We start from the raw sequence: 141296 nt of genomic DNA on the forward strand, positions 1-141296 counted from the left end.
CTTGCCACATGCGTCGGGGGTTGGAGTTGGAGAAGTGTTCTTCTACCTTCTTTTTGTAGTGGTGTTTGGCTTTTTTGATGCCCTTCTTTAGATTAGCCCTGGCTGTACTGTAGGCGTGTGCATCTCCTGACCTAAAGGCAGTTCAGCAACACTGATCAATCTAATAAAGTTAAACCTACTCCATCCTCCCTATTCTGGTATTTTAAAGAGTACTTAGAAGAAATTTTAAGCAACCTAACTAATAGGGTTGCAAACTCCCAGCAAAAAAAAAAAAAAAAGGGAACCACCCTCCACCTCATGATGCTTAATCGATGTAATCAAATTTAATTTGATGCAGGGGGAAAATGCACAAAAATAAATTATTTTTCAAGAATAATTAAATAGATTCAACATCTTTCTTCAACAGAATTGCAGACTGCACAGATGGTATCTTCCCAAAGGAAAAAGTACTATAGCTTACTAGGGTATATTAGACTTAACAATTACTATATACAGTAATGGACTTCTATATATTTTACACAAGATTAAAACTTTGGGTGTAAGAGTCAGATAATTATTTATTAAAAACTAGACATTTTAAATGAGAATAAGAAAGAAAAGTATGTCTTTGTGCCCCCTTTTCCCTGTTCATGCCCTATCGGCCCCCCTGGCTAAACTTTGCTAGATCCGCCCCTGCACAATTACCAGCCGTCAGCTACGTAGAAAAAGATCCTGGTGTAGAAAGTAATATTAAATAAATTCTAACAACAGCTTATCAAGCTTAAACGTGCTGCTGTTGTTCAGCCGCTGGTTTCCTCTTTCTGGTGAGAAGTGGGCCAAAAACTAAGAAGAGAGACGGACTCGCGACAGAAAAGCCGATCAGCTGATCATTAAGCAGTTTCACGATTGAAGTAGCAGGATAGAGAGAGAGAGAGGCAGTCGCTCCAGGTATGGTTGTTAAGCTTAACGTGGGAACGCTTTACAGACATTCAGAGATGAACTTACACACTTGCTTTACTTCTCTCTGGGAAAACTTCCTCATAGATGAAATGCTGGTTTGCTAGCAAGGCTACAAATACACGCAGCCGCACTATCACGTGATGCACACTGCTGCTACGTGCTACGGTTATGAGCCGAGTTACGCCGCGTAGCAAGTTTTGTGAGGTGCTTTTTTGATATTTAATGGATCGGATTACATTTTTTATTTATCGCCGATATCCGATCCAGTAATTTGGGTCAGTATCGGACCGATACCGATACGTAATATCGGATTGGTCCATCTCTAATCTAAACCCTGCAGGACACCGGCCCTTGAGACCTGGAGTTCCCCACCAAAGAACCACCGTCCTTTCTGACCATGCTCTGCAAAAATAACTACAAAATTACTTGAACTTAGGTTGGTAATGGGGAGGGGCTACTCCAAGGAAACCACTGATCATTTGCAACTATTTCTTTCCAACTGAAATAACTACAATTTACACAACAACAACGTTAGGGTCACAGAGATTTTAGGACTTATCTGTGCGATAGGCTCCAGGCCCAGACAACCCTGAATCGAATAAGCTGAAGAAAACTGACGCATGCATGTGCTATTGAAACACACAAGAGATGAATTGGATTCTGGTTTGGAAAGTTTTGAAGCAAACTGTAATTTTATAAAGTCTGTTAACACTAACCAACATCTTGGCTTTTTAGGTAAAACATAATCACGATAATCCGAATAACTTGTCTTCAACAATCCATTGAAACTGAATGCTGATTTTTTTTTTTTTTTTTTTTTTTTGGGAACAGGTTTTAAATATGTAGTCAGAATTTTGCACGTACAGATTTTCTTTTCTTTTTACCTTTTTGCCTTCATTTAAAAGGAGCAGTAGAGAACAGAGAAACAGTAGACATCATTCATCTGTCCTTTCATTGATGGATCAGCGTGACAGTGAGGGAAGTGGAGCCTGTACTTTTATTTTTTATACCTATCTTACCCTCCTCATTGTTACCCATCTTTGTCAACTAATATATTTACTTTCATAACTTTATTTGCATTATTTTCACTTTATATATTCGCTGGTCACTATTAAATTGGGCCCACTTTTGCAGTCAGAGCTGACATGATTCTTCATGGCATAGATTCAATAAAGTGCTGCAAGCATTCCTCAGAGACTTTGGTCCATATCGCCATGACAGCATCACACAGTTGCTGCAGATTTGTTAGCCGCACATCCATGATGCAAATCTCCTATTCCACCACATCCCAAACGGGTCTGTCTACTGGACTGAGATCTGGTGACTGTGGAGGACTGTGGACCATCTAAATGTGAGAGCAGAAGCTCTGACTCGTCAGACGAGGTAACATTTTTCCAATAATCTTTTGGAAAAAAGTCAAATTTTGGTGAACTTGTGTGAATTATCACCTCAGCTTCCTGTTCTTAGTTGAGGCTGCAGGTGTGGTCTTCTGCTGCTGTAGTCCATTTGTTTCATAGTTCAGTGCTTTTAAAGTGGTTGATTAAATATTTGTCATAATGAGCACTGTTATCACAGACAGCAAACAAGATTTGATGTCTTTTAATGATGAAAAATCATATCATTAATATTGAATGCTTTTGCCTGTTAAGGAACCACAATTTGAAATACTGCCTGCTGCATGGTACATCATCTATAAGGAGTTTCTTTTTGAGCATGCTATACACTTTGGCCTTGGTTTCCTTCCATATAGCTACCACAAGAATGAAACTGACCTAGGAAGACCAACAAAGGGGCAGCCGCGCAACTATCCCAGAAAGAGCTGAGGAGAGCCCCAGATGAGGGGTCACTCAGCAGCCGCAGAGCAGAAGCCAGGGGGAGTTGCAGTGACATGCCCGTGAGCTCCGCCGGCAGCCAGCTGTGCCAGAGTGACCGAGCCCCAGGCCGAGAGGCCAAGGGCACCCCACCCCCGAAGAGGCCCGAGCAAGCCCCAGGCCCCAGGCCCCAGGCTCCAGGCCCCAACAAGCAGCCACCAAGGAGTGAGCCGGTGTGTACCTGGACGCCCACCCCCGGACACAAAGAACCACCAATGCACCGATGTCTGAGGGCATCTGCCACTGGCAGGGGAAGTGGTGGGGGAGATAGGCCTCCATAACTTGGAGGGCTTGAGATGTCCCTAGAGAGGTGGCGTCTGATACCCAACCTGACATATAGACACAGACAAACAGGCACACACAGATACAGACATCCATTCCCACCCTCATGCTCTCATATGCAATTACTCAGCACTCACCCAACGTGGAGACGGACACAAAGAGACATTGTACACACAATCACACTCCCCAAGCGTATTCTATACCCCAGGTCTAGGTACCCTTGCCCCTGGAGGGGGAAACTGCACCCAGACCCAGGTAGTGTTACCCTTTTCCCTGGGGTGGAGAGAAGCAGACTGCCCCGACTCAGCAGCAGCAGGGAGGCCCCACTTTCCAGACCCCAATTGGACAGCTAACTCCTCCTCCCAGACCCCCCCGCTCCAGCAGGCTGCAGAGAACGGGGGTGTGTGAAGTCTTCCTTGGTCTCTTGTGTTCTGGGGGCCTCTGGATGTCTGGAGTTTTGATCTCCTCCATACCTGCTTCATGCCCTGGAGGACGGGGCTGTGGCTCCCCACACCCTCTAGCAGATCATTACATGAAGGAACCTTTTAATTCAAGCGCGCTCATGCTCACAGGTGTACACACGGGTGCTCACACACACAACCTACACCCTTTTTGGCTCCTACCTCAAAGCACACTGTGCGCTGTCGATCTTACGTGCTGCACAATAATGTTTAATATTTAGTATTTACTGTTATATTCCCATAGATCATTGTGATGTTGTTTATTATGTTGCTCTTTTTTCTTTCTCAACATGTGATCCAGGTGATTGATATATGTATTTTTTGTCTGCTTATTTTGTTGGTTTTTGTTTTTTGCCCTATATCCCCGTCCCTCTTCCCTGCTGTTTTTCTTTCCCTCTTTCTTTCTCCCCTTTCTTTTCCCCAGTCAAATCTGTCCCGTATTTAGCAAGTGAAAATAAAATAAAATAAACAATAAAAGGGAATCAAATAGACCATTATGGCAAGGCTGGGATGGTCCATTTGGTAAAGAAAATCCGTTGGGCATCTTTCTTCGCCTTTAGACAATAATTCTGATGGCAAAAGAGCCAAACGGGACAGGCAAAAAAAAAAAAAAGAATGAAGCTGACCTGCAGCCACACAGGTCAAACCCTGAAAATATTTTCTGGCTCACTGGCTGAACATTAATAATCTCTCTGCTTTGCATCAGATTTAACCTTGGCCCTGCTGGTTGAGAGCCACAGATCCCCGCATTCGTCTTCCAGACATTTAATGACATTGATTTAGCATTTAGCCTTTGTCTCCACTGTGCCACTCCGGTCTGAATTGTAATATCTTCATCTTCTACGCCCCAACCTATTTTATTGCATCCATATAACTGGGTTTCTAATGGGGCTTTATTAGCAGGCCCTGTGCTCAGGGAAGACATTTGATCCTCACTGTAAACCCAGTAATACTCTGTCACTTGCATGGCAAAACAAGTCCTCAGGACAGTGAGTACACAACACTGTCAGCTGCATTTCATTGCATACACACACACACACATAGCCACACTTTTAAACTGTTAATCAGATATTTCCTAAGTTGCGCACTTTAAAAAGCTTAATGATCTTAAGAAGAAACGTTTTAGGGTTTTATAAGGAAATATGTTACTTAGTGTATCCTTCATGTTTCATATTTTGTCTGTCTTTCAGAATCCAAAGTGGTCCCAGAAATTATTCATCTACAAGAAATTAACTGCTTACTTTTTATGTCCCATCATCACAGTGCAAAATTTATGCTTATGCCACAGGTGATCCACATGGAGCAGATGATGTGATTAGATTTTAGAGCATCTTTCTGCATAAATCTGCATGAGATAAAACTGATTTATTAAAAAATTCTCCCAATTTGTAATGAGAAATCTCTCCTGTGAGGATACACCGATAATCTGTCGCTGCACTGGTCACCCAGTCTGTTTTCATCCAATAAAGCAATTCCATCTTGGATACAGTTGACATTCTCCAGTGAGCTATTTCTTTACGTTTGTGTAACCTAAATCCTAATTATGAAGCGCCTTGAGGCGACATTTGTTGTGATTTGGCGCTATATAAATAAAATTGAATTGAATTGAATTGAATTGAATTAAATCCGAATTCCCAAGGTAGTTTTCGGCACCATCTTTACACAGATCCTGATTTTAAATCTGCCCATGTGGATTTGCGCAATCGTAAACATGCTTTACCAAGCATGTTTAGCTCCCAGTAATCAGCTAATTTAATTGCATGTACACACAGGCAAAGACAATAAAGCAATGAATGTGCCTCTTGCTTTAATCAACTGTTAGAAAAGGGCCGGGTAGTTACAGATAGCTTTAATGTCATGTGGTGGTTTATCATTTTTTGACTCACTTTCTCACATCAGCTAGTAATCTGCAAGATGAATATATCAGGATTAACTTGATATTACAAAGAGGGAATGTGTCTTGTATGTCAAATTCTTTTGAACCTTCTCTTTTTGTTTATTGGATCTAAGCGGAGCTTTTAAAAAAACTTTTAGATGATATATTGTAACACGAGGATTATCCTTCTCCAAATATACAGAGACTTTTCAGCAACACCTAGGAAGAAGTTATGGGTAACCAAATATAGCAGAAACCCACAGAGGAGCTATCATGTGCAAATGTCTAATGCCATGTGGGCCTGCATGGCAAGCAGACTGGTTTATTCAACTTCTGTCACACTGTGAGATACCATACCATACCATACCACCTTTATTTATAAAGCACTTTAACATAAAACCAGAGTTCACAAAGTGCTGTACATGCTAATAGCATAAGTAAATAAAAATTAAAATGAGATAAGATAAGATAAGATAAAAAAATAAATAAATAAATAGAAACATGTTAAAACAAATAGAGTCAACCCCTCTAATCAATGCCAAAGGCTTGAGCAAATAAATATGTTTTAAGAAAACTTTTAAATTCATAAAGAGAAGAAGCCTGCCTAACATGCAAAGGTAGATCATTCCACAACTTTGGAGCAACTACAGCAAAAGCACGATCACCTTTAAATTTAAACTTAGTTTTCGGTACCTTAAGGAGCTGCTGATTGGCGGACCTAAGGGAACGGGCAGGTGTATATGGTTGTAGTAGCTCCGAGAGGTAGGGGGGGGCCAGGCCATTAAGAGATTTAAAAGCAAATAAGAGAATTTTAAAAACAATCCTAAAATGTACAGGTAGCCAGTGGAGTGAAATTAAAATTGGGGTAATGTGCTCAGACTTTTTTGTTCCAGTTAAAAGACGTGCTGCAGCGTTTTGCACAACCTGCAGGCGCCTAATGGACGCATCACTAACCCCAAAATAAAGTGCGTTACAATAATCCAGCCTAGAAGTAACAAAGGCATGGATTACTGTCTCAAAATGCTGTTTCGATAAGATAGGCTTTATTTTGGCTAATTCTCTCAAATGAAAAAAGCTAGATCTTACAACAGCTCTGACCTGGCTTTCAAATTTAAGATTTGCCTCTATTTTAACTCCCAGATTAGTGATGACTGGTTTAACATACTGTGCCAGCGAACCAAGATCTATAATAGTGGCCTTAGAAGCGCCACCAAAAACCATCACTTCTGTTTTCTGTTCATTAAAATGTAAAAAGTTCAAAGCCATCCAGGCCCTTATTTCATCAAGGCATCTGAGCAGCGGGTCTACTGAGAAGCCATTTATCTTTTTAAGTGGGAAATAAATCTGGGAGTCATCGGCATAGCAGTGGAAAGAAATCCCATGTTTCCTGAAAATAGACCCAAGGGGTAGGAGATATAGAGAGAAAAGAAGCGGTCCTAAAACTGAACCCTGTGGGACCCCACATTGAAGAGAAGCAGCAGAGGATACAAACTCCCCGAGTTTCACAGAGAAAGTTCGCTCTGCCAAATAGGATCTGAACCACTGCAGTGCGGTACTCCTAATACCCACCAACTGCTCTAAACGGGAAATTAAAATATTATGATCCACTGTATCAAAAGCAGCAGTTAAATCTAACAGCACGATAATAACACAGTCACCTGAATCATTTGCCAAAAACACATCATTAAAAACTCTTAAAAGGGCAGATTCGGTACTATGTAAAGCTTTAAAACCAGATTGGAAAACTTCTAAAATACCGTGTTCTTCTAGGAAGGACATTAATTGCTTATAAACTACCTTTTCAAGAATCTTTGAGATAAAAGGCAGTTTGGAAATAGGTCTGTAATTCGCAATAATATCAGGATCAAGAGCAGGTTTCTTGAGTAGAGGCTGAATCACTGCATGTTTGAGATTGACAGGTACCACACCAGAGGACAGACTACTATTTACAATGGATTGTACAGCTGATGCTATAGTGAGAAAAACCTCTTTGAAAAATCGAGGAGGGAGAGCATCATAAGGGGAACCTGAGGGCTTCATGTGAGCAACCAACTCCTGCAGGCAGAGCAAGGAAACAGGCTCCAACCTGTCAAAGACAGCAGAACTAGGGGCAGGGGTAGAAGGGTCGAGAACGGACTGGGAAATCTGCGCTTTGACAGATAACACTTTATCAATAAAAAAGTGTAGGAAGTTTTCACAAATTTCCTGAGAGGACTCGACACCAACAGTCTGTGGAGCATGAAGGACCATGTCAATAGTCTTAAATAAGACATGAGGCTTACGACAATTTGCCTGAATAATAGCAGCAAAATGTTTCCTCTTAGCATCTTTTACAGTTTTCTGGTAAGAATTCCAGCTAAAGCAGATAAAAGAGAGAAGTGTGAATGAGGCTTGAATTTCACAAGATGATGTAACAAAAACTTGTGACAGTAGCCGACATTCTTCAAAGGCTGTGGCGTTTGAAATTTTATTGATTGCCATTAATATTCCTCAAATAAATGCAAAAGAAACAGCCTGGACTTTTGAGAAAGGACAGGGCAAATTTGTACTAAGGTTGTGGTCTTATGCTGTTCTAACTCGTCACCCTATCTGTTGGATATATTCTTCATTGTGCTTTTTGGCTAATTTCAGTTATGAGACTGGTGATCTTTAGTTACCATACCCATTTTCTTTAGCTCCAAATCAGGTTGGCTGTTCAGCTTTATCATCAACAATGTTTTTTTGTTTTTGTTTGTTTTGTGGTCTCAGAAGGTCCGTTTCAGAAATCCTGCCCTTACTGATGTGTCATAGTTCCTGGCCTCTATCTCCAGGATTTTATCTTACATACTGCCTTGCCCCATGCCCTATGCTGCTTTACAACTGCACTGTGCAGTAATCACATGATTAAGCATGTGTAGAGGTGTTCTTATTCATCTTCTTGAAGTGCCCAATGAGTTTGTCATGTGCAACCCTCATCTTTTTCATTTTCGTTGTAAAGTCATTACATTTGGCCTGGTTTTGTGGCAGGGTGGTGTTGAGAGGGCCATCAGTAATGAAAAATTATATAGTGCAAACTGCAAGTCAGCATTTTGATTTCTACATCTTCTGCAGTAGAGGCATTAGCAGGATTTAAATGGGGTGGACCAGGAGTGGCAAGAACACAGCATGGGAACACAGTGAGGGGACCTACAACACATGAATGAGACCAGAAATGTAAGGTTTATGTCACAGCTGCCTGAAATGTTTCTGTAATATTTAATCCACCGGTATGTGCAAGCGCTTTAGCTGGAATCATATTTATTGTTTTACAAAAAGCAAAAACATGATCTTAAAGCATATGATTATTTTTCAATTAAGATGCCATATTACAGCTATTTACTTCCATTTCTGAACAGAGAAATTCGTTTTAGTTGTTAAATATTTGATTAATTTCTGATTTCTCAGAGAAGTCTAATGTGATGGTTTAAATTCAGGTATAAAAAACATGAATTCAATTTGTTATTTACCTAATAACTAATGTTAAACTTGATTATCCAGCATACAGTGGAGTAAAAGGAAAATGTAGTATAAGATGGAAACAGTAAAATAAAGCACAAATACATTAAAGCTAAGCTAAGCATTTTGGGTTAGCCGCTATTAGCCTCAGCTAACAGATTAGCTTCGCTTAGCTGTTTTTAGCTTGCATTAGTGAATCTTTCTTTAAATAGAACAACATTGTTGAACTTGCCGAATAAACTGTCTTATGATGTGAGCATGTAATCAAATGATCAAAATTAGGTCAGAGGAAAACTGTGATTTTTTTTTTTTAGGACATTTTATGTTAGGTATAATGTTAGCTTAAAACTAGCTCCTGTTGTTATTTAGCTGGCTAGTTTTTATCTGTCCAGACACACTACTCAATTTCTATTTATTCAATTCAATTCAATTTTTAAATTAAATTCAGTTTTATTTATATAGTTCCAAATCACATCAATAGTTAGTTGCTTTAATAGTCTTTGTACTGTAATGTAAAGACCCATAAAGGGAAAACAAAAAAAACAAACAACAACAATCAGATAACCCCTATGAGCAAGCATTTTGGAGACAGTGGGAAAGAAAAAACTGCCTTTTAACAGGAAGAAACCTTTAGCAGAACCAGGCTCAGGGAGGGCTGCTGTCTGTTGCGACCAGTTAGTGGTGAGGGGAAGAAGACAGGACATAATTATGAGTATAATACTTTTTTCCCGTTAAAGAAACAAAAAATAAATAAATAAAAAAGTTCTTCTCATTTAAAACTTCTAGAGCGTGCAAAAACTGTGTAAAACAAAGTGTTTCAGGCAGTCTGTAGCCTGAGCTTTTGGCATGTAAAGAAAATCATAGTAGGTCCACTTTAAATCAAAGGATCACATGAAGCAAATGTGGATTTTATTTTTTTTTTTACACTCATCCAAAGTCATGTGTTTAAAGCAGTGTCTGCTGCTAGATTTTTGCAGCAAGAGGAAAGTAAATGAAAGCCACTCAGTCACTGATGGGCTGGAGACAGAAACAGAGCCACTTTGTCTTCAATAATCTCAGCGCAATATGCCTCGCATCTCATCTCCCGACAGCATCATTTCCCTTTATGGCTCACACTCCTAAATGGCTGAATTATGCCACCAAAGATCAATGCAAAATTTCACCACTCCCTAGCGTCTCAAGACAAGTTGGCTTTCCAGCCCTTAATCTTAAAATTATAGGCCTTTGGAGCCTGTCTGGCATATAAGACCTATGAGCACAGCATTAGAAGTAAATCTCTCTTTGCCCACTAGATGTATAAGGATGTTATGATTTAAGAATATAAAATGACATAAATCTTGACTTGGTCTACATAGAATTTCAGCCACGTTTATCTTAGGCCAATCAGACAACAGCAATATTTCCATTCACCTACAGGCAACCATGAAGGGAAATTCTCAGATCACACTGAACCTCTGCCGCCATCTGCTGGTTAAACAAAAAACTCCATCCACTCCAGAAGAATATATTTCTTTAATACATTTCTCAATTCACCAGTCACATTACAGCCGACATGATTACTTTTTATATTATCAAAATCACTGAAAAAAAAAATGCAGTATCATAAATATATGACAGTCTCATATATATATTTTTTGTACATATTCATTTCAAAGGTCCCTTAGTTTAAAAATAAGTGTACAACCCACCTAAAAATCTGATAGAAATCGGCTAAATTCAGCGCTGTTTTTTGTCCTGTAAGAAGTATTTGAAACAGAATGGCTTCTGTCTTTAAAGGGAAGCAACTATAAAGTAATGATTGCCTTGATCTCATTTTATTGCTAGAAAGATATCCTGATTCATCAAACAACCATTGAAGATCTTAACATATGTTCAATTAAATAAGATTTAAAAAGGCCCTATTAGCAAAAGCAGAAGCATAGCACACGGACATTTTACAGACAAAAAAAAAAAAAAACAACAACAAAAAAACCAAACTGATTATTTCAAAGGTACAAATGTGAAAATGTGGAGTGTGGCTTACAAGCTGACGGTGTGAATCTGAATTACAGTCAAAGACAAACAGTTCAGGTCAGGAAACAAGTGAAAAGATCAACAGGAAGACTTTAAAAGCATCTTGTGCTTTTTCTGCTTTTTAAACACCTCCCTCCCTGATTTGTTCACCATCTCGCCTCTATTTACACGTCAATCCATCCCATTAATGTTCGTCTTTATATCGGTCTCACTGCCAGTCTTCATCGTCGTCATCCTCCCCTTCTGACGAGTCCTCTTGGCTGCTGGCCTCAGCCTGCTCTGACGCTCCATTCCCATTACCTCCCCGCTGGGTCTCTGCAGCAGACGCCGCCGCTGCCGCCGCCGCTGCCGCCGCCGCTGCCGCCGCCGCTGCTGCTGCCACCGCCGCCTTCCTGGCTTGAGCTGCTGCCTGCTCCTCCTCCTCCTTCTGACGCAGCGCTGCAGCCTTTTTCTCCTGCTCGGCATGGCTCTTCATGTGAGCGCTTCGACTCTTCACTTTATAAAACACTCTGTAGGGGAGGAAAACGGTGCAGCGTTATGCTTGACAGCAGCTGTTTGGAATAAAGCGGCGCTATTGAGAAAAAAAAAAAAAAAAAAAAATCACGGAATTCACGGAAACTTCTAAACACACTTTGCCCCACAGAGATCAGCACACTGAGATAAACCAAAAATCACCAGCATTATTTGGACTCTTATAATGAATGAGCAAACATTCATAACACAATGCTAACAGGTCAGGAATTAACGCCAATCTCTGCGATGGCTTTTGTCGTACCTGTTGCATTTCTTGCAAGGAAAAATCTGCTCAGGTTCCTGCGAGGGCTTCAGTGGCACCCGGGGCTTCTTTGCAGCAGGCTCGGCCCGAGATCTGGGAAGTGCTGGAGACTGATGAGCCTCTTTATGAACAGGATCTGGCTCTTTGAGCACCAGCACTGTTCCTGCCTGAAGAGGCAGAAACAGAAGACTGAGTTTTAGCACAGTTTGGACCAATGGTTCATAAAATTGTGATTTTTTTTAAAAATAAATAAGTATATTGTTTTTTCCGTTATTTTAAACAAATATATTAACTGATAAGGATGTGTATCAAAGAACTATGAAATGAAACTTACATAGTCATGAACCTGTAGTGACTGAGCGACCCTCGCCTGCTGTTTTCTCTCATTGATCTGGTCTAAAGACATATTCTTCTTGTCATCCTCATCCGCTTCACCTTGAGTCATCTTCGGCTGCTGTGAACTCTGTAAGGAATCCCACCAGGGAAATTAGGCAGACTATGACCCAGAATCTTAAACATTACTTCAAGACAATAAGATCCTAGTTCCTTCATTAAAGGGGACCCGTTATTTATTTATTTTTTACCCTAGTCTTTCTTCTTAATTGTCAAAAAAGGGAACCCCCCCCCCAAAAAAAAAACCAAAACAAAAAAAAACAAACAGTGGTTTTCCTTAATAAAGTCGCAGCTGTTGAGAGTTTTGCAGCCTCCACTCCCTGGTACACTTGACTCAGCTTTCTCAAGATTTACTCAGAATGCTTTCTTAGTTAGATTACCACCCCCCCCCCCCCCCCCCCCCCTAAAAAAAGAAAGCACATTAACAGTGGATACACAAAATGTATTACTCTATTCAAGGAACCCAGATGAGGGGCAGCCAATCAGAAGTAAAGTGGGTATCTTGTTTCAAACTAACAGGCTCTATATACGGGGAAGGATAGGATTAGATTAAAAATTGGATCTAGACATCTTTATATAGAGTAATAATCATATATAAATATGATTATTACTCTACATTTTTAGACCAGCTGATGTGCAACCCTTCTTTTCTCACAACCACCAACTCATCGTTCTTGATTCCAGTGATCTTAACATTTTGCGTGGCCAGAGCACATCCTTATTTTGGTACTTTTGTAAATAACTGCTGTCAACCAGAGAATAGGTCCAGGGGTTGCTTTATTGAGGGTCACACAAATACATGTATCAGAAGTGCTGAAGAAAACCACTGGCTGAAGGGTGTCTGTTTCTTTTTGCTGCCGTGCATTTAAAATAACATAGCAGCAAAAAGACGTGGCACAAAGCATCTTTCTCCATGTGCAGACATCTGTACTCACACACAATGAAACCCCTTTTTAAAAACACTAAAGTTCCATTTGATTAGTTGAAAAAAAATGTTGACAACTTTTAATTAATCCTAAATATATTCAAACAGATAAATATAACATGGAAGACACATTCAACCATGCACAATGAAACGCACATGAGACATTGCAAATACTTCATATACGGTCATGGTAAACAGTACACCAATCAATTCAAAGGTTTTATGTACAAGCACATAATCTAAAGCACACCTGGTGTACTTAAGTAATGCTAGGTAAATACAACCTCAGGTGAGCAACAATACAACATATTACAAAGTGTTATTATTTATTTAACAACAATTTTGCCAAAAATTAAGAAGCAGTGTTTGAAAAGCTGAGTGCATCCCATAATTCAAGAGCTTATTTAACTACCTTTAGAAGCACTAACGTGAAGTAACCGTTTTCTGTGACTTAATCAGTCTCTCACATCATTGTGGAGGAATTTTGTCCCACCCTTCTTTACACCCATATGGAAAAGATATATATAAATCTTATAAAGTTTTTATCTGTCTTGTATGAAACTTGTATGAAAAGCATACAAGAGTGAAAACACATATAAGATCCCTTGAAAAATTATATAATGAAACTTATATGTTTTGTATACTTACTAAAAAAATATATGAAAGTAATGAGAAAGTGGCCACTTTCATGAGTAAATCATGTAAGCCTTATATGATTTATATATGATTTACTCATGAAAGTGGCCACTTTCATGAGTAAATCATATATGTTTTTACTATTTGTTTTCCATATGGGCAGTGTTGCTTCAGTTCACTAAAGTTTGCAGGCATTTGTTTATGCACAGCACTCCAAGCTCCCGCCAAAACATTTCAGTCAGGTTGACGTCTGGTTTTTAATTGGACAATTATAACACCCAGAAATGATGTTGCAGATTTACTGCTGGGTTTGGGGTCATTCTCCTGTTTTATAACTCTAAGCTTAAGCTGTTGGACAAATGGCCTCACATGGTTGATTTTGACTGCAAAACCAAGCCCAAATTCTCACTCCTCCACCAACTTGCCTGACAGTTGGTATCAGGCGCTTGTGCTCTAATGTGTGTTTGTATGAGAGGAGTTTCAGCAGATGTGGTGCTGTTAATTATGGCCATGAGGCTGTTGAAGAGGCCTTGGTTTCAAGCCACACTGAAGTCATTTATTGCACGTCTTCCCCCTGCTCTCTTACCCAGCTTTCCCGATTCCTCTCCACTGCCCTATCTCAATAAAGGTTAACAAAATCAATCGAATGCATTTGATTAGCAGCACCTGGCTGCCACGTAGCATCTTGAGGCTGTAATTTTTCACACAGTGCTTCTGCATTTTGGTTTAACTTTTGTTAAATAACAACACGGTGCAATAGAGAACCTCAGATAAACAATAAACTAAGGACCAGATTACTTGACCTTAGAATTCAGGAGGTGCTTTTTATCACCATGACTGCATATTGACTCTTTAAAATAACTGTCAGATTTAACCGCGCTTACCTTGACGTCCACGACTGCCTCTGCGTGTTTTTCCACAGGTGAATCAGGAGGGCCGAACATTAAAATCCCATTGCGACCAACCTTCACCTGCTTCTTGTATGTGTAGTAGAACTCCACACACTGAGCCACGGTCTTAGTCCGCACCTTTAAAACAGTCAGAGAAGCGTGCACATGTAAAGCTTTATTGAATAAGAAGAATACGTAAAATAATCCTTGAGAGGTCACTCTGTCTCAGCTTATTTTACCGCTTTTTTTTTTTTTAAACCCACATTTCCTATAAAAGTAGTCGTTTCCTGTCGCAAAGAGGATGTGAATTTTTCAGTCTGAATGACTTTTTGAACCTTTTTAAAGATGCGGCTCGTGTTTGTGTTGAGAGGTGAGCGTCCTCTTCCTGTTTACTCATTTTCCATTACATCTAAATCTGGCATCATGCAGCAAAGACCAAACGTCTTAACTATTATTGTCTTGTTTGATTAAAGCAATTACATGAATGCCTCGAGGAGTGCACAAAGGATTTATTGACGCTACACAGAGTGCATTTAATCGTATGCAACCGTTTGTTTGGTGGCTTTCTTTTTTTTCCCCCCCACTGATTCACAGTTGTTCTTGCTGCAGGGTCAAATTAATGAGCATACCAGTTTCTGCACCAGAAAGAAGTCCTTCCTGTAGGCAGAGATCCCCTTATTGAAAAACCGCTTCTCCTCTGCTGTCCAGCTGTCAGAGCCTGAGGGGAAAACAAATGCAGTAAAAATAGGTAAGTGAGCAAGAGCATAAATTACAGAGAAAGGCAAAGAGAAAGCATGTGACAGCTGATTGAAGCAATTAGCATAAAAAGCTTCTTTTTGTTGTTGTTACCTGAGTAGTGATAACCTATCAATTGATGACCTTTGGGGAAAATTGGATCCTGATGCATCAAACGTCCCAGTGTTTCCTTAAAAGTTGGCATCACCGTGAGCAAAAGCATGTTCCTCATTTGAAAGCTATGAAACACTTACAAGTAGAAGTGTAAATAATGTAATATCTGTACGTCACTTTACTCACAAGGAAATCTCCTTCACATTCATGAAAACAGTGTAAAGCCAGCTCCTGATTGGTTCCTCCTCCTCTCAAAACGCTTGAACATGCCATGTTCATCAAATCCTCCACTACAAAGAGAATGTGAGGAGTGTCGATGGTGACAAAAAGCTGAAAGTATGAATAAAAAGCGAGGTCGGTAGGTCACGTGTTATGATGGACACTTACTGGTCTCTTTGTCACCATGTTTGAAGGCGGCGTCATCAATAGGAACCCAAACCAAGTCCGCTTTGTGCTGGTCGGACTGGGAAGAAGCTTCATCTTGCAAATCAGGAATTTCTGCCTGGTACTTTTGCCCAATGTTGATCCGTCTGAATGCCAACACAGAGGGCTGAGTTATGAAGCCGTCAGTTAGAAACAATAGTAGGTTGTTTGGATGTTTAAGTGCTACTCACGGTTCGAGGCTCACAGGTGTAGCCTCGGCATTCAAGGTGAAGCTAGGCGGTGTAACATCTGAACTCGCTGGAAGAGGCGAATGAAAAAGCTCGTTAAGCTTGTTAAGTAATTTATTCAAATAAGTAACTCACATATATCACTGCAAAAGAACTGAAGCAAACGAGACTCACTGGAACGCAGAAGGCTCCGAGCTGCAGACTTGGGCGTAGGCGGGGGCGGCAGGATTTGGTTGGTTACAGCTATGTTAGTGAGGAAGGTGGAGAAGTAGAGTCCGGAGCCCTCCCGCACAGGAGACAGAATGGGTGGTGGTGTGTATGGGGGAAAGGTAAGTGGGTTGTCCATCAGGCGCACTGGAGAACGGAGGTTGCTCTGAAAGGAAGTGATGCTGGAGTAGACGGATGGTGCGATGAAGGTGGATGGTTTGGGGGGAGGGATGATGAGAGGTTCGGGACGTGGCCTGCGCTTCAGTTTAGCTTTTCCGTCCTCATCAAGTCCTGTATCGCTTTCCTCATCCTGGATGAAAGAAGCAGAGTTAACACAAACCTATATTTTTTATAACAATCATAAGCAGGTTTCACGCCTGACTGATCAAATTCAAGGAATAAATTCTCCCTGCTATCCTCCACCTTCCTCCTGTATTAAACTTCATTGCTCCTGGATCAGACACAACCGGCCATTAAGCTGACTGAACATTCTCACGTGGTTTATTGTGACGCAATCTAAGTTTCTCTGTGAGAAGGGAAAAGCCACACACAGACGACAATACCTCATCAGCTGGGGTGTAAATGAGCTTCACACAACAAGTCAGGTTAGAAAGGCGTTTTTAAAGTTCATCGATTTATTATTAAATCTCAGGTCCAGATCGTTAACTGTATTAAAACATCCTTTTGGACTAAACCGTTTCTGATATTCAAATTATGCTAGTGTTTTGAGACTTATGTGATAAAGGTTTGTACCTCTATGTCCAACATTTGAGGACCTTGTTGGAAATTAAAGGAATAGTCCCACACAGAAAAATTGAACATTTTCTCAGGCCTGTAGTGCCATTTCTCTGTTGGTGTCAAACGCCCAGCTTTGGAGGCATCGCCTGTGCATTCAGCTGGGACTTGCCTTAATTTTATGACTTTGCAAAAAATAAATAAAACTCAGCTGCAACTCCAGAAATCCCAGCGCCCAGTTTCTCCAGTAAACAGAGAAACAGAATCAGAGCTGGCACAAGCTAAAATCCCCTAGGAAGAAGTACTAGGACCACATTAAGGAAAAGTATATTCTTGTTCATTTCATTTTAAATTTGGAGATTAAATTTGTCGTTTGAAGTCAAACAACTCCCACGGCTGCTATACTCTCTACAAAATGCTGGGTATAGATGAGTAATTGAAATGCCAACTTTAATCTCCGCATTTTGACTGTTTTCTCAAAATGAACAATGACATTTATGTTGTTGCTCTAATACTCCTACTTAATACTATCATTAATGTTTACTTCTCATCCCACTGTCACAACCACGAGCTTCTCCTCAGCATGATCGCTGGCTTCCTCCCACAGTCCAAAGACATGCATGCTAGCTTAATTTGCGATGTGTGAATGATCACCCATTTTTTTTGTACAAGCCCTGTGACAGATTCATGACCTGTCTGGGTTATGTGGTTATGAAAATGTATGAATAAAGACTTTGACTTTGACTTTGCAAATGTATTTTTGGCACGTTTAGCACTAAACGGGTCATGGTGTCGCTTTACAGTAAGAATAAGCAGACCTCTCTACACCAAACCTACTCGACCAGATAAAAATATCTAAGCTCGATTCGGGGTTTGTCTTCTCCCTACATTGATTTTTTTTGCATTACACACATAAAATAGATTTAATCATCTGGCCCAGTGATGAATGCACTTCCTGAATCTGACTTCACTGTGAACATACAGTCTGTAATGATGTTCATGTGGTTCAGGATTTTGGAATTAATGAGTCACATCATCTAATTCAGTCCATAAATTGTGGGTTGGTCCAAGTTTCAGTTGCACATCTCTGTTACTCCTCAGCAGATGTCTGAAAGACTCAAAGTCTCAATGTTTAACCACTGCGAGGTCTGAGGCGACCTATGAGAAGTTGAACTTTGAGGTTGTTTGTGTAACTGGGTGGGATGACATTGTCTTTGCTAACAATACTGCTCGAACTTGCATTTTAAAGGGGGGTATCAAGGTAGTTATGCAATGTGGTCTAAGCCTGAATAAACATCTACAAACACGACGTCTGTAAATGTTTCATCGTGGTATGCAAAAAAAGAAAAAAGTCCCTTTAAAGTGACTGAAAGGAAAACAATTAAAATCTCTCATCCTCGGGGAACTAACCTGAGCAAAACTCTCAGTCATGGTGCTTCTCAGCGATCGCCGGCGAGCCACAATGACAGAAGGTTTGCGATCGGATGGTGCAGCAGGCCGCTCGCCCTGACCAGGCCGCCCCTGAGCCCAGCCACCCTGAGGATCTGTTTGACCTCTGTGCACTGGCACGGATACTGGGATGACCAGGGGCACCATTGCGGCTTGCCTGCTTGAAGCACCGTCTTCCTGTTGAGGCACAATAAGGAAAGAGGCAGGAAGATTAGAAAAGGCAGAAGAGAGTTGAGGAAGTAGCAGGAAAATAAAGGAAAAGGGATTGAGATATAAAAAGAGGAAGAAGTCCAAGTGGTTATATGAGCTTTTTTTGCATTCAGCTTCAATTTTTTTTTAAAAAAAAGAATCAGAATTACTGTTTCTGAACAGAAATATCTATTCTTTCTTTGTTTTTTGTAACATTTGAATCACTAAAAAGTCCCAAAGATACAACAGACATACATTTCTTACATTCACCAGCCACTTTATTAGGTACAGCTGCTTTAACTGCTCATCAGTACAAATATCCAATCAGTTAATCACATGGCAGCAACCCGGTGCATTTAGGCAAATAGTCACAGTTAAGATTATCCGCTGAAGTGCAAATCAACCACTTGGAAGAAATGCGATTTAAGTGACTTTAAATGTGGCATTGTTGGTGCCAGATGAGCTTGTCTGAGTATTTCAGAAACTGCTGATCTACTGGGATTTTCCCCACACAAGCATCGCTAGGGTTTACAGAGAATGATCAGAAAAAGAGAAAATATCCTGCGAGCAGCAGTTCTCTGGGAAAATTGCCTCGTTGATGCCAAAGATCAGAGGAGAATGCCCAGACTACTTTGAGCTGTTAAATAGGCAACAGTATCTTCAATAATAACAATCAAGGTACGCAGAAGAGCATCTCTTAACTCACAACATGAGCTACAGCAGCAGAAGACCACACTGGGTGCCACTCCTGGCAGGTAAGACAGGAAACGGAGGCAACAACTAACAACAACTAACAACTAACAACTAACAGGCTCAACAGTTGCACAACAGATGAAAAATGTTACCCGGTCTGATGAGTCTCAGTTTCTGCACCGACATCCAGGTGGTAGGTCAGAATTTAGTGTAACAGGATAGCGCACCACATCACTGAGCTCATCATCTCAAACTGTTCTTGAACATCCCAGTGAGCTCAAATGGCCTTCGCAGCCACCAGATCTCAATCTGGCTGAGCACTTTTGGGATGTGGCAGAACGGGAGATTCATGCAATGGACGTGCAGCTGATAAATCTGCAGTGTTATGTCATGACATCAATATGCATCAAAATCTCTGAGGAATGTTTCCAGCACCTTGCTTTAGTTATGCATACACTAGCAGATCTAGTTGTACCTAATAAAGTGTCCAGTGAACATAGAAAGCACAAAAAAAAATGCAAATAAAGTTCAAAAATAGATTATTTGAATAAAAAGTAGCAATGACAACAACAACGTGATACTATCGCATCAATCTGGACAAATTTCTCTGAGACAACTCATTTAATCAATGCCACAGAGGATTAAAGAATAGAGGGAAACATGTACCCAATAAAGTGGCGGATGAGTTTACTTTTAAGATTTAAAAGCACCTAAATGATAAAGAAGTAACTTATTTTCCTCAAAGTTAATTCCTCAACCAATAAATGCATATCAGCTTGAAACGCCATAATCAAGAGATCTTATTAACAATGAAAATTTAAAATAAACACCACAGAGCAGAAAAACTAAAGTCTCTTTCAAAACATGTGCATTACACCTGTAAAAAAAAAAAAATAGAAATATATAAAATTTCATCATAGGGCTTTACAAGCACATACTTTGGCAGGCTTTCGGAGACGTCCACATGCCTGCGTGGTATTTCTGCTCATTCTAACTCAAAGAAAAACTAGCAAAATGAGTAATCCTGGCTTCTAGTGGTGGGGGTTAAAGCATGAATCAGTTTTGTGATTTATAATTAGTAAAAGTTAAGAACAAAAGTAAAGACACTCGAGTCTCGTCTCCTGACCTAGAAAACAAAGTGCAGTTTAACTAACCACAACGAAACAGCTCTGGGTTGTGAATTGCCACCTTAAACCTGTTTGGCGTGTAGTGGGGAGAAAAGGAGTGTAGCTATACAGGTTGACAGTGCTGCCCCTCCCTAGCTCTGCTGAATGACTGGGAAAAGGCCTGAGGAATGTGGAGGTGTGCAGACATGCAGCTGCTCCAACGTGCGCGCGGTGCAAGAAAGCCTTTGACAAGCTTCGTAACCCCCTGAGGGAAGAGGACTACCTGTCCGTTTGCTTGCGTTAAAATGGACTCAAACTGATTTTTACTCTTTTTTTTTTTTTTTGCATAAACACAACAACAACAACAACAACAACAACAACAACAACAAAATAAAAACTGCTAAAGAAACCTCAAAGAAGCAAGCCCCAGTGGGTGTGCCATGCTTAAAGTAAATATTATATATCCTGAATAAAATGACAGAGCGTATCATCTTTCATACAGCAGTAAAATGAGGAGAGCAGATCAAAAAGGCAAATCTTCAGTGAACGGCAGACATTCAGGTTTCACCAGATACGTTGTCTGCAGTATCGATGTGCAACTTGTTAAAACAGCCCGCAATGGCTGAGGCTCAACAGCTGCACGAGTCGAGTAAACAAGCCCAAGAAAAGGATTTTGTAAACCATAGGGAAGTTCTGCATAGAAACAGAGTCCTTCCTCTTTGTACAGCTGCTTGCCAACTTTGCCAGATAAGAAAATCTGCTCTCACTTGCACAAATGAGCTGCCTGCCCCGTTCCCACTCAAGCAACCTGAGCCTAAAGAGAGTATTTTATTTCTTTTTTAAAATCATATTACTCTCATAAATGATTGATATGTTCCCTACAGCAGCAGTGTAATGAGCCATTTCTCTTTTACCTTTACAATTTTTGCAGGCAGGGACTCCATCTCTGACGCCTTCTGTGCCAGGGTTTCCAAGTTGATCTCCTTGGATGCTCTCCTTCTCCTACGGATGACCCCTCCTGTTGTCACTTGGCTTTCCCCTGCTTTTGCAGCCTGCGCACCCGCTACTCCGTTTTGGGGCGGTGGAGGCTCTTTGGCTTGAGACCAGATGTTTGTGGAAGGGGGATCCAGTGGCGACTGCCCCTCCCTGGAAAGGCGACGCGAGCGCCGAGGAGCAGCCGCGTTTGCGGGCTCTGTGGGATTTGCGCCGGCCTTTTTGGGGCATTGATCAGGAACGGCTGACGCGTCACAGCTTTGAGCCTCCGCTTCCTGCCGCGGCTCCGTCGACTGAACATCTTCTTTGGACCCAGTTTCAGATGGAGGCGGCTCGGCAGGCTGATAAGCGACGAAGTTTTGGGTCTGCTGCTGTTTTGGTTGCACCTGTGGCTGTGTCGTGTCTCGCTGTGGCACATTTTGCTGCTGTAGCTGCTGCTGTTGTTGCATTTGCTGCATTTGTTGCTGTCTCTCCTGGAGCTGCTGCTGCTGCTGCTGATACTGTTGCTGCATTTGTTGCTGCAGCTGTTGGATTTGATGCTGCTGGATTTGGTGCTGTTGTTGCTGCAAATGTTGCTGTTGTTGCTGCTGCTGCTGCAGCTGAATCTGATGCTGTTGATGCAACTGTTGTTGTTGCTGCTGCTGCTGCTGCTGATGGTGATGATGAATTTGTTGCTGCTGCTGTTGTTGTTGTTGTTGCTGCTGCTGCTGCATCTGGTGTAGAAGCTGCTGCTGAGTTTTGGGCTGCTCGCTGTAGGGCAGGTTCGGAATTGCCTTGTTTGCCGGAAAAACTGAGTAATACCCAGATGAGAACTGTTGTTTGCTGGGTCTAAATGTTGCCTGGAAGGGCTGCAGCATGGACCCCTGCAAACCATGAGGTGGCACATGTGACTGGCCTTGGAGCTCCACGCCTTTGTGGCCGTGTTGATAGGCTTGCAGCTGAGCCTGGTGCATTGCCGCTGCTGCAGCATGCTGTTCCCACTCGATCCCCCTGCCTTGAGCTGGAGCCTGTGTGGCATCTCTATAAACCTCCACAGGTCCGGACAGCTGATTTTCCCCTCCCATCGGCAGAGCTACACCTTCGTGGACTCCCTTGTGGAATGGCATCTGATTCCTGACGTTCATGTAGGGGCCAAAATTCTGCCCCCAGGCCGACACAGGAACTTCCTGGGACCAGCCAGGGGCCTGTAAGGAGTCCTGGTGCATCCATTTTACTGGAGCACCCTGTTGATAGTGCGGTAAACTCTGGGACCCTTTCTCTTGATTATAAACACCAGAGCTGCTGGCAGAGTCACTGTGGCTTGACTCTAAAGCTGGCGGTCCCATACCATAATAAACCTCCCCTGGGTGCTGCACAGCCTCTTTCATGGCTGCAGCACGGTGCTTACCACTCTTGTCAGTATTTACTTGAGCAGGAAGACTCATGGTAATAGAGCTTTCAGTCCCGATCTGTGAGCGTGCAAAAGCAAGTTGGTGCCTCTGTAGTGCGCTTTCACTGCTTGTGGTGAAGAAATTCTTTAACTGTGTATACAGAGGTATCTGGGAGGAAATATAAATCCCAAAGGAAAGCACAGGGTGGAGAACACGCAGTCCTCCTTCAAGAATCAAATCTGAGGCTCGCTGTCCATCCTCTTTAGGGGTGCAAGACCTTACGATAGAAAGAAGAAGTCAGACACTTTTGTTTTCTTAGAAGACACAAAGTTTTCACTCGACTCTCAGACGTCTTTGGCAATGAGGAAATTGAGGCCTACACCAGCAGATAGCCCCGTTAGAGTAAAGTGAAAATATACAGGATTGCACGCAGATTGAGCAGAGAGAAAGAGTGCGCGCAGAGAGGGCATTACAAGTTTCGAAGGGACAGACAGACCTCAACACGGAGGCACTTACAGTGTAGCTGCCATGTAGCACAACAAGAAATACAGGAAACGAAGGGGCTCGTGCAATCACCCGAGCGATAGCCAGTGATGTTTGTGTGAGAGGAGAGAAAAAAAGAGCAATAAGGAAGCGTCTGAGGAGCGCAGAGCTCTTAGGCAATCCAGCAGATTAAAAAGCATTACTTACACACCGTTATCAATGGTGTAAAGAGTCGCCCGTGTCCAACTCCACGGAGTCACTTTGGTTTCGATCAACTGCGCGCAGCTCCATGAAGGGATCGTGCGCAGCAAATGTCATAACTCTTGACAACTTTCCCTCGAGTTTCACAGCGCGCAATATGGCGAGCAGGCGAGCGAGCAGCCCCGCGGAAATACGCTCCAAAGTCCGGCCTGGGCCCGGGGCAGGCTCAGTAACGCCGTAGTTACAATGTTGCACACTGTATCCGCAAAACCGTGCACTTCCAGGAAAACATGTCCACAACTTTCCCCCCCCTCCACCTCCTCCTCTCCTGCACGCAACGTAAGTAAACCCACACGCGAGACGCTGAACGTGCAGCGGCCCGCTCGGGCACTTCCTCAGATCAGTGCGCTTTCGCTGAGAGGAAAGCTCCGAGTGTTTAAAGCCGCCGTTTCGGTTTGTCCGAGGTGCGCGGAAAAAGAGAGAAAGGCTGCGAAACTGCGCAAAACACGCAGAAAGTTGTGCACCTCCAAACGCACCGCCTCACCCCAAAACAGCTCAAGTCACATCCTGTTATCCAATCCGATTGTTTGGCCACTCCCATCGCCGTATCCGTGTGCGTTTGTTTCTCAGTGGCGGCTTCCCCGGAAATCGGAGGCTCGTCACACGGACGCAGTTTGTTGTTGGTTAAAATCAGGCCTCCAACCGGGTTTACGTTTGGATAATTCATCTGGTTCAACAAACCCCAGCTCTTCTATTAGATTTTATTCATCGTTTTATTCATTAAAGCGGGCTTATTACACGTTATTTAAAGCCCAGCTACTCACTTTTATTGTTTCATCCATGTTTATGTTTTTAACAAGAAACCTATTTTAAGCGGCCTCTCTGTTTCCTGCCAGAGACGAATACATTTCCCGTCATCTGCATCTGTCCACAGTGTTATTTACGAGCAGGCACCACACTGATTACCTGGGGTGCATGCACAAACCATTTTGTGCCTCATTTTTCACATGCAGAAGACCCACCTACACCCACCAGCCACTTTGGTGGTACACCTGCTCAGCTACATTTCGGCACGCAAACATTGTCAACATGACCTACTGAATTTAAACAGCGCATCAGAATGGTGGAAGAAAAGTCAATGACAAATAGTTTTCATCTTCTCTATTTAAATGGGTTGTTTAATGGACTGTACTTAATATTATTGTTCACCCAGTCACGTGCACATTTATGCAAGGTCTTTTTTCCCTCTAAGCCTTAAGTTCTTCCTCACATTCCCACAGACTCACTCATATTACAAGGGATGCATCGGGAGAGTTCAGTCTCTTGCCCAAGGATACTTAGACATACAGACTGGGTAAGCCAGGGATTGAACTACCAAACTTCTAGCGAGTATATGAAATGACTTCTCATTTAAAGGAAATATGGGGCTTCAGATAAACCACTAATAACAATAAGGATAACCTTATATCAAGATTTTAATATTTATTTATTTATTTATTTATTTATTTATTGTGGCTTTTACTCCAGAAAGCGTGGATGCTTTCTGGAGTAAGAGCCAGAAAATCAGGAATCATTTCGGACTTGCACAGACCAAAGACACGCTTATTTGGTTAACCAGTGATTCTATATGGCGTGTAGGTGTGAAGCTGTGAGTGTGTCTCTGTTGGTTAAATAAAATAAATTAAATATAAATACAGAGCCCCAAACCTCCTCTGGCATTAGCATCAAGACAAAAGCTGTGCACTAGGAAGCTTTGTGGCAGGGGTTTCCACAACTGAGCAGTTTCTGAAGGTGCAATGTGTAAGCGGCCCAGTGCTTTTGCCCATATAGTTTATGTGGAACGGGGCTCTGAGGCTTTGACTCAAACATTTAGTTCTTCACCTGCTTGTTTTTGTTAAAACAAATTTGAGGAGCGACAGGTGGCTCTGATTGAAAATCTAAAGCCACTGCATGCTCATATAGTAGTCGACTTGCGGTAAATGTTTTCTTGCTTCTCTGTATTTAATAGCAACATTATTCTAAATATTGACATCATCGTGACTTTAGACTCACAAGTAAAACAGAACTCATCAATAAAATGTTTGCTAAGGTCAGAAATCCAATAAGTCAAGTATACTTAGAGTTCTTTTTTATTTTTAGAGGGGCTGCCACTGCTAGAAATTCCAAATAATGATGACAACTTTTATAATCAGTTGTTGACCTCATGCAACACACTTTATTTGTCTTAGTTTTTGATACTCATTGCATTTAAACACATAAATGAGAACACATCATGATTTCGTGAAACAGATTTGTGTTTATTTTGCATGTGTTTCAAACACACATGCCTCTGTTTGTAGCACACATGTATAGTCGACTTTTGCATGTTCAGCTCTTTATCTTTGTTTTTGTATCCCCATTGTTAGTGGGGCCCTGTATTATTGCATGCACATACAGTCAGCATTCACAAAGACGTAAACATAATACAAATATCAACTAAATTCATAGAAGAGAACACAAAAATAAAATAATAGTCAAGTTTAATATTAGACACACAAATGTGGTCACTTGGCTGCTGAGATCTACCCAAATGAGGAAAAGATGGGCCTTCAAAATGCACCTCTTTCAAATGCAGGAACTGGAATGTACCAAGTGTCACGTCATCGCAGGGGAGGCCAAGAAATGTTTACTTTAAATAGGTTGTTTATTTTACGTGACATTTGAGTTTGGTATTCAGTTGTTTTTGTTTTTTTCATTAGATTATTGATAAGTTAAACTAACTGACAAACTAGTTGCTGTTTTATTTACTTCTTATAAGATAACTTCTTTGTTGTAGTTCCCCCATTGGGCGTCTTTGGTGTGATCAGCCAGTATTTAAGTTCCCTTTTCTTTTGTGTCTGATAGGTCAGTTATATTTTCAGTCTGGTTTTGTGTTGTAGTTACTTTACCCTCATGCCTAACCAGCTGAGTCCCTCACAGTCTGTGTTTTTACCCCTTTTGGAGTATTTTGGAGACAAATGCTGGGCTTTGTTCTCCACTTCAGGTTGACATTATTTTGTTGATTTAGATCATAAATGCTTAGAATAAATAAGCTAATAAATGATGCATTATCACAACATTTGCACAGAATAGTAAGCAAAGCAGCTTAATCTCTGCATGAAGGAAGACATGCAGAGATTAAGCTGCAATCTCTGCATGTCTTTCTTCATTGCTTCCATGAACCTCCTTAGTGGCCTTCCGCTTTTCCTCCTGCCTGTTAGCTTCATCTTCAACATTCTTTGTCTAATATATCCACCATCCCTGCTCTGTGCATGTTGAGACTACCGCCGCCTCCTTACACTCTCCTCCATCTGCTTCCTAATCTCACCATAGTTGACAATGTGGTCTGCAATCATCACAATCCATGGAAACTCCAGCCTGACATTGTCCTTTAACCTCTTCATCACAATAGCAAAGAAGAAAGGCTCAGGACCATCCCTGATGTAATCCCATGCCCACGTTGAACCCCTCTGGTGCTGTGCAATACAGCAAATGTTGGTATAGAGCCAATAATAAGTAAATACAGAGTTATACCAATACTGATACTGACACTTTTAATATACCAAAGGCAGATAATATAGGGGAGAGCAGTGTGTCATCACTTATGAAATGACCACTAAAACACTGTGATGTTTTACTTTCCATGGCAACATACACTGAACTGAGGCTAGAAACAAAGTATCGATCCTATCAACTTAGTATCGATCTGATACTGATATCATTGGTATCGATGCTATCGATATTTCGATCGGCCCGCCCAACTCTTCATTCTGCCACTCCTACACATACCTCACCACTATCTTGCTCATAACAAATGAATGTCAGAACTTTGGGATAAAGTATATCTGAATTCCACTTAAAGTAATACTTTGCCATTTTTCGGCCGATTGGCTTTTGGGCCTTCATGTTGCCATATTTTTTTAATTTTTTTTTTTGTAAAGAAAGAAACGTAATCGTCCCTGGAGACAGTGTGTGTCGCGAAGTGAAGGCTTATCTGTATTTTTTTCAAGGGCACAAAGCTGCGGCTCCCACTTCGTTTCTCAGCCGCTGTATTCAGCACCAACGCTCCTTTCCTCTGGAGCGGTCTCCGTCAGCGTCTCGCGGATGCGGAACTTTGTGGAGCAATCAGTGGACTCGAGTTCTCTGACGTCACCGCTGCTGAGAGAGAGCGTTCGGGGCATCAGCAGCAGGCTAGCTGGCTAACTGCGGCTAACGTCAGCTATGGTCCACCACCATTGTCTCATTTCTGAAATAAACAACTCATTGGAACCACTCGCATAGCTCTGCGTACGCCGGGAGCATGGGGACCGCTTGGATTTTACACTCTAGCCGAAATCGCGATAGCGCACAGGAGCGAGGTGAGAGAGGCTTGCTACCTAACCGTTATCCATTGGTAAATGTGCTAGTTAGCTTGTTTACAGGACCACCGCAGTGAACACTGTGTGCTGGCGAGGGTACCCTCTGAATGGCTTATCTTATCTAACGTCAACTGAATATTCTGTACTATCTGTGTTATGCTTTAATGGATTGCATTTTATATAGCAATCCATTAAAGCATAACACAGATAGTACAGAGGCTTTAGCTGTGATTCCAACTAACTACACTATAGTAGGTTCTGTCTTTGAAAAAGATCAGCTAGAGAAGGTTTGGGTTTTAAATGCCCCTTTGAGAGACGTGAGCTAACATTCACATATGAGCCACATGCTCCCGTCAGAACACAGTAAGATGACCTGTATGTTCTGTGGATTCAGCATCACAAAGTTTGCAGCGTTTTGAAAGAGGAAACTGACCTGGTCTCTAAAAGCTCTCCCCTCTTTGCAGTGAAGTGCTTGCGACACTGATGCTAGCTGTAGGCTGTAGCTGAGAGCACTCAGGATGAGTGGGGCTGGAGAGCACACAGACATCCTGTCGGTGGGAGACGTGGTCAGAGACAGATGGAAAGTGGTAAGTCCCACTTTAGAAGGAAGAAAAATCACGCTGGTTCATTTCTTCACTATAATACACTTGTTCTGACAATGAGAATTACCTTCCCTTTCAGGCCAGGAAGATAGGTGGAGGTGGGTTTGGGGAAATCTATGAGGTTCTGGATCAGCTGAGCCAGGCCACAGTGGCATTGAAGGTTGAGTCTGCTCAGCAGCCCAAGCAAGTGCTGAAGATGGAAGTGGCTGTGCTGAAGAAGCTTCAAGGTGAGTTATACTGTGCCAAATCACTGGCAGAGTAGCTGAAGTAATTCTTGGGCAGGGTGTTTTCTGCGCTTAAATGCATTTGGCACCCATCAGAGAGTTTTTGGGCTTCCACCAAAACATAAAGAAACAAAGGAAATTCACTAGGACTGCAATTTTTGCGACATATTTATTAGTGGAGGTGAATTTATTCCGGGTTAGACTACATTTGTGTTCATGAAATGACAAAAAAAAAAAAAACGACAGGGAGATGCACAGTCTTGTGTTGTCAGGTAACACAGACTCTTTGTCTTAACTAAATGAAGACCATTCAAGATTAAGTGCAAAGTCACTCCCCACAGGCTCAGTTTGAAAAACCCTGTTTGGGGGAAAATAGTATGTAAGATGCCTTTTCTACCATTTCTTCCTAAAAAATAGAATTTCTTTAATTCAATTAAAGTTGTTATTTCATGTAAATGTAGGTCATCTAGAGCACACAATACTGCAAAAAATGTGGTGTATCAGAATCATGCTTTGTAGCTTGTTCAAACAGGAAAGTAATGGATGACTTGTATATTATCTCTAAGGAAATGTTTAGGAATGTACCACTTCATAGATATTTGCCTGGTTGACTGCAGTTGGTTCATTGGTAAATGACATGACATTCAGAAATGGCAATGGCTTTTTTTCTGTGGTCTCCTGTCGTTTTTGCAGTCTTTATAAAAGGTGTGATACAAAGCTGAGATAATTCTTCTTTTCCCCTTGTGCAAAATGGAATATGTAACAGAAATGCAAACTATACAAAGAGAAGAAGAAGAGCAAATTCTTGTTTTGTACATTGGCTTTTGTACATTATCTTATTATTACACATAATCGGTGCTGGAAAATATGTATTACTGAAAGAAATGTGTATATATATTTTATATACTATATATATTTATTTGCTTTTATAAAAATATATACAGTATACAGTATAATTCTAATAAATACTAATAAAAAATAGATATCTTGGTTCAGATTTACTAAGCCAGGCTGGAGGCATTAAAAATGCGCAGATGATGGAAGGGTGTAAAATTCTTCGGGTGGTCTATTAACAATGCAGTCAATTCATTTTCAGCTTATTTAAGTAATGACCAGCAATCTTCCAACAGCAGTGCAAATTAGCAGCTCATACATGAGGGAGCGAGTACTCTACTAACAAAAATGATACAGTGTAACACAGTTTTACACATTTTCTTTATATCATAGAAATTTAGACCAATGATAGGCAGCTGAAGGAGAATCATCTTGTTTCTGATATAATGGCCAACTCTTCTCATCTATCTTAGAGGTTGAGACAGCTATGCTCTGGATACGTCTGACAGCTCAAGTGGTGCAGAACTTTTTCTCGATCTCTGTGTGAAGCTGAAATCTGTCAGTAACAGCTGACCTGTACGACATGTAGAGGAGCAGAAACTTTATTTGCTGTCACATCCTGACCCATACACATATTGAACTTACTGTTAACTTACTGTTGATTCTTACTGTTAATGTGCTCTCTGCGCTTTTTTTCTGCCTGCCACGTGAGGCTAAAGTCAGTATTGCATGGCGTAGGAGTCAGACGGGAATCCAACACATTTCAGATGCGTCCTGTTAATTGCTTCATTTTCTCTGACATTTTAATATTGCATGTCATAGATCTGTTACTGGAGAGCAAAATAAAAAACTGCATTGGAGTCGATTTGTAATGGAGCAGAGCGCTGTATGCAGACACACTCATCTGTGTGTTGAAATATGAATTAAAAACCCGAAACACTGTAAACACATTGCTGACTGTATAAAGTAAGTTGGCTATCTGTTATACCCAATACGCGACACAACCCTGTACAGTGATGAGCCACCTCTAATTCCTTTATATTTTGGTAGGGAAATGGGTATGCTTTCACTGCAATGGCAGTGTTTTTGACATCATTGTTGTGGTAACAAATAAAGTCATTGCCAATCAAATACGTCCCATATGATAGATCAAAACCTCTTCCCTGATCTTCTCTATAAGTATTGATGATAATTGGATTAATCACTCCATAAGACCAGTTACCAGACGTGTTGATTTGGGCTGGTATTTCTTTTTAGCCTGCCTTTTCTTCTTTTGTTCTCCACTTGTCCAGTTTCCTTAGATTTTTCTAAGGACACGCTTAACACCATGCAAATGTGCCAAATTATCAGCTAATAGTTCTTTGGGAATCACCGTGTTGATGTTTATCAAACTGTGTTATCTTTGACGTTTTTGCTTGAGTCAGCTAAAAACAATGGAATGAGTCATGTTTTTTGCAACAGGCTGCTAGTATCAAAATGCCTAAAGATGCATTTTAAGAACTGGTTCTTTGCTGACTTTTCTGTTATGCGGAGACAGCTCTGGTTCATTGAGTTAGGTGCTTTTTTATATGCAAACAAACAAATAAAAATCATTCCTTTGACAATGTGCCGGTAAAAAGTCTAGACGGAAAATGAGTGGAAAAGCAACCAATGTCCAAAGATGAATTTTGAAAGAACTTCAAAAATCCTGGAGAACTATTGCTCTAAAACATACAAGAAAGCCTGACTCATTTGAAGCAAAAAATAAAGAAATGAGTGGTGGCTCAAGACTTTTGCACAGCACTGTATATCTTGTATAGGAATCTAATCCTTTGATGGGCTTGGCTCTAAACAGGTTCAGGGTGAGACTAGGTAAAGAGCTGCAAGGCACACACAGAATTGAGTCATCCACCCTTGCTAGGTGTGCGCTTGTAACACATTACCTGTCATTCAAATAAATTCAGATTCGTAGAAGCAACAACCACAATCACAGACATGGTATAAAAGACGCCTTTTTCTGTGTTAAATTTAGCACAATTTGCAGTAATTTTCCAGCCATAAATTGTATTAATAGCTTAAATTACTCTCTGCCAGTGTTGGTCAAGTTACTTGAAAAAAGTAATTAGTAACTAATTACTGATTACTTCCCCCCAAAAGTAATCCCGTTACTTTACTGATTACTTATTTTCAAAGGTAATTAATTCCTTAGTTACTTAGTTACTTTTTTAAAAACACGATTTACAACCTGAATAGGTGATAAAGCGATAGATCTTTCAGCCCAATTCTACTTTTTCTGCATAATCCATCATACAAAATGTAATCAAATCTCTTTTTAAAACTTGTTTTATTAGTTTTAATCTTTATGCATCAAGCAAAAACGTAATTATATGCAACATTCTCTGACTGGAAGAAATTTGTTTAACATTTAAACCTTTTTTCTGCACATTCCAGCACATAAACTCATACTTACACTCACTCTTTCAAATAGATGCAAGTAAAACACAGCAGAAAATAAATAAAATCAAACACTAGCGGTCCTGTTGCTCTATTTTCACCTGTAAAGCAGGAGTGGGGTGGGCGGAGGTTTACCCTGGTGCAGGTGTGCTGCAGCGGTCAGTTTCCCATTACGTCGGAGCGCACTCGGTGCTTGCTTGGAAGTTTAGGGGTTTTTTTGCTGTAAAAAGAAGTTTTCTTCCCACGCACAACGGACACTAATGTTTTTGTCAGTTTTTATGGAATCAAACTCAAAGTAAGGTCAGTACTTCCACGCTTTAAACGCTGCACGCTCATACTCTCTCCCGCACTCGATATATTATCCATTGTTGATCTGCACACAGCTGTTGTCACGAACGTCGCACTCGCTTACGTCACTGTCATGAGACATTCTCGCAAAAAAATCACAGTTTTAGTAACGCAGTAACGCAGCGTGCTTACGGGAAAGTAACGGTAATCTAATTACCGTTTTTGCAATAGTAATCCCTTACTTTACTCGTTACTTGAAAAAAGTAATCGGATTACAGTAACGCGTTACTGCCCATCTCTGTTCTCTGCCCCCCAAATTCTCTGGAGCAAAAGTAGCACTGACTCTGAACCTTATTAGTAAATCCTGATGGTAGTTTTTCAACACCAAACAGGGTTTTGAACATGAAGATGGGCATAGCTCAAACTGTATAAATCTTCCTTTCACAGGCAAGGACCACGTATGTCGCTTTGTGGGCTGTGGTAGGAATGATCGCTTCAACTATGTGGTGATGGAACTCCAGGTAAGAGCCTTGCAAATCAGCAGTAGTTTATTTAATCTGTTCTACTTCTTGAATTTGACAGTGTTGACTTTCTCTCTGAAGGGAAGGAACCTTGCAGATTTGCGCAGAACGATGACCCGCGGCACCTTTTCCGTCTCCACAACTTTAAGACTTGGCAAGCAGATTTTAGAGGCCATTGAAAGCATCCATTCTGTCGGCTTCCTGCACCGTGACATTAAGCCAGTAAGTCGACCGTTGGGTTAGATCTTGTTTTATTTGAATATCACAAAAAGAAACTTTTAAACTTGTTTGTTTCTGTTAAAATTGTAGTCAAACTTTGCGATGGGAAGACTAGCCAGCACCTGCAGGTGCTGCTACATGCTCGATTTTGGTTTGGCCCGTCAGTTCACCAACTCCAGCCAGGAAGTCCGTCCAGTAAGTACTCTGTGCCGATTATACTAGAGCATAGTTGGGCTTTAAATCATAAAGGTACTTATATACATAATATTATATGCTGAGAAATGGTTTTATAGCATAGTCTGCCAGCTGTTAAATGCTTTAGTTTGGAAATTGATCTTAAATAGTGCCCAAAATAAATCAAAAAGAAGTTAGAAATGCATCACCCATGTTCTGTATATAAAAGTGGCAGTATGTATGTACACACGTAGACTCCCTGTGTAATGTTGTGCAGTTTAAAATCTTAAGTTGATGTTAAACAAAAAAAATATTGCTCTAGAACACCAGAGCGTGATCCAGGTGTAATCTAGGGATTACAGAGTCAGAGGTATACATTAGAGTTCACACACAACTGCTGCTTTAACTCAGCATGTCATCATGTGACGTGAGCCTGGGACTCCACACTCAGAGCTAAAGTGTGTTACTTATGAGTTTTAAATGTGGTTTTAGCTTTGTGCTTGCTTTACACTTACACCCGTTTATCAATATCACTCACAAATATCTCTTTTCTTTCAGCCTCGTCCCGTGGCAGGCTTCAGAGGAACTGTGCGATACGCTTCAATCAATGCTCACAAGAATAAGGTGAGCTTGCACTGTAGATGTATTGAGCACATCGATTATATGGAAGTTGGATGTAGCCCCTGAGTCTGAAAAGTGAAGTGCCTTAAACTCAGCTTCTCTTTAATGGCCAGCAGGGGGTGACTCCTGTTGTTACAAAATAGAGTTTGGGTTGTATAGAAGTCTATGGGAAAACAGACCTTGCCTCCTTCGCTCTGTGACCTCATCTTATCTTCCCTAACGAGTTAATGACCCAGTGGCTGGTTTCAGATCATAATGAATAAAACATGAAGTTTGTCAGTCTAAGAGTCAGAAAAGAGGGTTCTCTGGAATACGCTCAAATCATGTCTCAGAACCAGTTTTTAGAATCCAGTAGGTGAGTATGATGAAAATTGCTCAAATTGGGGCTTCATAACAGAACTTCACTAATCATATGGCGACATCACAGTGGCAGTGAGGAAACACTATTCCTGAGTATATACGTCTAGTTTTAGGAGCATATGTGTTTGTCATAGACATGGCAGGAAAGTCAAAATCTCTGCTGGCATTAGGTCCAATTTTACCCTTTTTCTTGTGTCCAAATTTGCAGGAAATGGGTCGTCACGATGACCTGTGGTCCCTCTTCTACATGCTGGTAGAATTTATGGTTGGTCAGCTTCCCTGGAGAAAAATTAAGGACAAAGTATGTGCCTCAGTGACTTCATTACTACATTTTAGCAATACACTGTAAGGTCATCCTCTCACTCTTTTCCCTCCTGTCTTCCCAGGAGCAAGTAGGAAATCTAAAAGAGACATACGATCATCGACTCATGCTGAAGCACCTTCCCTCAGAGTTTAGTACCTTCTTGGAGCACATCATGACCTTGGACTATTACACTAAGCCTGACTATCAGGTTGGCATTCACTCCCTTGTTTGGCTTATTTTGCATGTGCTGTTTTTTCTTCTGCAACTGTAAAATGCTGATGCATGTGTTTTCTTTTTATTCTCCGTGACAGCTCCTGATGTCAGTGTTCGAGAATGCCATGAAGAGCCACAACGTGCTGGAGAATGACCCCTATGACTGGGAGAAATGTGATTCAGAGGATATGCTGACCATCACTGCCGCAGCAACCACTGCTCAGCAGCTCACCCGCCTCACGCCAGCATACTTAGGGTACGTGTTTGAAATGCCGTAGGTCCATCGTTTAACTCACACTTCCTTCACACTCGGTTGGGTATGCGCTCAGTTATATAGCTGCAGCTTTTTTTTAGACTCGAAATCTGCACAGTCAGATATCCCTGAGAAATCACTGCTCTAAATTATGTTATGGGAACGAGTTGCAAGGTGACCTTCCGGTCTCTTCCACAGCATGGCCAATGCTTCAGTGCTGCCAGGCGAGCTGCAGAGGGAGAACACTGAGGATGTCCTGCAAGGGGAGCGCCTCAGTGACGCTGACAACTGCCCCCCGATCCCCACGCCGACCACCCCTGGTGCAGACGTATGGGAAGAAATGGACCGTAACAAAAACCATAAACACGCTCAGCCAATGATCAGGAAGGTCAGTGGAATGTACTTTAATGTAAAGTATGATGCTCTTAGCTCTGGATGTAATATTCATACAGTACTGCTGCTCTTTTGTGCTGTCGGGTGGATCATTTTGCAACACTACGCTGGTTGCTCATGCCCCTGGGGGGCATCCTCTGCTAAACTTTGGTTGAAATTGCTCACTGTCTTCCTGACGAATTGGTAAAGAAGAAACAACTTGGGCTGCCTTCCCCGCTTTTTAAAGTGTCTTGCTACAGTTTCTGAAACTCCTTCTTCCTCTTTCTTTTTTTCCCCAGGTTGTGAGTGAGGATGAACATAGTCAGAACCAGGGAAACCAAAGTCCAAACACCGGCTCCATGCAGAGCTCACCTAGACGGGTGCGTTCAGAGACCATGTTTTTGGAACGGGCTGCACCGTTGCTCCGGAGGATGAGACACAGCCAGAGCTTGGCTTTTGAAAAGAGGCTCGGACCAGAACCCAAGCCCACCATTGAGCGATTCCTTGAGGCCTAGTCAGTAATTAAAAATTACAATTAAACAAAAGCTTCAGCCTTTAAGCAGACGCATTCTTACCTTAATGCTTACAATGTGTCATTTCAGCCTGGGCAAACAGCGGCCTGTCCTTTCTCATGTTGGAGAAAAGTCAATTCCTGAAAAAGGCCCTGAGCAGCAGATGTCTTCCTGCAATGAAGAGCGCTCTGGCACAGCAACCCCCGACCCAGAGGAAGCCGCAGCAAGCAGCGGCTTTGTTGCTGTAAACTTTAGTCCCGTGCCTCAAGAGGGAGACTCTCAGGAGTGGGTGATGCTGGAGTTAGAGCAAGGATCTGGAGGAAGCAAGCCAGCAGCAGAAGCATCACACGAGGGCAAGCCCGGGTCTCACATTGCTGCTGAGACGGAGAACCACTCGTCCGAGCGGCAGGATGGCCAGTCCACCGGTGTGCCCAGCAGCCCTGTGCTGTCACAGATGGCCATGCCTGGCACGTGGTTACTGGGACACAGGAGGCTGCCGGGCATGCTGGGACAAATGCCTTCAGTCATTATGGGAAGGTCCCAGATGGAGCAGGTAGGAATAACAATAATCTTGTTGTACATTAACTGAGATCAACACAGGGGAGATGAATTCGACTAAACAGGTTCAACTTAAGGCTGACTTCACAAAGAGTTTCCACAGTTGCTATGCAAATGTAGATGCAATTTGAATGGTTCATGGATAATTTTAAGAATAAAATTTAACAGCGTACAACAGCAAAGAAATATCCAGTTATTACATGCAAGGTTAACTTTATATCAGTTAGCTATTGTCTTTAATCTTAAATGTTATTCCCATCTAATAATCATCTAATTCCCTTCAGTCCTCCAGCTGTGCGCCACAATCACCTGTACAGGAGAGGAGTGATGCAATACCTCTAGAGGCACCATGTGGTAAATCTGAGGAAGGGAAGTTGGACTTGGCTCCTGTGCCAAGCCTTGCCAAAGGCCCCACAGCTCATCTGGCCAACGACAGAGACCCAGAGAGCGATTCTGGTCTGCCTGATCGCTCATCGGAACCGAATCAGCAGCCTCAAGCCGATACCGTGGGCGGTGCTGTGGAGAGCACAGTCACCGTGTCCTCCTCGCCGCCTCCTGCTCTGCTCAAACGAAGGGACTCTCCCTCATCGCCAAGGTTGAGTCGAATCCCTGTCCGAGATCCCAGCAACCCCCTGGACTCTCCGAGCAGGGACTTGAACATAGAGAAGCGTAACCGCTGGAGCAGTCCCATCCCTGGCTCCCCCACCCACTCACCCTCTCCATCTCTGTCCTGTGACAACCTCCCCTCCGCCCTGCCCAGAGACAGGCTCTCCTCAGACCGAGGCTCCAGATCCGACTGTGCAGGAGAAGACCCTCTCTCGCTGTCCTTGTCATCATGCAGTAAAAGTAAAATCCCACGTCCTGTGAGTGCCACGTTTGTGCCGGAGCAACTCACTAGCAGGTTTCTGCCCCGGCCACCTCCTGGGAAACCGCCCATCCGCCCATGTGTAGACAACAGGTATGTGGTCCAGACTGTGGAAATGTGATACAGTCATTGTTTCCCAGTAGTTTTGTTTTTCTCACCTGCCCAAGAAAATGAAATGATCTATAATTGATGTACTACTAATAATAATCCACTCATTCCTGTTCTGAATGTTCAGCTGCTGCTAACCAGTTAACTCTAAACTCTGAACCAGTAAGCAGTAAAATTTGCAAATGTCTGATGTGATTTGTGTGTAACTTTTGAGGACTTGAATGCCCGCTCTAATCCACACACAAATACGAAGCAATTTGACCAAATATAAAATTAATTTACAAATGCATACGATTTCACGATGCATGCGCACGTGGAGATTTGAGACTAATTTCATGCTGCCGGCTTCGGACAGATCCATGAATGTACGTAGTAGTCAACTCCCAGTGTAAAACTGGGACATCTGGGCAATACATAACTGTATATCTAACACAGCAGAGACAAAACAAATTTGTGTTGTCAACAAAACTGACAAAAGAAATGAAACTACAGCCTTACATTAAAAAAGTCAACTATATGATTCTGTTTGAGAAAGCTGAGTTTTAAAAAAAGTGAAAATAGGGCAAATAATAATCTTTTTTTTCTTTGACTGCACAAATATCAAAGCATCCATCCGTCATATTAAGTCTGTTTGAAAACAAACAACAACAAAAGGATGGACACTGCCAAAAGGATAAGCATACAATGAAACTGGAAGCACTGCTGAACTTTGTGTATACAGACAAACATAAACAATCATACTATTAAAATAACGGAATAATAAAAAATAGGTTCTTTGCTATAATAAATTAGAACAATAAATAAATATGTAATAATCCTAATGATAGCAGCTAATACTAATACACAGTAATTCAAATAGCTGCTGAGAATTTGTTTTGGTTCTTTTTTTTTTTTTTTTTTTTTTGCAGACGGCGGCGGTTAAGGGTGCGTGCCAGCAGCACCAGCGACGCAGACTTCCTGGCGAGCCTGACCCAGCTGATGCAGGACCGCAGCGGGATGCTCTTCAGCCCGCCTCCTTGCCCTCGCAGCTCATCTTCCTCCCTACAGCGTTCACTCAGCTCCTCCCCGTCCCGGGAGCTCCGCGACGGCGGGGCACTGCAGGGCCGTAGCCGCTCTCCGTCTAGCTTATCTGGCTCCCCTCCTCGGCACGCTCACCCTCCGGACAGGTCTGGCGGGCTGGGTCAGTGGAGCCACGGCTCCAGAGGAAGGGGTTCGATCTACGAGGGTAAAGGCTCCGGCAAAGTGACTTGATGTGGCCGTGTTTCCACACAAATGACTGATCCGTATCGTGCAACTTGTAGCGAGAGGCTGCCTCACATCCAGTCACCCCGATAGCATGTGTAAATATGGTATTTACTCAAGGGAATGTACTGTATGTAATGTAAAGTGTATGATAAATTGTATTTATTTATTTATTCATTCATTCCTTGGATGTGTCTCTCGGAATACTTGACTTTGGTGGCTTGATACCTGCAGCAGAAACACAAATAGTGAGAAAATCTTGAGATTGCCAACTTTTACCTCTCATATCACTACATTCTCTTAACACTCCATATAGGCCTACTATGAGACCAAAAAGGTTATGTTTAATACTTGAGGGATGTAAAGAAACCTAAAATAAAGTAATGCTAATTGTAGATATGTACCATTAGGAAAATGGTATACACTAATAGAGACCATGTACTCGCATTTAGAACACTACAGTAGTAAACAACACCACAAGCAGCACACAGACATCAGCATTCATGTATAGAAGCAGGGCATGCAGTCCCATATTGACCTCACTCCTGTAAAACTGCTAGATTAATTATAGTATGTAACAATGAATTGCTCATTTTGGCATATCAGAGTGTAATAGTGTGCTCTTACTTTGCTATAAAGTATTTAACATGCAGAAGGCATCAGCATATTAGAATGTACATGTTTAAGTGCACTCATACTTTAGTATTGTAAACGTGCATGAGTGTCATTGCAAATGATTTCTGGGTTGCTTTTTCTTTTTTATTTGTACAATCGGCTGAAGCATCTGCATTTTTATTGAGCTGCTTCTGATCAAAATACATCCATGACATAGACCAGCAATGACTTGGACTATTCCTTCTCATGAGTTTTAAAAATTATCTTGTTGTTGTGCTTCATGCTTATCTTAAAGACAGTTTTAATATAGTTTTACATTATAAGTAAGTAAACAAATGACAGCTCCCCCCAAAAAAAGGTTTTCCACCCCTTTAAGTCTCTGCTCCTTGATAATTAACAGAATGTCTGCAAACAGTTTCTGTTAGAATCAGCCAGTTATCAGATAAGGGGGAAAGAATGCACAGATGAACCTCGACTGAGCACGCTCAAGTGAAAAAGTGAGGTCAGACAACATCTAATATTTAGATAAAGGTAGATTAACTATACATCACACTGTGTGGTCTTTAAGATATGATGAGGCCTGATTACCTGCATACAGTAGTTCATGGTACTGTGATGATCACATTATCAGCTTAATACAGTACTTTTCTCTTGGAGTGGAGGCTTACTTGTTGTCCTAAAAGTAGAATGGAAGACAGAGACTTCAGCTATCACAGCCCTCTACTTAGTTATGCTGCAACAGGACTTACCATGATGCACTGAGCACTACAATTCCATTGATGTGCCATGATGTGATAATGTTTGTCTACTCAATCCCAGTTTGTGTTTTATCGTCATCTCTCTATGTTCTTTTCTTTCCTTTTCCCTCATCTCTCCCAGTTGTTTATAGCAGAAAACCACCCCTCCCTAAGCCTGGTTCTGGTCTCTTCCTGTTAAAAGAGAGTTCTTCTTTTCCACTGTTGCCAAGTGTTTCCTCTTAGGGGATTGTGTGATTATTGGGATTTTCCCTCAAATATTGTAAGGTTTTTGTTGGCTCCATATTTTAGTGGATTGCATGTTTGTTTGGTAAATGAAAGGTGGCAATATAAATTCAAGTGAACCAAAATGGAAATTTGCTGACACCAGTGTACAACTTCAACAGTTCCATTAGTGAAAATGTCTTAACATTTAAATGCTAATTTATTTTATTTTTTTTAGATGTAAAGTAAAATAAGTGTTCTGGATTCATAGAACCATCCAACATGCAGGAAAGTGTAAGAAAAATCTTTATAGTATAAAATATGTTTATTTACAATATAAGGTAAGCTGACAGTTTTTATGTCATAATGAAAGGACTTTAAAAGTTATGCACACATATATTCTGCTCTCCTCCAATTAGCATACAGTAGTTCATAAACAGCCAGGAACTGCAGCAAATGTATGACATGCTTAATTATAGAAGGACAAAACTTTGAGCGGATGACAAAAATGGTTGGAACCCTAAATGAGAAGCCAGCACCACATGAAACCTAAAAACCGCAGGTTTCTTTTGAGGTCTAGAAGAGCGGCGCAGACTGTCTGGGGTCGTCTGGTAAAACGCTGATGGAGTCCTCCGCCTTTCCACACAGCATGCAGAGCATAGTGTACTCCTGGACAACACAGAAAAAGACCCGTAAAGTAACAAATCCACAGTGTGAATCTCGACCGGTTTGGTGATGACAGCGCTACTTGCCTGATATTCATCGACAACAGAGAATGTGTATTCGTGCCTGGCGATGACGTGGTCACAGTTTTTACAAACATCTGGAAAGACAAACAGATGACGGCATTATTTTTAAACTTGCTTCTGGATGGGTTTTCCCACAGTCTGGAAGTAAAATAAAACAACAGCAAAAAAAAGACATTTACCATAAACTACTGTGTGTGACCATTTTGATTTAATAATAATAACAACACTATCTAGGAGGAAAAGAAAGGAGGAAAGAAACTTGTTGCATCCTATTACAGTGCCCCGCTCTGATTCGGTGAGCTCTTTAGAACGACCCATTCTCTCTCAAATGTTTGTAAAGGCAGACTGCAAGGCTACGTGATTGATTTTACACATCTAAATTAAAATACTTAACATACTTTTGAATTCTAAATTAAGATTAAAACTAAATTACCCTTGTGCATACAAATACTAAAGCATGATGGATAATGAAGTCACTATATGTGAAAGTCCCAAAAAAGTTGATTCTGTTCATCTGGACGTCATGTTTTCGGTGGGAGAAACGTTTCATCACTCATCCAAGTGACTTCTTTAGTCTCACCTGACTGCACGTTTCTTTTGAAAAAATGCAAGTAATCTCTTTTAGCCAAACATTCAGGCTTCAGACTGCCATATCCATAATATGGTCACCTCAGACATCCCCAATCAGAAGAAGCTTGGCCTAAAAAGGGAGAGTCTGTTTTGTGTCATCCACTCATTTCATGCAGTGGATGAGGGCGCACCCAGGCCCAGCTTAAGATGAATGTGAATGAAATCAAAGCTACTCTAGTAGATTGCATAAATACAGTTACAGAGCTGTACATGAGAGTAAGGGGTCGTCTTTAAAGACTTTCCACAAGCTTTTGGAATTTGGCTCTTATCCATCTACAAGAGCACTTATGTATCGTCCAGAGGTTATGGGATTTTCCATGGAACCACTACGTGGAAAGGGAAATAAAAAATTGCAAGGACAGTTTTCTATAAGATGTCAGTGCAGCCATACAGGTCCTTCTCCAAACCTAACAGACTTCCTGGGAGTAAATAACAGTAGGTGGGGTGTGGGCCACATACTACCGCCCCATTGAAGTGCATTTTTATCTGGTGGCACTGCTATTATTTTCAGGTTTTTTCTTCTAGTTGGAGCACTGTTGGGAGAGACTAACGGTCATATGTGACGATCTCTTCTCCATCATCGTCCTCGGTGGCCTTGTTGCTGATCATCACGAAGTCCCTGTGATGGCAGTTGGCACAGCCCAGGTAGTTCATCAAGTAGGAGCCGTTCTCCAGACAAGTGTTACCCTGTGCGGGGAATAAAGCATTGCAAACATATTTTGGCTCCTTAACGTGATTCTTAAGTATTTTATCAGAGCATCACTGTTTTTTTGGATTGTTTACCAAACGGAAGTGAGATAAACGTCACTCATAGCTAAGTGTAGCGTTAGCTGGACGGAGTACTTTAAGTTTAGTCACTCGGTATCATCAACTTACCCGGTCCGGATACTCTTTCTGCACACAGCCGTTGCACATTTTAACCAAATAAAATTTTAACTAATTAAAATAATTATAATTATTAAAGGGGAAAAAACGCCACACATACAGTAACACCCAGCTAACAAATATGTAGAAAAACCGCCTCTTCCGCACGGGACGGCGGTCTCTGTAGCCCAACCAGAGCTGTAAAACATCCTGAACGGCGGACATTGCTCGAAATCCTTCTACTTGCCCCATCTTACCTTTTGTAGATCTACGACATCTCCTTTCCTCTCGCAAACCTCCGGTCTCCGGAACGCGATTGGCGGACTTTGACGTGACGTGATTTACGCAGGCAAACATGGCGGCATTAGAGCAGTGGATGCTTGTTGCCTTGTGAAATTTATGAGGTAAATATTAGCTGCAGCTAAGATTTTGTTGCGTGGAACCCAGATAGGCGTCACTTTGATGCGATTAACTTTTCCCAGCGGCTTTGGCGAATCGTAATGCCGTTAATGCTTAAAAAAAGTCTTAAAACCGTTTCAAACGAGTGGCTAGTTCTGAGTTGAAGACCACGTTGAGCTAATTTTCCCCCGTTTTATTGAAGTGTTTCAATGGCTGTGCTTCTTTTCTACTGCTCAGGTTCAATATAAATGCTGCCATCAGCAATGACATGTTGAGACACTGAACAGTTTGGGGTTCTAGTCTCACGTCATCAGAAATGGCAAACGTTCAAACGCCACACGAGAAGGTGGTCAAATCCCATGTGGAGCAGAATCCTCCCCAAACCTCCCAGACGTCTAAAGGCAGCTACTGCATTTTGTGTCGCAGCTGGTATTTGAAGCATGTAAGTGGCTCTTAATTCACCGAAGCATCTGGATTCTCAGTAAAGATGAATAACATGCAGTGTTTAACCTGCAGCTCTTTATAGATAATTTGTAATCTTGGTAATATGTCTCTAACTACAGGAAGCACACGAGCATATGCACAGCATGCTGCATCACAGAGAGCTGGAGTCAGTGTTGGGCAAGTGAGTACTGTGTCTAATTTGTGTGTTTATCACTGCTGATGACAAACACTTTTTATTCAGTCAGACATACAGTGCAGTGCAAGAGTCTTGAACCACCTCTCTTTTCTTTATACGTTGCCTCGGAGAAGCCAAAACCTTTAGCAGTTTTTCAAGTAGCCTTGAACAATATTGAATTCTATTAAATTTTATTTATATAGCGCCAAATCACGTTAAGGTGCTTTATATTGTAAGAAAGAAAACTCTGAAATTCAAACAATCCCCTTTGAGCAAGAATTTGGTGACAGTGGGAAGGGAAAAAAAAACCTCCCTTTTAACAGGCAAAAGGAGGGGCAGCCATCTGCCACAAACACTTGGGGGGTCATAAGAGAAAGTATGGAAGAAAATTACACTTTTCAACACTTGAACACAAGAAACAACACTTTTCTATTAGCAGTGGTCACAAAAGACATTATTTATTCCTATCTCTTTAGTTGAATCTATAAAAATGACAAAGTTTCACTGACATATATATTTTTAATTCTGACAGTACATGTTGTACCCTTTCTTGAACAGAGATTCCTTTCATGACTGTCAGGCATGCAAAGCTTCCTCCATGGGTTTAAATGAGTATGCCCAGCACATCTCGACCGTTCAGCACAAAGCCAAGTTGAAGAGCTTGATGTCCAAAAATGTGAAGCCCCTGTCTCTGTTTAAGACTCTCAGCACAGAGTCTATAACCCGGATCAAGGAGAGAAACAAGGCACTAAAAAGAGAGAAGTAAGTTTTTCACCTGTTTTTAATAAAACGATTGGAATTTCTCCAGTTTATAATATGTTGTTGATGGAAACGACTGCCCCCTTTTTTTTCTTCTCCCGTCGTAGGAAGAAAGTAACAAAAAAAAAGAGAAAGAAACTGAAGCAGGTGGCTGGTCAGAGGCGTGCTCATTTGTCAAAGGGAACCACCAAAACAAAGACTGGTGCATCCAAAGTGGAAAAGCATAGACAGTCAAAACAGGTGCAGCTGGAGCAAAGGCAGAATGATGAGCACAAAGGCAGGAGCAATGGTGTCGTCCAGAACAAGGAGAACAAAGTATCCAGTAAGCAAAGACCTCCTCACAATGCAGAATCAAGCCTTCATTGTCAAAGCAGGAGACTGGCTCCTATGTCTGGAGAGCCCGAAGGTCGAAGCTGGCATAACGCTTCTGTCAACAATCAGCCCTGCCGAGTCAAACTTGTGACCTCCCAAATGGAAAGATTTGTCAAGACTCAAGGGGGTGCCACCGACCTCTGGCACCAGATGGCAGGACCTTCTGTGAGCCAGTACAACTATCGCAGCAGGAAGTATAATGATGCAACAAACACAGTCTTCACCAGCGACCAGCTCCCTGATAATGGAGCCATCATCTTTGATCGGAGCCAAGCTGCGACTACAGGGCAGGAAAGTGCACGCCGCTCAGCTCAACCTGCACCGGCCAACAGCGCAGCTCCTATACGAGAACTTGATGTCACTGCCATGCTGAAGCAAATCAGAAGAGCGCTGGGCATGAGGGAGCCATGCAGAGCAGACCGAGAAGCCCGGAGACAGAAGAGTGAGGCCGGCGTCCAGGTGGCTGATCCCGTGACCTCACAACAAAGCAGAACTGAGGCAGAGCAGCCAGCAGGCACCTCCGCTCCAACTGAAAAAGCTCAGGACTGTGAAAAGAGCTCAGGAGGTGCAGACAGACTGCCAAACAACGGGAATAATGCATCTCAGGTGGCCACCAACGGCCTGACTTCACCTAAAGGATGTACCGAAAAGACCGCTTCACCTGAGCCCGACTCAAACAAACCTAAGGTTCGAATTGCTCACAAAGCAGGCCAAGCTCATGGGGAGAAGGAGGCTGGATGTAAATCAACTACAAACACGTTGCTTAGCTTTTCAGGGGCCAGGAGTAATCAGAACTGGACTGCAGGGCATGAGGAGGTGAAAAGGAAGGCAAAAGGCAGGCAGAGGTGAGGAAATTGCCATGCAATAAGGTGTTTCGTTGTATTTGTGCTTTCCCAGTTTGGAGTTGATATTTCTTTATGTTATTTGTTGTCACTGTTTAAACTTTCAGGTTTGGAATTGAGTTGTCGAATCGTCCGACTCACCAAGACAGCTCAGTGCGTCCGCAGGACTTTGACCTGCCGCTGTCCGAAGGCTTCCACTGGGAGTCGTTTCCAGACTCTGTTTCGGTGCCACACTCGACTGTTCCCCCTCCATTCCGAGACACTGCTGATACTGAGCGTGACACAGGGACACAGTCGGACTCTCAGGTTCAGGAAGCTTCAGGACAGCCGGCTGCAGCTCAGGATCCTGGCAGCAGCCAGACAGCTGCACAAATACAGATGAAAGTGGAGCCAGACTTTGAGGATTTTAATGCAGATTTAAGGGGCAGCACTAGTGCCAGCAAGAGGAAACACACCACGGTGACGGTGATTAGTACTGCATGCTGTGACGTATTTCCGAAACATCCAGTTTGTCGATGCATTTCAGTGGTGATTTGATATGTTGCAGGTTGACGATCATTCTGACAAGGAGCCAAGTGGGAAAAAGAAGAAAACAAAGTCAAACAAAGGTGATTCTGATGATTAGTAAGATTTTTTTTTAGGTAACAAATCTTTTTATATGCAATGAAATATAAGAAATTGGAACAAACATTGTCACATTTGACCTCTGACCTCTCCTTCAAGGCCAATTGATTGAGCTTAAGGTCAAAGTGACAATCATGCTATATTTAAAACGATGTTTCTTGCTGCCATTGTTTGTATTGACATTATATTGGGGATGATATATGGGAATTCTAAATATCACGTTAACCTTCTACCTCAATCTGCTTTCAAACGTTCATAAACTGTCTTTTATCCTTAAAACTATGCTTAAATTCTGAGGCAGCTTAAGATAATGTAGCAGTTTTTTGAGGTGTGGGGGGGTCAAACATTCGTCAGTCGTTCCCACTTTTTTTTTTCCTCCACTTGCAGATCAGGAACAAATGGACCAGCTGTTGGCGGTGTCACTGCGTGAGGAAGAGTTGAGCCACTCATTGCAGAATTTGGACAAGTCTCTGGTCCAGGCTCGTAATGCCCTGCAAACTGCGTATGCAGATGTCCAGAGACTTTTGCTACTGAGACAGCAGGTAATGAAGAAATGTCCAATAAATAAATGTTTGACCTCAAAGGAGCCATTCATAAGTTTGGGTTTTTCTGCTGTTTTAGTTCACTTCTGAGGTCAACAGCCTAAGAGCCAAGCGCATTGAGATCCTGCAGGGGATGCAAGGTACGGTAGATGTACACCGGCAGTGAAAACGTGAACTCAGAATGGTTCCGTGGGCAACAAATGCTTTTCTCTCGTCTTTCTTAATCTCTTCCAGAAGGGTACTCAGGAACATCATCATCAGCGGGAGCTGCCAGTGTTCGATCTCCCTCCATTCCTCTTTCGAGCCTGTTACCTGGCTCCTCAACAACTCAGCAATCAGCTTCCACAGCTCCAGCATTATCCATCACCCCACCTCTTCCAGCTCCGCTCGTTTTAACAGTGAAGCAAGAAATGTGCCATCGGTCAGTTGGACAAGCCAGCCACTTGTCCACAACAGTGCCCAGTAAAACTGATGCTGCTCAGGTCCCTGTGAACCAACCCGTATCTTTGTTTCCCTCCCTGCTGCTCCCACAAACACACTTAGCAGCTCCCTTAACTGCTGCTGCTGCCATCGCTGCCAATCAGTCCAACGCAGAGTGCTCCACATCTGCAAATATACTTCTTTCTCTTGAATCATCTGCCAGGCAGCAGCAGCAAGAAACAAGAGCGGGATTACAGGACTGTGCAAAGACAAAGATGGTGGCCAAAGAACCAGAGCCAGCCGGTGGTAATCCCGAAAGAGAAAAATGGCAACCTGTGGCAGATGACAAGGGGAACGAGAGCGACGATTCTGTTGAAATGATCGATCGCTCCAACACGGAGGTCATAGCCGTCGATGAATCGGACTGTGAGGACTCATTTGGAAAAGATTTAAAGGTTCCGGCACAGCCACAGGAGCCGCCTCACTCTGTGAATGCTGAGTTCAGCTCTGCAAGCACACAAACATCTCAACAAAGTCAGGACGACAGGTGAGGTTCACGCTTTGGATCGTTTCAGGGTTCCAATCCTGAACTTTACAGGAAAACTAATCCATTTCTCTCATCCCTTCAGTGAAATTAAGCCGTCAGCTTTGGAAGGGAAAGATGCCAACACTCCTGCAGGTGAGTAATCTCTGCTGTTTGTCAGCAATGATAAAACATACTGCCTTTTTTGAGCTAAAATTTACCATGAAAATTTCAAATATGTATTATATCTTTTAGATTCTTAAAAAAAAGAAATAAATAAACCTAGTCGCTGTTATTTCAGCATCCGTTGATGATGAGGAGCCATGCTTGGGAGAGTTTCTAAATCACAGCGGCCCCGTGAACAGCCTTCAAGTCCACAATGGCGTCCTGTACACGTGCTCCGGGGACAACACGGCTCGGGCCTACAGTCTAGTGGTATGTTCTTGGCACTTCAAAATTTTGTCCATTTTTATCTCTAGCATTTTTTTTCAATTTGAGTCTCTGAACTGGACTACTCAAGTATCTTTGTGGCATTGGTGCAGTTTTTAATGAAATGAGCTGACAGTTAACCACGAGCAGGATTAAAGTAGGATTTGGCAGGCATTGATACACGCTGGGTGTAGAATTACTAACTATACCAGCTGAATTCAGTAAGATGTAAGCAGATATTTTGTAAGATATTTGGCTAATTTCCAGTTCCTATTTGCTAAAATTTCACTTGCAGTTCCCACCTGTGAAAATAACTCATCTACTAATCACTCATCTTCTTGTTCTTCTCTTTCTCACATCTTTCTTCATCATCAGTGTCGCACATTATTGTTTCTTCTCTCTGTAGGAAACGCAGCAGATTCAGTGTGACAAACTGTGCAGAAACCTTGCAGACATGCTCCTCTTTAGTAGGCAGCTATAAGCTTAACTACAGCAACCTCAGCTTTACGTGTGCACCATGAATGCATCACAGGGGTGAGACGTGGTGTGTTCAAGGTGTAAATGAGCCGTGGGACGTTATTTCCTTATCACTGAAGTATCTCCAGGCCATCACCAGAAGCAACACCAGACTGCAGCGTGTGAACTCATATCAATATGCACTAACCTGACTGCCAGATTTAGTTGCTCATTAGCTGAATGTTCTGGAATGCTGTCTTTCCAAACCTTTCTGGTCCACTTTAGCCCTGACTATGGACAGCATAGCAGATTGTAAATGGGAATAAGAGGTTGCTGGCAGTTGATTGGAGAAATTGGTCGTAAACTTGCAGTTGTGCCATTTAATGTGGTGGTTTCAGGTCCAAGCCACAGCTTTTCTTTGGAAGGTAAATGTGCTCTGTTTCTGATCTGCATTGCACTTTTACAAGTTTTACTACCACTCTGTGGTTAGTTAGCCAGTGTTTGCAGACAAGCATTTTTCATGCAAATGGATGGAAACTGAGGGCCATCTGTTGGCGACCAAATCGATCACAATGAGGTTTTTGGTACAGCACCCTCTTTGAGAGGGATTTTAATCAGACAAAAACGACTGAATGTCACTGTTTTGTCTTTAAAGAAATGTATGTCTCTTTTGTCTATTATTAACATCTATATTTTGTCTTATGTATCCAGACCAAGGAGTGCTTAACAATATTTGACGGTCACACAAATAAAATCAACTGTCTACTGGTGTCATCCATCCCAAATATGCCGACACGCCTCTACACAGGATCAAGCGATCAAACTATCCGCTGTTATAGCATAAAGGTATATAATGTCTTGATAGGACTTAATGTGGTTGGTGTTGGACGTGTTTTTGGAAGTAATAAAGTGCTGCTGTCACAAAGTTGCCCACTGGCTGGATTTTAGTGTTAAACTCAGAATGTGTTTGTTGAAGTAAACGTGTTTTATTTAGCATTTATTGATTTTGTCTTATAATCGACTTTTTTCTGCAGTCTAAGAAGTGTTTGGAGCAGCTTGCCCTTCCTGACAGAGTGCTGTATTTGCACATAGCCTGGAATATTCTGTATGCTGGGACTGCCAGCGGATCAGTTGCTAGCTATGATGTAAAGGTCAGTGAAATCGGATAATTACATGCCATAGTGTTCATTTAAAAAAAATCCCTTCTCTTCTTTCCAACAACATCCTCTTTGATCTTTTTAGACTCTGAAACAGCTCGATGTGTTCGAGTGCCACGGCCCACGAGGCGTGAGCTGCCTGGGCACAGCTCAGGAGGGCGCTCGCCGGCTGCTTCTGGTCGGATCGTATGACAGCACTATCAGCGTGCGCGATGCCAAGAGCGGCCTGCTGCTGCGGTCACTGGAAGGTCACACCAAGACTGTACTTTGTATGAAGGTGGGGAAATTCTACATCCTTTAATAATCTATTTTGTCCATATCCATTTCATGTTAAAAAAAATAACTCTTAGAGAAATTCATCATAACTCTTGCAGATCTCCTCATCTCGCTACTAGATATTTCACCACACTATGAAGCAAATTAGATAGAAAAGGCTGAAACAAGATTAGGCAATAACAGACCACAACAGCTGTTGGCCAGACAGTAAAAATTGTTATAAATGAAAATACAGTACTACTTTTTTTTTTTTTGTATTTGAAAATAAATTAAATGTAAGTTGGAAGTCAAAGAATTAAGTTTAGCCCAAAGCTGAAACGGTTATTAAAGTTCTCATAATCAACATCAAGTCTGTGTTGATATCAGAGTCAACATTCAGCATGTGGTAAAACTTGATAGTCATAAAATGACAACAGTGAAAATGTTTTGGCTCCTTTTAGTTATTGTTATTTTGTTTTCTGTATGTGTGGGAGGAAATGGTTGGCTGGTGTTTGGTTTATTACCTGCAGGCAGCACTTCTTGCATCTTGTTGACTTTGGTTGTTGTTGTTGTTTTCAGGTAGTGAATGACCTGGTTTTCAGTGGTTCCAGTGACACATCTGTACATGCCCACAACATCCATGTAAGTGACTTGACTTACTTAAAAAAGATCAATGGAATTATGCTAGCAGGAGTTATTAGTGTTATTTTAAGAAAAAGTTGAATTCTGTTTTAATGTTTTCTTTTTGTTTTAGTTTTTTAGTTTGGGTGTTTTTAGTCATAAAATGTTGATGTTTTATCACATGAAAGATGCAGACACCAAATCATTTCTGCTAGCATGAGGATTTTTCTTTGTTTTTTAAGCCTGGTTAGCAGTCAACCATAAAAGGCTCATTTTCGTCCGGCAGCCGCGTAAAAACTCAAGTTTGAAAATGCAATAACTCAAGAAGAAGGTGGTGAAGGATTTTGAAATTAACACAATTGGTGCATCTACTAAAAATCTCAAAAGAATTTGAATCTCAGGGAGCTCAAGATCAAGGTCAGAGGTACTTTTTTTTTTTTTTTTTTAAACGTGAACAGAATAAATTGAGAAAGATGTCACTGAAGATTTTTGAACTACTAAAAGTGTCTGACGACTTCTAATCCTGGTAACCTTGATCTCAAGGTCAGAGGCCAACTTTTGTGAAAATCACTGAGGATTTTCGGATTTATAACATAGGTGCTTCTACTAAGAAGCTGAGGGCTATTACTGTTCGCTGCCGGTATTTTTAGTGTAACTTTAGTAATGTGCGAGCCTTGTGCTTTTGGTAAGTGATGCATGCTTGTTATCGTTTAGTTTTGTTGCCATGTTTTCCTGTCTGCAGACGGGCGAGTTGGTTCGAATCTACAAGGGTCACGGTCATGCTGTCACATCAATTGTCATCTTGGGGAAAGTGATGGTAACAGCCTGTTTGGATAAACTGGTTCGAGTTTATGAGCTACAGGTATTATGACTCTATTTTCTTCCAAAATAGAACAGAAAAGAATGCAACAAAGTCGTTTTTGAATGGATGATTAGGTTACTATTTTTTTCTTTTGTAAATGACCGTTACAAATCCATTTAGACTTTAAATGCTGTGCAGCATTGGTTGATGCTACATATTTGTCCCTGTGCATGTAACTACACAATTTGAGGAACTTTGATTTTTTTCCCCCACCTTTTTGGGTATTTAAAAGAAATCATTTTTATAAAAACCTTTGTGTGTGTTTTGCTTTTTGTTTAGTCTCACGACCGGCTGCAGGTATATGGCGGTCACAGTGACATGGTGATGTGCATGGCTGTACATAAAAGTGTGGTAAGTGCAATTAAAACCGGTCCAGCTGTATTTTTTTTTTTGTCTTTTTAAATATAAACTTGCATGGCAGCAGTTCATACAGGAAGGGATGCATAAACACTGCTGACTTGTGTCTCTGTGGTCGATTGCTCCACGCGCAGATCTACACAGGCTGTTACGATGGCAGTGTTCAAGCTGTAAAGCTCAACTTGATGAAAAACTACCGCTGCTGGGTAAGAACCTGATGTTATAAACTGGAACAGTGACTCCTGCAGCCACGTTCACACAGTGTCTTTTTCTTGATGATTTTTTGTTGTATTTGCTCTCTTTCCAGTGGCAGAATTGCTCTCTGATCTTTGGCATGCAGGATCATTTGCTACAGCACCTTACTAAAGATCACAGCAACCAAAATCTGCAGACGGTCAAGTGTCGCTGGAGAGGCTGCGACACTTTTTTTGCCACGCAGCATTCAGTCAGACAGGTAGTGAACAGTTTGTTAGCGTACCTCATTAGCTAGGCTATGTGTTTTCTTCTTGTGGTTCATTCAGAGAGAGCAGTTTGTCAGTTTTGTTTGCATTTTGCCGCAGGAGCTTCCTGAACACATGCAGACTCACGTGGAGAACGACAGTAACGTGCAGCCCTGATGGGAATGGTGGTAAAGTGATGCAGCAAGCCAGGGTGGAGTCTCACACGCACTCACATTTTTGTTTCCAGCTTGTCATTTTGGTGGTAATCTGAGATTTCAAAGTCATCAAACTGCAAGTAAAATTCAGAAATTCTCTGAGATTAAAGTTAGAAAATTGAGAGAAATACACGACACAGATTGTGTTTCAGCGAGAATGAGCAGCGGGTGATAGCTTGAGCTGGAGAACATGAGCTTCTAAATCATCTAAATCACTCTATTGCTTTCTCCTGTAAATGCACAGTGCTGAAAATCACTAGTGTGCTACTGATGGTTATAAAATAAAGCATAATGCGATGACTCATGCAGTGCAGGCATGTAAACCTGATCAGCATATCTATGCAGAGTTAAGCCACTTGGTTTGTTTCTTCCTCTCATAAATGTGTCAATTAATCTCAGGCGATTTGTATTTTCTCACCGCTTTGTGAGTTAATAATAATATTCGGCTTTTTTCCTCTTAAAATATTTTGGATTTTTCTCCTATATTTACCACTTTAATCCCACAAAAGTGAACTTCTTTTCCTTGGACATTTATAACTGGTATTTTCTTGAAGTGCCACTAATCCATTAGATCATTTCATACTTTGTAATTTGGATTTATTTGATAATTAAAATTGTTTGTCATGAATATCATTCATTTGTATGTGAAGCTAATAAACATGCAGAAAATTGAGGAACGTGTCAGAATAACTGTGAAGTAGACTGTACGGTGAACTCCACCAGCTGATGATGTTATGGAAGCTTGTGTTCGCCACTGAAAAAAAAGTTTGCTCTCTATAAATCAACATTTCAGTTTCAAGTCTTGAAATTTCAACTTACTCAGAAGCACCTTAAAATTTTGGGGTATTTAGTAAGCCAAAATTTTGAGATGCGCAACTCAAAGTTTCAACTTTGTCTGGCAATTTTTAAAATCTTATTTATTTATATTTTTCCAGTGGCAGAATTGAGATTCCGTATGATACCCATGAGTTTTCTAGGAGACTCCTCGACTCCCCAGTCAGATGGGAGAGATCAAAGATGATGCAGCAGAAGCAGAGATACTGTATTTCTTTGACACATAGCTGAACCGCCATGATTTTGTTCATGCAAAGCCTCAATTCTCCTGCTTATTATTCCTTTATTTTGTTAGCTGACTTTTGGTTTTCACATTTCTGACTGTAACTCTTGGAAATCTTCTGTTTCCATGTTTAACTTTGTTCTACATCATGTATTTGAAACCAGGCTGTCCAAAGACTCTCCAGCAATCTTGTATAATAAAAGTCACGCCTTAATTTTAGTACAGTATGTATTTTATTTTGTTTAATACCTACTGTATGTGTACATCAATAAAATGACAACAAATAATCAGTGTTTGCCTCCACTTTAAAATAAAAGCATTGATAGGCACATATTCTTTACGACTTAACAACAAAGGGAAATTCTGCATCTGTGCGTGTCTTTTTACATTTCACATTAACATCTGATGTAACCTGGTTATCAGAGCTCAGAAAACCTACTTCTTATCTGTTTTAATATTTAAAAGATTACAGGAATAAACCTGACCATTAAATCTGAATCTAGAGGAAATTGGAGCAATGACGAGCTACGTCATGAAGTTTATTCCAATCACACGTGATGAGTCGCCAACTGACATGGACATGATCTATGAGTACATCGTCAGCTGAAGCCACTGTAAAGAGAATAAAAAAATAATTGTCATTTACCGTAGCACAGCAAAAGGCACCTTAATGATACCATTTCTGTGTTTTGGTTTTTACTGTGTGACTCAAGTCAGCAAAAAAGATATTAGAAACACCCTTCAGTGAAATGTAGTTTTCACTCTGTACAGAGTACACTTCTCGATTTCCGTAGTTCCAGGCTTTTCCACCCTCATTTTATTCCTACTTTAAGTTTTATTCTTTACAAGGTCACAAATGACCTAAATAGGACCAGATTAAGTTATGGAACGAGGCACAGAACAGCAAAAATAAGAGTGTCTTACCTCCAGGACGTTGAGCTTGATTATTCCGTCTCCATCTTTGTCAAAGGCATTGAATGCTCCTGTAAGAGACACAACAGATTATGGAGCTGGGTAACTTTTCAACCACTCAGAGCTGTAAAAATACATTAATTCATTCTGTAAGATAATTAGATTCAGTAAAGTAAATTTAATATCACTATATCATCATAACAATGTCTTAAATCTGTCAAATAGGTTAATAATCAGTCCTATGCAAGTGTTTTTGGCACCAGATGTGTGTGGTCTGTACTTACTGAACATGCCTTCTAGCCTCACAAAGCAGCAGATGTAACTATCAAAATCAATGTTCAGCCGTTCATCTGCATAGCGCATGGCTATGATGTCATACAGTTGTTTGTTGAGTTGAAACCCTAATATGGAGATAAAAAATATATATATATGTAAATTACATCATTCTCACATTAAACTGGAACACACGGGCAAGGAGTGCATTGGCAAAATATGTTAATTCTAAAAAGAAATAATAATTATTGTGCTACAAATGAAAAATCTGCAAGTTTTTCTGCTCACCTGCATCATTAACAGCATTCCTCATCTCGAAACTACTGATAGACCAGGTTTTATCTTTGTCGTAACGTTTGAAGATGAGCTGCAGACCCAAAGTCGGACAATCAGATAAAAACATATCAAGCGTGAGCAGACATCAGCTGTGGTTAAAGCTATCCTACCTGCCAGTCCTTGATCTTTTTCCACAAGTGTTTGAACTCCTGCAGATTCAGCTTTCCTGTCCCATCAGTCTGAGCACAAAAGCATCAGTCATGGAAACACCTGCTACGTACTGTTCAACCCAACTGTTTTACTTTGACTTTACAGAATAAAGTATTCACATAAGGTGCAATATTCTGTTCTGTTACTGGGAAACTGGGCAAACAGTAGAGTTATGTGCGCGCAATCCTCTAATTGAAATCAGTTGAAAGGATACGTCCATTAAGGCGATCATACTCCGACACGTCTCAAGGCTGAAACCTTCTGACTTTATGTTATTATCTGTGGAAAAGCACAGCTCAGTGTGAATGCCGAGCATGCTGGCGGCAGCTGTAATTGCAATCTTTTCTGCGTACTCACGTTTGGAAAGCACGTTTTTTAAGATCGTTTTGAGTTCATTGGCACAGATCTGCATGTCCTGAGGGAGCGATGATTTGTTTCATATTAGCCGATGAGAGTCTTTAGTGTTGTCCTCAAACTAACTGTGCAATACTCACATCACCAGCAATCTGTTGGTAAATAGCCCTGAACTGCTTTTCCTCGTCGGTTTCCTCAGGTTGGAGAAGTTTCCGCTGAAGGAGAGAGGAAAGAAATTATTTATAAAGACAGGTTCACAAAAGGAAACGTGAAGGAAAGAAACACTGATGAACTTTGCTGTGCAGCAGTAACTAAATATTAGAAATAAGGTTTCAAAGTTCGAATGCTTCTAACTCAAAGAGTCCAACACCTGTAGTTGTGGAAGAAGAAAGTTTTCACAGGAATCTGTGCAGTCTCATGAAAAACTAAAACATGGCTGATTCAGTCACTTGTAGAACAATAACCTGAAGTAATCATTTTCTGTATGACTTTATGAGTCTTTACAATGTTGCGTCAGTTCATTGGGCACATTTGTGCACAGGACCTCGATTCTTTTCTTTTTCAGTCATTCTGTTGTAGATTTGTTGTTGCACAACCCAGTTTCAGCTTTCGGCAGCTGTTGACAGATGGCCTCACATTTGGATCTAGAATACTTTGGTATACACAGGAGTTTATGGTTGACTCAATGACAGCAAGGTGTCCAGGTCCTGTGGCTGCCAAACAAGCCCACAGTTCTTCCAGTTCAGTTTCTCTGAGCATTACCTTGGGGTGAACTTGGTGATACATCCTGGGAAGATTGTTGCATCGTATTGACACACAACAGAATTTTTCTCATCAGTAAACAGTCAAAACCTCTGATTTAAAGAGGTACTCCCACTTTCTGATGATCAATTAATCAAGTGCATTTGATTACAAGCACCTAAAAGCACTAACAGTATATGTCGTTTCTGAGAGGACTGCAAAGAAAACTTGTGAAAACTTTTTTACACGAGTTATGGATATAAGTTTTAAAACTTAAGTTTATATAGACATATAAGCGATCAAAGTGGCACCTTTGAAGAATTCCCTCTTTCATCAATTCATGACCCAAAGCATGCATCCAAATCAACAAAGACTGGTTTCACCAGAAGATTAAAGTACTGGAACGGCCCAGCCAGAGCCCAGACCGGACTCCACTACTGAGTCTGTGTTTGGCTTTGTGGGGAAATAATTGTGGATAATCTTCTTTCTGCCAGAGAAGGATGTTTCCTGATGTTCGAAGCAAGAAATTTGGGTCATTTTCAAAAGGTTTTCACTTGAAGATTTCACTTTCATTTTACACAGAACGCTGTACACTCAGTCAGTCTCTATTTGGTAATACTGTGCAGTATAATGTAGTCCAATACATCTTCTCTATCATAGGATGCATTTATAGCACTCATAATAATCAGTTGCTGCTGACATTGTTGTAAAAGTGTAAATCAAATTTCATATAAATTAATAAAGTCATATTTAAAGGTAGTGTTACACTGAAATAGATTGACAAAGTGTTTTGCTTTGTTATTGCTGTTCTTGTGAGCAAGTCACAAAGTTATTTAATTACCATACTAACTGGTCTTTATAGGCATTATAAAGGGAAAACAGGTATATCTATAAGGTGTAACATTAAAAAGAGGTTTTCATGGCTTTTATCAGTCTATTTAATCATTAAATGATTGGATGTGTTTCTCTATGATACCAGAGGAGAGCAGCATATGGGAAAAACAAGACTGCGGACAGCTAACATTAGAGTGTCTCGACAGGAAAACAGGTGCAGCTGAGTTACTTGAGCTCTACTGGCTTCAGACTCAATTGTTTTATTCCCAGTCATGTTATTTGATCCAGTAAAGATTGCATTTTGGAGTCATCAGTCACCTGATGACTGATGACTCCAAATATGACAGACATGAGATATGACAGACATGAGCTGTTTGCCATGTGACAGAAGACTCATCATTAACAGTTTATCTGCTTCCACACCAAGGACATTACCTTTGGTTTCTTCTTCTTCTCCCCCCGAATCGTGTCGTGCTCGATTTCTTTGCTGGCCAGTGCTCTATCTGACACAAATAAAATAGGCTGGCATGTAGAAAAGACAAAAAGAATTTAAAAAAAGAGTCAGTTTGCAGTAATCCCACTGGTCATAAACTCTACATTTAATATTGTGTCGGCAAACACTCTAATAGCTGACACGTGTTGGAAAGGGGCAGTGAAGAAATAGCACGGCAAAAAAAGCAGCCTAACAATCCAACTGCTACAGACATTCATTACCTTTTCTTTCTGTTTCTTTTCTTGCTGGGGACCAATAAGATAAGGAGAGACAAAATGATTAAATGAGATGAAATGGAGGAGGAAACACTTGGAAGTTCAAGTCTATTAGTTGGTCTGAGTACAGAACATATGCATCAGAACAAGCTAGGGAAAGTTCAAGAGTAAAGTTAATGGATATGTAAGACACAAAGCTGGGCTTTACAATCAAATTCTAACCGACATTGCAGTGATCTGTAGGACATGCTGATCTGAAAGGCATATTAATGCAGACTTTAAACAGGGAGTGGGATGTTTAGTGTCATATTCGGCCAAATATATGTATGTATGAATAAGAGGGTGGGCAGGGCCCTACCACTTTTTGTTTGAGCAGCCAATTAGGAGTGAGTGAGGTTAAGTGGAAGGGAGCTTGTTTCATACAGTGGATTAACTGAGGGGGGTGCACCTGGGATACATGAGGGTTATTTTGAACCAAATATATGCAAAGCTACTTAAGTTGAGTGCAAGAATACGGAGTTGTATGTGAGCATAGTGTTAAAGTTAAATGTGGCATCTAATGACTGTCTGCTGCACTCCATGGAAAGATGAATTTAGTATTTTGATCCTTCTTGACGTGGGATTTTCCCCCCAATATTCTTTATTTTTTCTACTTTTCATCGCTAGTGCTTTGGTGTAAGGAACTGAACCTGCATATCTGTATGTATGGATTAACAACCCCGTCTTTGTGTCCTTCATCAGAGTCCTTCAGTTATATTAAAACGGAAGGAAAAAGAGGTGATCTCCATTTCCATTTTGTACAAAAGAAACAATTAAAGAAGATATAGTATGGTTTACACTTCCTCAAACAGTCAATACACTGTCACAGCTGAGAAAGTCCATTATCTTCATTAACTGAGTATGATGAGGGAGTTGAGTGCTACAGTAAGGATGTGATGCAACCCTAACTAGCAAATTTGGCACTGTATAAATAAATAAATAAATAAAATTGAATAGATGTTTTTGAAATACACTCACCAGCCACTTTATTATGTACACCCATTCAACTGTTTGTTAACACAAATCAGCCAGTCATCGTGTACATTTCTTCAACAGCAGCAGAAGAACAGGAAACCGAGGCTACAGTTTGCATAAGCCCACCAAAATTGGACAACAGAAGATTGGAAAAAAAATTTGGGTGGTCTGAGTCTCAATTATGGATGGTTGGATCAGAATTTGGTGTAACCAACATGTAGGCACAGATCCATCATGCCTTGTATCAACAATTCAGCCTGCTGGTAGTGGAATAATGGTGTGGGCACCTTTTGGTCTCCTTAGTACCAAAAACATTTAACTGCCTTAAATGTTTGGGATGTGGGGGAACGGGAGAGTCCTATCATGTGTGCAGCTGACAAATCTGCAGCAGCTGTGTGATGCTATCATGTCAGTATGGACTAAAATATCTGAGGAATGTTTCCAGCAGCTTGTTGACTAAATGCCATGAAGAATTAAGGCAGCTCTGAGAGCAAAAAGGGTACAACCTAGTACTATGAAGGTATACCTAATGAAATGACCGGTGAGTGTGTGTGATTAAAACAGGTTTCTAAACAGGAAAGATAAACCAGCCTTTCAGTTTACAGTCCACTGCAATAAAAGCAAGAACATATTTCAACCCCACTGCTTCTAACATTACGCTGCAAACCTGCGTTTGATCTAATCCAATCGTAGTCTCTGCCTCCCTGTGGAGAAAAGCAAACATACCTCAGCAATGCTGCCTTTCTACATCTTGTAATTTTAAAAGCAATTTGGCTCTCAAGAAAAACACAATAGTAACCCTTACTCTGATGTGCTCTGCTTCTCAGAGAAGACCCTGAGGATGAACTCTCCTTCTTCGTGGGGTTTAAAGATTGTGGGGATGATGACGTACTCACCGGGAGGCAGACAGAAACGCTCCGTTACCTCCCGCAGGTTAATGTAACTCTTGCATTTTGCCTTGGAGGCTGTGTAGAGGAAGAAGTCCTTCTGCAGATGTTGATTCTGCCCACACATCTGCGAACAGGGGTGTAGAAATGGTGACTTGTTAATGATAGCAATAAAAAATATTATAATGTATTGTAACTTTTCTTCCCCCCCTTTTTATACAAGTGAAACTTCTCTTGGGGATACAAGCAAATAAAGTGAAAGATGCAAGATCATCATACTTCCTTCGGCACCTGCAGAGACACAAAAGAAGTTAAATATCAGGTTAACTTCTCAAATCCTGGACACGTGTGTACTTTCTGAAGAAAAAATGAGGTGTGATCACTACCTCGTAGATGGAAAAGCCTATGGTGAGAAATTTGGCCCCTTGATAGCGCTGCATCCTTCGACCTTTCTGCATCAGTGCCACGACAACAGTGCAGGCCACCTGCTCGTCATCCGGGTCATCGTCCTCCTCATACAGCTGCAGACGATACTGAGGGTTTGTCCAAAACGTGTCTGTAAAATACACAAAGTAAATATGCAGCACAGATTCATATAAACACGAATTATGTAAGCGAGAGTTTTTACAATATCGTCTTTTAAAGGATGAAAGCTGATCCAAAAAGAACAAAGCCTACCTGGGAAGTTCCTACAGCCACCAGCAGAGCTTCCTCTCACCCAGCGACCCTCGTGGACCGACACTGTCCAGGTGTTTCTTTCATCCCCCTGCAGCGTGTCGGGGGTCAGGTTGCACATCTCCAGCTTGCTGAAATTCTTCTTGAAATCAGCAAAGGACATCCTGAAGTGAAACACAAAAGAAGTAAAAAAAAAAAAAAAAAAGGTGCTTGCTGAGTAAATACAGTCACTAGGTTCATCATTCCCTCACAATGCAATGCAAACGAATGGTTCTCAAGTAGGAAAATGTTAAGTAAACAGTGGCAGAACAACTCCAAAGAGTTTTACAGATATTTGAGTACAGTTGAATACATTTAGCATTCACCTGGGTTTTATTGGCTTTTGAAATTTGACTGTAGTATTATACTGTAAAAAGTTAGAAATTGTATCTCTTTGCAGGTTCATTTTGTAGTGAACAAAACTGCTTGGTGGGTGGATGGATGGGTTTTGCTATTTATAGGTTTTTATCAGTAGTGGGGCAACAAAGAGGCCATGCACGGTGGCAGTTGAAAAGTCATTCTATATACAATGATATCTCAAAGTCACCATAAGGTGTTTGACGCTAAGCTGTGATTTGAGCTGAACACTAACAGTGATAGTAGCTATATTATACTGTAGTAGTAACTTCTCACAAAACTGTGGAGGAAAGATTTAAAAAAAAAAAAAAAGTTAAATCATTATGGACAAAAAGGTGTGTGGGAAGGTGTTTCACTCACCAGAACTCACTTTCCTCTATGGTCTGTTTTTTCAGGTTTTCTCTGTCTGCAGCGGAAATTGTCGACCATTCCTTTGACCTGTGGAAAGATCAAATTTCCTAAATACAAACTAAGCAAATAGGAGAGACTATTTTTTTAAATTATGCCGGCAAGTGGTGAGACCTCCACTACCATCATGTCTTACTTAAGGGTGATATGCTGCATTATTTAAGAGTAAAAATATACAAACTTTGCACTCCAGGGTCCTTTCCAGAGCACAAAACCCCAGGGATTGCGCAAACGAATCAGGCGAATTCTTGTGTCCTTTGAAACCTCATCACACTTGCAAAGAAGCAGGAAAAAAAAAATAACCAAAAAAATGCCTTGTCCACCAGACGATGTGCATTTACATGGATGTCTCACTCTACCTCCTCCAGGCTTATGATGGAATAGGCATGACCCCTGACCAGCCCCTGCTCAGTCCGACTCTCCAATTCACTCTCTGAAGAAACCTGACAGACAAAGCATACATCATATGTTTTATTATTAGACTCCATAGTAGCTTTGACTGATTCACAGTTCAAAATAATCCTTGTTTATCCTACACTTGGTATTGTTGTGGACACTCAGTTTATTCCCTGTCCGAAATAAGTCATTTTAACTCTAAGCCATTTCAAGCCAATAATAGCAAAACAGCAGGTGGGTGGGGCTGTGTGCCCGAGAGTTATATATGACAGATATCTGCTCTCTTTGACAGAGCTGAGGGGAGGGAAAAAATGTAGAAAACTTTGTGTGAAATCTGTGCATTTGACTTGCTAACACTTAAAATAAAATGAAAGAAACATGACAAAGATTGATGCATTAACCTCAAACACATACATCTATGGAGCAGCCCATCAGTGAGCCTCTCTCCAGCGCATTCTTCATGATCTTGTAGAGCTCTGTGGGATCATCAGACAATTCAAAGTACTCGGTAACTCCACCTGTGAAATCCTCCATGGCTTCCAAAGTGTTCCCTCCTTTCAGTGCCTCATAAGACCCGTGCAACCTGAGAGAGAGGTCAATCATTCTGGTCAGTGTGCTGACGTGTGTTCTCCGGGGATGATACTTTTCACAGAGCTGGCTGCCAATTCGGGAAATATGAGGACGCTCGAGGTGTGTCACAAATCAGTGTGAGAGTACACTGCAAAAGTACATATGGCTCAGTAACACAGTTCATAATTGGTTGCTAAATCGCAGTTCAAGACTGAGATTCGTTGTCCAGACTAAAACATTTATTGAAAAACCTAAATTTGCGTTAAAAACACCTGAAACAGTTCAATTCCAGACTTTTTTTCAATAAGAAGAAACAAGAACTGTCGTTCAGTGTATGGACTGGAAATCTGAACCAAGCTGAACAGCAACGCATGTCAGATGATGGTGTGCATGACTGCTTGACTGCATGGGACATTAATAGGCTCTGCTTACTTGGCATAAGCTTTTTCCAAAAGAGCGCTCCAGAACTCGTTCTTTCTGAAAGACTTTGTGAAAACCAGCTGCTTGTTGCAGGTGGGAATGCGGTCGTCCACGACGACATCAATCCACTCGCCATAACGCCAGAACTGAGTGTGGAAACGACAGAGAAAATCATTGATGACACGGCAAAGTATTTTTACCATACAAAGAAAATAAACATGATTTATTTATTTATCAATTTTAAGTAAGGCGAAACAACTGATAACTTTTCATGTGACATGTGAAAAACATCTTTTAAACTTTTATCATCAGCTCAAAATGTGTTCTATGCCCTGGACTACTGCAATTCATTGTTTTCAGGAGGTCCAAAAATCTCCCTGAAAAGCTTTCAGTTAATCCAAAATGCTCCAGACAGAGTACTGACATATAACTGACATATAGGGACTATAAAGAGAGCATATTTCTCCTATATTGGCTTCCTTTCATTGGCTCCCTTTTAAATCCAGAATTGAATTCAAAATCCTGCTCCTCACATACAAGGTCTTAAATTAACAGGCCCCATCTTATCTTAATGACCTTTTAGCACCATATCACCCCATTAGAGCACTTTGCACTTAGTTGTTGTTAATAGAGTATTTAAAAGTAGAATGGGAGGGAGAGCCTTCAGTTTTCAGGCCCCTCTTCTATGGAGCCAGCTTCCAGTTTGTATTCAGGAGACAGACACTATCTCTATTTTAAGATTAAGCTTAAGACTTTCCAACAATTGCATATAGTTAGGGCTGGATCAGGTGACCCTGAATCCTCCCTTAGTTATGCTGCAATTGGTGTAGGCTGCTGGGGGACTCCCATGATGCATTAAGTTTTTTCTTTTCAGTCACCTTTCTCACTCACTATGTGTTAATAGACCTCTCTGCATTAAATCGTACTTGTGATTAATCTCTGTCTCTCTTCCACAGCATGTCTTTTATTCTGTTTTCCTTCTCTCACCACAACTGCTCGCAGCAGATAGCTGCCCCTCCCTGAGCCTGGTTCTGACCGAGGTTTCTTCCTGTTAAAAGGGAGTTTTTCCTTCCCACTGTCGCCAAAGTGCTTGCTCATAGGGGGTCATATGATTGTTGGATTTCTCTCTGTATGTGTTATTATAGGGTCTACCTTACGATATAGAGCGCCTTGAGGCGACTGTTGTTGTGATAAAATTGAATTGAACTGAATAAACATGAAACAAAGATTCTGGGGAAATTCTGTCTGAAAAAAGGCATCAACATTTTTTATTTGACAGAAATATCTGTATATCCTTCATCATATCATATGTTTCACATTAATAGATACTATAGTATAATTCCATGTTGACATATTTGGATTTTTTAAAAAAGGTTCATTTTAAAGACTGAGCTATGAGTGAACATATTCACAATCAGGTTATTAACACTAAATACACTCAACAAAACCAAACCAAGGCGCATTTTTATACTTTATCCAAGAACATAAAAATGTATTTATAAAAAATTACTCTCCCACTGACCAAATGATCACAGTAAAAGACTAATATATCTTTTTACTTGGTTTTCCTTTTACTAGAAATTTGACACACATAAAATGGTTTTCTGTTAACAGCACGATGCCCAAAATGTCACATTTCAACCTGGAAGTGGAAGATGCCGGCATAGTTTTCGGTGAAGTTCTGGTCCGAGGGAATAACTCTGTACAGCAGCTTCTCGTTCAGCGTGAGACAGGCGATGGCAGCCAGCAGCCAGCAGTCACCTGTCGACAACAGATTGATGAGCTGTGATTTCATCCAAACAAATTACTTCACAGGGTAACAGAGTTGTCACACACCAAATTGCTGCAAGTGTCAGAATTCGAACTCAAACTCAGGCTCGAGGTCAGTAATTGTCCAGTGTGCTCAGTTGCCCCATGGCCAATATAAAATCAGCCTGCAGATGAAACTGACACTTACACTGCTCGACTTAATGTTTTCAGGCTCCGGTAGCTGTTTTGTTTGCTGTCATTCATTTTATAAAAATTAGTTAGAGGCAGGGCATTTGATAGTAAACTGTTCGCACTGCCAATTTAGAATCACTAATTAACCTATTAATTAAAACCATGCATGTTTTTGGACTGAGTACCCGGAAAGAATCCACACAAACATGAGGAAAACATGCAAACTCCACACAGAAATGCCCCAGCTGGAGCTTCTTGCTATGAGGCAACAGTGCTAACTTAACATACAGGCTTAAATCACCACTGTAATGTCTTTTCAAAAGAGTGAAATGTGGGTAAAATCACTTTTTTGAAAGCGAAGACAGTTCAGATATTACCTAATTCTCCCTGACAGATGTCTGTTCTGTTGGCTCCATCTATGATGAACTGGGGGTTTTCACAAATTTCCTGGAAGACAAAAAACGTCAGGAAGGGAATTTTTTTAAAAATATGTTATGAAATCTCAGTCGTTTCACATTATGAAAGTAATGATGTATTTTCTCATTTAACCGAAGGATGTTCTCCATGACATAATGCATTTGTTATGTGTCAGCAGACGACGAAAATGACTAAAAGGCAGAATAATTGTTCTTTCCATGGAGAATCGGTATAGAATCTCAATTGTTATATTTTCTTCATCCAGGAAGTGAAACTCTTGAGATTAAAAATCTCTTTTGCAACACTTCCTGCATCCTGACAGGCAGTTACCCCGTGAGAAACCTGAGCCCCAAGAGAAAACCCAGCCCCTTTCTTTCTTTGCGCCACTTTTCCTTTGGTATCAAACTGCATGGAAAAAGTTGGCTTTGTATATAAAACCAGAAACTTTGTTTCCAAGTTATTTGTACAGATTAAGCTCCTGATTATAATGTAACTGATACCAGACAAAGGTTCTGTACGGCTGTTTGTGTTCATACAACTTTAATATCTGCTTTCAAACATCAAATGTATGTTTATTCAGTAATTTGTATCACAAAATTATTTTTCGACATCAAATTATCTTGATCCCAGAGTTTTGTTATGTATGTTTAAATATATGATATATTTTATACATGTATAAATCTGTAATGATTTTAAAACCTGTTATTTAAAAGCTTAGGGAGAGGGTGGCAAAAGCTTGGAAAAATAAGTGGTGCTAAAAAGAAACAGCTGGGGAAACATTTTGCAATTAAATAGTTTATTTGGCAACAGGTTAGTAATATGACTGGTTTAAAAATAACTTATTAGAGAGGCAAAGTTTCTCCAGAGTAAAGGGCAAAGCTTCACTAATCTGCAAAGAAAACTGAATTCACGAATTGTGGCACAATTTTAGAATAATACTCCAAAATGTAAAATTGCGACAACTTGGAATATTTCATCATTTAAAGTGAATAATATCATCACAAGGTTCAGAAACTCTGGAGAACTCTGTGTATCAGAAAGGCTGAAAATCATCATTGGATGGTCATAATCTTTGGGAACTGAGGCAGCACTGCACGATTCTGGCGTGGGAATCACTTCCAAAAATCTTTGAATGTGGACACAGCTCATTCTGCAATCCGCAAATGCTTTGTGATGCAAAGAAGAAGCCACGTATGAACATGATCACATCTATAAATCTCATTTAAAAACGACTGAAACAAACTGAAAAACTGTTCATCTCTGAATCTACGATCGTCTCGGAATTCAGCCTGTGCATCTGAAAAGGCACTATCAGCGCTGAAAGGTATATACGGGTTTTAGAGTGACATGTGCTTCTATCCGGACAACGTCTATTCAGAGAGAGCCTTACTTATTCCAGAAACACAATGGTAAACCACATATTGTGTCTATTAAAAAGCACAGCTTCGTAAAAGAAAAGTCCCTGTGCTGAACCTTTTCAGAATTGGGTTTGTAAATATCCGTCTCCTCAACTCTTCTCTCCTCGTGTCATTTCCTCACCTCTTTTGGGACGGATTAAGGTCTTTATTTGAGGAGTTTCAAAGATTTGAAGCTTGTGAAATGATAAAGGGGATTTGTCCATCCTGACATGCTGCCCTGGTTTGCTTTCTGTTTTTACCAAACTTCTTATGGTTAGATTTCAGATTACCGCTTCCCCAACACTCAATTTATTTGCAATATAAAATATATAAAATATAAAAGCTTATATTTCTGTTGATGGAAAACTAAAATCTGGATTTACAACTGAAAGCAAGTGATGTAATGCCTTCTGCCGGCTCAGGTTTTGGAACCATGAGACGCCCTCTGCATTCACTTCATATTTACATGGAAGCTCCTGTTAGAGGCCCACTGGTATAAAAGACCTCACCTCATAACTCCTGATTACAAATGTATTTGTAAAACAAGGCATTGTTGTCCGGACTGTCTACTATAATGTATATTCACACACATATACATACATGATTTCAGCATTTGACTTAAGTATGAATTATGCTGTGGGTCATACATCTCCATTGTATAATACAGCCTTTGACTAAGGCCATAATTCCCCTGAATTAAAATGGAAAATGTATTTTATTTGAAATTACAACATAGTTAGATTTGGTACACAGAATATAATGTAAGCAATTTTTAGTAGTGTGCAATTTCATAATAATTTTGAAGAAAAACAAACTATTTTTCCCCATTTTACATCATAAAATATAAGAATGCAGTTTCATGTTCCTGATTTAAAGCACCCTCCACAGCTGACCCCTGTGTGGCATTCAAGTATCACTGATCTCAGCTGAGTGTCTCACGCTTCAGTGGTGAAACATGAAGCAGCAATCAGCCTTCATGTTAGTGTTATACTGGATTTACAAAGCAGGCATTTAAGAATGGGATTAGTGAATAATGTTGGGTTGAAAATTATTTTCTTATGATTTAATGAAAATGTAAAAAATATATCATACCATCATGCTGAAAGGAATAGACAGAAGAGCCATATTTATGCTGTTCATACAGGTTGTGATTATTAATGCAATACATATATGTATTTATTTATTTTTATTTAACACCTTTTATAATCTTGCACCCGGGTTTTTAAACAACTTTTTATCCTAACTTTTGCTTTTCTTTTCATTTTTATCATACTTCCGTGAATTTTGTGTAATGGAATCAAATGCCTTTGTACAAAACTAAAAAGGGGTGAATAGGAAAAAAAATGTAATACTTCCACTTTGTTGTGGTTTTAACTCCACTTCCTTTATCTGATATCATATATTACACTACAGATTTCAATTTTTTTGTTCTTTTTGTTCGCTCATCCAGCCAAAGGATCGATGAGCTGATGTCATGGCGAGGCATCAACTGTCCACAAATCTGTCTGCCCACAATTGACAAGAACTAGGTGTGTCACGAAGTGTATCAGTTTAAAGCTCTTAAATCCATGACACATACCACAATGTTGATACTCAAAGTTTTTTTGTGCATATTTCCAACCTGTACATGCTATGCAAGGTAAGAAATATAGACACTGTAGCTCATAAAGCATTTATATTATGAAGGAAACATTAAATATGCTAAAGGAAAAAACAGCTGATTAGCAAGGTGTCCAGTTGGATCCACTGATTTATTTACTATGTAATGATCCAGGTGGTCATCTTACATTCGTGAGCTAATATTTGGAATAATTCAAAAAGAGCATTTTACATGATTCATAAGTTTTGTGTAACAGGCAGTACTTTTCTCATCGCTGCTTCTGCCTCTTGGTGTTAATGTCTTTCTCAGTGTGTTTGCATGTAACATGAACATGTCTGAATACCTTTTGCCAAATGCCACTTTAACGACTGTCAGTCTGACTTATTTATCGCTAAAGGCAAACGCCCTGGAAAAGTATCAAACCCGAGGTCAATGCTGAGTTGCCACTTTGAATCCCAGCACCAGCTGAGTGCGACCCTCTGCGTGAGAGTCACAGCTGTCTGTGATTGTAGAAGGTGATAACCGAGCGCAATGCGTGAGCCACCATGCAACCGTCTGAACCTGACACTCCAGCCGTGTGGTGTGGAGGAAGTGATAAGGTACACAGATTTAAGAGAAGCACCTATGTAAACATGTAAGAGACTCAATCGCATTATGTGCAACTTGGCCTAAACGACACGATCCCTGAAGACTGGCACTCACCGACGGACGTTTCCATTCAATCTTCATTGAAGGTTTACTACTGTAGAAAAGTGAGGAGTCATCTGCAGGGAACAGAGGGTCTTCAAACATAACATTCTTCTCCACATATTTGTCTCGCAGCTCCAGAAAGGTCTTAAGACGCTTGGCATCTTTGACGGCTTCATTCCTGCTGAGAATTGCTGAGTAGATGGAGTTCAACCCTGCATTTGGGTACTCAGCTTTGGTATCCAGCTGGAAAGATGTCTCAGTTTCATAAAGTGCTTTCACCTTTGTTTCTTCAACGAGAGGCACTTTGCCGTCTTGTTTCTCATCTCCCATCTTGTTAGTGAACTCCTTGGCCTTTCCTCGGCTCTCTCAAGTGCAAAACGGAAACTCTGTTGCACAAGATGCTTCAAAATAGCCCCAAAAACGTTCTTGTAACCTCCCTGATTCCAGTGCTCACTTTTAGTTCCTTTATTTAATAAAAAGTGCTGTCATGGGTCATGGGCAGCCACCAGTCTTGCTCTCACACCAGCACTCACTGTTGTGTCCCTGGAGCTCATTGAACCTAATTATAGACCTTTTAAAAGAGGGGCGGGGGCTTCTCAGAGGGAAACTCTGACCCTGTCCTAACATTTCCAAGTCACAGTGAGAGGTTAAAAAGGGTGATCCATATTCTAAAAGAGCTTAATCAATTTTTTTTTAAACTTTTGACAAGAAAATCTGCAATGTGGGTCAAGATGAGACTAGAAAATAAGCTGCTACTATAGTCTGGTGTTCACTAAAAAGTCCTCATGCCATTTCTTAAAAAATATTAATTGAATTGTTGGTTAGTCCTTTTTATAATGTACAGCTTGATAATTACTACTTTCATACAACAGTCAAAGATACACTCACTGGTCAATTTGTTAGGTACGCCTTGCAAGTACCTGGTTGGACCCTCTTTTGCCATCAGAGCTGCATTAATTCTTCATGGCATAGATGAGACAAGGTGCTGGAAACATTCCTCAGAGACTTTAGTCCATATTTACATGATAACATCACACAGTTGCGATGTGAGGAGAGATGTGAATCTCCTCTTCCACCACATCCCAAAGGTGCTATATTGCATTGAGATCTGGTGACTGTGGAGGCCATTTTAGTACTGTCAACTCATTGTCATGTTCAAGAAAACAGTTTGAGATCATTTGAGCTTTGTGACATGATGAGTTATCCTCCCGGAAGTAGCCAGGTAGATGGGAACACTGTCATCATAAAGGGATGGACGTGGTCAGTAACAATACTAAGGTAGGCTGTGGTGTTGAAATGATGCTCAGTGGGTGCTACATTGTTTTTCCAGTCTTCTATTGTCCAATTTTGGTGAACGTGAACGAATCCGATCTGCTTCAACATTGTATGTTTTGTGTGCTTCAAAGATGTTCTTCTCTATATCTTGGATGCCATGACTGGTTATTTGTGGTTATCTGACACCTCAAAGCGCTCTGGGAAGTCATCTGCAAACTCTTTCTGACCTCTGGCATCAATGAGGCATTTTTACCCAAAAAACGTTGCTCACTGGATATTTTCTCTTTTCAAGACCATTCTTTGTAAACGACAGCGATGACACCAACAACCAGGCCACAATCAGAGTCACTTAAATCATTTTATTTCCCATTCTGATGCTGAGTTTGAACTTCAGCAGGTCATTGTCAGTTAGTTACACAGGTGTACCTAACAAAGTGGCCAGTGAGTGTAATTAAATTTACATACAATGGGCAGTGAGGAAGAATTATTCTGGAATATTTCTGGGAATTTAAAGAGTTCACCTTTTTTGTAACTTTATCTTACCTTGAAACCACAAAATATTAAAAATGCAGCATAATACTACACAAATATCTACATATCGACAGAAAAGGCTGTTATACTATCTATAAATAAATATTTAATGCAAACTCTACGATATTTTGGATTTAATAGCTTTGCACAAACCTAATTATGTACAACACAAAGTCAAAAGTCAGGAGGTAAACATTTTCAATTAAAAAATAAATTAAGTGGTGTGTTCTGCTTAAATTTGGACTCAATTTAAACCCAGTTTAATTCAACATTAGTCGTGTAGACTGAAAAGACACCTAGCGGTAAAACAAACGCAATAACACTGACTTCCTTGTGAATGGTTTTATTTGGCTGACAAAGACAACCATTCACCGGCATTCACTATTCAGTTGGCCTACATGTCTGTCAGTCAATGCCCATAACAAATACAAAAAGGAAGGCTGTTAAACACTGGTTGCCAGGTCTGAGAGAAACACGCTTTCCCCCCAGTCCTTTAATAACGAAGCAGACATTCATGCCTTCTAAATCGTCTTCTTCTTTTGTGGCTCCCTTTACATGAATAAATCAAACTGATTATGTTTAACTGTCTTAAAATTATCAGGTAAAATGATGGCCTACCAAATCAAATATTGGAAATTTGATTTATTTATCATTTTGACTTTTGGATACAAATACTTAACTTCTTGCTGGATATTTTCTGACCATTCTCTGTAAACCCCAGAGATAGCTGATTTGGAAAATCCCAGCAGATCCTGAAAACACTCACTTAAACAGTCTCTTAAATCCCCTTCTCCCCATTCTGATGCTCAATTTTAACTTGATGATAATGATAAAGACTTATTGCTACCAAGTGTGACACAAAAAAATTATGTTTAGGGGGAAATTCATTTTTCACACGTCCCGTTTTTGTTTTTCCTTTAGTAAATCATCACTTTGTCTGCTATTAAAATTAGCTTGATTTTTTAACAGTGAAGTGGGATAAATATATAAGAAGGCAACACCGTGTAAGTTACGTGGGAACGATCTGAACTTCCCAGAAGGGGGAGTCAAAGCCTTGTATCTGGCAACCCACAACGGCTTTGACGTGCCCGAGCTCGTAGTGCAGTGTGCATCTGGAAGTTGTCGCCATCATATCTGGCTAAATGTTAACCTAGCTCTCAAGTCAGTTAGCCACTGTGTTCGAGGATATAACGATAATGGTACGGTTAGCCTGCCCGTGCTTCCTGTGCTGAGCTCCTGTGATGTTCGTGATGCTTTAATCAACACTTAGGACTGTGGTGCTGTGACGTTTACTCGCACTACCAGCGGCTGTTGTCAGAGCTCACATTAGCAAGAGTCTTGAGAAGAGGTAAGGGGCGGAGGACTGCTCCGACTGACGAGGTCTAGCAAGTACAAACAGCGACAGACGTTTAATGTCAGAGTTAGTAAAGTAAAGGTTCTGGGTGTCTCGTAGACTCTTCGTTAGCTGTGTCTGCTGTCGTTGAAGTTCGCAACGTAGCTCCGCAAAGCTAGCTGCAACTCCGCCTAGAAACATTGAAGATTCACAGCTGACAGAGCTAAACCTCCGGCCCGGATTGCTCTGCGGCGACGGGAGTCTGTTAAACTGGAGCTGGCATCGTCTCATCTCCCATCTATAACATGTATGTCCATGTGTTTGTGCTCATAAGTGTGACTTATTGTGGCCTTTCCTGTTGGAGCTACCTTCCTTTTGCAAAGTCTCCACGGTGACTCTTCACCTGCAGCTAGATTAGCCGGCTACAGCCACCACGTAGTTACATGTTGTTGCCTTGCTAGCTTTCTACTAACAGTCGTACAGCCCCAGCAGATGAGAAATGACATCATGTAGTGTGGCGTTTATATTCTGGTGGGTAATTTTGTGTCCTGCAGCGGGCTGCTGGGCCTGACAACCGGGAAGATGTCTGAGGGGGAGAGCAAGCAGGCCCCGGACACTGTCCAGGAAGTGAAGCCGGAGTCCGTGGCCGCTGCACCCACAGGTCAAGGTGTGTCATCCGTGTCTCCGCCGGTGTCCATGGTGACCCAGCCTCCTGCTACTGCTGCCACGGAGGATGAGGAAGAGGAGAGTGAGGATGAGTCAGAGATTTTGGAGGAGAGCCCCTGTGGACGCTGGCAGAAACGCAGAGAAGAGGTAGGGAGGGGGGACAGTTTTTTCTCTCCACTAACTTAACTTGGATAAACACCTGGTGCATTATTTATGTATTTATTTTTACTCCCCTAAAGGTGAATCAGCGCAATGTGCCTGGGATTGATAATGCTTACTTGGCCATGGACACAGAAGAAGGAGTCGAGGTGGTATGGAATGAGGTCATGTTCTCGGAAAGAAAGAATTTCAAACTGCAAGAGGTGGGTGCAGAGCAAGGCCAGTGTGCTAAAATACAGCTGAAGCACAGGGTGACTGTGCATGTAACCACGATTGACCTATATGTAGTGATGGTGCAGGGTCTCTGTCACCTTACTCGACAGAAGCCTGTGGATTTTTCTGCTTTCTGTACTGTTTTTTGTCAATTTTATAAACAAAACTGATATTTAAACTTGAGTGATGGCCAAAACCTTTTTTGTATATGCAGGAAAAACCACAGTTATACCTCAGTTATATGATTGTTGGAACTAACAGCATACTTGGATACAACAAAACAGCCTAACAATGGTTTTAAGGATTTTTTTTTTAATGGGATTTGTTGCTCTCTTTTCTGTAACACTGCTGCTTTTTTCCTCTTTGATTTTAAGCTCCTTAGGCAAGTTGTTGGACTCATTGTGACCAGAACCCATAGCAGAGTTCACTCTGTACCCGTGTAGTTGCAGAAACAAATCAGAAATTTGGAAGGGAGGGAGTGTGTGGACTACAAGAACAGAACAGTACAATCTCTAATTCAACTTGCTGTCTAAAAAGATTTCAGTCCTGGTTGATTTGGCGACACCTGGAGTCAGTGGTGGAAACAGCAATGACAGTTTTATGCTACAGGTCACAAAATTATGCGCAGCAAATCAAATTCTTGTTTAACTAAAAAAGTCAGAAAGAATTCGGACTTTGTCCATCGTGATATGAGGAGCTATGATTGATTGATTTGGTTACCTTTCTGGAAAAGTGAAGAAGTGCAGGCCGTCTTCTTCCAGCCTACTTTGGATTCTTCTTCCTGTTGTGCCAAAAAGTGATTTATGGTAATTCCCAAAAGAGGATTGTGGCAAAACTATCTCAAACATACCTCTCATGAGTGATATTAAGTCATTTCGAGCCACAAAGAACATTGCTATTACAAGGTAGATGCTGCAATCGTTTTTTTTGGCAAAGTGACTGTTATATAAATGTCTTTTTCAAGAGACATTTGGCCGAGAGGGCAGTGGAAATTGTAACAAATATAACATCAAAGTTCTATAAAGATATTTTAAGGGCCAAAAAAGGAGTAGATTGATTATAATGTAGGTACATCACGTTAGGATACTCACCAAACATGTCATTTCTTTATTTTATATGTAACTCCTTCATAAAATGCAGTTCACTGCAGTCTGTTTACCAGTACCAGTTAAGATATTAGACATATTTGAAATCACATTTTAGCAGACAATCACTTTTTTGGCACAATCTAGCCTCTGCAATATTTGTCGCAATGATCCATCTGATTCAAAGCGTTTGTTTATTTTATTTTTTTTAAATACCTTGAGGAACAAGATTTTTAGATTCTCTCATTCTAATTTTGTCTCCAGAGGTGGATTTAGTTCAAGATCGACCCTGCTGCTCACTGCTTTCTGATAAAATGAATCTGTTAGTAGTTCTGTGTTGGTTAGCTACCAGCTCGAGGTCTTCAGGGACTGGATAGTTCGAGGCTCTTGTCATATTATGACCTCAGGTTATTAGGGGTGGAGGTTCAGTGAGGATTTTAGTAGTTTATTGTAGTGTTTAGAGTTTTAAAAGAAATGAAGCCATATAGTTACAGGCCTGCTATTCCAAAACAGCAACAACAAAGAAAAAACGATTTTATGGTCTGTACAGAAAGAAAATAAAGCTGAATTACCCATAATTAACACTGTGGAATTTGCATATTAACCTTTCGGTTAATAGGCATACTGTCCAAACATGCTAAGAAGATTTGGATCTTAATATTGTTTAGACTCTGTTTGACTCTTTAACTTGTCTGCAGTAAAACAAGAACATATGGGATTTTTCATTTATGATAAAAGTGTTTCATTTTTTTTCTTGTTTTCACCAAAGGAAAAAGTCAAAGCCGTGTTTGACAATTTGATCCAGCTGGAGCATTTGAACATTGTGAAATTCCATAAGTACTGGGCAGATGTCAAAGAAAACAGAGCGAGGGTAGGTGTTTGTTTCATCGTTTCATTCTTTGATCATTTCATCAAATGATATAAACACAGGCACAATGGCCTGGATTCTCATTTGAATTCAATATTGTCTTTTGTCTGCAGGTTATTTTCATCACTGAATACATGTCCTCAGGAAGCCTCAAACAGTTTTTGAAGAAGACAAAAAAGAACCACAAGACAATGAATGAAAAGGTGGGTGGATTTTGAAATGTTGATACATTTGAGAGATCAAACACGGTTAATTAAAAATCATGTTTAAAGATAATAACTTCTCTGTTTGTTGTTCTTATCTGACAGGCCTGGAAGCGCTGGTGCACACAGATCCTATCTGCTCTCAGGTTGGTGTTCTCTGTCACAGTATTTGTGGGGTGTGGCACTGACATGATTCACTGCTACACTAATATGAGATACATTTATTACAGCTTTATTAGGTTAGCTATGGTACAAAGGTCCTGGTTTTTATTTTTAACCACTGTTTGCTATTCTCCAGTTACCTGCACTCATGTGAACCTCCCATCATTCATGGCAACCTCACCTGTGACACCATCTTCATCCAGCACAATGGCCTCATCAAAATTGGCTCAGGTGGGTTCCACAGATCGTTTAAAGCAGTTTGCAGTGCCTTCAGTAACGGTTTGGTTTCTGTGTTGAAGATGTTCTCACTGTTATTTTCTTTTTTCTTCAGTTGCTCCTGACACTATCAATAACCATGTGAAAACCTGCCGGGAAGAGCAGAAGAGCCTTCACTTTTTTGCTCCAGAATATGGAGGTGAGGTCCTCCGGGTGTATGTATCGTTTTATGCTGCTGAGGTGTGCAGTTGTGTTTCTGTGATACTGATTAGGCTTCCGTCTGCTTTCAGCTGTTGCCAATGTTACCACAGCTGTGGATATCTATTCCTTTGGAATGTGCGCCTTAGAGGTGAGGCGATGCCTTTTTCTGCTCCTAGCTGTTAGTCACCTGCTCTGTTGTTACTGTGGTAATATGAGCGCAGTTTGCCTGAAGACCAAAAGCAGTGAATGCTCAACCTGTTATTTCTGTCTTAAAAATACTTATTTTGTACCATAACAGCGACTGTTGTTGACTGAAGGCTCCTGTTTATTTCATGAATCTCTCCTTTGTCCATTCACTTGCTCAGATGGCTGTGTTGGAAATCCAAAGTAACGGAGATTCGTCCTATGTGTCCCAAGAAGCCATAAACAGTGCCATTCAGTCCTTAGAGGATCCGCTGCAACGGGTGAGCGAGGAGCAAGCAGGCGTCTAAAGTTCTCGTGGCTGTTTGGAAGAGAGATTTATAACCTGCATGTGTTTCAGGAGTTTATCCAGAAGTGTCTGGAGGTCGACCCCAGTAAGCGACCCACAGCCAAGGAGCTGCTGTTTCACCAGGCCTTGTTTGAGGTGCCCTTACTGAAGCTGCTGGCTGCACACTGCATTGTCAGCCACCAGCGTGAGTCAAAGCACGCACGCACACACATACACACACATGGAAAATCTGATCCTTTATAAACACATACTTTCACTTTAATAATGCACTTGATTCCCTGTGCTTCAAGCTTGCTGTTTTGGCAACATCGACTGGGCATTCTGCTCAGCAGACACCCAATAAAACACTAACACACCTACTAAATATCTATACTTAGGCTTTATTGCGGTAACATAAGCAGTTTTAAATAATGTCAGCAGCTTTTAAAGGATAAATTGTCAATATTTTTAAAACCATAAATAAGTGAGATGGAACAGGTTAGCAGTTATAGTCATTATGACGCTTCCATCGTATGCCAAAATACTTTGTTATGCAATCTGCAGGCACAAAGACTTGAAGACTTAAGCACAGTCACACAAATTGCCTGTAATGTTGTTTTTATTTTGGAAAACTAACTATCATTGATTGGTGTTCTTCTTTAATAGTGATCTTCTCTGTTTACCTCAGACATGATTCCTGAAAATGCTTTAGAAGAGATGACAAAGAACATGGACCCTAACCTGGTTATCGTTGAGGGCAAAGAGGGGATTCAGATGAAGTAAGTCTGAGTGTAAATGTAGGAAATGTAAATTGTGGAGATTTGATGATTTCTGTGATTTGATCACCTTTAGTTTCTCATCATTGCCTTCCATTAAGTCCTACTATGTCTAAATTTTTCTGACTGTTTAATTACTGGAGTGGAAATAATAGTCTTTCTTTTGCTCCAGGCTTTCCCAGTTTCCTGCTCTTGAGCTGGACAAATTTCTGGAAGATGTAAGGTAAGAGAACAGTTGGAAATGCAGTTTTTAACACATTTGTAGTTGGTTCTAAATTTTCTCACTTTAAAGCTTGGATCAGCTGGCAAAATGGGCTAAGGAAAGTGAAATGAGAGTTGTTTCCGCTGCACTGAAATCAAAAACAGGAAGCTGTGGTTGTGTTTATTGTGTGTTCAGTAAAAGCTTTTTTGGATGCATTGAGCAATGTGCAACTGCCACATTTTAACTAAAGCTGTGGTGGCTTACAATTGACGTTGATTTAACAGGAATGGAATCTACCCTCTGACTGCATTTGGGGTCCCCTGTCCTCAGCAACCACAGCAGGAGGCTGTGAAGTCACCCATAGTTCCCCCATCGGTCAAAACCCCGACCCCTGAACCCGCAGAGCTTGAGACAAGGAAGGTAAGAGCAGAAAGCAGACTGACATTAGATAATTAATAGTACTCTACATAGATTTTAATACCATAAAACTAAAATGATAATGCATGGCTGTTGTCTTTATCAGCATTTTCCTTTATAAATAATAATAATAATAAAAACCAACCTGTCAATGCATTAAACAGTTTTCCTTTTGGTCCTTGAAGGTCCTTCAGATGCAGTGTAATATTGAGCCTGTTGACGAGGGCACGAAACATCACGTAAGTCACAGCTCTGCCCACCTGCTGAGTGATGAAGTAACGACATCTGTACTACATGTGAACGTACTTTGTTAGAACTCTGAATGGACTGGTTTCATTCTACTTTCAGCTGACCTTGCTGTTGAAACTTGAGGACAAACTGAACAGGCACTTGAGCTGTGATTTGTTACCAAGTGAGTGTCTTGTTTTGAAAATAATATTTCTCCATGCTTTCATTTTTGCATGCCTTTCACAAGTGAGAAAATGGTTTTAAATGCTTTGTCAAGGGTGCACAGTGCCACAGGTTCGCTGTAGAGGTTTAACTCAAAGCAGAGAACTTAAAGATATACTAATGATACTGCGATTTAGAAACCCCCTCCCCCCCCAAAAAATACTTAAAGACACACTATCTCAAAGAACATTGCTACGATCTGCTGTTGATATTTGTTGCATTGCTACCCTTACATTGCACTCATAAGCAGTGCTGGGTAATGTTGCTTTTAAAAGTAACTTTATACATCACACTATTAAGTCATCCGATATGTTACAGTGTTGCCCACTAAAAATAAACACCCCTTTTCAGTTAGCTTGCGCAAGTTGGTTATGTTGTCCAGTCTGTTCGGCCTGCTCTGCATGCACTTCTTAGTGTGGGCCGTGGCCCCCTTGTGGGCTTTGTAGGTAGTGCAGGTGGACTATTTTAAGCTGCACATAGGTACCTCTTAAGTGATGAAATGCTTATTTGAAAAAGTAACTAAATATCTAACTTGAGTGCTGTAACCTGTTGACTTTGGCACTGATCACAAGAACTCTTAAGCATTGCAGTATTTCTCAGGTGATGCAACTGTTACAAACGATAGGACAGGACAAAGTAGGCATCTAAATGCTTTGTAACCCTATCACCATTTAAATATTGTGTTTTTGTTCAGATGAGAACGTGCAGGAGCTGGCTGTGGAGCTCGTTCAGCTGGGGTTTATCAGTGAGGTGAGGTTTTATCAGTGAAGTTACCACATACTGCTATCAGAGAACAATTAGAAAGATTACTTTGACCTCACTGCCTTTTCATTTCAGGGCGATCAGCCTCGACTCGCATCTGTTCTCGAAGAGGCCTTCTCTAAGTTTTACAGCCGGAATGGTTCGCTCAATCCGGTGACTGTTTCCTCATAGCCGAGGACTCGCCAGGCCTTCTTTCAGCCTTCCTCATCCATTTACAGTGGGACTAGCTTTTGCTTCACCTCCGAGTTGCAGGAAAGCCTTTGCGAGGACAGAGGAGGAAGCCTTGGTCTGACTGCAGATCCCACAGCCTGTTCTTGTATCTTCTAGTGGGAAAAGCTGCCACTAAGTGGTTGTTGCTTTAGATCACTTTGTTTTCCCACCAAATACAGCCATCTGCTTCTCTATTAAGAGGAAATCCTAGTTGCAATGGAAAATACAAATGTTTTCACAGTTTGGCCTATTTCTTTCAGTTCTGAAGTAGTGAAGAAATGTTAGAGGTAAGCAAGAAAATAAAAAAGGGGGTGGCAACAGTATTTTCCTTAAGTCAGTGTTAAAATTGTATTTTAAACATTTTTACTTTACACTGTTTAATAGTTGTCTGTATGGAAAAACTTTGTCTTGTGTGTGAGTGTGTGTGTGTGAGAGATGGTAATGTAGGGTTAAATCTGGTTGTCTGGTCCTTTAAACTGTGTCCTGAGCAGTGAGTGAGGAATCAATGTACCTTGTATGACTTCTGGAAGGCTGAATCGCATCAAGCGAGTATCAGTTTTACTTTACAGATCTGAAATTGTGCAACATATTCATGAAATGCAGCTGAAAAACAATCGAAAGAGCTACAGATAAAAAATATTCAAAAGATCAAACTATTTATTTGTGTTACATCTTTTTCTCAGTGTGTATTGTACTTCAGTTCCAGCACTAAGGCCGGTGGGTGTTTGAATGTATGCTTTTACTTGCCCTTTTTCTTTAAAATCACACACTTATTTATCACAACAAAAAGGTGGCACCGCTTCACTGCGGTCCAGCTACTATAAGTAGGGAATTGCAGCACTTATGAGTCGGGGTTAGGTTAATGAAAAGTTGTCTGTAGGTGACATTTTACAAACAGGGTGTTGGTTCGCTCCATGTAGGCTTCCTCTAGTGTTTTAAGCATGTGATGGATGATCATCATTGAGGTTGGTGAATGCATGTATGCTTTTCCATGCCTAAATGGAAATCGATGCATGCGGTAGACTTGCTTCTGGAGTTTGTTTAGGGGTTGTTGTTTTTTTTAAGGTTTACTCTGATAATGTACCATGTAGAGAGACTTGTGTCAGCTTAGGCCTATCAACCTTTAGCTCGAGTAGCTCTGACATAGGTTTCCTTCATGGATGCCTGAGCTAAAATCTTTTGAGAAGTTCAGCTAATTGGCTCAGACCGCTCTTTATCTGTTAAGTGTCTGGGGATCTCTCTGCTAGTTTGCACATTTCTGTATCCTGTTGGGAGATGTCCTGTGGCTTGTTTCTCGTGTACACCAACCGGAAGTTAAGATTTAGAGATTGAAATTCAGTCGGTGATCCAGTCTCGGTGTCTCCATGCTGTGACAGGGTGTGTAGATACTGTGAGAGACGAGTGTGGCGCTGCCTGGCATGCTTGTAAACATCTTGTGCACTGTATGCTGGACACTGCTCTGTCTCTGCATTACCCTCTTTTTTCACTTCCTGAATAAAAAAAAATTACACTGTCAGCACTTAATGATATTGTTGTGTGGCATCTCTTTTTTTTTTTTTTTATCAATAACAAACATATCAACTAATAAGCAAATAATAGAAAAATTATCATTCTGCTATCTGCCTTGTTATCTGCCTTGGTCTTTCCATGGGGACTCAATCAGTGCTTCCTACCCAACCTCCTTAAAATCTGGTTTATTTGCATAATTTTGGCATATCTCATGAAGTCCTATCACACTATTCCAAGTTACAGGCCCTTGAAGTATATGAGAGATGGTTGAAATATAATACTTTATAAATCGCCTTGGTTTTTTCTGCATTTTTGAACTCTCATTACATCTACATTCCCAGAGAACTAAAAATCAGCTTTAAGCTCTGTTTAAAAACTCCCACCGAATCAATTTTACAACCACTCCAAGGGTCACAATCTCCAGTCCAGTAGGGTGGGGTTTTTTTTGCTTGTATTTTTAAAATATTTTTTCTGTGATCAACTTTAAGCATGTACACAACAGAGATGATGTAAAAAAAAAAAAAAAAACCCTCACCGAAAGCTGTTTTCCCCTCCCTCCCAGGCCTTTACTGCAGCCACCTTCGGTGTTTGTGGGTCTCTGCTTGTTAGGTTTGTCTCCAGCAGTGTAGAGACTAACGCGTTATTAAGTAACTACGTTATTATTGTGGTAACGAGCACGATAACTAGTTATTATGCCAAAATCAATAACGCGTTTATCGTTACTGGGTTTTAGATAGGGTCGTTATTCGTGTGTTGCGTTCGTTTTACCTCGGAAACCTGGCAACCCAAACCTGGGAATGATGTCACACTCGAGTAAACGGCGTTCTGGTTAGTCTCGTCAGAGAAGCCGGGATTCCAATATGGCGACGCCTTCGAAAACGGTTGTTTTGCTAGCCCTCTACAAAAACAAATTACTACTAAACACATATTCAGCTCATCTGCAGAATTTCCGAGTTCCGAGCACCACGACTGCAGTTTCCATGTTGGACGTAAAAAGCGCACGTGACGCTATGACGTAGGCTAGAATCTTAGACCACTGAAGCACTTAATCTACCATCATATTTTATTTATCTACATGGCCTGACTGGAGGAAATATTATTTTGGTTAAATATTGACTATTTGTGAGGCTGAAAATACTTTTAAGTTTGCCGGTCAGTACTGAACTGACCGGCAAACTTGCACAGTTGGTGCAGTTCAGCTGTTTTCAGTTAAGTTTACAAAGAATGGACAAACTGTGTTTATGTTGAACCATTTTTGCACTATTTTGATACTTACAGCTTGTAAATGGTCTGAGGCACAGTTTAATGTTGGCACTGCTAAAAGTATACTTTCTACCCATTTCAATGGCAAAAATAAATATACCTTTCAAAAGTTTCAACACACTGTATGTCGTGTTTTGCGATCCACTGCTGCTTCCTAGTGATACTACGTACGATGATAGTACTGCTGCATCAACCCCAAAATGCATTTATAGAGGTTTGAAACAATAGAAATAGATTAAAACAGAACGATAAAAAGTGACACATAAAACAAACATTGTTCATTTCTAATTTAGTTTCATTCCTTTCATCATTAACTTGCACTCACTACTACACTGCCATTTTAGGTTCAGGCCATTAGGTGGCACAGTGCACTTGTGGCAGGATAGTGCTAACATGTAAGCAAGCTAGAAGACTGGCATCCTTGCTGGGTATTCAGTTAGTCGAGCAACACATTAATAAGAGAATTCTGAGTAAAACCAAAGTTACTTCCCTAGTAACTAGTTACTCTGAAAGTAACGAGTAAGTAACCGAGTTCAAAATGTCTTCAAACCCATGCCCCAAAGGCACTCTGTAACTTAGTTCAGCATGAATCTACAGATCAGAAAAAGAGATCATCTTAAATAATCTCAGTGTCTCGTTGATCTGTTGTGAGGCCAAAAAGTTTATGAAGATGATCTTTATTAGCCATTACACTAAAGTTTTCAGAAAGCACTTCCATTTGCAGAAGAAGTCAATTTTGCTCATTTTACCTTCAAAGTCAGAAAATGACACCATAAATGGCTCCTGAGTGAAGGAACATGCACACGTCTGCACAAATGAGACTCATTTGATAACTCAAATAATTTATACAAAACAGGGTCCTGGTGTATCAGGAGTGTGATCTCCAGCCTCAGAGCATCATCGTTTGAATTAACAATTGTTCGTCCAAAAACGTTAAGAAACTGTAGCCCTTGTACAAGTACATCCATGTACATAAAGTCACAATGTGTGCTCAAATAACAGTTGAATAAAACACATTTCATGCTGACAAACACAGTGCCGTACAAAATGACAGCAGTATAAGAAGAACAGCAAGACTAAAAAATATTTTTGATATAAAACACCCTAGAAACACGCTCTAAATAAAAAGCTACCAAAATGGCGACATCCAGTTCGTGAGTGTTTTTCAGCTGCGTGGGTAATTTTTCAATTCTGTACACTGAGTAAAAAAAAAAAAAATTAAGAAGGAAATGAAGCAAAAACTACAAAAACAGTACATAGCACTTCAATTTAAACACATTACTCTTTCACATTAAAATTTGTGTTTTACTTCCGAGTTTGAAAGTATATAGGCACAGTAATTTCATCCGTGAGCCATGTTTCGTCAACGCCGTCCCCCTTGTCCTTCACGGCTCTGCTTTACCTCTCGGACAAGGTTGCGGTCTCTCTTCCAGATGCCACTGTGGAGCCACGAGCTGCCAAACATCAAAAAAATAGCTGGCTCTCAGTCGCAGCTGAAGTAAGCTTTCTTTTAAAAAAAAATTATCAGGTCAGTAAGACAATAAAACATCACTTAACTATTCTCAAGAGTCTCCCGGACGGCAACCAGGAATATTCATACCAAGATGCCGCCTGTTATGCAGGAATAATCCAACTCTGAAGGGTTTCATTCCAAAGCTCTGCGTTGAACGCACATATTTTGTCTGAATTTCAGCACAATTAAGATACTCCTAAATCTCTATTTACAGGCACACACAAGAACATCTTGGTGCATACTTGTTTCAAACATTTGGGGTATGTTAAATAGTCACATTTACACTTTGATAGAATGGTACGAGGATCGGCCACAACATTAAAACCAGACTGGTGAAGTGAACAACATTGATCATCTTGTTAAAATTTTCAGCAGGAAGATTTCTAATTTACTTTGAAACCCACCCACTCATCTGTTTTTGGGTCCGGGTCAGAGCTTCCAGCAATTCCGGGGTCTGCCTGAGGGCCTCCTTCCAGTAGGAAACACCTCCCCTAGGAGGCATCCTTGTCATATGCCCCTCCTGAACAACCCAGCTTCTTATCGTATCTCTAAGGGAGAGCCCACCCTGCCTTTGTAGAAAACTCTTACAGTGTCTGAAAGAATGAGATCCATCTACAGCACGTGGCCTTAGGTGAGAGTGGAAAGCAGATCAACCCGGAAATCACCACAAAAGAATACGGGTTTATCGTCCACTTAAATACTTCGGCAAACCAAACACCCGCTACATGGTAATGGCGTTTCCCGATGGCCACGTTCTCCCACAAAAAGTGCTCATGAGCATATGAAGAAGCGCAGAAAACAAACTAAGGCGGTGACGGTACTCAGTTTGGGACAACAGACACCTGAAGAGACCATGGAAGAGTAGTCCCTCCTCTTAAAGGGTCTCAATCCGAACTCTCAATCCAAATCGAGCCCAACTCAAAACCTACAGAAAACATGCAGCAATCCGAGGACCTGCAGCAGGACAGAAGGTTTTCATGGCTCAAGAGGGCCCTGCACATTATTCAGCGGGTGGTTTTAATGATGTAGCTGACCAGGTTATATAAATGTGTGTATGTATATATATATATATATATATATACCAAATTTATTATTCAAAATTTTTTCTCCAATACAGACATTTAGAGAAACAAGTTCATTATCATAACCACTGAGGCTTTGACTCATACAAATACGATACGAATTTCTCATCTTTCTATAATCATGTTTAGACATGAATGTAAATAATGTTCACATCTCCAATATTTGCCCAAAATCCGTTAAAGATTTAAGTCTAAAATATGGCCTCTTTTTCAAAGAAAAGCAGAGACGATGAAAAAAGCGTGATGGCTGATTTCCAGTTTCAGAGTCACGTGGTTTGACTGTCACGACTGACTGAGACACCGGAACAGAAGTCAGCCACTGTTTTCTTACTTTTATGATCAGTACCTGTACTGCTGGACCTCAGTGATCATTTTGTTCTAATAAATACTGACAGATAGGGCTTAAAAAGATATTACTTTGAATCTTCTTGTCAGTATTGCAGCAGATCAAGAAAACTCTGAATTCTTACACATCTGTAAGTTTAACACATGAATGGACTTAAATAATGTTGTTTGGTTCATTTTACTTTCATGCCAGGAGTTAAACTGTAAAGAGCGGTTTAATTAAATATTTTACAGCTGCAGCAGAGAACCTGTCAGTGCCATCTTCCTCTGGGCATGTCCACATCGGGCACCAGGTCTTCATTCAGATAAATCTACTTGGTTTGTATCTCTGCTGACACCTGCATTTGTATTTAATCAGGATAAGTAAACCTTTTTTTTTTTTTTTGTTCAAAAAAATGACCAGCTCTGCATATTAGATACCTCATTTTGGAGTGAAACTCTTCGACCTGTGATGTGGCAGAAAACAGGAAATATACAGAATAATATCAAGTTAGCACCAACAGTGCAGCAAAAGGCATTCGACTCGTGGAGGCTTGGCCTGGTTCCACTCATGGCTGGAAGTAGAGGACTTCGCGGTGTTGTTTAGCTCTGTGATAAACTCGTCCGGATCTGACGAGTTCTGATGAGGTGTGAAAGCTCTGGGACGTCCCCTATTTCTTCAAACACTGGTACATCAATGCTCGTGGATTCAACACGTAGCGCTCGGAGTTGAGCAACTTGGTGAGATTCTGTGGCACGTGGGGCCGGGGCGCCATGTAGGACATGCCGGGGCTCACCGCCATCACCTCGGCAATCTTCTTCTTCATCTCACTTATCTCCCTGTCCTGCTTCATCACCTTATCTGTCAGAGGAAGGTGTAGATGTAAGAAGATAGATACTGAATGAGCTGCAACGCATAGGATTTCTGTTATTTCTGCACTCGAATGTAAGCCGAGCAAGATTTTCTCTGTCCGTGCAAAATCCCCTTAATCTTAACCTTAAACTCAAATTGCAGTAATGAGCTAGATGGATTATTCAAAGAAGACTTTATCTGAGCAGAAGTAGTCTAAACTCATCGCTAAGATTTGTGGTATCAAGTGTGTTATCTACATTTGGCTGAAATTCCCCACAAGGAGGAGAAGTGGTCATGTGAGGTCTGACAACTGAAATGTTAAAACACCCTCTATTAAACCACAAAATCATTGGGTTTAATTTAATGGATTTTTGGTCGAATGCCTGAAATCAGATCTGCAGTTTAGCACAACTCTGACATTTCTCCAGGCCTGAGACTGGCAGTAGGATTACAGTAGCCTGTCACCCCTAGAGGCTGGGGTTATGTCTCCACCTGCTCTCAAACTGGAAACATTTCACATGTTAAGTGAATGTGTTAACCACTACACCACAGAGCCACTTTCATAGTCTCTCACTAACCATTAAAAGCACTTGCCAAAGACAGTACAAAGGAAAAAACTTTCTTTCTTTCTAATGGTCAGGAGGGGAATGCACGGTGAACAGCTCTCAGCAGCCTCGCTCTGTCACCTCAGTACACACTTTCTGATGCATACGCAGTCTCAACTGATAGTTTCAGGTCGCACTGATGAAACAAGAAGTTCACTTTGTAAATAAAGGTCCATGTTAGAGTGAGACAGCGGCATCATCCATGGTATGCTCAGAGGCTTGAACATCTAGTACCCTCAGTTTTTCAGGCAGATCAACCTTGAGGTTAAGGTGACAGAGATTTGAACACCTACTGTATCTTGGACGTCTATGCTGACAACAATACCCCATCAGCCTTTTACGACTGATGGGTAAAAAGCTGAAATGAGAAATGAGCAAAACTGCTTCAAATCGGGACTTCATTAACCAATCGGTAACATCATGGTGGCTGCATCCATCTTTTATACTTGCTACGCTACTGACAAGCGGCATAAAGGAAGATTACAGAAGTTCTTGGGGATAATACGCCTCATCGTATTATCCTAATCATACGCAGTGGCACTGATGAAGTCATGTGAGCATGGTCTAGTAGTTTGTATATTACTTAACATTAGCTTTTTACTACTGCCAATTGGATTCAAGCTTCCAAAATACAACATATAAACAAAAGTACTGGAGCAACTACACACTACACCTACAGGAACTGCTCAGCAATGGAAACCCATGCCATGAAGCTCCCACTAAGCTCTTTAGAACAACTCAATCTTTCTTTTACAATTGCTTGTAGAAGTTTGTTGTCTATGTAATTTATCATAACTGGCATCAATTTGTGAAGAATTTGTTTCCAAATATGTTTTTGTGTATTTTATATATTTGTGATAATCCAAAAGTAATCAATTTGGCTTTTTTTTTGTGGGAACCACAACAATGCTAAAAGAAAAACATTAAATAAACAATTTTTAAAAATCCCAGTAGTCACACAGTTGTGCTGTTCAATCCGACTCACAATTTGCCCCACATATCATAGTTTACTTTTCCTTGACAGTAATCTCTAATCTAATGGCAGTTTGCAGATCAAACTGAAGAAGGCGAAAAATACACAGTGATGTAAATCAGGGATGTCAAACTGATTTTACAGTCCGTTTAAAGCATATCATATTTGATACATGAGTTTTTGAGACTTTTACATCATCAGTATGATTTTTTCCTAATTAATATATAACGTTTTTCCCCAGAAGGTTGACTAAACACTTCATTTTCAAACAAATTGAATTTTCTGGCATTTATGTCATGTTTCAGGATTTAATGGATTAAGTGTAAATAATTTTAACTAGACACCGAATCCCTCAGAGATCTTAATATAAGAAAAACGGTAGATCTTCTACATGATAAAGAAATTGCTGAAAGTCATCTGACGACTCTTAAATTGTATAGAAAGCATAAATTGTAAGAAATAAATGTATAATTTATTTTATTACAGAAGAAATTCTGGTTAGTCACTGTCCAGACTGTCCTGTAATTATAAAATAGGTTTTGTTAAGTCACAGAAAATATATTTTCTTTTGGTTTTACATTAATGTGGACCCCTTTCTGTCATTTAATAGTTTATCTATCACTTAAGTACTTTGGTGTCATATGAATGCCAGTGGGGGAGGTCTTTATCCATATGAAAAACCTGTAAAACCTCTGAAAATACAATAAAAGTCCCAAATTTATGTCGTAGTATCCTTCACATTTTCCAAAGATGTCAGGTGGGTTTGACACCCCTGATCTAAATTAATATCAGAAATAAGTAAATCAACCTTGGGCGATTTCTAGCTGTCTGCGGGCGTCTCCCAGCGCAGAGAAGAGGTCCAGTTTGATGCGAGTCTCAGCGCTCAGGTTGTACTCCAGATGTTGAGCCTTTTCCTGCATGGCTGACAAAGTGGACAGCAGCATATCTGTCTCTTTTTCCACACAGCGGTACTTTCCCAGAGCCTGAGTCCAGAGAACACATTAGCGGTAAGAATAAGTGCAAAACATCAAAATGCCTTAGTAATTCCTGCAGCAACCACCTGTGGGAGTTGGTGCTTTGGTTTCCTGAGTATCTTTTTCTTTTTTTTTTGTATTTCAGACAGGCACAGTTTACGCTCAGAAAACCAATGCACCACACACATAATTACTTCCAAACAGTGATGACGGCCAGCCAGCCATTCAAAAAACATAAAATCTGCAGCACATTATCATTAAGATATTTTGAAAGATGACTCTTTCTGGGTTAACAATTTACCTTTTGTGAAAGGTGATAAAAACGTGTAATGTTTTTGTGAAAGACCTGGCTTCTAGTACAGCATGCTCCATGGAAAGTATGCCACTAAAATGACATCAAATACCACACAGAACCACAATTTACACACCTAATGTCACACAAAAACACCCATACAGTAATGCTGCACACTGATGTGATGACAGTGCATTATGGTGACCGCAGGCCAAAATAAAACGGATTACAAAAAAAATGCTCAAGTTCCTCAATGAAAACCATTCTGTTTTCTTAGAGAACAAAAGGAGTTAAACACACAAAAATCAGAAACAGCAAATCAAACGGCAAAAGAAGGACTTCATGACCAAACTGAGGACAACCGAGCACTGGATCACTTGAGACTCACAGACACTTAAATGCACAAGTTCATTCCCAAATAGAGTAAAAAGATACCTCAACATCACTCTCTAGATCTACCACACGACTCTCTTTCACTTGATACTCCAGTTGTAGTTGTTTGTACTCTGTCTCTAGCTCTTTAACCTTTTTCCTTAACATTTGGGTTTCACAGTGTTCCTGCCTGGTGTGGGAAACGGAGAAAATGAGAGCGTTTGAGCAGTGACAGAGAGGCTTTGGCGGGAACTGAAGACCAGTTTCCACAGAAAGAAACAGAACATTTGATTTGCATTATAAACACTGATGTTTTCTCTTTCAATTATTTTGAACACACACAAGATAGATTTCTTTAAAAGAAGTAACTGCTTATGGTAGATTAAAGAATCATCTGTTTTCTTGCAGAGAATTAGAGGAAAAGATCAATGTCACTCTTGGTTAGCTTAGAGCTAAGACAGGCACGCAGGAAAAGCAGCTAGCTCGGCTGCTGTTCAAAGATAGCATACGCTCTTTGGCCACTCAAGTACACCTGTTGAACAGCTCATTAGCACAAATATCTCATCAGCCAATTACATGGAAGCAACTCAGTTCATTCAAGCTTGCAGATTCATTCAAAGAGATCAGAATGAAGAACAAAAGCGATCAAAGTCACTTTGTTTGTAGCACAGCAAATTGTGCCAGTATTTCAGAAAGTGATGATCTACTGGAATTTTTCCACACAACCATCTCTAGGGTTTACAGAGAAGGTCAAGAAGAGAAAATATCTAGTCAGTGGCACTTCTCTGGGAGAAAATGCCTTATTTTGTTTTTTAAAACGTGTCAACCCTGTATTGGACTATTTCTTGGCTAACCTTTAGCGAAAGAATGCCAAATTAAACAGTAAAGTGTCGGTTAGCATGGTTTCAGTCCCACAGGCTTCAAGACTGGTAAATGTATTCCCAACCAGTTGGTGAGTGGTTGTAAAGCTGTTCACAAAGGACGCTGCACTGAAAACTTCTTTCGATTGCTTTGATTACTAGCAGGTTGCCATGGTCGCCCCTATTTTACATGGAAGTCGCTGACTTGCCTGCAAATGCTGGATAACTATTTACTGTGCTGTAGTGGAACTTCAAAAACTGCGACATAACCCAGAAATGGAGTTCAGTGACTTTCTAAGCAAATGTTGTAACTGCATGTGTTGACCCAACATGTATTTATGTTTCTAGGGAGGTTACACCATAGGTTGCAGTATAGGATTTCAGTGGAGGTTGCAGTTACGACATACCTATGGCACAGACTTCCTGCTGAATCATAATTCTTGCTGTAAGGATGACCGTGGCAATCTGTGAGCAACCAAAGCAGCTGCAAGGTAGTTTTCTATGTAGCACTCTCTTTGCAATCGATTTCACCGACCGACTCCCAACAACTTCATGCTGAGCAGTTAAGAAATACACATTTTTACTTGGCAAGTGCTGGTTGCCAGAGGGCCACCGACTGGTCTCTGGGCCTGCGTGACTGAGGCATAAGGTCTAAGTGATGACTGGCGGCCTTCTTAACCTCTGAACAACGCAAGGCTAACTGGCTAAGGAAGGCTACTCAAAATAATGTTAATCTCCTCATCTAACTCTCAACAAGAAAGCAAGTAAACATCATTTAAACCAAATGTTTGGCCGCATGCTTACAGCAACATTTAACTCAGAGCAAGTTTCAGGAAATATAAGAGGCGATTTAAAAGTGTGGGTTACCTGTTTGTTAGACTCCGCGCTGTGCTCGCTGCCTCCTCCAGTTTTTGAGCCTGAAGCTCAGCCAACTGCTTCTCAGCAGAGAGTCTGGCCTCTGCCTCTGCTCTGGTCTTCTTCTCCAGCATCACACAAGTCTGCTTGTCCCTCTGCTTGTTTTTAGTTAGGCACAGAATCCTGAAGGGATGACATTAAAGTGGTTTTAAATAAGTTGCAGAAAAAGAGCATCAATATGTAGGTTACTGTCACATGCAAATGGACTCGTTTGAGATCAGCGTCAAGCATGCTTCAAAAACAGACATAAATGTTGAACAGGTTTCTTATCATCCTTGTAGTTGTTGTAGTCACTGGAGAGCACCTTCCTTTAAAAAAACTGGAGCATGTCTTATCAAAGCTGGTGGTGCTGATCAAAACTGCATAACATGCTCTTCTCAAATGCGATTTTATAGCCTTTGGCTGCTGGACGTGGCTTTGATGTGGTAAATGTGTTAGGAGTACCTCTGTAGTGGGATAAAATAACTAACTGAGCCTCCCTCCTCCCATTTTTTTTAGCTCTAAATGTGCTTAGAGTGATAATCTGAGTCATATATTGGAGGAAAAGGAGGAGTGGAAACAAAATTTGCATTAAAAAAAAACATAAGAAAAGTAGATACTGTGGCAACGTACAGGTAATAAAAATGGTTTGTGCGACAAAGCAGGTCTGCAGCAGTGCAGCTGATCAGCAAAGTCAGTGATCTCATCATATTATAGTGATATGCTATACTTCATTCATACAGCACCTGATCTGATATTGTAGCTTTACACACAAACCTTTTGTTTTTCTTCTGCAGGTTTTTAATTCTACAGTGACAGTTAAGTTCAAATCATTTGCTTTGTTTCATGGACAGAAGAAACCATTTCATTGTCACTTTAGGTTTGGATAAGGTGGGATAAACATTTTTTCATATTTACTGACAGTAGCTACAGTATTTTAAGTACTATAAAATCCGGTTTTGTGTGATAACAACTGGTGCACTACTCGAAAAGTAGAGGGTTAAAAGTCTACAATATAATATCTTTAGGTAGCTTTTGCCTGTTTAGTTATTTATTCCCATGAAAAGGATTCAAAGACACTCACTTGCTCTGGAGAAGCATGTTGGACTGTCTGAGCAGGGAAACCTCTGGTCTAATGCTCCTCTCGCTGTTGGTCAGGTTGCAGATGTGACTTCGAAGCTCCTGTTCGGTCTGCCTGCTCGACTGCAGCTCACTCTTCAGCCTCCTCAGCTCCTGCTCCAGCCTTCAAGATAAAAAACAACATTTTAGCACTGCTGTACGCATCACCCGAGTCAAGTTTAGCTAAATACTTACTTGCTTGTCTGTTCAGTGTGGTAACTCTGAGCTGCTGTGGCGCTCTTTTCTGCTGCGTCCCTGTTGGGGCTGACTGTTTTGGAGCTGGACCTGTGTTTCTTCTCAGTCCTTCCCGCAGGAGGTGAAGGAGTATTTGAGCTGCTTCTTCTGACTTTTGGTGAGGAGTTCTTAGCTGCTCGCGTTGCTTTGCTGCCGTGCTCCTCTTGAGGTAGATTTTCTGGAGTTGTTGATGATTCCGGTCCTCCTGTGCTGCTGTGCAGCAGATCTTTGGACTCACCCACACTGGGTTTGGATGATGACGACGATGACGATGGTGGCCGGCGGTTTGGTTCAGCTGACCTCACCTCCTGTGACCCTTTCTCTGTTGCTCTCTCCTCGCTGCGGATCTGGAGGCAGTCCACGGTGTGTGCCTCATCTTGGGCCACCACAGCACCGTTCTGACACTGATACTGACTCGACTCAGGCTTGACTTTCCATTTGGAGGCTATAAAAACAAAACAGGTCAGTTTTAGGAGTCTACTATGGAGCTCAGAAACATCTAGGATGAGTAAACATTTATGGCTATCTTCACTTTGGTATGAACTAACATTTAAAACTTTAAACAGGGCCAGCATCAGTCACTAGAATTACTTAATAATCACAATGAATTCTCACTGACTTAACCCAACCAAAATATATGCCTGCAGTCCTTTCAGTGATCCTATGGAGTGATAAATAGGTTCTCCACTGCTTTGCACAGTTTACACCAGGGATGTCAAATCCAGTTTACATCATGGGGCACACACAGCCCACTTTGATCTTAAGTGCACCCGAAACACCCCTTTCTGTCAGTGTAAAGAAGTTTAAATACACATTTAATCCTTCAGATACCTTAATATAAGAAAAACTGTGTTTTTCTTATATTAAGAAAATCTCAGTTCTTCTATATGATAAAGAAATGTTGCTATAGTGAAAGAAAGTCATCTGACAACTCTTTGAGCTTAAATTGTAAGAAAAACATGTGTGAAATTACAGAAATCATTCTAACGGATCATTGCCCAAACTGTCCTGCAATTATAAAACATTTTCCTATTTGTTAAATTACAGAAAATAAATGTATGTATGTAGGTATGTAGGAAGGTAGTACTGTGGGCACATTGTAAAAAAACAGACATTTTTCCAATACATAGTTAAAAACAAAAACTTTTCAGTGATTTAAATGGTCAAAATCACTCAATTACTTTGGTGTAGTATGAATGCCAGTGGGGGAGGTCTTTATCCATAGGAAAAGCTGTAAAACTTTTTAAAAGTCCAGCATAAGCTGGTTGAGAAAATGGGTGGATTTATGACGGGGACCACATTTTTTCATATTAGCATTATGTTGTTTTCAGTAAGACACGAAAGAAATAATTTGCTCTGTAAAGTGTTTGAGGTTATAAATCAAGATTCTTATATAGACTTACTTTGGCCACCACAGGATTTTGAACCACAGTGGTTTCTACTTGCATCTTTTATATACAGTCCAAATCTCACCAGTACTGACTAGTAATGTGTGCCGAGTTTGTAATAAGTAAAATAGCAAGAAAATGAAAACATGGGTAGACATGACTGTTTTAAAAAAAAAAAAAAAAAAAAAAAAGCAAACAAAATCTACAACTTAAAATTTCAAATGTATTTTTTATAATGCACGTATTGAATTTTTTTTTGTCAAAATTGTTTTAAAAATGCACCTTTGCTTCCTTCCTTTCTCGTCATCTCTGTCCATGTTAGTTTCTCCCCCATCATGTAATTACCATATTAAATGATACATTTATACATCGGTATGCAGCACTTATCTATTTTCAGAAGCACTCTGAAATATTTTGATAGCACAAAGCGTCAAACAGTTGCAGTAACAAGAAGATTGCTTACTTTGTTGTGCCAGCAGCAACACATCATGTTCTAGGAGGTTATTAAATACAGTTTCAGCTTGGGACTTTTACTGTCTGCGTCTTCTCAGCGAACTGACTCACAAATGTTTGTTGTAATCACCTGACTGAGTGGCCCCATAAGTGGAGATTGTAATAAACTGTCAGCTTGAAAACAAGAACGACCGAAACCAAAAGAAGAGTGAAAAACCCTCCAGATAGTAAGAATGGTAGGTGGCAGTGTAAATGCATGGATGGTGCAGGTGCACAGACTCACTGCTGCTGCCATCTGTGCCTGTCTTGGGATAAACCTGCAGGCCTGGGGGGAGCGAGTGCTGAAGGAGGTGCATGTGGAAGTCATTCTCACTCTGCACTGCTTTCTGTATGCGCAGCTTAAAGATGTTGGTGAAGTAGCAGGTGGCATCAAACCCCAGATAAACTACAGGATATCCAATACTGAAAGTGAATACAAAGCAGTTAGAATAGAACAGCCCTTTATTGTCATTGGACATGTACCAGGAAATTGTGGGTGCTCTGCATTAACTGTGCCGGAATAAATTATAAATATTAGAAAGTAGTCAGTATATAATATTTCAATGATGAAATATTAAATACTAAATCTAAACTTTATACGTTTTGTATCAAATATACATACCAGTGAGCAGCAAAAAGATGGGACAGGTTGGCATGTGAGGTTTTAAGGTCTTTGAGTCGAAGTGAAGCCTCTGTGTACACGAGCAGGATCCACAGAGACACAGTTGATATACAGATGCCCTTCTCTGAGGAAAAATAATCAGATGAGAAGAAAATTACTAATAAATTAAAATAAGAGAATATTTTTGATTTTATGAGATGAAGAAAGTTGGGCAGATTTTGCCAAGTGGATGATAATTGTCATACTCACCTGTGTGCCATATGTAATTGAATAACACATAGGTGCTCGCCACAAAGAACAGCCAGTGCAAAGGAACAAAAATTAAACAAAAGATGTCCAGAGTGAAGGCAGCGCAAACAAAAACAACACAAATAACCTGCAAACAAAAAGGGAAAGAAAAACAACAACAACAGGAAAGTAAAATGTGAGTAATTCACTGAAAATAGAAGAAAAGCCATGTTCTTGTTCACTGTGTGAAGCCTACTACACATCACTGGCTGGCTTATCATCATCAGGGCCAGTGCACAGAATATGAAATCACACACAGCAGGAGTCCTCACCAGCCCATGGCAGTGGAAAGTGGTGTACACGCTCCCAAAGAAGAGCCAGCACGGCCACAGGTACTCCAGTCTGAATTCAAGGATGAAGTCTGCCAGCAGCACCAGTGTCCACATCACCATAAACTTCAGGAAGGTGTACGCGCTATAAAGACATGCAGACATTATTAAAAAGAAGAAAGAAAAAATCAATCCACCTTCATTATTATTATTTCACTTTGAGCTCATGGCTAACAAACATGCCTCTTCCTCTGAATCCAGTAAATAAAGGCTGTCAGATAAAGCACCAGATACTCACACACAGCCCAGTATGAGACGGGAAACTGCAAAAACGGCATTAACCTCTAATTGAGCCAGCTGCGTCTTAAAAATACAGTCCTTCCTTTTAAGCAGGGCCACTATAACAAGAACAATGACTGTTCCCTCATTTTATTAGGCAGCCGCAAGCCAAACAGGAGCTGTGGTTTTCCTCCTTTGTTCTGCTCATCCATAGGCTGCTATCACATCACCCCTTCTTTGTTTGGTAACCATGGCAATATTTCATCTGGAGGAGAGAGGGAGCACCACAGCATCCTTCTGCAAGTCCACAACAGCCTTTCAATTTTACTTATAAAGAATGCATTTCAATTAATCTCACTTGTATTTATATTATAAGTAACTACTAACTGTGCAGGTTGTTCCACAAAAAATTAGAAAATAAATTAGAATCAGCTGGGAGAGGGCTTTTAAACAACATATTAAATTCATCCTAGAAGCCCAATATAGTCTTTTTTATTATCTTATTCTCCTTGAGTAGCATACTTAATTGGCCTAATAAAACTACTAAACAGAGCTGATGTAACTTTAGTTCTCTATATGATGGTATTGAAATAGCGCCCTTTATTGTATTTAGCACTAACACTAAATATAATTACCAAACAAGCTAGTGAAGTGTAAAGGAATCACCACAGCGTCTTTAATTCTCCAATCAAGTTCTTATCTGCTTTGTAATATTTCCAGTAGTGTAATTCAATTATATGTGTTTGTGTGAAATCACTGCACACAAAGAGCAAGAAATTTAATATGTGACTGGCACACAAAATAAAATAGGACGTCTAAATCTCAAAAATAAACACCATCTCTTGCACGTGTTTTTTGTGTAAAGAAAGAAAGAAAGAAAGAAAGAAAGAAAGAAAGAAAGAAAGAAAGAAAGAAAGGTGCACAATGAACAGAAAAAGTGGTGTTCCTTTCTTATTTGCGTGTCTTTTCTTGTCTGGACTCAGTCTAGACGCTTCCAGATTGTGTGTGCCAAATAAGCCAAACAGGAATGCGCGTTTGTTTCTATTTTTCCAAAGGACGAATGGAAATAAATAAACAAAACACAATGTGGCCGTGTTAATTTCACGCGCGATTAAGAGTGGAGGATAGAGCAGGCAGTGAGAACGCAGATGAGACGAAAGCAGGCCCACGTCAACTTGCACAGCTTCTGTTTTTATTCTGTAAACAAGGCGGGCTGAAGTAACCCGGCGCAACATTTGCGCCTTAATTCCGCCGCACTGAGGCTAATTAAAGCGCCACGCTGGCTCATTTAGGATGTGAGGGGCGGATGGAGGTGATGGGGATGACAGACAGGTGAGCGGGATGACGACGGCTAAAATCTACACAAAGACGGCCACCACAACAAAAGCACCCGCCGGGCGCCGCGGCTCGCTACCTTTCAGACAGCTTCTCCGTGATTTTCAGCTTTTTCATCTTCCGTAGCCTGTTCGCGTCCACATAACGTTTCTTCATCTTATGGCTTCTGCTCCCCGCGTGCTGATGTTGGACACACTGCAGCAGAGGCGACAGCGACGGGGGATAAACGACAGAGCCGAGAGGAAAGACAAAACAGCCCGGCTCCCTCTTTGTGGATGAGGATGCTCACTTCAACCTGTGATGATGTCTGCGAGCAAATGTAGAGGATCGACACTTCTGCGCATGCTCAGTGGAGGTTGTACCTACAAGCGTTTATCGCAGAAGGGGAGCAAATCAACACACTGTACACATGTGTTCTGTTAATTATGACACACACTGCACAAAAATATTAACCGGGCTCATTATAAGTTCGATAATAAAGGTGATTATCATTCAACTGTCAGTTTTTTAGTCTCTTTCAGTTCCTTGATTTGGTTTTAAACTCCATAATTTTACTGTTTCAATCCAAAGCGTGTCAAACATCAGGTCCCGGCAAAGACTCCTGTGCAGCCCACTGGACAGTTTTGGAAAATGTGATGGAGGGACTTCTAACTGTATTACAGCTTTTTCTACTGATCAGGACTTCCCCCTGCAGTAATTAAGTGAGAGATAAACACTGTCTACCATAGAAATTGCTTTTTTGTTTATTTTGTTTAGTTTTTCTTTTTGGGGGGTGGAGCCTTATTGAAATAAAAGCAAGACATTTTCTGCCAATTAACAAAAACTTCAGTTTTTTAATTAGCTAAAGGACAGGCTGGGCAATAAGCTATTACAACTTTTTCTGTAATTGTATACAGTATCTTACAATGAAAGCTCCAAAAGTTGTGCTGGCAGATGATTTTCATTTACTACAGCAGCATGTCTTTGTCATGTAGAAAATACAGTTGAGACTGCATTACCTTTTTACATTAAGATATCTGAAGGATTAAATGTGTAGTTTACACTGATTTTTGCTGTTTTCACTGGTCTGGTCTACTTATAAAACTGATGTTAAATGAGTTGACAGGTGAGATGTTCATTTGTTATAGCAACATTAAGTTAAACGCAAGTAACTTAAATGTCTGTGAAGGTTCTCACAGAGCTCATTGTGAAACCTGGACCCACCCTATCGTGTGATTTCCTGCGGTCAGATGGCCCAGGGTGTGAGTGGGCGTTAAGGCGTCTGGGAAGGGATCTCAAAACTGGATTATAGATGGCAGACAGACACAGACTAGTTTTTATTCATAAGTCTGAATACAGGAACACATTTTGTGCTCCACTGAAATGTTATGAAACAAGTGTTTACACAGCAAGGGAGCAGATTTATTTTTACTCAACAGAAATAAACCTGTTTTTTCAAGTAAGATAAGATTACTTTTGTGGAAATAAATGCAGAAAGTAGAGGAAATAAAAGAGAAGGACTCCCCTAAATGATTGTGAATTGAATCATGATGACTGGATATACCACAGATGTAATTTGCCATACTTTGACCAACACTCTGTGTTTGATATATCGTTAGCTTTCAGTATTGTTATTACAATTTCTTCATATTTTATTGTATGAATTGTGTGTTTTTGCTTCAAAGGAGAAGTTTGCAGATCTGACCAGTTTTCCATAAGCTGAGAAGAATATAGAGAGGAGAAATATTATCAATGCTCTTAATCGCATTTGAATTTTGTAATACCATTTATAGTCATGTTAAAAAAGGTCTTCACAGGATTTCATGCAGTTCTGTGGAAAACTAAATAGATACCATGATTCAGTATTTTTACAGAACCACATTCATCAGCAGTAAATTGGAGCAATAGTTTCCTGTATGGCTTTATCAGTTACATCATTGCAGAGGAATTTTGGCCTTTGATAATGTTGATAATTATGATTTGCTTCATTGAAGTTTGGAGGCATTGATTTATGCATAGCTCTCTTTAGGTCCCACCACAGCATTTGGACTTTGACTAAACCATCACATCACATTGATTGTTTTCTTGTCCAGCTGTTCTGTTGTAGATTTGCTGCTGTGATTGAGATCACTGTCTTGTCGCATGTCCCCAATTTTTTCAGAGCTCTTTCCAAAGTCAGTAAGTCGATAAAAGTCAAACAATTTGGCGTCTAAGGTTTAAAAATATGGCGAAAGGGTTTTTATTTGTGACTCACAGACGTGAAGTGATTGACTGTTTCAAAAAAGGTGATATGAGTGTCTTTTGCGCGGATGAGATTGTGCTTTTTCAAAGCATCAAAACATATGGAGAAAATTTATAACACAGAGCTGAATGTTTCAGACTAGACAAACTGCCAAAACCTCTGCTTTTACATGGATGGTCACGTTTGTTAAAGTTCAGTTAGAATTCATTTGATTAGCAGCACCTGGCTAATTATCCTTTTATTTCCCATGGAAGCAGTAAGGATGCACATAACGAGGAGTTTAATGCAATCTTCTGTTTGATATTCAAAATTACAGCAAAAGGAAACTATACATAGAAAAAAAATTAATCACAGGGGTGCAGTGAAAACACACACCTGCGACACACAGGCATGACCAAGGACTTGTCCCAGGTGCAAATCAAGGCAGGTGTGGTTGTTCTCTCATTAGTCCTTGATTTTGTCTGTTTGTTTCACTCATGCCTAAGTGGTCCTGCCTGTATAAATCACACATGTGGGGCTCTTGGAGGATAACAGGTAACCGTGATTATGTACAGCTTTCCCCTGCTGCGCTCTGGAGTATTCATGTAATAATTTCAAATATGCGATTGACATGAGTTAATAATGTTTCCTCTGACAAAGACTTTCTTATTACAGCTTTAACAGAGCTTACAATAAGCATAAACAAAAGAGTTTTGCAGACAACAATGTGTTATTTAAACATTAAAGATTAAATGGCCATTCTTCTGCTCTGCTCTCCAAAGAGGTGGAACAACAAGGCTGGGGCCAGTGCTGAGAAATAGGCCGATGCCTGATCCATTAGTCACAGGCCAGCCAGTAACAGAGCGATCAGCAGTAAGTTCCTGTTTCTTTGACTGTTTTAATGTAGTAACTACAAGGAATCAGTCATTTTTTTAAGTAGTCGAAGGGCACATACAGAAAATCACAGAAGCATGTACTGTAAATAGCAGCACATTATAAATCCTTATATGTTGGACAAATTAAAAAAAATATTAACCTTGTTTCTTGTGACATTTTGTTGGTCTAAGTTTTAGTGTTATTTCATGTTTGTCTTTTTTCTGTACTGTAATCATGTTTCATTTATTTGACCGTTTTCTGAAGGGGCCCATCGTCATCATCAATTTCTTAGATTTCACAAGGCAAGACAGCAAATTTCCTTTGGGTTCTTAATGTGAGCACTCATTCATTTTGGGATTTAAAAAGTGTCGCCACACTGATTAAACTATCGCCTCCTCTTAGCCAACGTCTGTGGGGAAAATCTGTACAGGTCCAGCTTTCAGAACACCTGGAGCAACGTAATCCAGACCTAGAACGACGAGGTGAAGGACTTCAGCTATGGAGTGCGTTCTGTCAATTTAGGAGTGGTGGGACACTAAACACAGGTTCTTCTCCACCTTCTTCTTTGGGCTGCTCTCTTTAGGAATCGCCACAGTAGATCATCTGCCTCCATCTCGTCCTATCAAGTCCATCCTCTTCTGCCACACCAACCCTTCTTCCTTCTTCACTACACCCATGAACCTTCTCTGAGGTTTTCCTCTTTTCCTCCTGTCAGGCAACTCCATCTTCAAAGCCCTTTGTCAAGTATATCCTGCATCCTTCCCCTGCAGATGTCCAAGTCATCTCAGTCTTGCCTCTCTAACTTTATCTCAAAACCCCTCAAACAGACATATCCTCCTGATGCACTAATTTCTATCCTGGTCACTCCAAATGAAAATCTTAAGACCTCCTGTCTTTTTGTCCAAGCCACCATCCCTAAACCATACATCATATCAGGTCTCACTACCAACTTGTAAAATTTCTTTTTTTTCTTGCTACTATCCTCCACAGGTACTGTTTTATATAAATATAGAGACATATAGTATATATAACATAACTCAGGCACCCTTACTTGAGGTAATGCCACTGGATATATGTATCCCTCCATAGGTGGTTTGGCACAACTCCAATCAGATCAGCTATGCTATGGCCTGCTGTCCCAACTCCAAATACAAGTACTTCTATGTCTGCCAATGCTGCCCACCATGAGTACAAAGCTTCCTGTAATGATAATGTTTCTTAAAATTTTATTCACTTCAAATGATTGTTGAGGAGTAATTTGCAGTAAATGGATCCAAATGCTTTGGAGCATCATGCAATACAAAATGAATTTGGAAGCAAAAGTAAAATATAATTTCCTTTTTTTTACCCTGAACGCATTCATTTTCTGTTTCGTTATTATCTTTGTATTGTGAAACCTGTTCAGCTACTCTACTGAGTGCTTTCTTATACACACAATAATGAAATTATCATTAGAAGCAAAGGTGATGGGTGAAATGCAAGCAACTTGCATCTAATTCAAACACGGTTTGAGGAAAATAGTGACAAATTTGGACTGATATCAAGTGTTTGCTGTAATGTTTAGTATTTGATGGTCTGACCTACAAGGTCCCTAGAAGAAGGGACCTTCCTGCGGTGACTGCCCCAACACCTGTGAAAGCAAACTATGCAGTAAGTAGCATCCAATCAGAATATAATTTGTACTATTTATTAGAGATGGACCGATCCGATATTACGTATCGGTATCGGTCCGACACTGACGTAAATTACTGGATCGGATATCGGAGAGAAATAAAAATGTAATCCGATCCATTAGATATCAGAAAAGCACCTCACAAAACTTGCAACACGGCGTAACTCGGCTCATAACCGTAGCCAGCCCCTAGAGACAAAGCACGTACAAACTCCAAAACACTTGCAAACTCCAAAACACTTGCAAACTCCAAAACACATGCAAACTCCAAAACACATGCAAACTCCAAAACACTTGCAAACTCCAAAACACTTGCAAACTCCAAAACACTTGCAAACTCCAAAACACTTGCAAACTCCAAAACACTTGCAAACTCCAAAACACTTGCAAACTCCAAAACACATGCAAACTCCAAAACACTTGCAAACTCCAAAACACTTGCAAACTCCAAAACACTTGCAAACTCCAAAACACATGCAAACTCCAAAACACTTGCAAACTCCAAAACACATGCAAACCCCAAAGCACATGCAAATTCCAAAACACAACGGAAGTGCTCCAGGACGCTAGGGGCAGTGTTGAGCTTTTGTTACCTAGTAACTACACAAGCCAGGATGTACCAATGACCGGATTTGGGGTCTGCAGCCTTAAAGGCCGCATTTTAAGGCCGATTACGTCACAGCGACACGACGAAGGCTGTCCCAATTCAAAGGCTGCTCGAAATGCGGCCCTCAAATGCGTCCTTAATTTCCCTGAATTTTAAGGATGGGTCGGTGTAGCCTTCATGGCCCAACATATCCCAGATTTCATAGCGCGGCTGTGGTGTGGATAATTTTGCTGAAAAAAACGGCGGAAGCGGAGCCGCTGAAGAGTAAACTTTCAGAAGTAAGTACTGAATATTATGTCACTTATTTATGCGCAAATGTTTTTTTATAATGAAGAACATTAAAACATTACTGTTGGCCACATGTCAGGAAAGTTATGTGACATTAGTGATGTTTGTACTAACTTGGTTTTAAAGCCTTTACTCCAAAATATACGGCGTTCAATAGTTGACTTTAATCTTACAGAGAATGTGATGATTTTATGGATAATTAAAGTCAGTCATTGTGGTGGGGCGTGGCCTGCGGTGCCTTGCAGGGAGGGCGGACGCACCTGCACGGCATCCTTAATCACGTCCACCAAGTTTAAAACACGGGGACTCAGGTGTGTGTGGGGTAGTGATGGGTCGTTCGCGAACGAAATGGCTCTTAGAGCCGGCTCTTTGAAGTGAACGACGCGAGCCGGCTCCTTATTGGGAGCCGTGAGGTTTTTTTTTTTCTTTCTCTCACCCTCTCTCTCGCCCTTTTTTCCGCTAAACTCCGCACACGCGGCCTGTACTTTACGCTGAGCAGAGGGGGGAGGGGCGTTAGTTGCACTCAGAGCCAGAGAGGAAGAGAGCCAGGGACAACAACGTCACATTAGAAAGGTATAGTAATCATCCACTATTTTCAGTTGCAGATGATAAAGGATTCAGAAATCATGCAGGCCCATATGACAGAGAATGTGCATCTTCTTTTTGTTTTAATATTTTAATTTATATTTAATTGTGTTGTGGTTTGCAGTGTTTTGTGTTGTTTCACGTTAAATTTGTTTAAAAGGAAAAAGCTGAAAATGTAAAAATTTTAAATGTAAATAGTTGTTTTTTGTATTATATGATTTATTTATTACATTTTATGTGGAGTGAATTAATAAAGTATATTTATGGTGGCCCTTAGAGACAAAGCATGTACAAACTCCAAAACACGTAAAAACTCAGAAGCAAGTACAAACTCCAAAACACGTAAAAACTCAGAAGCACGTACAAACTCCAAAACACGTAAAAACTCAGAAGCACGTACAAACTCAGAATCACGTACAAAAGACAACAGAAGTGCTCCAGGATGCTAGGGCGCAGTGTTGAGCTTTTGTTTCCTAGTGGCTACACAAGCCAGGAAGTATCAACAACCGGATTTGGTGTGTGGTAGTAACAGGTAAATGAACTTTTTTTTTTTTTTAATTATTTGAATAAATATGAGTGCTTGTCTATAAATACACAAACAATACACACATGCTTTCAATTGTGTAATTTAAGTGATCTGGGTAGCTCTGTTTTGGAAGTTCAGTAAACGCTAGAAATGTGTTTTGGAGTTTGTACGTGCTTTTTGGAGTTTGTATATGCTTTAGAGTTTGTACGTGCTTTGTCTCTAGGGGCCATATATAAACATATATAAATAAAACCACTTTTTTTTAACATTAGTAATTCCTTTTCTGCATAATTTTATATTATTGTTAATGATTAAATAATTAAAGCAACAAAACAACCTGAAGAGCCGGTTCGGAGCCGAAAGAGCCGGCTCTTTTTAGTGAGCCGAGCCGAAAGAGCCGGATCTCTAAAAAGAGCCGGAAATCCCATCACTAGTGTGGGGGGTGGTGTTGTGAATAAAATGTATGAGAACGATGCTCCGTGGTCCCGCCGTGCCTTATTCACGCCACAGTCATATATCCACAAACACAACAGGCTGAAAGTCAGTGATGCTGCTCGGTTTGCAGTCCTGAATATCACGGCACAAGCAGGATTCACTGCACTGTTAATGTTAGCTATGTTATATTGCTGCCTCTGTTCGGTGGTGTCCAGCCAAACGGACTTTAACGTGTGTTTGAACGAGCTGACGGTTCACTCGTTAAGCTGAAAGAAAGGTGCTTTAATCACAGGAGTCACACATGTGTCCACTGTACCATCTGGGAACTCTTCTTGTTTCGTAATAACACAGTCCTCCTTCTTTTGTGCTGTTTTGTAGCAGTGTATACACCTGAGACTGTCACCTGTCTGTCTGTCCTGCACTCTCTCTCTTTTTCTTTCTCTCTGATTGTGTAATAAAAGTATGAACATGTATTTATAAGTTACATTTGTGTTTGAATCCTGCAGCTTCCTACGCATTTGATTTCCATGTGTGACAACTGCAAGTGTCCAGAGTGAGGACAGACTGAGGGACTCACTGCTGCACATCATCTGTGAGGCTTTGCACCCCTGATGATCCACCAGGACTCAGCAGTGTGTGAGGAGGAGGAAGAGCCAGCAGCAGCTGACAGATGGAGAGAATAGACAGACTGTTCCCTGTTTGTGAAGGACTGCTAGGAAAGTTTAACATAACTAATTGTCTGTCCTGAATCAGTCTTATTAGATAATGTTCAAATAATTTTATCATTCCAGTGTTTGCAGTGTGGGAGAAAGTACTCAGGGCCTTCAAGTTACACACTATGAAAGGAAGAAACGAGTTTAATATTCAGAAACCTAAAGTATGTATCAGCAGCTGAATGGACCTAAAAATAAGTGTTTGTTTCAGTTCTATGAAGCTTTGAGTATTTTGGATTAGTAGCAGTGCTGTGTTTGTTGCATCATATTGCTGTAATTGTTTATATGCTTTATATATTCTGAGGTAAGTTGATCTATAGTGTTACATCATATTCTATAATGATGCTATGTGTTTGTATACTTTCTGCCCAGTTCGACCCATTTAGCAGAAGTCAGCCTGTTTAAGGCTCTGATATCTATTCTGTATGACTTAAAGCAGTTATGACATGGTCTGATTTTCTCACCCAATAAAGGAATATTCAATATATCAGTCTACTCTTCATTTTATCAGAAACAGTTATCACAGCTCATATAATTTCTTTTTACACACGTATGTAAGCAATGAGCCAAATTTAGTAATGCCAACATACTGAAGGAACAACATTTCTCTCTTATATATGATACACCTATATATGCACTGTCAAAGATACTTGTCTTTGAGTGAAGATTTAAGGTGATAAGACCTATAAATAACTGCAACTTGAATCTGTACTGAGGCTCAGTATTTGACACAGAGTTCATGTTCACTGCTGTAATAGCTAATAATGATTAATATAATAACTATAATATTGGCCATATTATATTTACATTACCAAAGTGATATGACTTTAGTCTCATGAACAACATTAGCTAATTGTTATTTACTAACTAATCTTAAATGACTGTTCAGTACAGAAATTAAGCCCAAAAATCATGTTTTACTGTCCTGTGGTCTCAGCCTCAGATACTTATCAAATCACACAAAGCTCTTGTAGAAACAAACAAACAAATGAACAAAATATGTTTTCCTTCATTTCTGTCAAACAAAGTTGTATGACACGTTTCCAGCGGTTAGTATCATGGTTGCTAGGCAACCTGGGAAGCGCGACGGAGACTAGACCGTCCCATACAGACAAACTTGCCGTTTATTTTGCAAATCGAGCTCAACACTGCCCCTAGCGTCCTGGAGCACTTCCGTTGTGTTTTGGAATTTGCATGTGCTTTGGGGTTTGCATGTGTTTTGGAGTTTGCAAGTGTTTTGGAGTTTGGAAGTGTTTTGGAGTTTGCAAGTGTTTTGGAGTTTGCAAGTGTTTTGGAGTTTGCATGTGTTTTGGAGTTTGCAATTGTTTTGGAGTTTGCATGTGTTTTGGAGTTTGCAATTGTTTTGGAGTTTGCATGTGTTTTGGAGTTTGCAAGTGTTTTGGAGTTTGCATGTGTTTTGGAGTTTGCAAGTGTTTTGGAGTTTGCATGTGTTTTGGAGTTTGCAAGTGTTTTGGAGTTTGCATGTGTTTTGGAGTTTGCAAGTGTTTTGGAGTTTGTACGTGCTTTGTCTCTAGGGGCCACCGTACGTTCTCACTCCCGAGGCGTAACATGCCGACGTTTTGTCACGTCCTGGGGCGTTCCTGAGGAACGCGAAAGGAGACCTTCGGAGTTCTTATGGTACGTGGCGGGTTCTGGGCGAAATCCAGTGCAATGACGCTCCCGTGGTACTAGACGTTCCAGCCCTGTATTCCAGCCCTAAACCTAACCTTATCCCTAGCCCTAACCATAACCCTTTTCCTGAGCGTAACCAGGACTTTAATGATGTTAAATAGCGTGTTTCTAAGTGATTTGAAGAAAAAGAGCGAACATGTGTAGATTGAGTCCATACGGTTCTCATATTTCCTCATTTTTCTGAGGTCGTCATTTAGGAACGTGGTGGGTAGCCGAAAACGTAATATGTTGACAATTTGTCACCTAGCGTAAAATGTTATGCTTTGGGAGTGAGAACGTGTTGCCGTAGCACGTAGGAGCAGTGTGGTCACGTGATAGAGGCTGTGTGTATTTGTAGCCTCACTACCAAACCAGCATTTCATCTCTGAGGAAGTTTTCCCAGAGAGAAGTAAAGCAAGTGTGTAAGTTCATCTCTGAATGTTTGTAAAATGTTTGTAAAACATTAAGCTTAACAACCGATATATGGAGCGACTGCCTCTCTCTCTCTCTCTCTCTCTCTCCTGCTGCTACTTCAATCATTAAACTGATCAATGATCAGCTGATCGGCTTTTCTGTCGCGAGTCTGTCTCTCTTCTTTGTTTTTGGCTCACTTTGTACCAGAAAGAGGAAACCAGCGGCTAAACAACAGCAGCACGTTTAAGCTTGATAAGCTGTTGTTAGAATTTATTTAATATTCATTTCTACACCAGGATCTTTTTCTATGCAGCTGACGGCTGGTAACTGTGCAGGGTCGGATCTAGCAAAGTTTAGCCAGGGGGGCCGATAGGGCATGAACAGGGAAAAGAGGGCACAAAGACATACTTTTCTTTCTTATTCTCATTTAAAATGTCTAGCTTTTAATAAATAATTATCTGAATCTTACACCCAAAGTTTTAATCTGATGTAAAATGTATAGAAGTCCATTACTGTATATAGTACAGTGGGGCAAAAAAGTATTTAGTCAGCCACCGATTGTGCAAGTTCCCCCACTTAAAATGATGACAGAGGTCAGTAATTTGCACCAGAGGTACACTTCAACTGTGAGAGATAGAATGTGACAAAAAAAATCCATGAATTCACATGGTAGGATTTGTAAAGAATTTATTCGTAAATCAGGGTGGAAAATAAGTATTTGGTCAATAACAAAAATACAACTCAATACTTTGTAACATAACCTTTGTTGGCAATAACAGAGGTCAAACGTTTACTATAGGTCTTTACCAGGTTTGCACACACAGTAGCTAGTATTTTGGCCCATTCCTCCATGCAGATCTTCTCAAGAGCAGTGATGTTTTGGGGCTGTCGCCGAGCAACACGGACTTTCAACTCCCGCCACAGATTTTCTATGGGGTTGAGGTCTGGAGACTGGCTAGGCCACTCCAGGACTTTCAAATGCTTCTTACGGAGCCACTCCTTTGTTGCCCAGGCGGTGTGTTTTGGATCATTGTCATGTTGGAAGACCCAGCCTCGTTTCATCTTCAAAGTTCTCACTGATGGAAGGAGGTTTTGGCTCAAAATCTCACGATACTTGGCCCCATTCATTCTGTCCTTAACACGGATCAGTCGTCCTGTCCCCTTGGCAGAAAAACAGCCCCATAGCATGATGTTTCCACCCCCATGCTTCACAGTAGGTATGGTGTTCTTGGGATGCAACTCAGTATTCTTCTTCCTCCAAACACGACGAGTTGAGTTTATACCAAAAAGTTCTACTTTGGTTTCATCTGACCACATGACATTCTCCCAATCCTCTGCTGTATCATCCATGTGCTCTCTGGCAAACTTCAGACGGGCCTGGACATGCACTGGCTTCAGCAGCGGAACACGTCTGGCACTGCGGGATTTGATTCCCTGCCGTTGTAGTGCGTTACTGATGGTGACCTTTGTTACTTTGGTCCCAGCTCTCTGCAGGTCATTCACCAGGTCCCCCCGTGTGTTTCTGGGATCTTTGCTCACCGTTCTCATGATCATTTTGACCCCACGGGATGAGATCTTGCGTGGAGCCCCAGATCGAGGGAGATTATCAGTGGTCTTGTATGTCTTCCATTTTCTGATGATTGCTCCCACAGTTGATTTTTTCACACCAAGCTGCTTGCCTATTGTAGATTCACTCTTCCCAGTCTGGTGCAGGTCTACAATTCTTTTCCTGGTGTCCTTCGAAAGCTCTTTGGTCTTGGCCATGGCGGAGTTTGGAGTCTGACTGGTTGAGGCTGTGGACAGGTGTCTTTTATACAGATGATGAGGTCAAACAGGTGCCATTCATACAGGTAACGAGTGGGGGACAGAAAAGCTTCTTACAGAAGACGTTACAGGTCTGTGAGAGCCAGGGATTTTCCTTGTTTGAGGTGACCAAATACTTATTTTCCACCCTGATTTACGAATAAATTCTTTACAAATCCTACCATGTGAATTCATGGATTTTTTTTTCACATTCTGTCTCTCACAGTTGAAGTGTACCTCTGGTGCAAATTACTGACCTCTGTCATCATTTTAAGTGGGGGAGCTTGCACAATCGGTGGCTGACTAAATACTTTTTTGCCCCACTGTAACTATTAAGTCTAATATACCCTAGTAAGCTATAGTACTTTTTCCTTTGGGAAGATACCATCTGTGCAGTCTGCAGTTCTGTTGAAGAAAGATGTTGAATCTATTTAATTATTCTTGAAAAATAATTTATTTTTGTGCATTTTTCCCCCTGCATCAAATTAAAGTTGATTAAGCATCATGAGGTGGAGGGTGGTTCCCTATTTTTTATTTATTTATTTTTTTGCTGGGAGTTTGCAACCCTATTAGTTAGGTTGCTTAATATTTCTGCTAAGTACTCTTTAAAATACCAGGATAGGGAGGATGGAGCAGGTTTAACTTTATTAGATTGATCAGTTTTGCTGAACTATGAAATATTATGTATTTTTTGCATACAGGTATAACAGAATAGCTTTAGTGTTTTTTTTTTTACTTGAGTATGAACTTATACAAAAAGCAGCAAGATATTAAAAAACTGTTTTATTGATTAAAAAACACTATATCGGATTCATATCGGTATCGGCAGATATCCAAATTTATGATATCGGTATCGGACATGAAAAAGTGGTATCGTGCCATCTCTACAATTTATTCATGATCACAGATTAGCTCTACTTTGAGCAGTTGCTAAACAATGACAAAATAAATATTCTTAAATGGTGAGGAAGGTTACAAAATATATTATATGGTTTATGCTACTGTTTAATGCTTCTGTATCGGTCTGATGAGTACATTGACTGTCGCGAAGTGAAGCAACAGTGCCGCTACAATCACCCAACTGTGACTTTGTGGTTTCCCACTTCTTGCGAGTTCACCAATCAGATCATCTAAATGCCACATATCTGCTGACTGGTCAGCTTCAATAAAGATATGCTTATTAAAAACTTGCATTTGTGTTGTGTCTCTTAGCTTGGTCACCTAACATCGCCACATACAAAAAAGTCCACTTGTTATGCTGTTATAGAGTATATGGTCTATTTGATGTGTTCAGTAATTAGCAGAGATTGAAGAGCAGATGCCCTCTAATCTCATGGGAGAGTTTCTCCCATGAGAGGCAGAGCAGCAGACCCAACAGGATGGATTTGTTAAGAGATCTTTTCTTTTAAATCACAAAAAACACACCATCAATAGCATTTTGTGTTTTACTTAATTAGTTCCATGTTATGCTGCGTTGAATGTCTGCATCACTGCATACCACAAATCTCAATCCAATCAAGCATCTGTGAGAAGTGCTGGACAAACAAGTGCGATCTGTGGAGACCCCACCTCAGAACTAACAGGACTTAAATGATCTGCTCCTAAAATCTTGGTGTCAGTTACAACAGCGCACCTTCAGAGAGTCTATGCTCCTACTTTTCTGCATCTGAGGCTGAGAGTGCTTCTCCTCAGGGGTCAACCCCACATGTCCCAGCTACACAGCGGGTTCCTGGTTCACATAAGGTTGTGTCTGTGTGAGGCAGGCTCATGCAGTCTACCAATGAGGAGCACAGATAGAGCTACAGGCTCATATGGTTGGAATTCATCCCAACTGGATCCTTTTTTTTCTTGCCTTGAGTTTCCACTTTTCACTAAGTGGCGGGTGTTTTCGTTTCAGCCCATCAAAATTTCCATTCCAACTTAAACATTAGATTTCCTATTGCCGCACTGTTGCACGGACTGCCATTGTGTGAAAATTAGTTCCCTTTCCATACGATAACAAACTTGTTTTATTGAAAATAAACACTTGGACCACATTTCTGTAACCTTGAGCGTATGCCAAAAAAAGCCTCTATGCTCATCCCCAACCTTAGTCATTGTACATTGCACAATGACTGAAACTAGCACCACTGAATGAATAATGGGCCTGAAGGTCAGTTCATTGATCATTAATAATGATCAATGAACTGCAGGGCTGGGAAACCTGCCCTGCAGTTCATTCCACTGTTACTGTACATTAGACCAACATTTTTGCAGAGCTCTTTTCAAAGTCACTTAGGTTTTGAAAGAAATCAATTTGATGTCTAAGTCTTAAAAAGTAGGTAAAAGAGTTTCCATTTGTGAATCACAGAGCTGAAGTGATTGACTGATTTGGCATATTTTGAAAATGGTGATTTGAGCATCTTTTGCTCAGGTGAGTTTAAGTTATGAGAACAGCCTTTACTGTTTCGAGAACTGCATTAAGAGTGGTGAGAATGATGTTCCTTGTCACGGTCCTGGGTCATGGGACCCAGTGTTTTGAGTTTCACTGTATTTTATTATTCATTCATGTTCTAGTTTCATTTTAGCTTATTTAGTTAATATTTATTATGCCTTGGTTGCTGTTATTGTTCATTGTTTAGTAGATTGCCCTCGTGTCTTCACCCTTGTGTTTTGGTCTCCCTTGCCCTTCATGTTGTCATGTCTGCATCTCGTCATGTTTACTGTTTATTTTGAAAGTCTTGTTTCCATGTTCATTGTGTTTTGGCTCACTTCCCCTGTGGCGTCATTATGTTCATTCTAGTCAGCTGTTTCCTCATATGTCTCCACTTCCCCTGATCACCTCTTTTGTGTATTTAAGTCTTTTGTCTCTTACTGTTCATTGTCAGGTTGTCTGCCTATATTTCCCCATGTTAGTCATAGTCAAAGTCATAGTCTAAGTTATAGTCTTGTCTTACTTGTCGGGTTTAGTTTTTATTTATTCATAAGGTTCATGTTGGTTTTGATTCTTGTATCAGCCCAAATAAAGGTTCGCTTCTTGTTTAACTTCTGTTTAGTTCTCCTGTGTCTGCTTTTTGGGTCCGTATCTTAAACTCACCGGTTGCCCAGTCGTGACAGTTCCTGATTGGAGAAAAACAATAGAGAAAAAATGTAAACTGACAAAACCTCTGCTTTTATATGGTTGGTCATGTTTGTTAAAGTTCACTTAGACTGTATTTGATTAGCAGCACCTAGCTAATTATCCTCTTACTTCCAGTGGAAGCAGTAAGGATGCACTTAATGAGGAGTTTAATATGATCTTCGATACCCATCATCCAGATGGATGGCAAAACAACTAGTAGCTCAGTGTTCCAACATTTGGTAGAAGTAACTGCTTTCATAGCTTGAGATCAACGAGGTACCACACAAATGCTACCGCAAGGGGGAGTCAGGACGACAGGCCATGGGCAGATATGATCACCCCCACCCAAGATTGGGTAACACGGCCCAAGTACGATGGAAGAAACAACATTAAGTGGGAGAGTAACTAACCTAAAAGATAGGATCATGGCAAAGCTTTAAATCTGGACCCTCCGCAACCGGCTACCAATATTATGTGAAGTACCCTCTGAAGGTCTACTAGAAGATGTGAATACAGCACTAAGGACAATCCCTACTGCACAGAAACTAGTCAGCTGATCTATACCACAGTAACAGTGATCCGTGAGATGCTTGGCTACAAGATGAACAGCCACAAGGAGCAGTACCCTCCATGAAGAAGGAGACTAGAGGACAAGATCAAGGTAGCACAGAGGGAAGTTAGCCAACTTTCACAGTTGCAGAAAGGTGCGATGAAGAAGGTGCCTTGGTACCCAAGGCTTTTGAAACTGCCAAGCAAAGACTCACAGCCAGCCGCTTGAAGAGGTATACCAGAGAGATAGAACCCAGGAGAATAAACCAGCTCTACCCCACAGAACCATCTAAGGTGTACTCCCAGTAGCAGGAGAACAATATGAGAACAGCCCCACCAATGTTGGAGATGGAGCAAAACCGAAATAGCATATAGGAGAAGGCCAATAACCTGCCTCAGTACCACATGGAAGCTCCTGCAACATGTAGAAGATGGTAAAACAGGCAAATGCTGAGGAATGGGCCAATACCTGCTCCATGAGTCACAGTCCTGCCAGTAATGGAGCGATCAGCAGTAAGTTTCTGTTTCTTTGACTGCTTTAATCCAGTAACCACAAGGAATCAGTCATTTTGAATCAGCAGTACAACACCATGTATGGATAAACACAGATGCATGCAAATAGCAGCACATAATGAATCCTTACATGTTGGACAGAAAAAAAAAATCCTTATTTCTCGTTTTGTTGGTCTAGGTTTAACTGTTATTTTATGTTTGTCTTTTTTCTGTACTGATGTAATCATGTTTCCTTTATTGTTTTATGAAGGGGCCCATCCTCGTCATCACTTTCCTAGATTTCACAAGGCAAGACAGCAAATTTCCTTCGAGTTCTTAATGTGAGCACTCACACTTGATTTCACGAAGACGATGAAGATGAATTTTCTTTGATGAGTGATTTTAAATTGAGCACTCATTTGTTTTGGGATTTAAAAAGTGTCATCACACTGATTAAACTATCTCACTCCTCCTCTTAGCTAGCGGCTGTGGGGAAAATCTGTACATGTCCAGCTTTCAGAACACCTGGAGCAATGTAATCCAGACCTAGAACAACGAGGTGAAGGACTTCAGCTATGGAGTGGGTTCTGTCAATGGAGGAGTGGTGGGACACTAAACACAGGTTCTTCTCCACCTTCTTCTTTGTGCTGCTCCCTTTAGGAGTCTCCACAGTAGATCATCTACCTCCATCTCGTCCTATCAAATCCATCCTCTTCTGTCACACCAACCCTTCTTCCTTCTTCACTACACCCATGAACCTTCTCTGAGGTCTTCCTCTTTTCCTCCTGTCCAGTATACCTTGTATCCTTCCCCTGCACATGTCCAACCTTATCTCTAAACCCCCCCCCCCCCCCTTTTTTTTTTTGGATAAAAAAAATATTTTTATGCTTCTTTATCACAGTAACTGTCCCAAACTGAAGCAACAGCGGAGCTCCAACTACCCAACTGTGACTTTGTGGTTTCCCACTTCTTGCAAGCACGCCAATCAGATTATCTAAATCCCACATACGTGCTGACTGGTCAGCTTCAACAAACATGTGCTTATTAAAAACGTGCATTCATGTTGTGTCTTCCTAGCTTTGTTCCCTTAAACCGCCATATGAAAAATGTACAATTTTTATGCTCTAGGAGAGTAAATGGTTTGCTTGATGTGTAAAGAGCAGAGATTAAAGAAGAAACTTACTTTCGTGGTCAACTCTGAGGACAAGCACTGCTGTTAGCCCAAGGGCCGTTAGCATTTAACTTTATAGCAGGGTTAAACTCGCAGAGAGTAAGAGGAGCAGACCCAATAGGGTGCATTTCTTAAGAGTGATCACAAAAAGAATTCAATAAGAAAAATTCATAGTTTGACCAGTACTAGTATTTCTAATTAGCTTTCTATATTAAAAAAAACTTGTTTAAAATAATAACTGGCTGAATAAACCATAAATTACAATATCAAATAAGTTTTTATAAAACCTCTGCTAACACACTCACAATGAGTTAATGATTAAATATATAAATAAATGTGCATTTAAACACTTTGCTAATCACTGACTTTATAAATAATGAACATGAACACATTATTCATGAGCTCATTAATGAAAAAGAAACACGTATTTCCCCTGCCACATGTTATGTACTAAGGATGAGTAATGCTTTACCAATGATGGATTAAGCATTTACTAATGCCTTATTATTGCTCAATGTCATTGTTGGTCATTGTTGTGACGTGTTACTAGTTCACACATGTCTGAGTGGTACTGGCTCTATAAATGAGACCTGCAGGCTCTTGCAGTCATTGACAGTCTTAGATTAAACCATGACGTTTTACACTAGTCTTCTGCTGTGCGCTCTGGGCCTCACTGCAGTCCTTCAGGTGCCTGGCACCTTGGGGGTAAGTAAAGTCGTATATCCTCTTTAATGTTGTTTTCATTTGGTTATTTCTTCGTTTTTTGAGCAATAATTTTTTACCATTATTTTCTCTCTCATCTCTGAAAATCACATCTGAAGCAGGGTGAGTGTGGTAGTTATTCATACATAAATCTTGACTGATATGAACTATATTTAATCTCTCATTCAAGGTGTTAATTTGCTTTAACTGCTTTCATTTAGTGACCACTACTACTGAGAAGAATGAGATTGTGAACAAGCACAATACTCTGAGGAGGAATGTTCAGCCTACTGCGAGCAACATGTTGAAGATGGTAAAACTCAGAAGTTATTATGTTGTGTCATGTTCAGCTTAATAATGAAAGCACACAGCACTTTTTTGTATACACATTTGTTCTTATCTACATGTTCTGATTTAACGGGCCATCTTGTCCTCTGCTCCCTGCAGAACTGGAGCAACGAGGCTGAAGCCAACGCTCAGAGATGGGCTAACACCTGCTCCATGAAGCATAGTCCTGCCAGCAACAGAGTGATCAGCAGTAAGTTCCTCATTACTCCTCGCGCCTTACAAAAAAACACCACAAAAGCACAGGAAGAAAAAAGCGCTTGTGTGTTTGTTTTTTACATGTTTAACTGTTTTGTTTTTTACTTTTAAGTTTATAAAGTGATTTGGAAGTACATTTTAGATAAATTTATGGCAGCGCGGTTTAATTAACTCAGTTGTATTTGTGTTTGCTTTTGTCCTGAAAGTAAGAAATGTCCGATTGAGAGTGGCACGGCAGTGCAATACAGAAAAACAGGGAAAGATGCATATAACAGCACATTATGAATCACTATCTTAACAGTTTGGCTTGTTAACATTTTGCAATTCTTTTATGGTTTCTGTTTGTTTCTCCAAGTTTTAGAAAGTGTTATTTTTCTGTACTGCTATCATCATCTTTCATTTTTTGGGCAATATTTTGCAAAGATGCTTTTCTCAAGTCCTTTGATTTTACAAGATGATGATAATGATGATGATGATGGTTAATTTTCTTTGATGAGTGATCTCGAACTGAGCATTCATTTGTTTTGGGATTTAAAAAGTCTCACCAACCTGATGAAAGTATCTCTGTCCTCCTCTTCTTTAAATGTAGCCAGCGGCTGTGGGGAAAATCTATACTATTCCAGCTTCCAGAACACTTGGAGCGATGCAATCCAGTCCTGGTATAACGAGGTGAAGGATTTCAGCTATGGAGTGGGATCTACCAATGGAGGAGTGGTGGGACACTACACACAGGTACAGTGATACATATACATGCACTTAACTAAAAGTGATTCTTAAGCCCAAACCCTGGCTTTAAAAACATTTGTATTTTGTCTCTCTGTGCAGGTTGTTTGGTACAGGTCTAATCAGATCGGCTGTGCTATGGCCTACTGTCCCAACTCCAAATACAAGTACTTCTACATCTGCCATTACTGCCCACCGTACGTATATAGCATCTTACCATAATGATGTGTTGTATAAAATGGCATATTTTAATCTTTTGAACTTCCTCTTTTGTCTGCAACCTGTATCAGTATTATTGGTACATTTTAGATCCTGATAAGCGAAGTCATTAGTGATTCTAATATACAATGATGAAATGATCACTAGGAGCAGTGATTGAATTGCAATTCCTTCAAAAAGAAAATGTGGATTTTGTCATTCATTTAATGCACAGAAATGTGCATCTAATTTGTCATTAAATTGTATTTCAGAGTTGCTTTGAGTTCTCATAGGATAACTGTGACATGTTTGGGATGACATCCAGCGTTAGTGTTTGCTGTTTGATGTTTAATATTTGATGGTCTGACCTACAATTACAGTGGAAACTACCAGTTAACCCAACCCTACAAGAAAGGACCCTCCTGCGGTGACTGTCCCAACGCCTGTGAAAACAACCTGTGCAGTAAGTAGAAATATCCTATAGGAATATAATAGTTGTAAACAAGGTGAGATATACATGTTTCTGTTTTGCAGACCTTTAGGGACATTTCAATGTAAGCCTTTGATAAAGTAATATACTGTGTAAAGATAAAGTTACATTGGTTCTGTGTGCACCACATACAACAAAGTTGCACGCAACAACAGTCAGCTTAAGGCACTTTATATTGTAGGTTAAAGACACTACAATAATACAGTGGGATTATATGCATAAATTTTGTTACAGCACTTTCAGAATGGCATCCACTTTAATTAAATGTATTAACCAATGTTATCAATAAATGATCAGACAGAAGAGGGTTTTCAGGGATTAGTGTTAAATGTTCAGCTTTTATGCTTTTTATGTGAGAACAAGATCCAGTGTGTGATTAAAGTAATCTTTTACATTCTGAGAAAAGCAAATTGAGTCTAATACTGGAGTAAATGTAGTGTTGAAGCTGTCATTTTCAGGTATCTAAATGGATGTTAAAATCATCCACAACAATTATTTTATCTACTAACTAAGCACCAAACTTAATAGATCATCTTATAGCTAAATTTATTTTAGCTGATAAACAAAGCTAACCTAAAACTGTTGTCTGGAAAGGTGAGGAAGGTTACAAAACTATACAATATAAGTAATTACCTTTGCCCTCCTCACCAACTTAATGCTTATTATGTTCTTTATGCTTTTCTCTCTCGCAGCCAACCCCTGTCCCTTCTCTGATAAGTACAGTAACTGTCCCCAGCTGAAGCAGCAGTGGGGCTGCAACCACCCAGACATTGCCTCTTGGTGCCCCGCCTCCTGTAAATGCACCAATCAGATTATCTAAATGCCCCATGTCCAAATGTGCACTGATTGGTCAGCTTCAATAAAGATATGCATAACAAAAACCTGCGTTTGTGATGTGCATTCTTACTTATCCAACCACCATATGCTGTTAGTGAGTAAATGGTCTGTTTGACTGGGTCAGTAATTAGCAGAGATTAAAAAGGAAATTTACCTTGGCACACTATTTCTGAGGATAAACACTGCCGGCAGGAGCAGATGCCCTTTGACTTTACGTGAGGTGTAAACTCACAGAGAGGAAGAGGAGCAGGGTGGATTTGGCAGAGGTTAGGAGGAAATACAAAAAAACAACAAAAAAAAACACAAACTTGAGCCAAGAAACATCCACAGTTTGAGACCGCATCTGATAGCAGTGATTAATTATGATATACACCACAAGTAGAATTTTAGAATTTTTCTTTTATATTTAAGTGCCTTGATTTAAGCGGTTAGATTATAATTAGATTATTTTGTATTTATCAAATACAAAATAATGGGCCATTACTCGCAAGATCTTTCAAGTATTTTTGACTTTCAAGTTTTGTTTTTGTGGTTTTAATTATTCTTTTTGATTCTTGAGTGTCTTCTGAGTTCCTTGTTGCATTAGAGGTTATTGTTCCTTCCTTTTGTCCCAGTACTTCTGTATTAGGGTCATCCATGTGTCTGTGTTTCCCTGTTTAGTTATCTCTTCTCACTTCCCACTTTATTGTGATAGTTAGTCGTCCCTTGAGTCCTGCTCTTGGTCTTACTTCCCTTTTCTCATCCGCCATGATTTAGTTCAGCTGTGTCTTGCTTTCCCCTTTTGTCTCCACCTCCCTGCTTGCCCTTCTGTGTGGGTACAGATAAATAGTGCTGTCCTCCCATTAGTCGTTTGTCAGAGCTTTTGTTTGCATGCACTCAGTGTTTCCCGATTTTGTGTGGTCCTTTAACTTTGTATGTAGTTTACTTTTTCCTTTCAAACTTTGTTTCACATTTCTCCCTTGCCCTTTATGTTTTTCTCTCTGGACATTTTTTTAACAGCCAAAATAAACTCGTCACTTTTTGTTACAGCTCGCCTGTTTCCCTTTTTTGCATTTTGGGTCTAAAACTCCATTACTGACAGACCGTGACAGTATTGTGCATTTACATATGACTTTAAAATTTTTAAAGGTCGCCCAACTGATATAATCAATAAAATAGTACGCTAATGATGTAATAGCTCATACAGCTTACAATCTATCACACATTTTTCTTTGAGGAGTACAGAAAAAAGTCTCATTCACCACCAAATTAAAGTATTTAAATTCAGGAGCATGGATAAAGACTGGGTACTAACCACAGCTATGTCAATTATCTTACTGGTATTAACATAATGGCAAAAGGAAGACCTCATCCATATCATCCCAAAAGTACCACTTTGTCCATGATCAAGACCAGCAAAATAATGATCATCACCATCTAGCAGGTGGTAGGGCTGGAGTCTTTGTAAGAATTAAAGATAGAGAATGATGTGAGAGTGACAGCGGGCCGGGTTTCTTTCAATTCTAAGTTTCCATTTTAGCACATAACAAAACATGCTGTCGGCCACTAAGCATCTTTAGAACCAAAAGATTAAAGTGTGGCTCCATGATATGCCACCAAAGCATTTCTTGATGTTATCCAATTGACACTGAGCATTATTTTATTGGCTTGTAGCTTCCATCTAGAATTATCAATGAAAAGAAGAGACTCGTCAAAAATATATCAACAGGGTAGGAATAGCAGATATAGGATTGTGAATGTTGAAAAGCATCCTTCAGGTTTTTCACTCACAAATACAGAATGTTATGCTGATCATGTTGGTGAACCGGATTTCTGGCCTGTCATTGCCAGTCAAGACCCAGTGCCATGATACTAGCTTTTGACCAGACCTAACCTAGCTTAAGACATAATTATGCTGTAATCCAAATTACGTACAGATGGCAGAAAGGAGCACACTCACCATTTTCTAAACATAATAATCCAAACTGGCATATTCAGGAGTAGCGCAAAACAACAGACATGACCTTGACCTCAAGCATAGTTTATTTAAAGACCATTTAGGTGATCATTGTGTGCAAGTTTTAATAAAAGTTGACCACTACTCTGGGAGAAGTGGGGATTCCTGTGAATTGTGGATGGATGGATGGACAACAGATGACATCCTTCAGGCAGATCAGCTAAAATGTATTTTGAAAAAAGTGCTACTTTGGCTCTGATGCATCTCCGTGTTTGTTGTGGCTGATCTAGTCTAAAGCAACAGAAGTCTATCTGGCTCTGCATTATGTAAACATATACATGTTCATCATTAGCAAGATATAGGTATAGCTTAGTTTTAAATAACAACTTCCCCGCTGTATTGGCCCTGAAAATAGCATCACATCCAGAGAAGGCGTGATTAAATTGTCAATACTGGTGACAGACTTATCCCTCCGTGACCAGTTGGATGCCCTCATTTTCTTTCAGATTGCATGGTTTTACTTTAACTGCTCATTTGAAAAAGAAATGCTCTTACTTTCCCACATGCAATGCTGAGAGAGAGTGCTTCTCCTCAGGGGTCAACCCCACATGTCCCAGCTACACAGCGGGTTCCTGGTTCACATAAGGTTGTGTCTGTGTGAGGCAGGCTCATGCAGTCTACCAATGAGGAGCACAGATAGATCTACAGGCTCGTCTGGTTGGAATTCATCCCAACTGGAACCTTTTTTTCTTGCCTTGAGTTTCCACTTTTCACTAAGTGGCGGGTGTGTTTATTTCAGCTCATAAAATAGTCCAATCCAACTTACACATTAGATTTCCTATTGCTGCACTGTCGCACGGACTGCCATTGTTTGGAAATTAGTTCCCTTTCCATGCAATAACAAACTTCTTTCATTGAAAATAAACACTTGGACTGCACTTTTGTAACACTGAGTGTAAGCCAAAAAGGCCTCTCTGCTCACATCACAGCATATGGGATTCAAACCAAAAGCTGGAAGACAGATGAGTGAACTACCTTAAGTGAGCGAATGGGGGAGCTGCAAGGAGTTTCTATTCCCCCAGCAGAGGGGTGATAAGGGGGATGAGTTTTTCCTCTGCCAGCGGGTGCTGCGATAGCAGAGGTCTTCTGGTTTGGTTGGACTCGATAAGCCCTGTCTTGCCATCCTGTGGGGCTTATCAGCTGCAGCAGCGAGTCTCAACAGTTAGTCCCACAGCCAGAAAATGTTTACAGCTTTGGCGTCAGTTTGTCTTCCTGAAATGCAGATTGTGTAAAACAGAAATAATTACATGTTTGTTAAAGCATGTTTGTTGTTGAGTTTATTCATATCTATAATTAGCCATGGTGGATTTTGCTGCATAAGATAAATTCATTCTCTATAGTCATTTTATCTAAACTTGCATGGGCTGTTAAAATCAGACAGCTTATGTTAACACAGCTAAAATAGCTTGCTACATCTGCTCCAACAGACAGTTTTGCTGCATGTGTAGTAAACAAGAAAGGCTACATTTCCCTTGTTATTTCTTTTAATAAACCAGTGATGGGAGGGGAATAAGTTGGCGGAAGCACAGAAGAGACATTTTAATAGGCAGGAAGACACATACATCAGTCTGTCCAGAGACTGATGGCATGTCCAGCCATTATCTCGCCACATCAAACACAGTCCCTTTGGATTAGAAACAGGATGCCTAAAAAAGAACCGAGTGCATCTGAACCTGACAAAAGATCTCGAGATTCAGTGCAACAAATTAGTATTGCATTCTTCCAACTTACTTGAAAACTAAGATTAAACAATACACACACAAAAAATTAATACCTTTCCCTCACAGACATGAAGCAATAATATTATTAAAATGAAAATGAAATATTTAAAATTAAAGGTACTTAATCAGTGAGGAAAATATGCTTTCTATAAACTGAACGTTTGCTAATCAAGTCATTTTCATTTGACCAAATTCAACATTTTTCTCTGTACTTGTGTAGCAAAGTGAAATAGAAAATTTACACAATATGATCATATTCTTTGAGTGCATGCAGAGAGAGAGTAACATCCAAAAGTTAAACGCTTTACTGCGTGTCTGTCATTACTGTCGAAACCATGAAGTGGTTATTGTTCATGTTCGTTATTCATGTTGTTTAAAAAGACAAAAATATAAGGTTTTTTTTCCCGGTATGTTCAGTATGTGGGGTAAAAATTATCTCCAGTAAATGAAAAGTTTTCATTTCAGGAAATGGACATTTAAAGTGTACTTTAGTATTATGCATCACTTGTAGCAGTATTAGTAGCATTAAAAATGCAGTTAATGCATTAACTGAACTTCTGGGCCAGGCATCTTTGTCTGAGCTGTGATGTCAGGTGCTTGGCTGAAGGAACTCAGTGCAGACATTAATCCAAGTCACTCCTCTTCATTCACATAGCATCACTATTTTATGTACTTATATTCACATCTCTTACTTGAAGAGCAGCTTTGTGTTGAGAACTATTTACCCTCCATGACCTTTTCAGCAAAGGCCTCAAATGCACAGCACACCACGCTCAAGTATCACCTGTAGGAAGTGAGCTCCCGCTACACGAACAGTTAGGAAGGCCCCTAATGAAAGCAGAGCACTCGAGTTGTGCCGCTTCCTTCCTTTCACTGAGTGCCATTAGATGCAGAACAACAAAGCTTGCTGGCAAGCTCCTGACCTTGCCTCTTAAGCTTTCAACACAGAAAACAAGAGGAGATCTGAAGCAAAGCTCTCTGAGAACAGCTCTCCTCTGTCACATGCCAGATCACTGACAGATCACTTTTATCGATAAATACTTGAAAGAAGGAGCACTATAGCATGGTAAACACTGTATTTCTAATCTGTATGCAGTAGTGGGTGCTGCACTAACTTCCCTTTATTGTCCTGAAAGGTTCAAAAACTGTTGTTTTATGATGAGTGCAAAAACTGAGCTCCACCCTATTAAATATAACAGGCCTGGTTCATTTGATAAATTAGCAGGCGGGTGGTGTTCTTTCTCACTGATAGCTATACTCACACCAATGAGTACATTAGATGTACATTAAGCAAACACTTGGAGAAGAGATCCAAACAAGCTGCAGAGGAAATGGTTAAACATGGGTGTATCCCAAACAGAATACAGGGCAAAACACGCAAAGCTGCAAAAATAAAATCAAGAGTGAGAAAAATACACAACATACCAATGATGTGGTCATAGCATTTTAAACAAAATGTGTTTATAGTTGTATAATAAAAACGTAGAGCTCTCCAATGAGGCACCTTCATTGAGGCATTATAAAATATCCATTTTGTGTTCAATATTTTAACAGTTTAAATTCATTATTAAGAGCAACACATGTGCCTGCACATCTTTTCAGGGTTTGGTGTGTTTATAATATTTTTAAATCTTCTGTTTTTCCATTTCATTTTCTTAACATTTCCTTCATCTGGTGCTGATTATGTAAGAAATGTTAGAGCAGAGTGGGGAATTTGCAGGAAGTAGTATAACACAATATGTACATGCATGCATACAAACATATAGTACAATGTGGAGTCTAGACACTGATGGTGGTGAAGATGAAACCTGAGGCTTGGATGAAGCTCTGACTGACTGGGGTGAGGTGGAGGTGGGGAGGAAGTGGGTTGCATGACTGAGATTCTGAAAAGGAGAGTGATGAGAACACATGGTGATGTGTGTGTGTGTGTGTGTGTGTGTGTGTGTGTGTGTGTGTGTGTCTGGAGTTCATTTTGAGCTGCAGATGTTAAGTTCTAAGGTAAGTGTATGTGTGACAGACTCAGAGTAAATTACAGCGTGTGTGTCTGCAGCAGTGAGGCTCACGTATGTATTTGGATCTCTATAATCTATATCAGGCTGTGGACACACATCTTATTTCTTAGTATGATCATCTGATTCCTCGTGTGAGTGTCTTTGTGGGATTTGTGGACTATAAAAAAAACATAAGACAGAATTGTCAGATCAAAATCAATTTTCTCTTTCAAAGTCACTGAAAAGCCACATGTTCATTTATCACAGTGTACCATGCCAAGAAGTGTTGCAGGACGTCACTTCAATCAGCTTCAAAGAAATCTTATTAAATCCTGTTATCAGATTTTTGTGCGAGAACTCAGAGTTCTCACAAACTCTGAGTCTGAAAAATTACTCAGCTTAGTAGTTTTGCTATTTAAAGTACCACTCAAGTGTGACTCCTCCAAGAGCAGCTCGGTCTCCACAGACTGTAATGTTTAACGTCCAACTTTAGAATGGAAATGCACATGCTTGTGCAAAAACAGTTTTGTTCTCTTATTAACAAGAATTTCTCAAATCTGGAATAAAGTATGCCTTTTCTTATCTTACATTTTTCCTTCATTTTTCTGTAACTCATTTTGAATTTGTTAAGGCTTGCAGATATGTATTATTACAGGCAGGACTGTTTGAAATGAAATGCAGGCGTGGGTCTGCTGGGCTTCACCTCCACTAATTCAAGTGACTGAAATGAACCATTGTGTTTGTGGTAACTGCACCTTTTGGCCTTGTGTTATCCAGTCATACTTTGGACTGCCGAGGCGTTATTTTTATTAACAAAACATATGAGAAGTCTTTGTTGCAGTTTTGGTGAGGGAAATTCTACTATTTTATTCTAGTGCTAAGTAGTGGTTGCTGAGTGGTGCTAAATAGTAGCACATATTGCTACTATATGGCTATTATTATAAAGCTAAAGTCATGATTTCAACACAGCACTTCACAAAACAGAGGATGGTCTGAGGGTGGCTGTCTGTCTTATATGGTTCTCACACCCTCTCTGGGGCACTTGTGCCTCACCAAACATTAGCTTCTGCATAACATTACACATTTCTTGAAATATATTCCTGCACGAAATTATAGACAACTGATATTTGAGAACTGTGACAGAACCATTGACCTGTCCTGGTGTGTATTCATAAAGTATAACACCCTGACAAAAACTGCATGAGAGCAACATTTTCTCCAGAGCACCAGTCTCACTGCAGCACTCTGGGTACCCCCCACCCACCCGGCTCTTGGCCTTAATAATAAATAAGCCTCACAGCTCTTTACATCTGCTTATCTCTGCTGCCACAATAATCTGACACAGACATTTGCCGGGCCTGACATTTACACAGAAACCTGGGAGAACAGTGCTCCTTCTCATCCTGTGAATCTGCTTGGTATTAGCTGGTGTCAAACAGATGCACTGCCCCAAATCCATAAGCTTCGCTCAGGAATGGCTTGTTCGTGCATGGGGTCGATCACTCACGGTTCATTATTTCAGTGAGCAGCAGATGCATTCCTAGTACAGCAGTTGTGTGATGTGAGAGTTTGAAAGGTCTTCCTGGAAAGACTGGCAACTGTGTCGAGTGTTTCCACTTGTAAATAATCTTTCTCACTGATCGATGAGCAGCAACAGTTCCTTATTATTGCCGATGTCCTTCCTCGTTCACACGACAACAAAAATTCAACACCGCTCACACACAGTTTGGTTCAACTTATGTTAAATTCTGCATTTTATTTAATTTTTAAACATAAAAAGTTAATTCAGGAACTACTACTTCAACAAGCTCCAGGATCTCAGACGAGATTTCAAATTTTCAGGTTGCGTCTACGTTCCAGATGACAATATTGCAGAAGATGATCTGGAGAAAGCTTGGCGATAAACTAGAAAAAGAAGCAAAGACAGACTGAGTGTAGCAGTCGATAAAAACATCACGAGCCAGAAGAAATTCCTCATATGTTTCATATTATATTCTGTGGCTGTATCGTGCTGAAGGAGAAAATATATATGTATTTCCTGTGACAGTCCAAATCTCATAGGGAATATAAATGACAAGATGGAGAAAGATTCATAGCAGGTAATTATTTCTATAGTTGCATAATCAGAGCCCTCCCCTCACCGCTGAATACTCTACTCTAAAAACTACTGCCAAGTGTCATCATAAATTTCAAATTTATCGTTCTCTCATAACCAACTACAGCTTTTAAAACAGCATGTATTTCACCACAGGCATGTGAAGCATTCTCATTGTCCTCTACAGATATATGATGACAATTTAAGGCACAGTTTAGTTATATTACTTAACATGAAAAACACAAAACACTATTCTCTTACTGCAGCAGTGGTACTGGTTGTATGTGGTGTTTCCATGCTCTCTCTGGGCACTCCAGATTCCTTCCATAGTCCAAAACACCTGGGATAGGCTCCCTCCACCCCAGTCCCCCAGCAGTATCTCCCTCGCTAGCAATCTCAATGCAGAGCAATTGAGATGAAATTCCGCAATGAGTCACAATGCAAAATCTCCACACTCTGTGATCGAACTCCAAGATGACAACACATGGAAACAATCAGAGACTTCTAAGAACATTTGGGAGCGGAGAGGATGGAGCGGGCTGTCTGCAGTCCTGATCTCTACCCCAATGAGGTCAGCTTGGACTGTTCGTGCCAGACTGACCAGCGCAACCAGATTGGCTATCTTGCAACCAATACTGGTTGAATGCCATCCCACAGCAGGTGTGTGACCAAGCTGGCGACCAGCACAAGGATGAGGTTCCAGGCTGTTGTGGTGGTGTATGGTTCCTCAACATGCTGCTGAAGCCCCTGCTTGTTAAATGAATCAATTATTAAACTGCTAATGTGGTTTGTTACTTTAGATTTCAATCCTCCAATTCAATAAAGGATACCAAACAAGAGTCAAGAGCAGAATAGGTTGTGTGGAAGAAAAGATTTGCCAAGTGTTTCATGGGGGCAACCCCCATACTCAACTCTGCTGCTCAGCCCACAAATACATTTTCCTTACAAATTTAGGAGGAAATAAAAAAAAACTGTCTGGCAGTTTAAGATTTTGGTGCCAAGAAGCACCGTTACAACAAAATAAATAATCGACTAAACACAAATTCCCTTACTTTTCGTGATGCGCTTCTTTAAATAACTAGTCCCATGACAAATAGCCGCAAACAACCCTCACGAGAAACTGTCCGTAGCATTGCAAGTATTCAACATTAAAAATGCTAAAGTTTTAACGTTGCCCACTGGCTGAGAATAACTGGCTGTTACTATACCCACAACCACAGCCTCTTGGCTATCTTACACATAAATCATCATTGTACGCACACATGCCCACATATAAATAGAACATTCTAAGAAAAAGCAAAGTATTTGCACATCGAGCAGTGTGTACAACTCAAACACGGCTTGTTAGATTTGGAATAAACTATGACTGGCTTTCACTGCTTTGACACAAGGCGTGTGACACAAACTGTGATGAGTACACATGTGGACACATTTGGTATATATTTAACATATGTCCTAGAAGATTAATTAAAGGGGAACTTATGTAACGTTCCTCTGTTTTCACCGGCTGCCAAACAATTCTGCAAACTGTAAATGTTTTCATTGACTCTGAGTTTTAATAATTAAGTCTCTGGTTACATCATAGGTCTTCTCAGCTGTGTAGTCTGTGGTGCTGTTTGCGTGACAAGTCCTTTTCTCTGTTTTCCTCTCTGCACTACATGTCTATCATGCTTTAAAAAGCCTCTTTACATCCTGTGCACTGAAAGCCCACTCCCCATGTTGTTTGGGCTGGGATGTTTTCTCATTTTGCCCCCCCCCCTTCCATTCTTGCTATTTCTATGGGACGTCCTGGGTTGTGGCCCAATCATTTTAGTTTTTATTAAGATGTGGTGATAGTCTGGCAGGTTGATTTCCCGCATGGAGATGCATGAGGAAAGGGTGCGGCAAACGCCTGTAATTAGGCATCATTTAAAGAAACCCGTGCTAGATAAAGCAATTACCACATCACTGTAGGGAAGCCATAGTACATTGGGATGTACTGCAGAGGAAGCTCTGGCTATCAAAGTATTTCATCCAACAATAATATCGCAGCAATTCCTTTCAAGTTGGGCAGTTTATATATGAGGATAATCAGCGTGGAAGAATAGAACTGGGGTGATATTGAATGCCCTTTAACGCATCTCCACTTGCTGCTGTCTCTGCTATGCATGCAATTAGCTTGACATTTAAAAGGCAAAAAGAAGAATGTGGCTTAGCACAGACTTTACGAGAACAAGCCTGGCTCCTGACATGTCACCCGTCGCTCCGTTTGAATGCATTTCTCATCATTTTCTGCACCAGAAGAAATGTCAAACTTTAATAGAGTTTTAACATATATTTAATGCTTCCACTGGCCTATTATCAGATGCTGCTGGTGTTATCTTTGTAATTGAGGAAACTAGAAAGCAAAGCAAAGATTTATCTATGTATGTGAGCAAACAGAAGAAGTCCCACGGCACTGCAAAGCAACCCCCACCCCTCTGCTGGCTTTCTGCAGCTGGCCTGTTACACATACTCCCTCGAATAGACCGTGTACTGTGTGTGCAAACAGTACACATGGCTTGAAAAAACTTTGTGGAAGTAATGAAGTCAAACTTACTATAGAGTACACCTGCTTTCTTCTGGGCACTGATAAACTTGCACATTTATAAATAATCTTTATTTGCATTCAAGATCAAACTAAAAATCAAACTGATCTGCAATGTGCTTACTCCTGAAAGTGAAATTTCTCTGAGCCTTCTGGGGGTAAAAATGCTGACCCCTCTTGAACAGCCGTGCCTCTTTAAAACTGCCTTGAGAGGTTAAGTTGCTGTTCATCTTTCCAAGTGCCGTTTCTCTCTATCACATTTTGCACATGTGGTTAGGTCCAACGGCATACCCTCAGTATATTCGCTCGTCTGTCCGCACTCTCTTGGGACTGATGCCTGCTTTGCTTCCCATGGTAACATGATAAGCACACATGGCACCAAATCCTGCCCACACCTGTTAAACATTCAAACTGAGCGATGCAGCTATCATCATCTGCAGTTGTCTGTAAAGATTTTGAAGTACTGTACTTTAATTACTTTGAAGAGGCCAGAACTGATTGACATCAAAGTATTTTTTCTTATCAAGCTCTTATCTGAAAAGCCATTTTGGCCCCATGCTATAGTTTCTGACCTCACTTTGGTCCTCCGGGTTATAAATTCATCCTACACTACCGAGATGCTATGAAGCCCATAACTGCTCTTTACTTAAATAACATTAAGTGCCACCACAACATAAACATGATGAGAGTTTATGATTGTCCTTGATTGCTAGCATCCAACATGCTGATTACCCGCCTGAATAGGCTTCCCTCCAAGTGGGCTTATCAGGGCGTACAACTGTTTCTCAGCCCTAGCCACAGGAAACGAGCAGTGGGGTGCAGACAGGGGACTGTGGTGAAAAAGTAGCTCGAGATGGAGAGAATGAGCATCCACGCTATCTCCCTTACATAATGTTAGAAATTATATGGTGAGACCAAGGACTTCGGTGGAGGTAATGGTGCAAAAGGACGGTGATGTTTGTCAAGATATTTCAGTACAGTAAAGTGTCAGAAAATTGTAGGCAGGATTAAGGATGGGAGTTTTTTTTAACTACTACAGTTTTTTAAACCTCCTAGTGATTGCTTTGGTTGCTAGCAGGTGACCCGGGCTTTGTTGTATCACTAAATATACCTCGTAATTTATTGAAGTCAGAGTCTCTAGTTGGAAAATAAAAACTTTTCAAAATCTGAACATTCAAACAAAATACAATAAAAGCATAAAGACACTAACTCAATTCTAACAGCTGGTTCAAATGCTTTTTTTAAACAAGTGAAATGATCTCATCGCCTAGGAAAGCAGTTATTTTAAAATGAACCGTAAGGAGTACAGAATATTTCTCTTTTTAGGTCTTTGAAATAAGAGGAGACCAGATCCTCTCTCCTCTCATCTTTAGCTTGAATAGACACTCACTGAGTGTCTGAAGTGGACCTCTTCTTTGACACAATACCCCCTGCTACTGTTGTCCCATTAAAAGGCTGTGGTTGCATATAGACCTAATGACATATGTAGAGCAGGACTGCAACACTGAAACACTTTTTGCTTTTGGAATACAAGTTCTTTTAAAATAACTCACTGCACAGGATTTTAATACATTATGAATCTAAGGAAATTTCTGTTTAATGTAAATTTCTGAGTAGTGACAGATTTGTAACAGATGCCAGCACATTTGTGATTTTTGCTGATTTATCACAATTAACTGTTGTATTATCACAAACAGATTGCATCTAATTTCCAACATGGCCCCATTCAATTACATACCGATAGCAGTCATACTCTTGGCACACCAAAATCACTTTAAAGACAGCAACAGTCATGTGAGCTTGTAGATCTGGTCCTAGTCTTCAAAGCGTTTGATAATGTTCCTTAACTCTGAACACTGTCTTCTCTAGATCTGCATTCTTATTACACTATTCCTAATATGAGCTAGAAATTGTAATCACCCAGTGTCCTTGTCACTAAAAGATTGCAGCTTTCATTTACCTGCTTCAGCTACATTTACAGACAAACTGTTCTTTTTATTCAAATGTAATATTTTTACCTTCCAGTTTTTTGGTATTCTGGGTTTTACAGGCAGAACTGACCTGCAGCGCTGCTTTTACCATGAAACAGATTAAAAACAGAAACAGTACAACCAATGTTTCCCAGTGGATGCACTAGCTTCAGAAAAGACTTCAAAGTATCACAGCTGCCTCACAGAGCATAAAGGTCAGCACTGACTTCAGAAATTCTCCTCGATTTCTTCATCGGACCTCATAAATCCAGATGGATTACTACAGATGCTCCACATGCAAATCTCTTTGGATATCAGGCACATTTGCGTGCAAAGCTGCATGTGAAGTTGCATACACGCTACATTCAAACATCAAAGATTGATTGCTTTGACTCATGAGGTGAAAAGGCCTGGGTTCTGTCTGTCACACTAACGGTCTCTGTTCCTAATCAGTCACACGCATATCTTTATATGGAGGAATCTTCTGTATGCCGGAATGCGGTGTTTCTCCCCTGACCGTCAAACAAAGTATGTAACTTTGCATGAAGTCTGTGTAAGGAGAATAATCATCATGATTACATAAAGGTCTTATCTTCACTGATGGGAAGTTCTTTTACAATAACAATGGATGGAGAGGTGATCTTTGCATGGGAAAGCCCAATAAAAGCATCATTTCAGAACAATTCAGGTTTATTTATGTAGTATCAATTCACAATGACAATGAATAATAAATATAGGCTTAGAACAACACATGTTGCATTGTGTTATTATTTAACAGAAATTACCCCAAAAAGCAGAAGCAGTGTGTGAAAAGTGCATCTCATGACTCAACTTGTAGCTTGTTGAACAACCTTTAGCAGCAATAGCCTGGAGTAATAATTTCCTCTATGACTTTATCAGTCTCTCTCATCACTGTGGAGGAATTGTGGCCGACTCTTATTTACAACACTGTCCCTGTTCATTGAAGCGTCCAGGCATTAGTTTATGTACAGCTCCCTTAAGGTCCCACCACAGCATTTCAATCAGGGTGAGGTCCAAGTTCATGACTGGCTCATTGCAACGCCTTGATTCCTTCCTTTTTCAGTCATTCTGTTGCAGGTTTGCAGCTGTGCTTCATATCACTGTCCCGCAGTGTGACCCAGTTTCAGCCAGGCTTTAGCTGCCAAACAGATGGCCTCACATTTGACTCTAGGATACTTTATTATACGGAGGAGTTCAAGGTCGACTCAGTGACCACAGTAAATTTTGTTAAAAAAATAACGACACTGTGTAATGTGCTGTGATATGATACGATGAGGATTAATCCTTTTTTTCCTATTATGTCCTGAAATGTAAAACCCTCTGGTTTTACAATTGAAAGGAGGTGCACTTTCTTTTGACCATGACTATAAGCATCAAGTGGCAGCATGCCAGACAGTAGAAGATAAAGATTTTCTATCAACGGGAAGATTTTTTTTCTTGCTTTAAAAACTGTTCACTGCAAAAGTGATGTAAAACTACATTTTGCCTTGAGGTGGAGAGTTCATTCAAAAAGCTACTATTAGGAATGTAACTATATGCATTATATATGATATATACTGCGCTTTTATACCCTATTATACTCCCACAGTTTACTTAGTACAACTCAGTACATCAAAAGACTCATTTCTCTTGTCTCTACCTCTAGCTAGCTCGAAGCAAGCCTCATTTTCTTGGTGTCTTTCTGGATTTCGTGTTTATTGGCAGGTCTTCGTACAGGGTCTGTCTGGTGAAGCTCAACGCTGGTTTTCATAAAGTGTGCCCAACCTACTTCTTCCGAATTTGATTTCTGCTGTTCCTTGTTGTGTCTTTTTCCACAAGTTAATGTTGCTGAGGTTGTCTGGCAAATGGATGTCTTCAGTATTCAAGATTGTGTATAGGGTAAGGACCTCTATCCTGTAAAACATTTCTTTGCAACAGAAACGTCAAAAAGAAAACATTTCAAGCATAGCATAATCGAAAAAAATACATTAACAGGAATGGATATGTACAGGGAGTTTTTATGTTTTGAAATTAAAATAGTTTTATGATTAAAAAGGGAGCAATTAAAAAAGTTGTTTTTTCTCAACCTACTCTGTTTACTGCACATCAAGCAATCAAGAAATCTAATTTCATGGTGTTTTCTTACTTTGAAGTAAACATTTATTCATCTAAACAAAAGAAAAAAGTAGAAATGTGAGAATGAACCTCCAAATCTGACTTTGACTTTTACATATGGGCTTTCCAAGAATGTCCTGAAACAGAAAAAAAGGCAAATTGGAGTAGTGATTAATCATCCAAGTCCTTCCCGCTTTGATCCCTTACACTGAGTCGTGCTGCCATAGGAAGAAAAGAAAAGACTCGTGTCTCTGACACATGGATCAAACGAACAGAGTATCAGCTGGTTTGAAAGCAGAACAAGGAGCTCTGTGAAGTCATTTATGTTGCATAACAGTTCATGAGGATCCGAGACAAAAGGAGCCAGTTTAGCCCTGATGTCTTGTTTATTTTTCACAAATCTGCATTTTACGGCGGGGTTGTGGCTGAGGAAAGATAAATTGCTTAATGGCTTTCCTGGAATGCGAAGTTCACAGGAAGGCTAGATTAAAACTGATTTTTGCAGATACAAGAATGCTTTCCTTTGCTTTCAACTTGAATGTTCAAAGTTTATCTGTTTTTGTGAGCCTTAACAAGCCAACACATTCCTTTGGAGAAATAACAACAGCATTTGTTTGATGAAATCGCCAACGTATTCCATATAAACCTGAGTGACTTGCAAAGTGCAAAAAACGTGATCTTGAACGCCTCACAGATTTGCTGATACAGATAAAATCTTATTGTGCTTTTCATGCGGTTTTCACAACATGAACAGAGAGAAACAAGCAACAGTATAACTTTTATTCGGCTTCAGTTTCACAAGTATACGCAAACGGTGCATCAATCATGGAGCGCTTAAAGACTAACAGAGGAGGTTATATGGATGGAAGAAGCATCAGTTTCACCATTTTAGAGTTTCTCCTTCAAAGGATAGCAACCATTCATGGGTCATAATAAATCTGTATGTTCACAGTGATGTAAATAAATTCACTACGAGCAAACAATTTAATTCAAAGACCAGGGCCCAGCTTTAAAGAAACAAATACATATAATGAAAAAGTTTATTGTTTACTTGCAGCTCACACTTGAGCATCCCTGTGGCTTGCACCAAGTGTAAAATAATAGTAATAGTAAGATGAACAACTGCACATCACGACAGAATTATTAGCTAAATTTTAAAATTTCATGTAAGTCATGTAAGTATTTCCCGTCCTTCCATCCATCCATCCATTTATCTACACAGTGATGGGTCGAGAAGCCAGCAGCCTAAGCAGAGAAGCCCAGACTTGCCTCTCCCCAGCCTCCTCCTCCAGCTTATCCAGGGGAACACCAAGGCGTTCCCAGACTACGAGAGATACAATCTCCACAATGTGTCTTGGATATCCTCACCTCACCCATCCTAGTGAGATGCCCGAACCACCGGAACTTGCTCCTTTTGATGTGGAAGAGTAGCGGCTCTACTTTGAGCCCTTCTCTAACAACTGAAGTCCTCACCCTATCGCTAAGGGAGAGGCCAGCCACCCTTTAAAGAAAGCTCATTTCTGTATTGTCACTCTTATGGTTACAAAGCTCGTGACCATAGGTAAGGGTAGGAACGTAGGTCGCCCAGTAAATCCACAGGTTTGCTTTTATGCTCAGCTCTCTCTTCACCATAAACCAGCACAGCATTTACATCACTGCAGATGCGCCTAAGTATTTCTACTAAGTATCTTTTTTGGGTTGGATGTTGCATGCATGCAACATCTTGTGCAGCTTTGCACATGAATGAGCAAAAACTTATCCACCCATATCTTGTTTTTTAAAAGTCATTAAAGATCTTTGCGGTCATTTCACTCTGGAAACAGCCCACTTCAAAGAAATCATTAAAAGCCCCAAATTACCATAGCATTCATACAGATGATGTCTGGATATGAACATCTTCGGTAGGCTAAGCTTTACAAATGTTCTGATGTAATTTTTCAAAAGGAAGCAAATATTGTATTTTCTCAAGCTTATTTATTTAGATATCCAGAGCAGACAAGCATGATATCATCATTACCCATAAGGCCTCAACCTAATCACTAGATCAAACACTGGCACTAAATTAAAGACTCCTGGGGATAGTCGCTGTGAAATGTGAGATTGAGAGAATGAACTGTTATCGAACAGTCTTTACAAAAGTAAACAGTTCTCACGCTCTCTGAAAATGCCGACGGACTAGAGCCAAGTGAGAAAAAGCTAATCCTCAGAGTTCAAAGCAATCAAGTTAATATATTTTATGTCTTAAAATGTTTTCAAATTGGAGCTTCATTTCTCCAGGGTCCAGAGTTACACTGGGAAAAATCTGTACATAAAATGGACACAGCCGAGTAGCTTATTTTTTTCAATAACTAAAATCCAGAAAAAGAATTTAAGTCACAACAGTAGTCGCCTCAAGTCGCTTTATATTGTAAGGTAAGAACCCTACAATATGAAGAGAAAACCCCGACAATTAAATGACCACCTCAGAGCAACCACTTCTCAACAGTGGGAAGGAAAAACTCCCTTTAAACAGGAAGAAACCTCCAACAGGACCAGGCTCGGGGAGGGGCCATTTGATGCAACTGGTTGGGGGGTGATGGGAGAAATAAGAAAAATAAATAAGATAAAACAAAAAGAAAATACGACAAGAAGAAGCTGGTGTGAGAGAGTACTTGTCACTGCCATGAATGAATGGCTACAGGTGGTATGAGGGGCCGTACAAGCCAAAATTCTTTCTTTCACTTTCACACACATATATTCTTTTTTCACATACATATACTTTCATTTTTATTCTCATATTTACACATATTTAACATGCATAATGCAATATTATGCTCTCTTATACATGTGTTGTCATTCATGCAAATAACATATGTATGTAAGAAGAGAGTGCATGCATGTCTAAAGAAAATATATGTATGCAAGAGAATAATGTATGTGTATGAAAAAGTATAGTGGAAACATAAGGAGTAGTGGAAATGGAAGGTAGACTGTCTGCACGGCTGTGATTGGCTGAGAAGCACGAGCCGGTTACTCTCAGGTGTTTAACAGCATGGACGGGGGAGAAGAAACTTGAGTACTTCAGCAAGCTTTGCAATATCAGTCTTTTCGATATCAGACACAGAAACACTTTGGCAACTGAAACCACCAATCAAGGAAAAGGTAAGAACAAAACAGGATGCTACTTAACTGCACATTTGCCAAATACAAAATATTAAATATGCTTTGCTGATTTAGCAACACACTTTGTTACAACATTTTAGCACTAGCTAATTCGTTCAGATAAGCATCCACATTAAAAACAGTAAAGGCCATGATGTTTATTTGAATATTAGTGGCACTATTTGTACTTGTGACCCAAATGTAAGTTGATGCTTACTTTGATATTATTTTATACTAAATTATCTTTATTAATGTGGGAGGTGGTAGCTACATTAGCTTGAAGAAGAAGACTGAAGAAGTCACTTGGATTAGTGACGAAACGTTTTTCCCACTGAAAACGTCCAGATGAACAAAATCAACTTTTAGGGTATGTAAATATAAAATTAAAATAAAACTATGTGAGAGTGTAAGTATATGTATGTGGAGAAGAATGCATGTGTGTGAAAGTGAAAGAAGGATTTTTGGCTTGTTCGGCCCCTCATATCTTTCTCTGGTTTCATAAGCAGTCAGTAAAAAAAAAAAAAACAGTCATCTATTTAAGTTCAGTGCTTAACTATTTCTTGCATTGTCAACAAATCTTGACGATCAAAACAAACAAAAGAATCGTTAGCTTCTCTTTGAATTTGTTCAATACATTCTAATATATTGTTTAAGTTATAATGTCATTTTCATTACTACTACTAATTTAACCACAATGCTAGTAAAGAAAACACAATGGCTTTGACCAGCTTCATTGCTTGGTTCTTCTGGGTTAGGTCTGGGTATGTCAAATAAGTTTTCCAAGTGTGTTACATTTTCTGGTTTAAGAGTGACTTCCTGCTTAAGGATGAACTTCCTGTGTTAGTAAATGCATACACGTGAATGTCAGAATTGGGATTGTATGTATATGTGAGGAAAAGAGTACAAATATCTATGCGTTGAAAAATAAAGGGTATATATATGCACGAGTAGAAATGGCTGCACCTGTAAGGATAATAAATGTATGTCAGCATAAAAATATGTAGCATTAATAAAAAATGGAATATGTGTGAAAGGAAAATTAATGTATGAGTGAATATACATGTATACACATTTTCATTGCAATGTTCACCCTGTGCTAACTTGCATATGACAAATAAAGCTGAAACCGATATGAAATAAGAAGAAAAGTGTACAAAGATGACAATATATGTACGCATGTGTGACAATATCTGTATATGAAAGAACAATATATTTACACAAGAGTGACATAACAAACTTTAGCTTGTTTGGCACCTCATAAAATGGACCACACCCCCCCCCCCCCCCCCCCCCTATATTTTTTCAAATTTACCAAATAGCTCACTATGCCTCTTCCCACTTAAACAGCTTGTTAGAAAGCCAGAGTTAAATTCTACATCGAACACCAATGGAATATTTAGTCTGTGCAAGCAGAGCAGTCTCAGCAGTGCGGCAGTGTGTCTGATATCTATCAAAGTGATTTCCCAAGGGGTCAGGGTTAAAAGAAAAAACAAAAAACGCTCACTGCTCTCAGTTCTAAAAGAAGTAGAAATGTGTTGCTGGCAGTGATTTTCTGCTAGTTCATAAAGCTCACTGGCACAGTTGAAGGGCCTCTGGCCTCAGGTAATTTGGTGAAGAGTCTCAGATTGTCACCACACTCTCAGTGGGAGCCACTTAAAGGATCAGCGCCTGCAGATCAATCTGAACCACTGTAAGCTTGGATGGTTTGTAGTGGGAAAGCAAGCACAGGGCATTTATGCTGTAAGAGTGACTAAACAGCTGATGGTAAACCACTGAAATACCCTGCTACCCTGACAAAGAAGCTTTATCATTTTTAAGATTGTTTTGTTTTTGCTCTTGTTAAAAGAACTAGAAGGTTCATGAAGAACACTGAGTCAGACACACTCATAAACTCTCATAAACAACATATTATTCTAACCATAACACATTGTAGCACGGTGACACAGTGGTTAGCACTGTTGCTGCACAGCAAGAAGGTCCTGAGTTCAATTCCAACATCAGGCCGGGGTCTTTCTGTGTGGAGTTTGCATGTTCTCCCCGTGTTTGCGTGGGTTCCCTCCGGGTACTCCGGCTTCCTCCCACCGTCCAAAGACATGCAGCTTGTGGGGATTGGATAATCCAAATTGTCACTAGGTGTGAATGTGGTTGGGGTTAGTATCTTGCCCAAGGATACTTGGGCAAGATACTAGCCAGGGATCGAACCACCAACCTTCTGACCAGCTCTACCTCCTGAGCTACAGCCACTCCATTTTATTTAGTGAATCTTTTATTGTATCTCAAATTATAGCTTCATAATGATTACAGGACATCACATTACTTGTTCCTATCGCTTAATGATGCAAAATTATCATATAGAAATAAAAAACCTTAAGTTGTGCGCTATTTGAACATGTTGCCCGCCTGCAGCACTAAAGGACTCCGTGAGAGACGTCTGTCTCGCCCTAGCAGCACCTGTCCCTCTCGTCTCGTCCTCTTCAGTTCGCCTCAACATACGCTCGTCATATTCTGTGATATGATTTACTGTGAGGTATTTGATGAGGTTAGTGGTGTTGCCACAACACCTGTCTTGCCACATGTATCACAAACCACGTCTCGGCTGTTTGTGTAGGTAAAATACATCCACACATGACTCCAATTACGCTCAGCCATTGTTGTGAGTGCGCACACTAAGGGGCTGGACACATTTATACAGTCATATTTCGCATATGACTAAGAAAGGCGGAAGAGGAAGTAGTTTCTTCCAATGTAGACAATCTGAATGATATAGTTTCTTTCCACTGTGTTCCTGTTAATGATAAACTACAAATTTACCCTAAATTACTAAAATATTAATATTTTAATGTGAGAATTGATTCTAGAACATAAATGACTGGTATCGGAGGAATCGATATTTCAGTATTGATCCGCACATAACTAGTGTCGGATGCTTGAGACGTCCGCTTGAAGATGCTTGAACTCCCTGCTTGAGTATTTAATAAGCAGTTAATGTCATTGTATGTTGATATTAATAAGTGCTTGTCTTCAATGCTGAGATATTTATATCATAACACTTGTTTTTTGAGTTGAAAATTGGTACGTGTCTTTTGATATACCAACCTCAACATCTCGGGAGAAGTCACTTACAACAGAACAAGCTGCTGTTAACCAACACGTTGATACATACTCATATGTGTTTACAACTACATTAGAGAGCACAATAAAGTGCTCACTAAATGCTTACACACTGCTAAATGGGGAGGGGTGGAAAACAAAGTGTTCCTGGCTCTAATCTAATCTCATCTAATATAAGTTAGAGAAAATGTGGGACAGCTAAGTCACAAAATTTAGTATTATTAATAACATGATGTTACACAAGTTCAGTCATTGTAGATGTTTTCTTGTATTAAATTAAAGGAATTGTACAATTTGATTTTACACGTGACTACCACTTGTTATGTAGTTTATTTTAGTGACACTTTGAGGGTGTTACCAAAGCGTAGATGATTACAAATAAATTACAAAAAATCCACCACAGCCTTTTCTTTCTACACATTTTGTGACAATATTTCTGTATCTTTTGTATTTGTATCATTGTATCTGAAAATGCAGGTACATCAGTAAAAACACAACAAAGAAAAAAAAAATACTATGTTTGAAACAGTTTGAAAGCTGTTACATATTAGCAGATGTAAATAATTAGTATCCCCTTCTATAAAAGCATGTCTTATTTGCACATTAGATTTGCATTTTCTGCTGCTGTATTTCAAGACATAAAAGGATGAGTGCAAAGTTAAGTAAACAAACATGCAGTAAGTTTGACAGTGTAAAATGAGTGGGAAGGAGCAGTCATTGAGTCTTTTCATGTCCGCTCATTGGCTGGGTGTCATTACGTTTGTGTTTTGTTTTGCCCCCTCCGGCATCCACAGAGGAAACCCATCCCTCATGAGCAAAGTGCACGACGGAGGGGGTGCTCACCACCGAGGCCCTGGTCTTCTGCCTTGTCATTGGTCACGGCGAAACCTACATCAGTTTAAAACCAGACACCACTTTCTTCACACAGCACAACCCCCTAAAAAGAGAGCTGAGGAGGGAGAGGCTGCACGAGAGATAAGCAGAGTTGGTCTCAGGATGCCTGCATATGCCACCAACATGAGGACAAAGTTCCCCATCATAGCCTTGATTTTGGAGATTATCACCATCATCCTATTTGCGGTATTTGTCGTCTATGATGATGGGGAACATGGACACCATGACTCACACGACACCCACAATAACACTGACCATAAATTGAAGCCTATGGACCTCTACCCCAGTAAGTCTACCTGGAGCCGCATGCTTGCTTGCTTGGTCAACATTTTATTTATAAATAGATTTTTATGAATGTTATATCTGTTATATCACAGTGTTGAGACTGCATCTAATTATTTGGCTAAAAGCAGAAAATATTAGTCACACTGAAATTTTACAGAAAACAAGATGACAAACATTTTGCTTGTTTCTCATAAAAATAGCAAAGTAAACAACATTTCCACATTTCTTTTTACTTTCTTTTTCTTGAATAAAATAAATTATATTTTAGGGGTCTAGTTAATCAATCAGTTGCTTGCAAACACAAATTAGAGGTTGTTTCCAACGCAGGTCAACTAAATGCAATAAAAGGAGTCATGGGGTTGAATTCTCATCTGTCACAAGGTCTAATCAAACACATTCAGCTGAGAAAACAAGTGAATCCTGTTGGGAAAGGTGGAGGTCACATGTGATTTCATTACTGTGTCCAAAAAAAGGCTCATAAAGGACAGTCAGGTGGAAGCTGGAGGTTTTGTGCTGCATTCAAATTGATATTTTTCAAGTTATCCTGCAGTAGCTTTAGCATTTTTTGTGGGCTCTGAGCGGTTTCTACAGTTAAGCGGCTTCTTTGCAGCTTGTGCACTTATCTGCATTCAGATAGCTGCTGTTTTACTGCGTGAGTGCCTGCTCATGATTGGGTGGGGCGGTTGTGACACCCAAGAGATTAGCTCAGCATTGAAGCTGACCGTATCTTCTGCTTCACATGGGATGTTTAAGTCACATACGTTGACTATCAAGAAATAAATTCTGAAGTAAAGATCACATTTAAGGCTAGACTCTGCTGTGAACTCTGCTGTGTCTTTTCTGCACAAAACTTATGTTATCTTTGTAACACTCTATTAATTCCCAGTTAGTCATGAAGGAGTAAAATATATGCAGTGATTTATCTTCAAAAGTTCAGAAGGGATACTTGTTTTTGGAATAACAGGCCCAGAGCTAAAACTTTTGCAAAATTTAAATTATGCTTGATAATCTAAAACCATTAGCATTTAAACTGGGACTGCGCAATGTTAGAAAGCATGAGGCTTGGGGTTGCATGCTGAAAGAGATCCATTATCTCACACATCCCAGACTTCTGCAATTACAAGCTCAAAGGACAACAAATAAGCAGTTAAAATATGCAATTTGCAGAAGTAAAATTGTGGTCATCTGGTATGAAAAAATACCTCAAAAATGTTGTAATTATGACACTTTGTCTTTCATTTCTTCTTAAAGAGTGATTAATATGCTAAATTAAACATTAAAGTAAAGGAAGACTTTAACTTAATACTTTGTGAAATGAAATAATTATTCATCTTTTTTATGTGTGGCTTGAAAAAAAAAAGCTGCACATTTGCACCTGAGGTGTCTCTCGCTTGTCTTGTTTCAGCCAGTTCTTCAGAGGATTCGCGTTACCTAACATCTAGGCGTGGTGCCAGTCACTGTGCTGCTTTCCAGTTTTATCTCATCCCTGTCCGCAATCTACTGTTCACTACTACAAAGAGAGCAATTCTGACTCACCCAGCTGAGAAACAGAGAGGGGTGCAAGTTATGGGGCAAAAAGATTTTCTTCAAAACAGCTTCATGGAGATAAGCTTAGTCAGATGTCTACACATCAGCTTGCATGTGCAGATGTCTTCAAAATGCTGATTGTTACTGATAATTAAGACTAAAAGGGAAAGATGTGACTCTCTTTTGGTGTTTGGTTTTCATGTTGAACCGTCAGAACCTGGAGCGTTTTTATTATAATAGAGCACACAGTAATCAGATGTTGAGCTATCAGGGCTTTTAAGCACATATACAGATTCCTGACTAAAGCAGATGTGAGTGGGTTTGTATGTTTCCCAAATACCCAAAGATGTGTTAGAAATTTGCTGACATTCTATATGCAGAAACAGTTTATGGAAATAGATGTGGATGAATTTAATCTCCCCCATTATCACCATTTGAAAGCTGCTGCTTGTAAAATAATGTACTCTGATGTAAATGGCGCATGGGAGCCTGACGCTTTAAACAGCTTTAACACACCTACGTCTGAGCTTTTTCATCTAGGGGATAAAATCAAAATGTTGAGATTAAGTTCACATTCAACCTCTATTTTTACTTTTCAAAATGCTAAATCATAATAAATACTTCAAATTTTTAACATAAATGTCTATCTACAAAATATGAAGCAGATGATACTTTTATAGTATAATACAAGGCCGCAGCTAGGAAAAGCTGATCTTGCCTTAGCACAAAGACTGGAAACAACTAATCTGACTATTTTACAAGTCAACAAAAATCTCCAAAGTTTAATGTTTAACACATTTTATGTAAGTGTAAAAACAACATGTTGTCAGACTGTTTCTTGGCAGCGTATAGTAACATCCTGCAGCCTTTGCCATTTGTCTGATAAACTACTGAAAACTTTGTGGTAATAACACTTCAGCCATTAAACAGATGAGATGTAACATGTAAAATAAAGAATTTTAGAGGCTTAAACTGGCAGATCTTTTTGCTTTTCTTTAGGGAGTTCAAAGTTGGTCTTCTCCATTTTCAGTCTTTGTGCTAAGCTAAGCGAAAAGGCTGCTTTATATATTACACATGAACACAGCGAAACCACAGACTGTATATAAAAGATAGGCACACTCACATTGTTTATGGTCTCATTATGTTGAAGCTGTAATTTTAGCATT

The 141296-nt window shown here is 40.3% G+C and overlaps 9 protein-coding genes across 13 annotated transcripts in view; 5 read left to right on the plus strand and 4 right to left on the minus strand.

The window, feature by feature from the left end:
• Positions 1–10396: 10396 nt before the first annotated feature.
• Positions 10397–24008, minus strand: mideasa (mitotic deacetylase associated SANT domain protein a). Of its 3 annotated transcripts, none has more exons than XM_085133847.1 (13): positions 23432–24008; positions 21289–23014; positions 18348–18563; positions 16170–16512; positions 15999–16065; positions 15772–15914; positions 15571–15674; positions 15385–15460; positions 15165–15253; positions 14530–14673; positions 12026–12154; positions 11692–11858; positions 10397–11425 (listed from the first exon to the last, which is right to left on the minus strand). In XM_085133847.1, exons 2-13 carry the CDS (start codon positions 22789–22791, stop codon positions 11125–11127), a joined length of 3282 nt encoding a protein of 1093 aa, XP_084989973.1. In that variant the 5' UTR covers positions 22792–23014; positions 23432–24008; the 3' UTR covers positions 10397–11124. The 3 variants fall into 3 exon arrangements, with proteins under 3 accessions (XP_084989973.1, XP_084989974.1, XP_084989970.1); XM_085133848.1 differs by having other exon boundaries at positions 23428–24008; XM_085133844.1 differs by having other exon boundaries at positions 21289–24008.
• A 3386-nt stretch (positions 24009–27394) lies between these two features.
• Positions 27395–39339, plus strand: ttbk2b (tau tubulin kinase 2b). Its single transcript, XM_085133849.1, has 15 exons — positions 27395–27797; positions 28262–28384; positions 28479–28626; positions 32626–32699; positions 32781–32921; positions 33009–33113; positions 33651–33716; positions 34282–34374; positions 34460–34585; positions 34689–34846; positions 35042–35231; positions 35515–35729; positions 35818–36280; positions 36570–37243; positions 38167–39339. The coding sequence occupies exons 2-15, from the start codon at positions 28316–28318 to the stop codon at positions 38507–38509; spliced, it is 2865 nt and encodes a 954-aa protein (XP_084989975.1). The 5' UTR covers positions 27395–27797; positions 28262–28315; the 3' UTR covers positions 38510–39339.
• Positions 39340–40380: 1041 nt separating this feature from the next.
• On the minus strand, positions 40381–42536 carry churc1 (churchill domain containing 1). Its single transcript, XM_085133870.1, has 4 exons — positions 42330–42536; positions 42005–42140; positions 40827–40897; positions 40381–40743 (listed from the first exon to the last, which is right to left on the minus strand). The coding sequence occupies exons 1-4, from the start codon at positions 42366–42368 to the stop codon at positions 40651–40653; spliced, it is 339 nt and encodes a 112-aa protein (XP_084989996.1). The 5' UTR covers positions 42369–42536; the 3' UTR covers positions 40381–40650.
• A 60-nt stretch (positions 42537–42596) lies between these two features.
• On the plus strand, positions 42597–53553 carry znf106b (zinc finger protein 106b). 2 transcript variants are annotated; one of them, XM_085133842.1, is made up of 21 exons: positions 42597–42721; positions 42954–43158; positions 43280–43341; positions 43894–44097; positions 44202–45311; positions 45416–45773; positions 45856–45916; positions 46320–46474; positions 46554–46614; positions 46709–47441; positions 47524–47573; positions 47719–47852; positions 49014–49148; positions 49337–49453; positions 49545–49736; positions 50294–50356; positions 51078–51197; positions 51477–51548; positions 51689–51760; positions 51862–52008; positions 52115–53553. In XM_085133842.1, the coding sequence occupies exons 2-21, from the start codon at positions 43033–43035 to the stop codon at positions 52169–52171; spliced, it is 4029 nt and encodes a 1342-aa protein (XP_084989968.1). In that variant the 5' UTR covers positions 42597–42721; positions 42954–43032; the 3' UTR covers positions 52172–53553. The 2 variants fall into 2 exon arrangements, with proteins under 2 accessions (XP_084989968.1, XP_084989969.1); XM_085133843.1 differs by having other exon boundaries at positions 42654–43158.
• On the minus strand, positions 53481–68932 carry capn3b (calpain 3b). 2 transcript variants are annotated; one of them, XM_085133863.1, is made up of 23 exons: positions 68398–68932; positions 64659–64728; positions 63983–64101; positions 62353–62486; positions 61765–61933; positions 61314–61397; positions 61136–61227; positions 60907–60984; positions 60154–60314; positions 59862–60031; positions 59755–59766; positions 59394–59602; positions 59256–59292; positions 57581–57604; positions 57302–57388; positions 55432–55506; positions 55295–55352; positions 55152–55216; positions 54898–54966; positions 54740–54818; positions 54463–54579; positions 54191–54249; positions 53481–53878 (listed from the first exon to the last, which is right to left on the minus strand). In XM_085133863.1, exons 1-23 carry the CDS (start codon positions 68713–68715, stop codon positions 53852–53854), a joined length of 2313 nt encoding a protein of 770 aa, XP_084989989.1. In that variant the 5' UTR covers positions 68716–68932; the 3' UTR covers positions 53481–53851. The 2 variants fall into 2 exon arrangements, with proteins under 2 accessions (XP_084989989.1, XP_084989988.1); XM_085133862.1 differs by lacking the exons at positions 57581–57604; positions 59755–59766; positions 59862–60031; ... (7 more) ...; positions 64659–64728; positions 68398–68932 and having other exon boundaries at positions 59394–59735.
• A 2325-nt stretch (positions 68933–71257) lies between these two features.
• On the plus strand, positions 71258–80107 carry nrbp1 (nuclear receptor binding protein 1). The gene is made up of 19 exons (XM_085133854.1): positions 71258–71539; positions 71645–71831; positions 72079–72337; positions 72430–72552; positions 74417–74518; positions 74629–74718; positions 74824–74864; positions 75017–75111; positions 75212–75295; positions 75387–75445; positions 75663–75761; positions 75839–75971; positions 76455–76545; positions 76715–76765; positions 77029–77164; positions 77347–77400; positions 77510–77573; positions 78306–78361; positions 78449–80107. The coding sequence occupies exons 3-19, from the start codon at positions 72107–72109 to the stop codon at positions 78542–78544; spliced, it is 1605 nt and encodes a 534-aa protein (XP_084989980.1). The 5' UTR covers positions 71258–71539; positions 71645–71831; positions 72079–72106; the 3' UTR covers positions 78545–80107.
• Positions 79632–96556, minus strand: LOC146501777 (macoilin-1). The gene is made up of 11 exons (XM_085133852.1): positions 96203–96556; positions 94513–94654; positions 94202–94328; positions 93953–94076; positions 93575–93753; positions 91412–91895; positions 91182–91340; positions 90071–90241; positions 88407–88533; positions 87514–87688; positions 79632–85136 (listed from the first exon to the last, which is right to left on the minus strand). The coding sequence occupies exons 1-11, from the start codon at positions 96277–96279 to the stop codon at positions 84946–84948; spliced, it is 1956 nt and encodes a 651-aa protein (XP_084989978.1). The 5' UTR covers positions 96280–96556; the 3' UTR covers positions 79632–84945.
• A 17209-nt stretch (positions 96557–113765) lies between these two features.
• Positions 113766–116827, plus strand: LOC146501778 (cysteine-rich venom protein-like). Its single transcript, XM_085133865.1, has 7 exons — positions 113766–113934; positions 114149–114240; positions 114375–114465; positions 115060–115202; positions 115296–115390; positions 115772–115854; positions 116574–116827. The coding sequence occupies exons 1-7, from the start codon at positions 113856–113858 to the stop codon at positions 116699–116701; spliced, it is 711 nt and encodes a 236-aa protein (XP_084989991.1). The 5' UTR covers positions 113766–113855; the 3' UTR covers positions 116702–116827.
• Positions 116828–138339: 21512 nt separating this feature from the next.
• rhag (Rh associated glycoprotein) overlaps positions 138340–141296 on the plus strand; it is an 8105-nt gene continuing 5148 nt past the window's right edge. Inside the window, exon 1 of the mRNA XM_085133853.1 lies at positions 138340–138604. Within this exon, the coding sequence (XP_084989979.1) occupies positions 138421–138604 (184 nt within the window). The 5' untranslated portion in view covers positions 138340–138420. The remainder of the gene's footprint in view (positions 138605–141296) is intronic.

The sequence above is a fragment of the Neolamprologus multifasciatus genome, chromosome 15 (genome assembly GCF_963576455.1).
Source record: "Neolamprologus multifasciatus chromosome 15, fNeoMul1.2, whole genome shotgun sequence".
Taxonomy (NCBI): domain Eukaryota; kingdom Metazoa; phylum Chordata; class Actinopteri; order Cichliformes; family Cichlidae; genus Neolamprologus; species Neolamprologus multifasciatus.

Excerpts from the sequence above, each read along its gene's own strand:
- mideasa (XM_085133847.1), bottom strand. The coding sequence starts at position 22,791 with ATGAGTCTTCCTGCTCAAGTAAATACTGACAAGAGTGGTAAGCACCGT. Across the intron at positions 16,513-18,347 it reads TGACTGAGAGTTTTGCTCAG|GATGAGGAAAGCGATACAGG; the intron begins GTTAGTTCCCCG and ends TCTTTCATCCAG. Across the intron at positions 12,155-14,529 it reads AGGCAGTCGTGGACGTCAAG|AGTTCACAGCAGCCGAAGAT; the intron begins GTAAGCGCGGTT and ends GATTCCTTACAG.
- ttbk2b (XM_085133849.1), top strand. The coding sequence starts at position 28,316 with ATGAGTGGGGCTGGAGAGCACACAGACATCCTGTCGGTGGGAGACGTG. Across the intron at positions 34,586-34,688 it reads ACACTAAGCCTGACTATCAG|CTCCTGATGTCAGTGTTCGA; the intron begins GTTGGCATTCAC and ends TCTCCGTGACAG. Across the intron at positions 37,244-38,166 it reads CGCCCATGTGTAGACAACAG|ACGGCGGCGGTTAAGGGTGC; the intron begins GTATGTGGTCCA and ends TTTTTTTTGCAG.
- churc1 (XM_085133870.1), bottom strand. The coding sequence starts at position 42,368 with ATGTGCAACGGCTGTGTGCAGAAAGAGTATCCGGACCGG. Across the intron at positions 40,898-42,004 it reads AGAGATCGTCACATATGACC|ATGTTTGTAAAAACTGTGAC; the intron begins GTTAGTCTCTCC and ends TTGTCTTTCCAG. Across the intron at positions 40,744-40,826 it reads CTGTTGTCGATGAATATCAG|GAGTACACTATGCTCTGCAT; the intron begins GCAAGTAGCGCT and ends TGTGTTGTCCAG.
- znf106b (XM_085133842.1), top strand. The coding sequence starts at position 43,033 with ATGGCAAACGTTCAAACGCCACACGAGAAGGTGGTCAAATCCCATGTG. Across the intron at positions 46,615-46,708 it reads GATCCTGCAGGGGATGCAAG|AAGGGTACTCAGGAACATCA; the intron begins GTACGGTAGATG and ends AATCTCTTCCAG. Across the intron at positions 49,737-50,293 it reads AGACTGTACTTTGTATGAAG|GTAGTGAATGACCTGGTTTT; the intron begins GTGGGGAAATTC and ends TGTTGTTTTCAG.
- capn3b (XM_085133863.1), bottom strand. The coding sequence starts at position 68,715 with ATGGGAGATGAGAAACAAGACGGCAAAGTGCCTCTCGTTGAAGAAACA. Across the intron at positions 61,934-62,352 it reads TTGGAAAAAGCTTATGCCAA|GTTGCACGGGTCTTATGAGG; the intron begins GTAAGCAGAGCC and ends CCTCTCTCTCAG. Across the intron at positions 54,250-54,462 it reads GAGGCTAGAAGGCATGTTCA|GAGCATTCAATGCCTTTGAC; the intron begins GTAAGTACAGAC and ends TGTCTCTTACAG.
- nrbp1 (XM_085133854.1), top strand. The coding sequence starts at position 72,107 with ATGTCTGAGGGGGAGAGCAAGCAGGCCCCGGACACTGTCCAGGAAGTG. Across the intron at positions 72,338-72,429 it reads GGCAGAAACGCAGAGAAGAG|GTGAATCAGCGCAATGTGCC; the intron begins GTAGGGAGGGGG and ends ACTCCCCTAAAG. Across the intron at positions 72,553-74,416 it reads AGAATTTCAAACTGCAAGAG|GAAAAAGTCAAAGCCGTGTT; the intron begins GTGGGTGCAGAG and ends TTTTCACCAAAG.
- LOC146501777 (XM_085133852.1), bottom strand. The coding sequence starts at position 96,279 with ATGAAGAAACGTTATGTGGACGCGAACAGGCTACGGAAGATGAAAAAG. Across the intron at positions 93,754-93,952 it reads CATCTTTTTGCTGCTCACTG|TATTGGATATCCTGTAGTTT; the intron begins GTATGTATATTT and ends ATTCACTTTCAG. Across the intron at positions 85,137-87,513 it reads ACAGCTAGAAATCGCCCAAG|ATAAGGTGATGAAGCAGGAC; the intron begins GTTGATTTACTT and ends TTCCTCTGACAG.
- LOC146501778 (XM_085133865.1), top strand. The coding sequence starts at position 113,856 with ATGACGTTTTACACTAGTCTTCTGCTGTGCGCTCTGGGCCTCACTGCA. Across the intron at positions 115,203-115,295 it reads TGGTGGGACACTACACACAG|GTTGTTTGGTACAGGTCTAA; the intron begins GTACAGTGATAC and ends CTCTCTGTGCAG. Across the intron at positions 115,855-116,573 it reads CTGTGAAAACAACCTGTGCA|CCAACCCCTGTCCCTTCTCT; the intron begins GTAAGTAGAAAT and ends TCTCTCTCGCAG.